Raw genomic sequence first — 144,179 nt, forward strand, 5'->3', positions numbered from 1 at the left:
GAAATGCCACTCGCTGAGGTAAAGCAGGTGAGAAGCGTTTGACTGAAGCAGCCGGCAGAGCTTTATACTGCAGCGCTTCCTGATTGAACATGTGACTGGCATTTGCTCGGGTCACGTGAGCAGGTTGACGAGGAACACGTGACCCGAACCATGAGGAATGAGAGGCTCAGAGCGTTGTGGACGCTGAGCCAATACGGTCACTTGAGCGGGATAACGCAGGCAGCGTCTATGGCAACCGCCAGCGCCAGTGATTCCAACAGTGCCATGACTGTGGATAGCAGCGATTTTTCTTTGTGCCGCTATGCTGCAATCTTTGCCTGCGTTGCACTACATGGGAAAAGGAAACAAGCCGAGGTACCACCCAGTGTTGCTGTAGTCCTTGTATGTGTGTCTGAGGTTGCTAGTCAGGGTGTGTCTGAGGTTGCTAGTGAGGGCATGACACTGGTCTTGGAACGGGTCTTGTACTAATCAAGGAGAAGAGTGTCAAGAGCAGTGACAGAGCTGGCATTGAACTACGTCTAGGTGAGCGTGAGAACATCAAGGTCAAAGTCTTCAGGAAGGAGACAGATGTCAGAAGAGTGTTTAATGGTCGAACGAGCATTGAGAGTGGCTAAGTGAAGCCGGTTGAACTGTTGGTGGTGGTGAAGGGCCAGGGAGGTGGCAGAAGGAGGAAAGCAGGGAGGTTGGGGAGGTCCAGAATATGCCTATCAAGAAGAAGGTTGAGCTGAGAGCGCTGGGCCATGACAGTGTAATTCTGATCAATGATGCACCTAGAGGATGAGAAGCCTGTCAAGAGTACTTCCCGTCTGGTGCCACCATTAATGGGTGAAGAAGAGAAAGGGGAGAGGATTGAGACCAGATGGGGAGTCCATAGGTCCGGAAAAGGGCTGACAAAGAAGATGTCAGTGATAGTTTGCGTGGAGAAGACAATGACATAGGTGTTAGTGATGGGCAGGCCCAGATTGAAGACCAGGAGTGCTTTCTTAAACATTTTCCTTCCAGGCTTCGAGAGATCAGCATGATAGGAGACAGAATAGCAGTTGGAGTAGATAGGAGAGATGTAAAGAACCATGGAGGCAGGAGGGGGTAAAGAGCAGAAAGTAAGGACTTCACACTGAACGAGGGACACACTGGGTGGCCTAGCAGCAAGACAGGTGAAGACAAATCAAAATAACAGTTAAACAAGTGTCCAGGAGAGTTGGCTTACAATCAGCAGAAAGCATGAAACAATGAAGTGAGATAAGAAGACAGAGTGAGAACCTAGAACGCGGTCAGTAATTGTGAGCACAGATATGTGAATATCCAAGTGAGGGAGAGATCAAATATAAAGGTGCATCCCATAGATTCAAATAGACTGGTTAAACATTCAGAAAAGAGGTACAAAGCCTAGTTTACAAGCAAAGCAGCCATTTCAAAAGGCTCATAGATTTGGCTTTCTAATAAAGGTAAAAGTTAAAATATTTAAATACAGAACACCAAGACTTGACTTTCAAAAATAAAGGTAAAAAGCCTAATATTAAATGCTGAACAGCAAGATTTGACTTTCAAAAATAAGGTTGAAGGGCCTAATAATTAAATATAGAACACCAACCATGCTTGATTTCTTCTACTGGACACTTCATGTCTGAGAAGGGATGGTGACCCAATACAGTATTGGTACAACACGTGGTCCCTGTGACCTGTGATACTTGTGTGAGTTGCAGTTGATTTGGATAGGTACCCCCACCGACAAATATGCTGTCCAAGAGAGTTTATAATATAACATGTCCCATTTTAATATACTACAGTGACAGGAGCTTTTCAGTGCCGCATGATGAACAATGAGCATTTATAAAAATGGAAAAAATTGAAAGTCACTTCATTGAGAAAGACTATGATTTGACATCTGACCATGACTAACACATCCACTTGTATGATGATGACGATGTGTTACCTGGTACAAGAGAGACATCGAAAAGTGAGCATGTATGTTTTGTTGCATATGCGGCTTGGAAACTGATATCTTTGGTAGTGACTGAGAGGTAGAGACCAGTTGCTGACTTATACATTCCATTTCCTATTGTGCCAGCACTTATTTTGAATCCTACTACTTTTATGATCACAAGGACCACTTTTCAAATATCATGAGGCTCTCTGACAAAATACAGGCATCACTTAATGTCTTCGGGCTCTCTCACAGGTTGCAGCCAATCATTACAGGTTTGGGAGCTCTCATGCTTGCCACACAGAGAGTACAGCCACCCACTAATGTCCTCAGGCTCTATCAGAGTGCAGCCACCTCTCACACTGGTCAGGATCTCTCAAAAGGCACAGGCAACCCTTACAGTTCACAGGCTCTCCCACAGGGTGCAGTCACCAGCTACAATTCAAAGGCTATCTCACAGGGAGAAGTTACTCACTAAAACTCAAAGGCTCAGGATACAGCCATATAATAAAGTAATCATACTTTCTCGTGTGGCACAGTCACTGCTTACAATTCTCATGCTCTCTCACAGGGCACAGCCACTGTTAAATGGGATATGATATTGTGCCTCCTTTATTGTATATATTGGCCTAAGCCCAGTCGCTCTGCAAAGAAATCCGCATTGCAAAGTTCCGATCTTAGATCGACTTAGCCGCCATTTTAGGTCCATCCGCCATTTTGATTTTCATTCCAAAGTTCCAAAGTAACTCTGTGTTCTACAGTGGTGGTTAGTGTTTCCCACTTGTAACTTAGCCGTCCTGACCTTTGCACGCAAGTTAATGCCTAAACTGTCCGTTGGCCGAATGTTTGGGTCGTGTAAAGAGACCTTGTCCTACTCCTGACTTGTAGACAGAGGATTACCTGCGCCAACAAGTCCGATCCGCGGACATACATCAAATACAATGCTGTCTAAATACTAAACGTGGACACTTGTTGAACTACATTGTATAGGACATGTACTAAGGCTTAATGTTAAATCCGAAGATACACTGTTGCCATTGCGACTTGTTGATGTACAAACTAAAAATAATCCACATGCATATATTTGGACAAACTAGAAGTGAACTTGGCACGACCCTAGACTGAGTATTATTAACCTGAAGGGGAGCTGGACATTACGATTGGAAAATGTATAAAAAGTGTATATGTTTAGACGTCCAGTACCTCTCACTTCTCACACTGAAAGGGCTGATATTCGCTGTGATGTATGAGGGCCAGATAGCTATCTGATACTTTGTTTCTTTGTAAACTGTACAGTTATAGAATAAAGATCTGTGAATCTTTATAAGCCCGTGTTTGGTGTATTTCCTTTTGGGGTACTCAGCCTCGATATTTCCTTTTGCTTTTACACCACCAGGAACATTCTTAGGCAATTTCACAGGGCTTACTACACCTTACGGCTCTTACACAGGCAGCAGCAACCTGTTAGTGTTATCAGGCAATATCACAGAGTGCAGCCATCCACTTAATCTGTTGATTAAGTAGATGTTTGGGGTGAAAATGCGCTCTACACCATTGAATTATACAACTACGATCAAGATTCAGTGTTTTTGGTTTTAATAGAGTGAAGAACAGCCAACACGTGTTTCGACACTCAGGTCGTCTTCAAGGCTGAATTATTTCAAAATCAAATAATCCGTTAACAATAATTTAAACAGATGAAACAAAAGTTAATGAAATAAAATACAATAGTATGAGCCACAAATTCAAGTTGGCATGGCAAATAACATACAATTATCAAAATGAAAAGTAAATGGTAACATTGTAACCATATTGCATATCCAATTTCACATAATTCAAAAGAACAATTCCAAAGAATAAAGTAAACGGAAACCAAAAGGAAAATTGAAAAATCATATTGCAGTAAAATGTTCTAATATGTTGAAGCATACCATATCAGCCAGCGAAGGAAGGACAGATGTTGCAGAATAGGCAGATCAGGCAGCATGAATGAAAAAAGAATAATGTATTCTAATGAATAAAGTGTAAGAATTACAGAGCTAGAATAACTGTTGCTATATGTGCTTCAAAAACCGCTGTTCAAACCCATGCAAAGTTAAACACCAGTCACCGGATTAAAAGAAAAATTTTCATGAATTCCGACCATTGGAGTGGTAAGTAACCCACCCAAATGTGCAACTAAGGTAAGTACATCCAAGTGCACTAACTAATGATAAGTTATACTTGGATATGGTAATATGCGAGCCGACACAGAAATGGGGTGTCCGGATGCCAAAAAGTACCCAAGTGAAGATGGGTATGCTAGTAATAGCCGGAAGAAAGCTTACCATCAGGGCATGATGGTTGATACATAAGTAATATGCTCCTGTTGAAATAAGGTCTCGTATCAAATTTGATCAAAATAAGCAGATGATCAGTAGTCAAATATTGAAAGAAAAATAATGGCAACATACCATGAGGAGAGTAACTGGGTAAAATCCAATAAATTATATATAGTAGCGATTCCACACGTAATCTGTTGGGCTCCCCTACAGTGCCAGCCAGTACACTCCGCAAGCTCGCTCAAAAAGCATTACCTCCCTCTAAGCATTTTGAGATCTTCCACAGTCATCTGCCATTCTGATGTGTTGGGGATCTCCCTATGAGATCACTCCCTTCCCCAAGACTATTTCATCCCATCCCCTGCAAAGCGACCTCCAGTGGGCAAGTACAGTACAGAAGCATGTGCCTCCCCATGTTGGCCATATACTCTTAGTAGCCCAGATTTCCTGTGCTTACAGTAACCATATCATACATGCATTGGTTATTACATGAATCAAGACACAGCCAAAGGGGTACTGGCAAAATATAGGCACTGCCAGTGGTGTGCCACCTCCAAACACAATCTGGGATGACAGCAAGAAAAAGCACCTACAGTCTGCCAAAGTAAATGGTGCCACTGGCTCCAACTGGCAAGGCTGGGTGGGTGTGGCATGGGGGAATGCTTATTTGATGATGTTGTTCTGTACCCTGGCCCTTAGATGCACACATAACTACTTCCTTGCCACTACTGAAGGTAATGGTGATGGCAGTCAGGTTTCCAGTAGAAAAAGAGGAGGCAGGGGACACATTTCCATGGTAAATTTCTTATGCCTTCAGCAAATGGTTTCTTTTAAGGTCAGCATCCACAGGGTATGGCTCTTGCCTGTACCTTTCTGCCTCGCCCTCACTTTCTTCCTACAGCCTTCAACCCTTCTCAAAGTCTCAACCTTCCACCGATGGCTTCCTGGAAGCACAGCTAAACATTAACTACATTGTGGGTTGTCTATTGGGCATTGGAATATTTGCCCTCAGATTCTTCCTGAGGCATCCAGCACCTATGCAATGGCATATATAAGCAAGGCTTCAGTTTTCTTCCTCTGCTTCCTCATGCTCACCTGCTATGGGACCTTCAAGGCGGGGCCTCAACCAGAAGCTCATCCTGACAGTTCTCCTCCTTCTTCTTGGCACCCTGATCCTGCTGTGTGGCGACTGCTTCCTGCTCAATTTATTCCTACCCAGGCATGCGCTGTCACATACTCCTCCTGGGTGTTTGTTGCAGCCACCCAAGCCTACGACGTGAGGGGCATACCTGTGTCCTCCTGCTCCACTCGCATGCAACATGATTCCTGGCCTCAGTGGGAGCCCTCACCATAGGCCCTGCCTCTGTGTCTTACACTTCATTCAATGGCCCTGACCATGCCACCTTTCGCACTCCCTCTGGCATTTCAAATGCCACAGCAGGCTCCCCTTCCAACTCTGAAGACAAGCAATGTTGCATTGTGTGGACCATAAACCTCTACGAATAAACAGTCTGGAGTTCCCCCTCCTCATCCATAATGGGTAAATTCCCATCCTTTTGCAAGGAGAAGTGAAGCTCATCCTCACCCTGGTGGTGGTGGTGGTGGGGGAGGAAGGGTTAGACCACATCAACCATAAAGATGCAGAGACAAACTGAGAAAGGGTAAAACATTGTTTTTGTTGTTTCTGGGACACAATGACAGACAGATAATTATTTTGGGCGTTAAATGTTTTATTAGGGAAAACATAAACACACCTGAGACCAATGAACTGCACAAACACAAACATCTAACACCTAAAACTCCAAAAACCCTTTAAAAAAACATAAAGACAGTCCAAAATACTATAAGCTCCTTCAGTGTGAGACTGTTCTATGAATAGTTTCCCTGACAACCTAACAAAACCTACAAAGGAGCAGGCATTGAGCTACATGTCTTATAGTTGCTGATCTTCCATTGTGAGAATCAAGTGCTCTGATTGATAGAGCAAACATGACTAATAAAACAGAGATTCTACCTGAGAACTAAAGTTCCTGATGGGATGACAAATTATTGCGAGACCCAGTATGCTGTTGGGAGTACAGCCTGAGATTCAATGCCATTTAAAATATGTTATGCAATTACAGTATTGGACGAATCAAGCAACATGATCTGAGATGATGGCAGGTAATTTATATGATGTGTCTAAAGGCATACAACTTGTAAGAATGTCATGAGCAAGGACACCATTTTGAGATAGCTGTCCTTGGTTGGGTGCTCGGAACCAAGATTAATGGTTGTGGAGACCATCAACAAATTTGGAGTGTTAGTTGAGTTGGGGTAATGCCAGCTTCTCCAAGAGCTTACCCAGGAAGGGGGTGATGGAAATAGGGTGGTAGTTGTCTGCTGAAGGTTTTCTCAAGAGTGGGCGCACAAGCGAGTGCTTAAGGGAGGAGGGGAAAGATCTAGTGTCAAAAGATTGATTGCTGAAATCTGTGCGGGGGCAAGGGAGCCAATGTTATCCTGTTTAGAAGAGACCTTCATGGAGCAGACAACTCTGGTAACTTATTCAGGTGTGAAAGGGGAGAAAGAGGAGAAGGAGGAATGAGGAGGGTGAGAGCCATGGAAGGCAATGGGGGTGAGGAATGGGTTTGGAGGTTGGCTAGCAAGGGAGTTCAGGATGTCCTGAGTTTTGGTGGCAAAGTGTGTGGACAGTGCTTTGCAAAGGGCCTGGGAAGGAGAAGGGGAGGAGGAGACTGCGGAAGGGTGGACTAGTTCCCTGCAGATCTTGAAAAGTTCTCCCGATTTGTTGGCTGCACCAGAAGTTGTGCCTGTATGTGGGCTCTTTTCTTTACACGGATGGAGAGTCTGTATTGTTTTTGGAGCAGGCGACAGGCCAGTTTGTCGGAGGATGAGCCTGAGGTTTGCTGCTTCCATTCTGCCGCCCTGCACTTTTGTTTCAGGGCCGCAAGTTCGGAGTCATATCAGGTGGTATGCTTAGAGGCAGGCTTCAGGCAGATCCTCATGACTGGGGCAAGAATGTCAAGAGTATTGATGATGATAAGGTGGAGGTTGCTTAGGGCAGAGTCTGAGGTAGAATCAGAGGTATGGGGTGAGTGGGGATGAAGGTGGAAGCAAATGCAGCAACTGACACTTATTTCATCGGGCGGATTTTAGCAAACAATGTCAGCAGGGTTTTTGGGGGGTGGTCAGAATGCCAAAGGAACCCAGGTGGGAGGAGAGGAGAGAATGGTCTGACCAGGAGAGAGGGGTGACTAGGTGGGGGAAGAGAGAGATGGGTCAGAGTGTATGAGCATGTCCGGAGTGTGTCCAGCTGAGTGGGTTGCCCCAGACGGGAGAATGGAGAGGGAAAGCAAGGTGCAAAGGTACGTGAAGAGGATGGATGCAGAGCCAGGGGAGTCCAGTTAGATGTTGAAATCACCCAGGAGGATGAGGTCGGAGGTGGATGAAAGTAAGGAAGAGCAGAAATCAGCCCATTCAGCGAGGAACAGCTTGGTGGCGCCTGAAGGCCGGTAAATGGAAGCATTGGTCAGGGTGCAGATGGAAGGGATGACCAACTTGCAAACCAGGCTCTCAAAGGAAGAGTAGAGCTGGGTGGGTAAGATAGAAGCAGGATCCCAATCATGGGAGATTAAGGCAACCCCCTCACCAGTGCAGTGAGGTTGAGGCTTGGAGATGATCTTGAAGCCATCAGGGAGTAGGGAGTCAAAAGCAGGGACTGTGCTGGCATTGAACCATGTCTCGGTAAGAGCGAGAATGTCGAGGCCAATGTCTTCAAGTAGGCAGAAGTCAGTGGAGTGTTTGTTGGCTGAACAGGCATTAAGAGTTGACAGGTGAAGGAGGTCTGTTTCTTTGAAGGTTTTCTGAGGTGGTGTACAGGGGCGTGGTCCACCAGTCAGAAGAGAGAGAGAGAGTAGAAGGGAGAGATGCAGAAGAAGGAAGGAAGTTAATGAGAGAAGGCAGGATCCTGTCAAAGAGAAGGAGGTTGCGTTGTGGACACTGAACTAGGATAGTGCCTGTGTTTGTTTGTTTGTTTTATTCACTTTTTATGCGCACCAGACCCGTGAGTAGCAGGGCACAGCCGTAAGAGGATACAAGTCTTACAAGGTGACAGATACAAAATACGCAATGCAAAATACATAATGTACAGAGAAAAGGCTTACATAGTTACAAAGTATACAATATATACAGTTTGGCTGCATTCGTGGTTGCACAGGCAAAGATGTGCAGTTATGCAGGCAAAAACGTGTTGCAGATTTTAGCAGGAGAGTTGAGCAGGTGGGTAACAGTGATGTAGGTTCAGCGTAGGTCAGGATAGGAGTCTAGGGGTCAGTGGAGATGAGGTGTTTGATGGCGTTTTTTCTGAAGTGAGGGTAGGATTGGTCTGCTCTTATGTCGAGTGGCAATGAGTTCCACAGTTTGGCGGCTTTCACTGGGAAGCTATTGCCGCCAATTGTGGTGAGCCTGTATTTAGGTATGGCCAGGCAGTTGGTGTTGCCAGCTCTGGTAGGTCTGAGGGAGATTCTTCTGTGAAGTTTGTCTGTGAGATAACTGGGCCCACGTTGTTAAGCGCTTTGTGAGTCAGAGGTAGCATCTTAAACTGGATTTTGTTCCTAGTAGATAGCCATTTATGATGATGTCTAATGGATGAGATATGGGTTCTTTTGTTTATGCCAAGTGCTGCTCTCAAGGCATTGTTTTGTAGTGTTTGGAGCCTCCGGATGGTGGTTTTATTAGTGCTACTGTATAGTGCATTACAATAGTCAATTCTGGATAGTATTAAGGCTCTGGCCTGGATCAGGCGGCTGTCGTTGGAGAGGAATGGCTTGCCAGCTCTTATCAGCTTGCTTGTGTGGGGATTTTACCTGTTTGTCAAAGGACAATGTGGAGTCTAGTTAGAAGCCAAGGGTTTTTACTTCCTTGGTGACTTTGATGGTATTCCCGTCGATATTGAACGAGGAGAAGTCCTGGCCTAGTTTTTTGCGGTTGGCGTGTGTACCCAGGATTAACAACTCTGTTTTATCATCGTTCAGGCATAGGCCATGAGTAGCTATCCAGGCCTGGATGATAAGATATACCCTGTTCACCAACTCCGTGTCCTTAATGTGATCCCCAGAAAGCGGGAGGATAATATGTGTGTCATCTGCATAATTAGTGTAGATGACACCTAGATGGTCCAGATCGGCGAACAAGGGCTTGGTGAAAATGGTGTATAGTGTTGGAGAGACACACAAACCCTGGAGAATTTATCATAGGATAGGGGTGGGGTCTGCAGCTGCCGACGGGGAGAAAACTCTCATAGTTCTCCCGCTCAGGAAGGATTCAATCCATCTGATGGCCTCAGCGGAGATGTGGGCAGCAGAGGCAAGATGTCTGCAGAGGACCCTGTGATCCACTAAGTCAAATGCAGCTGAGAGATCAAGTAGGAGCAGGAGTGCTGTCCTCCCTTTGTCTCTCAGTTCATCGATTTGGGATTTTAAATCAATTAGGGCGGTTCCTGTACCGTATAGCGGGCGGAAGCCAGATTGTCTGTCTCCTAGAAGTTTATGCAGTTCTAGGTGTTTCTGAATTTGGTTGTAGGCAGCTTTATCCACTATTTTAAGTAAAAATGGTACTGTGGTGATGGGACGGAAATTGGTGGGGATAAGAGGGTCTAGTGTATGTTTCTTGAGGAGAGGGAGCACCCAAGACTGTTTTAGTTTGGCAGGGATGGAGCCTGAGGCAAAGGATGCATTGATCAGTTTGGTGATGAAAGGCGAAAGTTCTCTGGCCGCATCTTTTATTAATTGCGCTGGGCAGATGTCACCTTTGCAGTTGGTGGGCTTCAGTGAGAGGATCATTTTTTTCTACTTCCAGTGTAGTCATTTTGGTAAAGTGGAATATATTGTTATGTTCCGGCGGTGTGCCACTAGGCAGGGTTTTTTTTGGCGGGTTTTGTAGGTTCAACGTTTCTTTTTTTTGCTGTATTTTGTTTTGGAACATATTAATTTTGTTGGTTAGTGCGTGTTGGATGTCTGCGCACCAGGCTTTATCCGTGGTGCAGATATCGGGTATGGCTATGGGTGATTTGAGTTCTTTTAGAATAGCGAATAGTTCTTTAATGCTGGAATTGGATTTGCAATGCGCTCGTCATAAGAGTTACATTTTGCTTGGCAAACTTCATTCTTATAGTGTGAGGAGATGGAGGTTAATTTGTCTTTATTTTCAATAGAGGGGCAGAGTCTCCAGTTGGTTTCACTTTTTCTTTTCAGGAGGCGTAGATCTCTAAGTTGTGGCATGAACCATTTATTTCAATGGGCTTTTGGTTTGCTAGGTCTGAGTTTGAGACGGGGGCTATTTTGTCCAAGGTGGAAAGCATTATGTTGTTAAATTCATGGACTAGCCTACTAGGATCTAGCTTTTCTGGTAATGCGTTGAGTGTTGGAAGGATCGCAGGGATGACTTTGTTCACTGTGGTGCTTTTTTTATTTCTGGTTATACATGGTGGTTCTGCTAGGGGGTTCGTCAGGCTAGGTCTGGTCATGGATAAATGAAAGGATACCAGCGAGTGGTCAGTCCAGGAAAGAGGCGTGATGGAAGAGATGGTAGCTGTACAATCATGATCCGCTAACCAGTCTAGTGTTCTCCCCTTCCCTTGAGTGGGTTTATTAACTTTTTGAGTTAAGCCGAGTGCATTGATGATGTTGGCTATATCTGTGGCATTTTTATCCATCGGGTCATTAAAGCCTAAATTGAAATCCCCTAGTAGGAGTAGTTGAGAGGACGGTTTCAGGTTTTTTAAGTGCACATAATGCTATGGTTCACAGAGGAAAAAGTAAACACAACTAAAATCGTTTTTTTTTTAAAGGATGCACATTGTAGTGGGTTTTCACAGATTAAAAAGTAAACACATCTAAAATAGTTTTTTTGTTTAAATAAAGGAGGCACTATGCAGGGGGGGTTCACAGATGAAGAAGTAAACACCCCTAAAATCTTTTTTTTTTTAAAGGAGCCACAATACATTGGGCTCACAGATGAAAAAGTAAACAGACCCAAAATCTTTTTTTTTTTTAAAAACAGGGTGCATAATGTAATGGTTCACAGATGAAAAAGTAAACACAACTAAAATATGTTTTTTACAAAAGGACGCATAATGCAAAGATTCACAGATGAAAAAGTAAACACACCTAAATCATTTTTTTAAAGGAGGCACAAGGCAGTGTAAGAAGGTGTGGGTTAGTTGTGGCAAGGAAGGTAGTTTGTCAAGGCACAGGAAAAGGTTCAGGAGAGGTCAGTGGAGGAGTTCAGCCATAACTCACTTGTAGATCTGCAGGGTGCATAGATGTCCATGACTACAGTGTACCATGGGGAAGTGGAGGACAAGCCATAGTTTGAGGTCAGGTGGGGGTCCCTTCTGGTCCTCCTCGGCCTGGACAGGCACAGTCAGGGGCCTAAGAATCGGGCGTTGGGAGGCGCGACTGCTTCAACTACCGGCTCGCCTGCCTTTGATGGAAGAGGGGCCCAATCACAGTACGGCTTTCCAACACTTTCCACTTCTTGCTCTTCTTCTCTCTTTCGCTTTCTTTTTTCTTCACTTTATCCCTTCTCTTCCTTATTTCTTTAATATGCAGATTCTGAACTTGATTCTATGTGTTAAAACCATTCATTTTTAATAATAAAAACATAAAGAGCAAAATGAACTAACAAACCCCTTTTAAACACTCACTAGAACTACACCTTGCAATTGTTAGCAGATGATTCTGAGCTGAAATGAGCCAATAATATTGTAAGATTTCAGTTCTGTGGCAAATCCCCAGATGTCCTCACTTCTCCCCGATGGGAAGCTCCTTCCCATGAGGCCAGGGAGGTGCAGCCTTTACCTGATAGTGCCCTGGGGGGAAGTACTCATTGGGTTGATCTCATGAAAAGGGAAGCCATTTATGAGATTAGTGATGACATGATGAGAACGTGATGACATGATGAGAACGCAGTATCCCTATTGTCCACCTAACCCTAACACACCTTTCCACCAACACTTTCCATAGTGTTCCTGTATGTTTTTCCATACCACCAATATAAGAAGTACTGGGATGAGAAAGATTGTGGACTCCTCAAGGGACATGTTGCATTTAGCCCTGCAGTGTTTGTGAACAGTATTTCGCATTTTGCCCATCTGTGTTACTGAGCCATAGCTTGCATTTAGCCTATCTGTGTTAGTAAACCTTGTCTCACATTCGGACCATCTATGTTAGTGAGCCTTATCTTGCATTTAGCCTATCTGTGTTAGTGATTCGAATCTCGCATTTAGCCAGTATGTTAGTGAGCCTTACCTTGCATTTATCCCAGCTGTGTTAGTGAGCCTTATCTCGCATTTAGCCCAGCTGAGTTACTGAGCAAAATCTCGCATTTAGCCCATCTGTATTAGTGAGCTCTGTCTTGCATTTAGCCCATCTGTGCTAGTGAGCAATCGTCATTTTAGACCATTTATGTTCGTGAGCAGAATCTTGCATTTAGCCCATCTGTGTTAGGGAGCAATATCTCGCACATACAGACCAAGGGGAACAGGGAACACATAACGCCTGGAGGAACCGTTGGGAGTGGTCATCGCTGCACACAAGAATGTATGACAGGGAAAGGGATCTGGGACACAGTTAGTCAGAACAGCAGGGGTAGGAGAGGGTACTGCCACTAACAACCCTACTAAAAACTCATCCTTCTGCATACGCCATCTCAAACTCTGAACTAAACACAACCATACCTCTACAGCACAATAAACACATTCACTTCACCACCACAACAATGAAACAAGCCACGCATAGCATCACCCAATGGCACATGGAGGCTACCAATCAAAAAACACACATACGCTCAGTGAACTGTGTCAACCAAAATGAAGCTGCCAACAGCACATCACAGCTCTCTTGTTATTTTCTCCCGCTCAGTACTAGTAATTACCCTTTTCCCCCTGTCATTACAGATTCACCAAAACACCAAGAAACCATGCAGGCGGCAACAGTGTGCAGTTTAAGAACATTTAACATAACATAACATAACATGTATCCCTAAAGTACTGAGAAAAGGAAGAGACCAATTGACTCACTGGAAGACCTCACAATCGGTACTAGGATGAAGAAGAACTGCGGAAGCATAGGGAGCTCTCATGAGAACTTGAATGAATGGTCTAGTGTTTCCAGAAACTTGATTGGGCAGAACCCATTTGAAACTGAACTCCTCCCTGGAGGAATCAGGAGATGGGAAGCAGACTTTAGCAGAGAACAGAGGAAGTTGTTGCTGGCAACCCTGCCTTGCAAGTGGAGCTGTCCCTATATGGTTCACTGCGGAGAGACCAACCAGATCAGTGGAGAAGGAGGTGGCCAGGCACGAGAAGCTGCTGGAACACATGGGTGACCAGAGACGTGCAGCCTGCAAGGAACCAAATGCTGCAGAGCTGCAGCAGCACACAGGAATACAGCAGGGGGTGAGAGAGGCCTGAAAAGACACAGAGGAGAGCCCACTACCAACCAAATTACACCAGCAAGCCCCTTTCGGGTACCTGGTTTGCCATGATGGTTGGTTGGCCTTCAGAAGGGCTGACAAGTGTCCGAACACGGGTCAGGGGCTTGTATCCTTTTACAAAGAGTAACCTAAGTCATCTTCATGTTCACAGTACCTGGCATGATAGGGAATCAGGTCTGCAGCACCAAAAGGAGATAATCTGAGGGATTTGGGACCTGCACCCTTTTATGAAGAGATCATCTTCATGGTCACAGTACCTGGAAGGATAGTGAACCAGGGTTACTGCAAAAAGACAAGAGAAATACATGGGTCTGGGACCTGCACCCATAATATTGGGAGCTCATGTGAATTGTGAACCTTTAAAGTGCAAACATTCTCCCTGACAATATTGAACTGTGAATTGTGAAAAAGGGGCAACAAAGCCAGGCGAAGGGAGGCATTCCCACTGGCAGTGTGAACTGCATGCTAAAGTCTGAGAAGGACTTGGGTGAAGGTAGTCATTCCGTCCAGCCATTGTGAACCATGAAGCCAAGAGACATCAGGAGAAGCAAGCAATACCTCCCGGTGTTTTACCCCGTAAAGCCAAGAAAGATCAGGGGAAGGAAGTCCTACCCCCTGTTAGTATAAATCATGAAACCAAACAGAAGACGATCCAGGGAAGGGAGTCATTCCTCTGGCACCAGGAGAACATTGAGAATAAAATACCTGGAGAAGGAAGGCATTCACCAGGACCTCAAATAGTGAAGATTGTGTTGTGAAGTCAAACAGAAGAATGTCCGGGGAAGGGAGCCATTCCCCTTGCACTGTGGAGACATTGAGAACTAAAAGCCTGAAGATGGGAGACATTTTCCCGGAATCCAATAGTTAAACTATGGTCAATATGGAATTATGTTTGAGTTGGAATCTTACATTGTGAATTGGAACTGAGAAATGTACAGCATCACAAGCTGGAACTTTGTTTCCTTGAAAAGGTACTGAAACCTGGGGAAGCAACTCATTGTCTCAGGCGAAGTTCTGACTTGTGATTGGAACTGTGGCTTGTTGTCCAGAAGAGAGAGTCATTCTTCTGGGCCAGGAAGGTCCACTACCTTTTTGATATTAGTCATAAGCATGAGGGACAGAAGTAGGCATTTTTACTTGACAGTGTACTCTTGTTATTTACTTGGACATTAGAGGTTTCCTCTTTATTTTTGCTTAAACAAAAGTGTATGCCAACATGCATGCCAACTTTGTGTCAGTCTCCTCCTTCTGCACCCTTATGGTTATAAATGCAACTTTGTTATAATGAATGCATCATTCATGATATAATTTGATCTATGGCAATGTTTCAATATATATGCCCTTGGAACCATGAACTTGCCGGTGGCAAAACGTACAATCCTTAAAGAAACTAATGAAAGTCTCAAAAACATGAAAAGCTATTTCACGCATACTTACTTATCTGACTCCCATTGACTGGTGTGTCACTCTATTTCTTCTCGCTAACATTGCTAACCAGTTGCACCTCCCAAAGCTCTCACCCCCACACACATTCCTCCATTTTGTGCTTACAATATTACCTGCTCAATATGTTTTCAGTTTGTTTTTACTACAAACAGCCCACCATCATTTTTATGACTGAAGCGGATGATGGGGGTGAGGATTTGGAGGAAGTTGATTGATGCCCAGAGTACTCTGCAGCTGTCGCTCACTGTGTCACTCCACCCGTTAAACATATTAACACCTGAAGTAAGGATTCTGTCCTGGCATATAGCAGGTGTAACTAGAAATATCTCAGAAGACTCACAGTGAAATGTTATTAGAACTCGTCAAATCATCTGTCTCCAAGAAGCATTTCTGCCTACAAGAAGCATGAACGGTTGAAACTAGGTACATACTTAGCATCCTATTCTATTCCCTCTACCAAAGAGAGACTGAACAGACCTAGAGGAGGACTAGTGATATGGGTTTATCCAAACCTAAATGCTATAGTTGATGTCAGAGACACCAGAAGCAATTATCAATGAGAACTATGTATTACCGTTCAGGGTGACATAAGATTGCTATGGCTCAATGTCTTTCTAGTCGCAGTTGAAGAAGACTTTCCAGAGCAGAATCCCTTGATGCTAGGAAGCTGACACTTGGCAGGAAGGCAACTAGTGGCATGAGCTGGCGACCACCAAAGAGTTAGTGATGAACATGGAACAGCGAAGATTCTACCAAGGTAGCCAACTAGAGAGCTGGTCCATCCACCATGTCATCTAGGGACAATTCCATAGGATCAGGATGTTTGGATCCACAAGAATGCCTCAGTCCAAGGTTAAAGCACCATAGGAGACCTTCACATATCAGGTAATTCAGCAGGGCTTCACCGGGCCAAATGCAGGAATGGATGCCAGGTCTCTTCGCAAGTCGTCCACAGATCTTCAGATGGCTGCTCTTGTAACAGAGGCTAATTGGCTCCAAAGCTAATCTGAAGAAATGGCTGCAGGAGTCGTATTCCTATCCTAAATCCTACCATGGATCAAGTTCAAGGAAACCAGTGTTAAATATGTGCAACATTCAAACAGCCAGCAGTGTTCGCATCAGGGACCACTCTGGTTTTCACTCATGCCCCACACCCACACGCTCTGGCACCACAGATTTGGAGTGGGACTAGACAGTCCCACACACTTCCTGGGCCTCAAATAAACAAAGGCTTCACTAGCTCATGAAAGCTTTACAGGGCAAGTGCATGACCTTATATGGGATTTCCTGCCCTGAGAATGCAGGGAGAAGAACAAACAACAACTTGAACAAAGGAAAGATTTGTGTGGCACTGCCATTTTAAGGCATTAGCAACATTTAGTAGCCAGGTGCCGTACACTTGAATGTGCACACTAAAAATAATGCAAACATTGTAAAATGGCATGTTATGCCACAAGCTTTAATTTAGGTACATATAAAACTAATAAAAAATCCCAACCGTAAAGGACTAGGGTGACATTAAAGTATCCCCACAACACTGCATTGTAAGACGATGTGTGTACTGTTAAAAACTTACCAAAAAGGTAAAATGTAAAAGACAAAAGAGGAACATTGTTTCCAATACTGATAGTTGATTGGTGGATCAGTTACCCCATAACAAAATTGGCAAAAGGCCAGGGGAGTGAAGCTGAAGTCTTCACTTCCCTGTACAAATGCAGGACAGGTTCAAAAAAACAAAGCGCAAAGTGTGGGGGTTCATAGAATATGCAGGGAAAGTTGCCTAACGATAAATCTTTTCTAACAACCTTCAACATCTTTACCTCCTCTGCACCATTGTAAGAAAGAAAACACAGGCTGTTAGAGCAGGCTGCATCAGTACCAGATATAGAAACAAATACAATGAGTGATGTCATATACTTGACTGGGTAATTCAGATGGTTAGAACCAAACATTACACTGGTTGTGGTGTCTGAGACTGCTGGTTCTAAAAGCAGTTGATGACTGGATTCCCCAAAACCAAACAGTATGAGCAGCCCGATGGCATGAAGAGTATGAAGGAAGCCAAACCTAAAAGTATTAGGGCAGACACAGAAATTCTGCACACAAAACACAACGATGGAGAAAGGAACATCTAGCACACCAAGCTGAGGGCATACGCAGTTACTTCTAATGAAGGGGGTAGCGGTGGAAGTAGTCCAGAGAACAAGCAAAGGTAAAACATCAGCAGACAATTGAATTAAAAAAGGTGAGGCAGTCAATAGCAAATGCATATCAGCAATCTAAATGCTCGAAGCCATAGGCTTGTATAGTTTAAATACAGTAAACCCATTGTGAGAGTGGGAACAAATGGATTAAACTAAATTGTGAGAACCAATGTTTGCATATGTCTGGCACAGAGCTAGGATGCTAGAATCTGTAGTGCAGAATGTGTGAGACAGGGGTGAAATGGAACACAGCACAATAGATCAGAGATTTTGATTTCTTATGAGACACCATTCCGTTCTCAGGTTCCTGGGTGTCACATAGGGTGAGTTGAGGGGGAAAAATACAGTCCCTGGCTTGGGGATCTGTACAGTGTTTACAGAGTCTCCTGCGGCTGGACCAGAAGGTCTGACCATAATCCCCCAGAAAAGTCATCAGAGTTAATGGAACTGCGACCCCAACTGTGGGACCCTCATGTCCTTGGCAGCCTCCCAGAGATGAACATCTGGCACATATACTGCCCAATCTAGGATATAGGTTCAGCTGCTGGGGAACGTCAACATGTATACAGCCCAGAATCCTTATTCAGGGCCATAGCAGGGGGTGTTGAATGCTTGGTGTACCTTTTAGTGTTTAGGTAGATTAAATTTCAGGGACACTGAATTTATCACAAACATCATGGTATGTGGTCCCTCAAATCAAGGATGTGGTTTGGTGTCTTTAAGTAGTATTTGGGTGGTGTAGATAACCACACCTGTGCTCTGGCATTTTAAGGGACATTGCCATTTTAGTGTTTATCAGCTTTCATTTGGGATTTTGGAGTTTCGTTACGCAGAGAATTGATGATCATGCACTAAGGCCTGTGCAAACATTGCCAAGAATACTCAAGTAACATGGTACCGGCTATCAGTTTCAGCTGTCCAAACCTTGGTCATGTCCCACCTAGATGGTGTTGATGCATTACTCTCAGGAGTTCCAGATGCCACCTTGTTCCTACTGAAAGCCATCCGGCATACTGCAGCATGCCTCATCATAAGAGTACTACTGCTGATATAAAAGAGGTTTTTCTGGTATTGAATTCTTCTTGGAGCTTGGCTGATGACTCATAGGGTGCACCATGGGGGTCATTACGACCCTGGAGTTAAGGGTTTAACGGTGCCGTAAAAGGTGTTGGCACCGTTAAACCCTTAACGCCTGATTACGAGGTCCCTTTGCGGGACCCGATCTTAACGGCTGGTCTAGACCAGCTGTTAAAGTAGGGACCCGCAAAGGGACCTTGGTGCTAAGTACGGTACCGCAATTTGCAGTACCGTACTTAACGCCTTACCCAGTCCCATTGAGCCCTATGGGGCGAAAATGGGAATGGGCAAGGGCCATGGTTCAATGAGGAATTACCGCCCCGCCAACCTTGGAATGGGGTGGTAATTCCCCATTGAACCATGGCGGACCCGTTATAACACCGGCACCAACCATGGTGCTAATAGCACCATGGTTTAGCACCGGTGTTGTAATGAGGGCCCATGTCTGGTTTGATGAGGCAGAGTTGGCCTAATTAGGGACTGCCTGAATATACCCAGACCCACCTCAACAACTTTCGGTTTTAAGACAAATCACAGTAAATTGTCATGATCTCTGCTTCCAAAAGGTCAGGGTTTTCCCAACTCCCTTGGAAGCAGATCCATAACCCAGGTTCCGAGTGCCAACCAGTCCCAATTGGGACCTTTTGGACCCAGTCCTGGCGCCAGTGGCACCAGGCTCTTAAATATGCCCAGTCCCAGCGCTGGAAGCGCCGGGCTCATAATGCTTGGGTGGACTTACCTGCAGCAGACCATGCTGCTTACTTGCCTGCCAGTTGAGCCTCTGATCCTCTTCTCTTTGGAACTACTTTTCCTGTTGGGTGGGGCAGGAGCCACTCCCTAGGTTCAGAACACTGGAACTCTTCTGGAAAGCAGGAACTCTTTTCTTACCTAGGCGTGGCTGTGGAAGGAGACACCTAAGCACTACAGGAGGCTATTTAAACCACACCCGATGGATGAATCTTGCTTTGCGTTATTCTGCATCCTCTGCAGCAGAACGCTCATCGTGTCTTCTGCATCTGATCTTGGGCCTAAGGAAAAAGGCTCACCATCCTGAATCCAGTCTTCAGCAACACCTATAAAGACAAGAAAGAACAGGTAAGCATTACAGTCTTCAGTGACAGCGCTTCACTTACCTGGTCCATCGGCTGTCACCAACGCCTCGCGCTGCATTCCGGCATCTGAAAGACAAAGGCTTACCTACTCTTCGTGCGCTCCGGAGGTCTTCGCACTGCATTCCGGCATCTGAAAGACAAAAGCTTACCAACTCTTCGCACGCTCTGGAGGCTTTCGGCGCTGCATCCCGCATCTGAAAGACAAAACAAGGTGCGTTTAAAGACATTGGGGAACTTTAATACTCACGTGCCATTACTCCTTTCCACATCTAACCCAGTGGGTATTCCGGCACCCTGCAGCCGCTCAGAACTTGTACCTGCAAAATAAAAAGACAGTTAGAGCGCATCGTGAATCAGGCAACAAGCGCTTACTTACGTGCTTCCAGGCGCTTCTATTCATCACACGGGCTCCATCTTCAACTCACTTCAGCCCGTCATCCGCCATCGCCGGAACCCTGCAAAACAAGAGACATCATTACTAAAGACTTTTAAAGACATTAGAATTACTCGAAACTTACCGTTCGTGCAGTAAACGACGGACAGCAGTCCTCTGAAGTCAAGAGGCCTGCTCCCCTTATCCAGTGAAGAAACTGGTTACAGCACCCTGCCCCGAGGCAGATGGAGAGCACGGCGTTCACTTACCTAAGGTGAGAGCGTTAACCTTTGGGGTTCTACAGGAGAAGAGAAAGGGAAGAAGAGAGAGACATTCAATAACCCAGTTCATTAATCCCATATTTTCTATCTGCAGACATCTTACCCTTCGAGTCAGACATACAGTGCACAGAGGTCCAGCCCAAAGAGCCAGCCGTGTGTTACACATCACCTTTGAAGATACGGTATACGCCCAGTCAAGACCGGCGCCTCTACGGGAATCAGGTGAGCGTTACAGAACGCAAAGCCTACCGCAAAACTCCCGTCCAGGCGCTATGGAAACCTCGGATACCGACCAGCTAGCCCAGTTACTTGGGGAACTAAGGGCAGAAGTGCATGCAGCCCGTCAGGAAATGAACGCTCTAAGAAGGGAACTGATTATTTCCAAGGAGCGAACAGATGATCTTGCTAGACAATTGCTACAGTCACAAGCCGGACAGACCCCGTTACCCGCATCTGGGGGAAATCTTCCTTCTACATCCTCTATGAATCCAGTGCAGATCAACCTACCTGGGAATGTACCTCTGGCTCCGCCCGAACGATTTTCTGGTGACCCAAAGAGGTTTGCAGTATTTATCAATCAGTGCCGGTTGCATTTCTTATGCCGGCCAGCAGCCTTTCCAACTGATCAAGCTAAAGTAGCTTTCGTGCTTTCGTACCTTAGTGGCAATGCGGCAGACTGGTCGATCCCTCTAGTAAATCAAGATGATCCGGTCCTCCAAGATTTTCAAGCTTTTCAGCTCAGTATGGAAAAACTGTTCGCAAGACATTCACAGGGGCAGGCCTTGGACAATGAGCTTCTTTCGTTGCGACAAGGTAATCAAGACCTTTTGGCTTATATTGCATCTTTCAACAGACTGATAGTGGAAACTCAATGGCCTGAGGACAAAAGGATTACGCTGTTTTATAGAGGTCTACGTGGAGAGCTCAAAGATGTGTTAGCCCAAGTAGTGAATCCCCCACAAGATTGTTCGGACTATATAGACTTAGTCGTTCAAATAGATCACAGACTGCAGAACAGGAAGGCCGATCGTTCCAAGTTTGATGCTCAAGTATTTTCCAAACCGCCAACTCCTTCCAAAGGAGTAGACTCCGGGGAACCCATGCAAATAGGGGGCCTGAAAGGTCCTCTAACACAAAAGGAGCGGGAAAGGAGAAAACAGTTGCAATTATGCCTCTATTGCGGAAACTCAGGGCACTTTCTTCGAGACTGTCCGGTGAAACCTGCCAAGAAGGCAGTAGGAGCTGCAGTTACCAAAGTTACAAACTCTGAGCAGGGAAACGACCTCGCCCGACAAGAATAGAGGTCCTCTTGCCGAGCGTGAAAACCAGTTCCGTGACCTCGCATTTCGTGATACCTATGGTCCTCATTAGCCCTGATAATCCGGATCGATTACATGCAATTGAAGCTTACGTCGACAGCGGTGCCATCGGCAATTATGTGGATCATGAAATGGTTTTGAGGATGAATCTAACTCTTTGTCCCAAGGCTGTAAAGGACGTCATTACTACGGTGGATGGAACGGAGATAGCCTCCGGACCAGTAACGCATACCACTCAAGAAGTGACGCTAGTAAGTCAAGATGGACACCATGAGAAGATTGTGTTCGATGTGATCAAGGCTCCTCAGTTTCAGATTATTCTAGGAATACCTTGGTTAGAGAAACACAATCCTCTGATCGATTGGCGAGCAAGAACGGTCCAGTTTCCAGAATGTGTCTCTACTTGTCACCCTCCACCTGGTGTTGCACTGGCAGCAATTTCTTCAGAGACTCCCCAGTTACCTCCCGAATACCTAGAATACCAAGATGTTTTCCGGAAGGATCAGGCTAACTCTCTACCTCCTCATAGGTCTTATGACTGCCAGATAGACCTGATACCTGGATCTACTCCTCCTTGTAGTAGAATTTATGCCCTCACCGAGCCTGAGAACCTTCACCTTGACAATACCTGGATCAATACCTGGCAAATGGGTTTATTCGTCCTTCCAAGTCCCCTGCTTCTTCAGCTTTGTTCTTCGTTCCAAAAAAGGAAGGAGACCTTAGAACTTGTATAGATTATCGCTCCCTGAACCAGATCACCGTCAAGAATAGATATCCGTTACCTTTGATCCCTGAACTCCTGGACCAAGTCAGAAAAGCATGCATATATACAAAGCTGGATCTTAGAGGAGCCTACCACTTGGTACGAGTAAAAGAGGGCGATGAATGGAAGACGGCCTTCCGCACCAAATATGGGCTATTTGAATATCAGGTCATGCCCTTCGGACTTTGCAATGCCCTGGCCGCCTTTCAATATTTTATGAACGATGTCCTCAGAGAGCTCATAGATGTGTGTGTTGTTGTTTACATTGACAACATCCTCGTTTATTCTTCATCGGAATCTGAACATCGGAAACACGTGAAAATGGTCCTCGAAAGATTGCGTCAACACAAACTTTTCGCTAAGTTGGAAAAATGTGTTTTCAACGTGACTGAAGTTGAATTCTTGGGATTCATATTATCACCTAGCGGAGTGCGTATGGATTCAAAGAAGGTCGATGCAGTTCTGAAATGGCCATCACCATCCTCCGTAAAAGGTGTGCAAAGCATGTTAGGCTTCGCTAACTTTTACCGCAGGTTTATCCCCGAATTTTCTCGAATAGTCCAGCCCATCACTGCCTTGTTAAAGAAAAACAAACGTTTTGAATGGTCTACCGAGGCGGAACAAGCTTTCCAGGATTTGAAGACTAAATTTATCTCTGCACCAATCTTAAAACACCCTCGCCCCGAACTCCCCTACATCGTGGAAACTGATGCTTCAAGCCTTGCCATGGGGGCAGTTCTATCACAAAAGGACCCGGTAACCAATCAGTTGCATCCCGTGGCATTTTGGTCCCGCAAATTCTCGCCTCCTGAAATCAATTACACGATTACTGACAAGGAACTTCTGGCTATCAAGTCTGCCTTTAAGGCTTGGCGGCATTATCTGCTGGGGGCCCGACACACCGTTACTGTGATTACGGATCACCGAAACCTGCAATATTTGAAAACCGCAAAAGCCCAATCCTCTAGACAACTCCGTTGGGCATTATTCTTTGCCGAGTTTGACTTCATAATTACCTATCGACCTGGTACAAAAAACGGTAAAGCTGATGCCCTTTCTCGGATGGGAGTGGAAGAACACTTGATCAACCCTAAACCTGTACCAATCATTCCCGAACAAAGAATTCTGGGTGTAATCGCCACACAATCCATAGAGGAAGTTAAGGATAACGCCAGGCAACTTGTAACTCCAGCAGACATACAGAATTGGCATCTGCAGGGAAAGGACTTTGCAGTAAAGGACAACTTATTGTATTTCCAAGAACGATTATACCTGCCCAGCACAGATTTACAGAAAAAAGTAATCTCTTGTTATCACGATTCTTTAATGGAAGGACATCCCGGTATGGCCAAGACCTCAGAAAAGATCAAGCGCTACTTCTGGTGGCCGTCTTGGAAAAAAGATATCAGAGACTTTATAATGTCCTGTGGAGTATGCGTCCAAAACAATAGTCAAAAGGAAAGACCAGCAGGCCTCTTACGCCCTATTGACATCCCACCTCGCCCTTGGCATACGCTTTCTATGGACTTCATCACCGATCTACCTCCATGCTCCGGATACAATACGATTCTAGTAATCGTGGACTTATTCTCCAAGATGGCGAATTTCATTCCGCTCAAAGGCTTGCCAACAGCAGCAACTCTGGCCCGAGAATTTCTCGAAAACATCGTCCAACTGCACGGTTTTCCTTCGGTTCTAATTTAGGATCGAGGTAGTCAATTTATTTCTCATTTTTGGCGAAGTTGCTGTCGGTCGGCTCAAATTGATGTGAGACTATCGACCAGTCACCACCCTCAGACCGACGGACAAACCGAGAGGACCAATCAAACTCTGGAACAGTATTTACGCTGCATGCTGCAACAAACTGAAAAAACTTGGAAAGACATCCTTTGGATAGCCGAATATGCCTACAATAACTCTGTCCATTCGGGAACTGGGAAAACCCCGTTTTTTCTTTTATACGGCAGTCACCCTCGAACCTCGGAGTTGGATCCCCTCCAGAATCTTGAAACACCAGCAGTAGACTACCTGCATTCTACAATCACCCAAGCCTTTAAGGAAGCTGTTTCTCACCTTCAAAGGGCTAAAGAACAATACAAGAAAGGAGCAGATCAACATCGGAAGGAAGCCCCTCAATATCAAGTAGGGGATCAAGTCTGGTTATCCACCAAATATCTAGCTCTAAAAGGGCCACGCACATTCAACCCAAGATACCTTGGTCCCTATTCCATCACTACCATAGTAAACCCAGTAGCGGTCAAGTTGGACTTGCCCCCGCACATGAAGATACATCCGGTCTTCCAAGTCTCTCTATTAAAACCCGTGCAACCTCAAACCCGACTAACTAAATCTCCAAAACCCATCCTAGTTGATGGAGAACTCGAGTTTGAAGTCAAAAGCATTCTGGACTCCAAGATCTCCAAATCTAAACTATTTTACCTAATTGACTGGAAAGGCTACGGCCCCCAAGAGAGATCCTGGGAACCTGCTGAATATGTCCACGCTCCTCGCCTAATCAAAAGATTTCACCGAACATTTCCTGACAAGCCAAAACCCCCGGAGAAGCCCGGTTTGGGAGGGGCCTTGAGGGGGGGTACTGTCATGATCTCTGCTTCCAAAAGGTCAGGCTTTTCCCAACTCCCTTGGAAGCAGATCCATAACCCAGGTTCCGAGTGCCAACCAGTCCCAATTGGGACCTTTTGGACCCAGTCCTGGCGCCAGCGGCACCAGGCTCTTAAATATGCCCAGTCCCAGCGCTGGAAGCGCCGGGCTCATAATGCTTGGGTGGACTTACCTGCAGCAGACCATGCTGCTTACTTGCCTGCCAGTTGAGCCTCTGATCCTCTTCTGTTTGGAACTACTTTTCCTGTTGGGTGGGGCAGGAGCCACTCCCTAGGTTCCGACCACTGGAACTCTTCTGGAAAGCAGGAACTCTTTTCTTACCTAGGCGTGGCTGTGGAAGGAGAGACCTAAGCACTACAGGAGGCTATTTAAACCACACCCGATGGATGAATCTTGCTTTGCGTTATTCTGCATCCTCTGCAGCAGAACGCTCATCGTGTCTTCTGCATCTGATCCTGGGCCTAAGGAAAAAGGCTTACCATCCTGAATCCAGTCTTCAGCAACACCTATAAAGACAAGAAAGAACAGGTTAGCATTACGGTCTTCAGTGACAGCGCTTCACTTACCTGGTCCATCGGCTGTCACCAACGCCTCGCGCTGCATTCCGGCATCTGAAAGACAAAGGCTTACCTACTCTTCGTGCGCTCCGGAGGTCTTCGCACTGCATTCCGGCATCTGAAAGACAAAAGCTTACCAACTCTTCGCACGCTCCGGAGGCTTTCGGCGCTGCATCCCGCATCTGCAAGACAAAACAAGGTGCGTTTAAAGACATTGGGGATCTTTAATACTCACGTGCCATTACTCCTTTCCACATCTAACCCAGTGGGTATTCCGGCACCCTGCAGCCGCTCCGAACTTGTACCTGCAAAATAAAAAGACAGTTAGAGCGCATCGTGAAGCATGCAACAAGTGCTTACTTACGTGCTTCCAGGCGCTTCTATTCATCACACGGGCTCCATCTTCAACTCACTTCAGCCCGTCATCCGCCATCGCCGGAACCCTGCAAAACAAGAGACATCATTACTAAAGACTTTTAAAGACATTAGAATTACTCGAAACTTACCGTTCGTGCAGTAAACGACAGACAGCAGTCCTCTGAAGTCAAGAGGCCTGCTCCCCTTATCCAGTGAAGAAACTGGTTACAGCACCCTGCCCCGAGGCAGATGGAGAGCACGGCGTTCACTTACCTAAGGTGAGAGCGTTAACCTTTGGGGTTCTACAGGAGAAGAGAAAGGGAAGAAGAGAGAGACATTCAATAACCCAGTTCATTAATCCCATATTTTCTATCTGCAGACATCTTACCCTTCGAGTCAGACATACAGTGCACAGAGGTCCAGCCCAAAGAGCCAGCCGTGTGTTACACATCACCTTTGAAGATACGGTATACGCCCAGTCAAGACCGGCGCCTCTACGGGAATCAGGTGAGCGTTACATAAATTTACATGACATGAACATGCATTTGTTCAACTTTGATATTAATGATGTTTATCACTTAGCTTCCAGAGAACAGGTTTAATGTGTTTTACTAGTATGTCTGAGTTGTGAGAGCTTTTAGCTCCAATCCTGTTTGTTGCTCTTGTCATGTGGCAGTGACAGTGACCATATGTTTAATTTTGTTTTCTTCCTCATTACCTTGCACCATTCTACAATTATGCCTTTTAGTGTTCTATATATTCATGATGTCTGCATCTTGTGGGTCAATTCTGCCACATGTGCTAACTTGCTTTTTGGATTTGACCTGCCTTCTGATGCCATAAAACTCCGAATAAGTTCAGGCACTTGCATGGGGTGCATTCATCTGGAACTGGGGTTTTGAGCATATAATCCACATTTCATTCATGCAATGTCTGTTGCCTGGCAGAGTGTGTGCCGTTGGTTGTTCGCCATTAGGCAATATCTGCCTATGTGAATGGTGCCGATCCTCCCTTTGGTTGGCCATCACTGCCTGAATTTCGGATAAGAAGAGAAGTGCTGGAGTCATACTGGTTGTTGCCTGTTGGAAGCCAGAGACTGAAGACTAAAGACAACACAGATGAGAGTTGAAAGACTGCAACTGTGGATAAAGCTTTTCTGAAGCCATCCACTAGGGCACCTCTGGACATTCTACTGTCTATGCAGTGTTAACTGTACCTCTACCTACACCAAGCCCCCTGCTTACCCAACTCTCAGCTTCACTGCTCAGCTTACTTTGATCAGAAGGTTTGGTTAGATCCACTAACTTAGTCTGTAAGAATCTCAGTGCCTTGATGTTTGAACAGCCCTCCAAACAAAACATGTCTTGGTGTTTCTTGGATTCTTCTATGATCTGGAAAGGTCTCTGCCAAAATGGCTGGAAATACCACAGTAAAACAAACTATAATTAACCCACTTGTCTCCTGCTCAATAGAAGAGACTTCTCCCTGGATTCCAGAGGCATGAATCTGTTTGATTAAAGGATGTTGGGTGTTTAGTTTGGTCAGTTTGAGGTGTTCATGAGGCATAAAGGGCCAAAGTTCATCCATCTACATTTACCATGTCTTTCACTGGTCTTCCACTGAACTATTGATCTACCGGTAAGGCTAGCTCCAGCAACACATAACATGCCAGAGAAATGTAAGTCACCACTAAGGGCCTGATTCATGAAATTCTAAGCACTATGCAAAGGGACTTTGCACTTGTGAAAAGTGCCTTGGTACTGCCAACAAACACACTGATTCAGAGAGCAGTGCAAAGTGTATTTTTGCAGTGCAAAGTGATTTGCACCAGTGCAAAGTCACTGCAAAATCATTTTGCACTGTCAAAATGCACTTTGCACCGCTCTATGATTCAGGTTGTTTGTGGGCATTGTAAAGTCACTTTGCACCGTGCTAAAAGTTCCATGAATTAGGACCTAAGTCTTCACGGTCCAGACGCTGCCTGCTATGGAAAACCAAAGACTTCTAAGATTCCAGCCACTATGTAGCTGATGTTAAATTGTTGAATGGCAGCACATATTGTAGCAATTCATTGTTTACCTGATTCATTTCTAGATGCTCCAGTTGTGACCTTTGGATTTAATGTCCGCTGTTAATACCGTCGCTAGTGCCTTTGACATGGTATTGAAATAATAGCTCATTTTGCTCAAACCAAGGGTTGCTGCAAGATGTGGCGAACATCTCTAAGGAAGACAGCAGAAAGCACCAGTCAGTCAGGCTGGAGGAAATGGTACTGTGGTCTAAGCTATCTGGAGAGGGCAAAAGCATCGTAATTGGGGGAACACATGAGAGATGCATCAGCGGAGCTTGCTCACCCATTTTATTTATTTATGAATTTATTTGAATCTATAAAGTGTTTTCAACAAAGAGATGCAACGAGAAATTAAGTTAAAGGTAACAATTAAATATGATGAACAAGAGAGGCAGTTAATGTGAAGCTACATTTAACTAGGAAATGGCAGGAAGATGAACCTTTATATAAGAGTGGAAGGACGAGGGAGAAGGATCCAAGTGTAGATATAAAAAAGGATATTCTGATGTTTAGGAGAGAGACAAGTGAAAAAGAGCAACAACAGAATTCAGCAACTGAAGGATGTGGGACAGCCAATACATAAAGCGAGGAGAAATGACGAGTATGGTAAGGAACGTATACACAAATGAGAGAACAAGTATACCAGGGAGAAGGACGTGCTTGCAAATGAAAACATCACATGACATATGGGGGAGGAAGGAATGCCGGTGAAGATAACAGAGTCAGAGTCAATGACAGGGAGAAGGCACATACAGATGATGAACGGCAGAGGCAAATATTGAATGAAGGGATGCAATGGCACAGGTAGGGGATGCTAAGGTAAGTGAAGAACATTAATCACGTCACGAGAAAGCCACATTACAAATAAGAGTCTTGGTAACAGAAAAGGTGTGAAATGGACAGATGTCCATGAATATTATAAGTGAGAGGAGCAAAGAAGGGTTGAAAGGTGATTAGAGAAAGCAAAGGAAGTTTCCACGTTAACACAAACATTCTAAGCAGATGGAGATAGAGGAAGCGAGTTGTGGAGAAAGTAGATAGTGAAAACAGATGTAAAGGGAGAAGTAAGGGAAAAAAAAAGGAATCTCAATTTTAGTAGTGTTGAGGCAAAGAGAGTGCATGAGAATCCAGAGTTCAGAGGCAGAAATATAGGTTGAACAAGAGGAATGGATTTGGCCTGAAAAACTGGATTCAACGACATTGTTGGTTTTGGCCTGTATTTTGGCCAATGGATTTCTTCTGGCTATCTGAGCCATGGCCATTTCCAGGGGCAGCTTCAACATGGACTACGGTAGCTACCAGATCAATGGCCATTGCCACAAGGAAGATTGGGATAATATATGATCTCGATGAGGATAATATATTGGGATCCCCATTCAATAAGGAAATCCCCTATGCATATGTATAAGTACCTCCCATATGTAACTTACATCTGGGAGGTAATGGATAGTGGAAAATATGCGAGAAAGAATAACTAGCAATGTGGCTCCTAAGCTGTACACAGAAAGAAAGTTAGTATAAGCAAGATTAATACCAGATTTTGGGCCTCATAACGAATGGACGGTATACCAGCGGTAAATCTACTGGGATACCGGCCAATGCAATTAGCGTTACCGCAAAACTTGGTCCTACGTTATTAGCAGCGGATCACAAGTTGCAGTGTCGGGGTAAATCCCAATTTTTTTGAGTCCAGTCCAATTACTGCGGCAAAAATGGGAGGAAAGTCAGCACAATCACCTCCAGCTCAGAGCTGGACGTGACTGCTCTGGGGTTGCCCCAAACTCAGGATCAGGAGGAGCAGTAATGTGGCAATAATAGCGATACCATTGCATGTGTACTGCTCCGGAAGAATGAAAGAACATAATATGGCAATGGGAGGTGCTTATATCTCAGACTCATGGTTCCCAAAGACAAGTGATTATGAAATAACCTAACACCACACAGCACAAGAACTGAAGGAATGAGTCCACAACTGGACCGCCTGAAGATCAATGAAGGATGTTGACACCAAACTGTATGAGACAGAGAAAGAAAGTACAGACCTGATGGCATGAGAAGCACCACAATATGTTTGCAACCATTCCCCTGGGAAAAACACGCATCCAGCAAGGCAGTGACAAATATGAATACGTCCAAGAAGCAGTCGGGACTCCATGCGAATGGGAACTTACTATGATACAGCTTGAGAGAAACAGTGAGTGATTCCAGAAAGCTGCCCATGGATATACAGTCACCAATTACAAAAAATGCTCAAGAGCAGAGAAATGTTAATCAAGGAGACGGCCATGGAGTCTGAAAACATATGCGAAATCAAAAAAGAAAAAGTGACCAAAACATCGCTCATCAGCAGAATGCATGTAGGTCTGTTAATACTTCCTTCCTAAATTGAAGTTGCTCATTGCAGAACAGGGATGCCAGGACATGTAATCTGAAATGAGTCAGCCCAGGGACATTACCATGGGATGGAGACGTGTTTTCTGTGCAAAGTCCACAAATTCTTCAATCGAATGTGCTGTGTAGGATTGGTTTAGGAAGCACATAACAGCCCCTGCCTCTGGCGTCCATACTGGGTTTAGAATGTGTAGGAGCAAGAATGAAAGGCAGAACAATAACTGGGTGTTGCGCAGTGGAATAAACAGTGAACTGACGAGTTGCAACCATATTAGACACATGGCATTGAATAACACACCCTTAGCTCCTAAGGTTGCACCCAGAATTAAGTATATGGACAGTAAAGGCCACGATGTGGTAAACCTCAAATGTAAGAAGTGTGACATGACATGACATGACATATGAAGCTGTGGGTAGAATCCTATATTTCTTGAGAGTCATCCTCTCAGAATTACATGTTTTAGAGTCTTATTTCAAATATACCACGTAGGAACAGTGGCTGAATCGACACTGCTAGCCCAGTTAAGTCATTGATACAAATGTAACGTTTATTGATTACACTTGGAATGTACTAACGCATAGGCAGAGGGCAGATGTAAAGAGGAAATTAGGGGATCAGTAAGGAACCGCATGAATTGTGTGTGTGATTCCGCGCGCGCGCGCGTGACTGCATTGAATGTGTTTTGACTGAAATTAATGTTTAAATGCTTTGGCGTTTATAGAATCTCCAATTACTGATATGTAAGAGTTATAGTTGAACAATAAACTTGAAAGATGGATCATTTTGTAAAAAGGCCTAGCCAACATTTTTTTTTTTTTTGTATCTGTATGTATCTACAGTAGATATATTTCACATTGCTTAATGCCCGTGGATACTGACCTTGTTTTCAACAACAGTAATGCTGAAGGTATATTTCAATTATTGCTTTTTGATGAAAAAAATATATGCATTCATTAAACAATGATTAAACACAAGAACAGTGCAATCTAATGTAACTAATTTATGACAACAACATATAAAGACTAGATGATTTAATTAATGATTTGAGGGCTTGCTTGGAAAAATACATGGCCAGGAGGATGACAGCTTGGTTAATCAAGTATGTGCCACCTGCCAATAATGACATTTCGCTGAACACTCTCATGGGATGTTTCCGTTTCTTTGCTCAGAGAATTATCATGTTGAGAATTGTATTAGCACAGTATGTTCCCCAGAAGAAACAAACATGTCAGACCAATGTTCAATATTATGCAGTAATATAACTTCTTTAAAATAGTTTTTATGTTAAGGTGCTTGAATGTTTGTTTTATGTTCCATGTCATAAGCACCTTCCATATAATAAAGCAAATACATATCTTTTGCTTTATCAGGTTTAAAAATGATATCTTGCTTTGTGAAAATGTTAACATAAAAAATCCTTTTGTCTGTCCTTTTCTAAATGCATATGCCTTTATCATGCATGTTTTGACTAAGCCAGGGCAAAACCGCAAACAGTGACTCACTAATATTCATGGGGTGTTTATTCAAAAGTGTACTGACATGCAAATAATTGCAAGTCACATTTATTGAGATGCCATCCTCTTCTTTGTCCATAGCCCACCTCCCCACAGCACTATAGGAATTGCAATAATGACAGGGTCTGTGGTAGAGGCCCTGTAGTTTTGGTTAAGTTGCTCAACTCAAAGAGTACTTTCTGGTCGGCTTATAACATTGGCTCTGTTGGACGAATTCTCTCGACACTTTGGAAAAACAGTGTAGGCCACCTCGAAATGATCCTGCAAAGTTTGGTGCAGTTTCCTCAAGGGGGGGCAAAGTTATACGGGGAGTCCCAAAATGTTTGAAATCCTTGTACACGCAATGGAAAATATGTTTTGCTTGCACCTACAGGCCAAACCTATGGACGGATTTTCACCAATCTTGCGCCAGATGCAGTGGCTTTGTCCCGAAAGCATGCTTTTGTAAATTTGGTGTAAATCTTTGCCATATTGTTTTAGAAGTGCCAAAAAATGTGCTAAAAAATACATTGTGATATCTGGGTCCGGTCTGCAGACTCATTTGCTGATTCAGAGTCGACAAACACCTGTGAACCAATCAGGTGGTGGTTCGAAGTCTGCGGATACCAGAACCAGATGCCAATTGGATGATCAAAAACATGAGGTGTGTCACATTTTTTTAAACAGTCAGCTGAAATCACCTTTCACCGCAGACTGTGCAGTGAGAAAAGGGTTTGAAAAATGCATTTGGGGTTATTTTGTGTCCGAAAGAGGTCCTGGAAAGGGTGAGGGAGTGGAAAAAAGTTGATAAGTAGCTGTTTTTATAGGTTAAAAAATGATGAAGGTACCGCAGATGTCATTGGGAGTGGGGAGGTTAGGGTGAGTGTTGTTATTTGTAGGTGTATTGTACATATGTGTTATATAGTTTAATTATATTGTGGTGGTTTTGGCCTTTGGTCAGATTCTTGGCAGCATGAAATAGGCCATGCCCCCAAGAAGTTGGTCACTGGCCACCGCCATAGTTATATGTTTAGTAATTATAGGTACTGTAGGGGGAGTATATAGTATTTGTAATATTGTGGACTGATATAATTGAACTATATATGGTATTGATGATCGTAGAGAAATGAGGATAGTGATAACGCAATCAGTATTTGTTTCTTCGGGAAGAAAAATAAAAGGATAATAGAGTGGATCGTTCCTTAGTTGCATATGGTGATAATGGTGGAATCTCTGGTTCTTTTTCTGTGAAAGAAAACAGTTTAGTTTGTTAGACAAGACAGTTTAAAACCTTTAATTTCATACAATTGTACATATAGATTAACTTTTTTGTGATACAGTGTTGTTGTATTGAGATTAAATAATGATTGGGTCATTGGGGAAAAGGATACCTGGCCTGGAAATGGGACTGGGGAGACTGCGGGTAGTCATGGATGTCCACGGACATTGGGTGATCAACCAATCAGGTTTTGTCATTGTGGTGAATAGGAAGAATGGGTAGCAAGAGTTATCTTTGTTCTGTGCAGTGAAGATGGCTATGGCTATGGCTTTTGAGGAAGCAGAGTGTCTGGATGGTGGACTGTTAGGGAGAATTCTCCAGAATGTCTAATTTCCCTTACCTACTGAATCCCTCAGCAACTTTGCTGGATTTCTAGGATTAATTTGTTTCACCTGGTAAGAGTGTGAGCCTTTTTTCCTAACCGTACATGTGTTTTGCTGTGTGTTTTACATTTTTGTGTTCATAGACTGTGGAGTCTCGCTTACTCCATAGGCATCATCATTTTACTGTGTGTCACACAGCACCTTTAGAGAAGTGACACAGGGTTGTCTTGTTCAGACTTCTCACTTTAAAATCCATTTTCTGGGACTGACTACTGTCTCCCTTAACATGTTAAGTTGCCATTTACTTTATTAGTCTTTTTTAAATTCACAGACCCAGTACAAACTATCTTACATAGGGGGTCATTACGACCCCGGCGTTAAGGGGTTAACAGCGCCATAAAAGGCTGCGGCGCCGTTAACCCCTTAACGCCTTACTACGAGGTCCCTTTGCGGCTCCCGACCTTAACGGCTGGTCTAGACCAGCCGTTAAAGTAGGGGCCCGCAAAGGGACTCTCGAGGTAAGTACGGTACCGCAATTTGCAGTACCGTACTTACCGCCTTCCCCATTCCCATTATGCCCTATGGGGCAAAAATGGGAATGGGGAAGGGCCATGGAGAAAGGGGGAATTACCACCCCGCCAACCTTGGAATGGAGTGGTAATTCCCCTTTTGTCCATGGCGGGCTCCGGCATGGACCATGGTGCTAATAGCACCATGATTTAGCCCCGGAGTCCTAATGAGGGCCATAGAGTACTGTAAAGGGTTAATAGTTATCCCTTTTTGTCTGTCTCTCATGGAACATTATTTTGTTCCCCTTTCTTTTTGGCCTGTGGCAGTGGTATCTACCATATGTTTCCTAATGCGGTCTATGAAAATAGCCTTGGTATTGTTTTAGGCTATGTTACTAGCCTCGAACTTACATCTGATAGACCCCATTTCCTTTTATGTGGTTCCGGCTGGGTTTATTCGCCATTTCTTTTTGTAAAGGTCATTCTCGTGTTTTACTCTGCGCGTCAAACCGGTTTTGGTTCCTTTGTTTGGCGTCCTTTGGCGGGCTTCCGTACAGAAGCCCTCCTTAGGCACCTAAGAGTCTGGGTAGACAGAATGTGAGGGAGGGGTTTTAGGACCCCTGTACAGGGATCCATTGGAAACCCAAGTCACACTCTTGTTTGATTGGCTAGGTGACTGTCCTGTCACCCTGCTGTGTGATTGACAGCCAGGCTGTGTGAATGGGGGGACAACTGCATAAAAAGCAGGTCTCTGGGACTTGGAAGTAAGAGTCGCCACTGGATCGAGAGAACCGAAGTGAAGTTGAAGGAAGAGGACCACAACCATGACTGAACCTCCCGGTGAAGCCCTGCTGCAGGTCTGAATCTCCAAATTTCAATGACAGAGAAGATCTGCAAGGAATATTCTTCCAATGAGCTGGTGGGACTAACCAGTTCGCCAAACACCAAGCAAGGCCTCCCTCCCCTGGTCGAATTTGCTGTGCACAGCTGCAGTGAACCGGATAGCCAGGAGGACCGGACCCTGTTTGGGTTTTAAGGAGCACACCTTTTTCTTCATTGTTTTGCTCTGCTGCTGGTTTCTTTCCTTTGCAGTGCAGAATCCTCCAGTCTTCCTCCTTCGTGTCAGTCCGACAGTCGCGTCAGGAACCGTGAGCCTGCAGGATCTGCCAAGAACTTCTGCCTCAGCTACATCATTCTTCTCTTCTAAGGTACTGTTCAAGCTGGTTTTTCTTTCCGTCCGTCCGTGGTGAAAGTGTTTTAAATCTTTTGCCAAACCGAGGGCTTGTCCTTCTCTACTCTTTTAAATAACTTTTCTTCCGACCAACTTCGTTTCGAACTCCAAAGACTTAACCGTGAACTACTCTGTACTGTGTGATCCTCTGCAAAGACTCTGAACCAGGCCTATTTATATGAATCATCATTGTAGCAAGCCTTTTCTAGATTGCCCTGTCTACTTACTTGTTGGTGCTGCTTAATTTTGTATAACTTTGTCTTTCCCTCCCTTTTTAAATTGCTGGAGTGCCATTTTGCTTACACTTCATTTTGAGCTTAACCAGAATTGATTGGGTGTTGTGTAGTATGTTAAGATCGTGATTTTTCTGCTGCTTTACTTAGTGAACTGTTTTACAAATGAAGGTGTAAATACATGTATATTCTTTTACTCAGAAACCTTGAGTCAGTGTTTGTTTGAACCATAGTAATTACTGTCCTTTGTGTAACATTTGATACTGCTCACTTTACTCTTGAGATAAGTCTGGCTGCTCAGCCATCACTACCACTTTACTGTGTAGTACAGGCTTGTACCAAAGGTGAATTTGTACTTGCAGTTGTAGTCTTAATTGTGTGTGGTGTTCCCAAAGGGTACTGCATATGATTCTTCCTAACATGGACTATTCTTGGATCCATTGGTCGAAGGTGTACTGTGAGCAGTGTGGATTACTTGTGAATCTTGGATTTGAGGACTTTCAAGTTTCCTATTATGGAGTTCAAGGAATTAAGTGGCCGGACTTGCTCCCTATTTTCAAGAGTATGGTTACTTTCAAGCATCTGTACATCATTGTAGTTCACTGTGGAGGGAACAGTTTGGGCCATGTTACCGGAATGTCCTTACAGTTTGACATGAAGGATACATTTTCAAAGTTAATGGAACTGCTTCCACATTCGAAAATTGTTTTTTTCTCAGATAGTTCAAAGCCATATGTGGAAATGTTCGAAATTTATTTTGTCCACAAATCGAGAAAGCAAGGTGCAATGTAAACAAAGCTCTATGTGTTTTTCTTTTTGCAGGATGTAGGAATTACATATTTTAACAATGAAAATATAATGTTTGTTACTGTGAATATTTTTCGAGGAGATGGAGTGCATTTGATTGATGTCAGAACTTCGATTTTTCTTTTGAATATCCAAAATGCATTGAAACAGTTTTAGTGAACACGTGAACTATGTAGTAAGTATTTTTTAGTAGTTGTAGTACATAAAAAGGAAAAACAAAAACAAAAACAAAATTAGTAGCAGTTTTTTTGAAAGTTCAGTACAACATTTGTAAGTTCAGTATATGAAACTCCCACAACATTTAAAAAAAGGTTATTTTAATAGCTGACATTTTTGAATGAAAAAAAACATTTATAATTTTAATTCCTCCACCGAACGCCTGGAATTTTGAGGTGTCTGCCAACTATCGTACTTTCCGTGGACTAAGCAGGCTGCAACAGGTCTTGCGATTTTTTATTTTTAGTTCTATTATTTTTAGGAGAGGTGAGGAGGTAAGGTGGGAATGAAGGGAGGGAAGGGAGGGGCACCAACCACAGATACAGAGGGGCAGGTGGACAGGGAAGATGTTGGGTGTGCCTTAAATCTAACATAGGGGCAGTGTTTCTCATGCTCCTTGACCACAGCCTGAAAAGCACTCCTACTGCTCCCCCCCTGCAGAGTGGTGTGTTGCACTACAAACATATGATGGTGACCTTCGAAAGTCAAGGATCAACAGTGTCCTGTATGGCCTGCAAGGCAGCTGGAGGGATCCTCTGCCCCATCGCAGTACTCTGTGCGGTGGCAGGAGTGGTTGAGGAAGATGGGGTAGAGCGCGTTAACCTGCTTCTCCCTGAGAAAGGAACAGCCTTGCTCAGAGCACCCGGATGGATCGAGTGTGGCGGCACATGGAGGTTGTCCCAAAAGAGTACTGCCCAGGTTTCCCGTGACTGAGTATGTCCCCACACTCAATTAATTTCACCTGCGAAGCCTGAATTTTTGGTACACGCTCAACAGTGGTAAAAAAACTACCACACCCATGACTCTCTTTGGGCACTGGAGGTAGGCACTGCCTCTACCTCCTCTTCCTGTTCCTCACCGACCCCCTCCGCATCAATGCGCCTGTTCCCCTGTCCAGGCCCTCCAGTTGGTGGTTGTGGTGGTGGCCCCTGGGAAAGAGGAATGGCCATGACAGGTGCCATTGTATTAAGTTATCAGTGTTCTGCAAAGCAGGTGCTCTCCTGTTGCACTCTCCTAGACAGCCAGATTGAGAATGACTAAAAGTAATGGGTGTTTCCCTTCAGAAGAACCGTCCAGGGAACACGCAACTGTCCACGGACTATCATGTCAAAAAAAGGGAAAGGTGTGAAAGGTTGACACATCAACTAAGAATGGCTCTAGGAGCTCTGGAATGGTAAAACAACTTGAAACATCCTATATTGGCCAAAGATGCAGTTTCAAACTGTCCTCATTCATGAACACTGTCCGCAGACACCCCTTCATCCCACACAGCTGCCATCACATTATGACTTCTGGGGGTGGCGGCGGGTGTCCGCTGACCCTGCAGAGTGGGAGATGTGGGGCGCATGCACATGGATGTCCGCAAAACAGGAGCGCTGTCCACGGACCAATTAAAAGTGCGTCATGCAAGACCAGAAATATCTGGCTATGGTGCGATGTCTGCAGAAGCCCCATTTGATGAACGGACTCCCCGAACAGTCTTGTGGTACGCAGACTATTAATTGGTGTTTTTCTAAAAAAAATAGGAAGTTATAACAGAATAATATATAAGATATTAATAGTATAACAAATACATGTATTTATGAAAGGGATGGGGTATCGGAATGGGAAACATAAACGTGAGAATTTTGAATTTTTGCAAAGATCATCATCATGGGGGGAGGTAGAGAAGTTTCATCAAACATTGTTTGATTCATATTTTGTGAATTTGCTTGGAGTGATTGCTGGGGACAAGAGAGGCAGGTACAAGCAGGACAGTGACAATATTTTTAATAACATGATTTTTAACTGAATTTAGAAGTTCCTTAAAGTGATTGCTGCATTCATCCAATTTTCAAGACAAGATCATGATTTCATCGTGTTCAGTTTGGAATTGGAACTGTCTTTCTGTCAAATTTCCGAATTTTAAAGAACAAACACAAAAAAAGATGTATTTCCCTCACACCCTTTTCCCCACCCACCACTCCCTTCCCAGCACAACACCCACTGACACTACACACACACACACACACACACAGACACACAAACAGACCCACATTCACTTACCTGATTCTTCCACACCTGTCAGCCCCTGCATGCACTCTTGTGCGGCATGGGAATGACAGTTTGATATAGAAAGACTGCCCTGTGTGGTGACAGAGTGGTTTTCCTAAATCAATCTTTTTTTTTCCATTTAAAAAAAAAGTCTGTTAACCTAATACCATGGTTTCTATGTACTATAAGAAAAGAAAAAAATCTAATTGTTGGTATTTTCTATCTTGTAAAATTGCCCAGTAAAATAATAAATGCACCTCTATCAGAATTATGATTAATGTTAAACAGGACAAAATAGCTAACAATTGAAGACGTACTGTCCTTTTGTTAGTATAAACTATACAAATGAAGACCTATAATGCAGAAAAACCAAAGGCACATACAGGGAAACTACAGTAAGGAAGAAAGAAACAACATCAGCTGAAATTGAAAATAACATTAAAGTTCATCATCATGTATACAAATGAATTGTGTGTCTGAGGCCTCCTTATTGCCCTATGTATGTGCACCATAAACTGAGATCAAATCCTAAGGAAAGTATGTTGAGAACAAGGTTAATGTGTATCTATCTTTTGACTTTTCAAATTCTGTGGTGAATCCTTACCAAAGTTTACAAAAATGTATATGGCCACCTCAGAACAATTTTGCGAAGTTTGTTGTGGTTTCGTTCAGGGCGAGCACAATTATAGGGGAGAGGGGGGGTTCAGAAATTTAGAAATCATAATAGACATAATGGAAACAAACATTTTGCTTGCCCCCATAGTGCAAACCGCTGGATGTATTTTTATCACATTTGTGCAAGGAGCAGTGCATTCGTTTTGGAAGTGTGCTTTTACAAATAGTAATTATAGGTACTATAGAGGGAGTACAAATATGGTGGAATTATACAATTGAATTGTATATGGTAGTTATCGTAGTGCAATTGAGGCTAGTGCTTCTGGAATAGGTAATTGTTTGTGAATCTCTGATTGTTTTTCTGAGGAAAAACAACAGTATAATTTGATAAATAATATAGTTAGAAATCTTTAATTGGATATGATTGGACATATAGATTCACTTTTTTGACCTTCATAAGTAGCACTTTTTATGCATTATGTTTGGTACAACATTAGTGTGTGGTACATCGTTGTATTAACATGAAATAATGATTGGCTGCTTGGCGAAAAAAGTTTGACAGTGGATTTATAAAACCCTATTGTATTAGCATACATTTTTTTTAATAATAAGAATAATTGTTTGTTTTTATAACACGCTTAATACCAGTGAGTGGTTTCTATGCGCGGCATCAGGATTTGAAACTGTGTTGTGCTGCATTGCCTGGCTTCCAAAACAAACGTGTTGCCACTGAGCTATCCTTCCTCCCCTAGATTTGGTATTTACATCATTTTAAAGAATATATATGTTACAGAATATAAGTGTGTGGTAGTATGTATATCCTACTGGAGTGTAAGTGTGGTAGAACTGTTGAAGTGTGTTGTAATTAAGGGTGGGCTTAAAGATGGTACATATCCCTTTGCATATTCTAACTATATTGGATTTTACAAAAAGTATTGCAGTAACACTATGTTTGATGAATACAATAACTATATTTATGTGATGAGGAAAGCGTAACTTATTGATTGTAGAATGTGCTGAGCACTACTGGTGTAAGTGAGCAAGGGAGAGGTGCTGTGATGGAATAAGTAGCAACATTATGATGTTTTCAGGAAAACAGTGGTTGTTATAATGGTGTGATTTAGTGTATCGATATGAGGGTTTTGTGGGTATACTTGAAAAGGTGTGAGGAAGTGTGTGTATGTGTGCTAAAGTGTGTTAGTGATAGGGGTATAGAAGAGTAAATAAATGAAATTGGAGAACAAGTGTGAATGCTGCATTTGGAATGTGGTGCAGTGTTTTTTACAGAATAGGGAAACTGTGGCCTAGTGGTAATGGAATGGTAGTTTGTAGTTTGAGGTATGTATCGTGTGTTATAGTAGTGTTCGGAAAAGTGCAGTACTTTATATGTGAGGAGAAGTGTGGTATATAGATACTTTGTCAGCATACACATATGTGTCAGCAGGAGTGCTGGCACTATAAGGGATGTAATGAGCAAGGTTGGAAAGTATGACATTTATATGGAAGGAAACATGGAAAATGCTGTCTGTTTACAAATGTTTCTTTTTTGGAGCATTTCGTTGAAAGTTAAACAATGCATATGTGCATTTATAACAGCACTGCGTGCAATGTTTTGTATATGCAAGGGAAATGAAGATGCAAAAGCTTTCTAGAACATTGTTAAGTGGCAGTTGCTGTGTGGAGGTTTAATATGTTGACAGGGTTAAATATATGATATGATATGATGTGACATTTATAATGCCCCTGTAATTGTAATTGTTTATGTGTAAAGCGCTTATACACAGGTGAAGTGCTTCAAAATGCTTCAAGGTTGGAAGGAAACAGGGAAAAACAATAGTCATTCTTAGCCCTTGAGGTTTCCGAATGATCTAACAAAACTATCTAACGAAATTAGCTAGTATACGAGGCCAGCAGCATTTCTACTGGTTCAAGTGCATGGCAGGAGGGAAGCAGAGGGAGGGCAAAAGGGAAGAGCAACCAAACAATAAGCTTCTGTGCTAGGCCTAACAACTTGCCAGATAACAGAAGTGCATGACAAGGAGTGTGGAGAGAAGGAGGGGGGACAAAGGGAAAAGGACGTATAGAATAATGAACTACAGTGGTAGGCCTGGAAACATTCATATTGAATGATGATAGGTCATCATCAATAATGTGCCTATGCAAAAGTGTTTCAGGCGCAACCAAGCTAGGGAGGGAAGACATGGGGAGTACAGGACAAATGATCTTGCTAGGCCTAGTGCATTCAAGGTTGTGCAAGTGCGCAAACAAAAAGTGCAAGCAATTGCTGAGAATGTTCGCCCAGTCCTTCAGGGGCCAGGATTAAGTGCAGAAGAGGTTGCCTCTCACATGAAATGTAATCCAAGTGCAGAAGCAGTGCGAGTCAGAATGCAGAGGCCCAGAGTCAAGTGTAGGACTGGCGGGGAAACATGGGACCTGTGTGGCTCTGGATGTGCACCAGGTGACCATTCAGAGAAACTGAGCAGAGTTGGGGATGAAAGCAGGCGGTATGAGAAAGGGGGTTAGCAGTGGAGAGGCAGAGAGAAAGAGAAGTGGAAGGTTTTGAGGAGTTTCCGAAACTTGAGGAGATCCAGCTCAAGATGGAGAGAGGAAGGGGAGTATTTAGGGAGAGAGTGTTGTAGGTAGTGCGGGCACTGCCCCAGAAGGCCTTGTGGACTATGCAGATGGAATTGAACTTAATCCTTGTAGCCACTGGGAGCCAGTGGAGAGATTTCAGTGCCAGAGAGATACGGTCCCTGGGCTTTAGGTCAAGGATAAGTCGTGCAGTTCTCTTCTGAATAAGTTGAAGAGGTCGGAGAGTAGAGGTAGGAAGATTGTGAAAGAGACTGTTGCAGTAGTCCAGTATAGAGAGAACCAGGGCTCTGGAGATAGAGAGCCTCTGGGGTAAGTGAGGAAAGGTAGAATACCTCTGAGGAAGTGCATCTGGTAGTGAGATTTTTAGAGATGTCCAAGATGTGAGAAGAGAAGGAGAGAGAGAGTTAAAGATGACCACCAGATTTTTTACTTCACTGGTGGGTGAAGGCGCAGGGCCACGGGAGGCCGGCCAGAGTGCAAGTGGCAAAGCAGGAGCAGGGCTCCCAATGAGGATGATCTCTTAATGGCATTAAGGCAGAGATCATTGGCAGCACACCCGTACTGAATTGTGGAGGAAGAAGCAGAGGGTAGCCTGAAAGAGAGCTGTGTGTCATCCGCATAACACTGAAAAGTGGATGTGAAATAAGAGATCATGTGGCCCAAAGGGGCCATATAGATATTGAAGAACCAGGGGGATAGATTAGATCCCTGGGAAACACCACAAGTAGATAGAGTGATATCGGAGAGAATGGACCCAAGTTCCACCTGGGAAGGACGAGCTGAGACAAAGGATGCTAGCCACCCCAGGGCCTGCTCTGTGATGCCCAGGGTATCATGCAGAGGGGGTATCAAGATGTTGTGGTTAACCATATAGAAAGTGGAAGAGAGGTCAAGAAGGATGAGGACAGAGGGATAGTTAAGTCAAGATTTGAGAGCAGGTCTTCATGGGCGTTCAGAAGAGCAGTTTCCCTGCCTCTAGATGCTCTAAAGCCAGACTGATGGTCACAGAGACAGCCAACAGATTTGGTGTGGAGGGTAAGCTGAGAGATAGCTAGCTTCTCCAAGATTTTGTCCAGGAAAGGGGTGATGGAGATCAGGTGATAGTGCTTGAGAGATGTGGGGAAAAATCCAGTGGTGAAGGAGAGTCAATGTTGTCCTTGATGGTTTTGGAGGGGCATGAGTCCACCTGTTTGGAAGAGGCTTTCACAGACCGGACTTGTCTGGAAACCTCCTCAGGTGTGACAGCAGAGAGGAAGTAGAGAAGAGGGGGAGTGGAGGTGGCTGTTGAGGGGGCCCAAGGGATGATGGCGCATGAGTGGGTGCGGAGGAGAGAGAGGACATGATGTCCTGTGTTTTGGCAATGAAGTGTGCAGCCAGGGCCGAGCAAAGAGCCTGGGTGGGCGCAGTAGAGGATGAGGCTGTAGTAGAGTTGGCTAGTTCCTTGCAGACTTTGAATAGTTCAGCCATGTTGCTGGATGCCACGGAGATGTAGGCTTGAATATGAACTCCCTTCTTGGAGCTCATACAGAGTCTGTATTGCCTTTTCAGAAGGCGGCTGGCCAGTAAGTCAGAGGGTGCACCTGAAGATCCCCATTTCCATTCTAATGCCCTGCATTTGCGTTTCAGGTCAGCCACATCAGAGTTGTACCAAGAGTTGCACTTTTTGGCAGGCTTCAGTCGAACCCTCATGACAGAGACAAGGATGTTGAGAGTGTTGGAAATGGAAAGGTGAAAGTTGGAGAGGGCTCTGTCAGGGTGGGAGTCAGCTGCAAGAGTAGGAGGAGGAGAGTAGGTAGTGGCAAAGGCATTCACTGACACTCTTTTCATGGGTCCGGTAACCTTGAAGGTGGCAGGCAATGCAGGGTGTCCCAGTGTTAAAGGTGCAGCAAGCTTCAAATGAGAAGAGAGACTAGAGTGATCAGTCAGTAGGAGATGAGGGATAGAAAGAGGGTTGTCTATGGAATTGAGAGCATCCAAGGTGTGGCCAGCAGTGAGCATCGAACCAGAGGGTAGGATGGAGAGAGATAGGGAGTCAGAAATGTTGCGGAAAGGTTCTGAAGAGTACAAAAGTGTTTCAAGGTGTGACAAGACAAGGAGGTGGAAAAAAGATAGGGCAAAATAACAATCTTACTAGGCCTTGATTCATTCAGATCGTGCAAGTGTGTGAAAGAGGGAAGCAGAGAAGTGCCAGGGGGGAGGCGAAGGGGAAAGTGCAGTTAACTCAAAAGTGCAGCCAGCGGGTGGCTCACTAGTGCAGAGAGAAAGGACTGTATGGTTGCAGATACAAACCTTTAAGTGCTGGAGAGCCCAGAGAAAGTGCAAGGGCACCTAGACATGCAGGAGCCTAGGCCCAAGTTCAGAGTCAGGTGCATTAGAAGGAGAGAAAAGGAGAGAAAGCAGAAGCGAAAAGGAATGTCTTGAGTTTTTCTGAAACCGTTGGTGGTTCTGCTCAAGTTTGAAAGAGGCAGGGAGGCTGTTCCAGAGGGAGGCCCCAAACGAGGAAATACATCTGCCTCCAACTCTGTGCTTGGAGAAGCGTCTGACCCTCAGAAAGTTGGAGGTGGATAAGTGGAGAGTTTGAGAAGGAAGATGTTTTGGAAGGGAAAGTTGGAGGTAGAGCGTTCCCAGGCCCCAGAAAGCCTTGTTGATGATGCAGAGGGCCTTGAACTTGATACTTGTAGCCACGGGGAGCCAGTGACGAGATTTCAGACAAGGAGCGATAAGATCCATGGGCTTGAGGCCAAGGACAAGTCTTGCAGTCCTATTCTGGATAAGAAAAGTCATTGAGTAGAGTCAGGAAGATTTAGAAAGAGGCTGTTGCAATAGTCCAGCCTAGAGAGGACCAGAGCTCTGGAGACAGTGAGCTACTAGGGGAAAGTGAGAAAAGGAAGAATACCTCTTAGGAGGTGCAGCTGATAGTTCAACTTCTTAGAGATGTCAGAGATGTGAGGAGAGAAGAAGAAGGTGGAGTCGAAGATGACACCAAGGTTCATAGCCTCACAGGAAGGAGCAGGCAGAGGGCAAAGAGTAGGCAGCCAGAGAGAGAGAGGAAAGGAGGGAGCAGGTTTCCCAATGAGCAGGATCTCAGTCTTACTGGCAATAAGGCAGAGATTATTGGTGGTACAACATTTCTGAATTGCGGCCATTCTGGTATGAGAGAAAAAACAGAGGTGGCTGAGGGGAGCCTGAAAGACAGTTGAGTGTCATGCGCATAACATAAAAAATTGGAGCAGAAAGTAGCAATGCAGTGGGCAAGAGGTGCCAGGTAGTGGTTGAAGAGCATTGGAGAGAGGTTAGACACCTGGGGAACACCACAATTAGGGAGAGATATAAACTGTAGGAAACACCCCAGTTGGACCTGTGAGGGTTGGTCAGTGAGAAAGGAGGTCAACAAGGCCAGGACATGATCAGTAATACCAAGGTTGTTGCGGAGGAGATTGAATAGAATGTATGGTTAACCATATCAAAAGCAGAGGATAGATCAAAGGAGAATGAGGAGAGAAGGGAGATTAGAGTCAAGATTGGAGATCTAGTCCTCACAGTGTTCAGCAGAGCAAATTCTGGAGGTCATGGAGGCAACCAACAGATTCAATATGTAGATTAAGCTGGGAGATGCCCAGCTTTTCCAAGGGTTTGCCCAGGAAAAGAGTGATGGATATCGGGTGATAGTTAGCCGGAGAGGAAGGAACCGACAAGCTATTCCTTAGAAGGAGGTGTACAAGAGAGTGGGGAGGGGAAAGTTCCAGTGACAATGGAGTGATTGCAGAAATCGGCCAAGGCTGCAGCAAGGGTGTTGATGTGGTCCTTGATGGCTCTGGATAAGCATGGTAGAACGTGCTTTGATGAGACTTTCATAGATCAGACTTGTCTAGAAACATTGTCAGGGGTGAATAGGGGAAAGGAAGAGAAAGAAGGAGGAGCTCCTTGCAGATTCGGCAGAGTTGTTAGATGCCGCAGAGATGCAGGCTTGGATGTAGTCTCTCTTCTCAGAGAGGACAGCAAGCCTGTACTGCCTTTGGAGCAGGCAGCAGGCCAGTTTGTCAGGAGGTGTGCCCAATGCCCCTCATTTCCTCTCCACCGCCCTACATTTGCATTTAAGGGCAGCAAGGTCAGAATCATACCAAGAGTGACACTTGGATTTGGGCTTGAAGCGGATTCTTATGAAGGGATAAGGACATCCAGAGTGTTAGCCATATTAGCCATAGAGACATGAATATTAGAGAGGGCTGTGTCAGGGTGTGAGTCTGCCAAAGGTGAAGGAGGAGGAGAGAAAGTAGCAGTGAACGCCTCAACTGACACACGCTTCATGGGTCTAATGACTGAGAAGGTAGGTGGCAGTGCTGGAGTCGGCTTGACATGCGGGGAAGAGATAGAGAGGTGGGAAGAAAGGAGAATGTGATCACTTCAAGAGCAAGGAGTGGTGAGAGGGTTATAGATAGATAGGTCTGAGGAGATCATAACATCCAGGATGTGCCCTGCAGAGTGAGTCAGGCCAAAGGGAAGAATAGAGAGAGAGAGCGAGAGAGAATTACAGAGGTTTCCGAAAGAGTCCTGAAGAAGGGCTGGTAACATTCAGGTGGATGTTCAAGTCTCTGAGGAGGAGCAGTTGAGAGGTAGTGGCAAGGAGTGAGGAGGTGAGGTCAGCCCACTCAGAGAGGAAGAGTGCGACCTAGCCAGGCAGCCTGCAGATAGTGGCCACATTGAGAGAGAGGCCAGAAGAGATAGAGAACATGCAGACCAGGCATTCAAAGAAGGAGTAGTGCTGCATTGGAATGATAGAAGCAGGGATCCACTCTGGAAACATCAATGATACACCCCTACCAGGATGGTTGGTTCTGGGTTTGGAGTGGATCTTGTAGCCATCAGGAAGGAGAGTGTCAAAACCTGGCCGAATACATCCAAATCAAGCTCTTCCAGTATATGGCAGACATCAGAGGAGTGTATGACAGCTGAATGAGAGTTGAGAGTAGTGATTTGGAGCAGTTTGCCACATTTGAAGGACTTCCAGGGATGGTTACAGGCCAGAGGTGCACCCTGCAGAAGTGTTGGAGGTGCCTGAGGATGGGCAGAGGAGGAAGGAAGAGAAGGCAGGGTAGTTAGAGAGGGAGAAGAGAGTGCCACAGGGGTGGCAGAAGAGGGACGGCAACAGGGTGGCCAGAGAAGCAGCACGGGGTGCCAAAGAGGTGGCAGAGGAAGGTGGCAGCAGAGGAGCCAGAGGGGGTAAGAAGGGATAGCAGGAGAGGAAAGCAGATTGATAAGACACATGAAGTGTTTATCAAAGAGGAGGAGATTGGCCTGAGGGCCCTGGACCAAGACAGTGCCATTTAAGTAGACATTAATGATGGTCTTAGAGGAATGAAAGTGGGTCATGAGGGCCTCCCACTGGTTGCCACCATTAATGAGAGAAGAGGAAAAAGGAGAGAGAAAAAGAGACCATATGGGGGTCCATAGGCCTGGAGAGGGAACAACAAAGAGTATATTGGTTAGGGTCTGTCTGGAGGAAGCACTGGTATAGGTATCAGCTAAAAGGAGGCTGGGATGTCCCTTTTGAGCTTCTTCCTGCCAGACCTAGTGAGAGGGATAGGATAGCAGATAGAAAAGCAGTTAGAAAACATAGGTGAGACAGAGAGCATCATAGGGGCTGTGGGGAGGAAAGAAGGGGGGTAGAGAGAGGGAAACCCAGGCACTGGCAGGCGGAGGGGATGTCAAACAGGGAGGGGTAGACAAGAGGGAGGCACAGGGGGGACACGAAAGGGAGGGGGCACAACAAAGAACAAGAACAATGGACCTACAAATCAGATGCATTACGAACCATCAGATTGAAAAGGGCACAACAGGGAACCTAGAAGTAGAGAATGCAGATGTAGTACATAACCAAAGCAAAGCACAAAGTACAATAGGAAACCTGGAAGTAAAGAATACAGATGCAATACAGGAACATAAGCAAAACACATAGGTCAGCAGGGAACCTAGAAGTGAAGAATGCAGGCAATTGCAACGTGATGCCACAAACCGTAGATAGCAACACAATATCAAGAACCATTGAGAGCAAATGCAAAGTCAATACAGTCAACAAGGCACAGAACACAACAGGTAGATAGAAGAAGAATGCAGGCATTGCAAAGTAATTCCAGAAAAATGGTAGAGCACAAGACAGTGTCAAAATAGTACACAATAGATCAACTCGGGAAGGACTGAGATGCGTGAGGAAGGAAACGAAACAGGGGGGGGCAGAATAGGATGTGGGGACCTATGATGTGAGTGAGCGCACAAAGCTAGAGAAGCATGGGAGCACATGCGTCCAATTTGTGTGCACAAAGTTGTGAGCTACCTATTTGAGCACAGCACAATACAACACACCCAGATTCATCTTTCCCATAAGGGAAAAAAGGCTACGTTTTTGAGCACAGCACAATACAACAAACCCAGATTTGACTTTTCCAAAAGCGGGGGGGGAGGCTAAGATTTTGAGCAGAGCACAATGCAACATACCCACATTTGACTTTCCTAAAAGGGGAACATGACTATTTTTTATAGCACAGCACAAAACAACACACCCAGATTTGACATTCTCAAAAGGGGGGGGGAAAGGCTATGTTTTTGAGCACAGCACAACACAACACACCCAGATTTGACTTACCTGTTCAGTCGCAGCAGATCGATGGCTGCAGGTTAGGTGCACCCATGGTGAACACCAGCAGACACCACTGTAGCGGTCCTTAGCCCTGGTCCTTGGCTGAGGGGGCTGCCATGGCTGGGGCTGGCTTAAGTGGCTGATTTAAAGGGCCCGCCAACCAATGGGAGTGCAGGGGAAGTAGGGAGTGAAGGGGCCAACAAACATGGAAGCAACTCAGACAAAGGGAGAATACAACTTTTACAAATGTACAACTTACTGTGCCACGGAGCACCTGTCCACACCATAGCACTGGAGAAGTTGATGTGACATTGCATGATGATGCTGGGGATGGCCTGTGGGGACAGAGGGAGAAAACACAGGTTGGTGCATGCTTACCTGCTGTCTGAGCAGAGGTTCGAGCCTGGGTCCTCCTGGTCTGAACAGGTCAAAACAGGAATTGCCTTGTTCTTCATCTGCCCATCTTGTTTCAGACACCCGGGCGCGAAATGCCCTTGATCTAAGAGTTAATAGCAGAAAGGAAGAGGCAGGGGTAAAAAGGTGGGTGGTGCTTTGGCCAGGTGACCTAGATCCACTTGCACCTGCTCCCCAACTGCAAAGGAAAAGAGGCTGGAGGGCTTCTTAAGTAGGGAAAAAGAGCAGCAACCCGGAAGGCACCAACAGTTTAAAGTGATTGACAGGTGGGCTGGGCTTAGGCCACGTGAACTAGATCCACTTGCACCTGCTCCCCAACTGTTTTTTGTTGTGATTGGTGGATGGATGTGTGACTGTTTTATTAATATGAAACAAACTTTTACATTTATGATTCATATGATTCTAAGTGTTGTTAAATATTAAAGAGTGTTTAAGTTAATTCGTCTTCATGGTTGATGTCCAAAATTGCATTATCATGATAATCAATTTGATATTTTTTCCAGAGATTATTTGGAGCCACATTTCTTTGTCTCCAAAAGGTGTTTTAGTATACTCCATCATACTGGCAAAAAGAGTTCAGCACTCTGCTAAAGTGGGGCACTCCACTCCATAAAGATGTGGTGTATTGTCTCTTCTTGGTTTTGGGTGTATTGTCTCTTCTTGGTGTTTTTGTTCACAGAATCTGCAAAAATGTTCTTCATTGGGTATTTGCTTGATGACTGCAAGATACTCTCTTGTGTGCAGAACATTAAGACAGAGTCGAAAGTATGCATCTCTAATTGGTCTAGAGGGAAACTTTTCTAGTAGGGAAGTCATTTGTTCATGGCTCTTGATTCGAATTCCGGAATAATGTTAATTTTGTACATTGCATTTTCTTGAATAGTTTGAATCCAGTCATTCTCCTTGAGCTTCTTTTTCGCCTTCATGAGTCTCAAGTTTGATGTCGTATTGAATGAGCAGGGCTTGACAGGCTTCTTTCCATACTCTCAGAGTGGGAGAGATAGGAGTTTCCTTGGTTTGCTTGAGAATCCTTATTGCTGGCGTGTTGTCATTATTGACAATTGTATGGTAGATGTCTAGCTGCTTCCAGTTTTGAATGGATTTGAGTGACTGTAAGGCTTGTTCATATCTTATCCTCGATGTTGGAAAAGTGGTGGCCAATGATAGGACTTTGCACCAGAATATGCCTTCGACCAACAGCCAGATGTTTCTCGAGATGTTAATTATGCTTTCACTCCCATATAGTAAGATTGCAGATGCCTTTTGCCTGTAAAAAGTTATCACTGATCTCATTGTATAGGCACCATATTTTCTGTGAATAATCAGGGCCAGCCTGGATAAGGTAAGTGCTTGGTGATTTCAATGGAAGAACCAGCTCTGTTCCACCTATGATTGATTGCGTCTGATAACAAGATATTTAATCCCCTTGACTTCCTCAATTTGTTTCCCTTCTAGGTACACTTTGAGAGACTTAAGTTATTCTTTTGGTGCAATGGCCCCATGACATTACTTTCGTTTTGCTAGCATTGATCTTCATGTCATATTTTTTTAATGTGAGCATCCAGATTGTCAAAGCTTATTTGGAGACCAACTTTAGTCTTATCCTTGAGCACAATGTTGTCAGCATATAATATGTACGGGACTGGAGTCATATTCAGCCTTGCAGGGTTGGTGAGTGGGGCGGACCATTTCCAGCTATGTCGAAAGCAGTCAATGAGGGAGGGTTACAAACATAAAAGTAAAAAGCGTAGAAGGGCTATCCTTTGGGATGTTGTGCACATGCCATCCGGGTCTTTTAGTAATCACTAGCACAATGTTAATAGCCTTACTTGGTCCATCTAACAATAAGAAGGGTGATGTTATGCCACTGTGGAGGACAGTATTGTCTGCCAGAGGAAAACTGTGTCCGTTTTACTGGTTAACTAAACAAAACTTTACATTGGAGTGTTGTTGTTAATACAGGAACCTAATCATACAAACACATAAGCAATGGCTGCAGCATGGACCATAGAATTCCAATATGTTTAATCTGGTAATGTAGAATGGTAAAATAATGAATGCTAACTTATCAAAGTTTTGAGTAATGTTAAACATGGAACAAATAGATAACAATTCAAGATTTACTACACACTTTTGTTAGTACAAACAATACATATGAAGACCCACAATGCATGCAAATCAGAGGCACATACAGGGGACTTAAGTAAGGAAGAAATAAACAACATCACCCCCAAATGTCAATGACGGTAAAGTTCATCTTCATGTATACAAATGAATTGTGTGTTTGAGGCCTGCTTATTTCCCTTTGTATGTGCTGCATGAACTCAGACCAAACCCTAAGGAAAGTACTATAAGAAAATTTGACATGGTTAACATCTAGCTATATAGCACATTTTGAATTGTTGTATTATGACTGTCAGCAACCAAAAACAAGTGCCTTAGATATGTGATTTCATCAGTGATGAAATCAAGGACATTTGTGATGTCATCTTTGATGTCCTGGCTGTTAGTATTAGCAGTGCACGGTGGTGGTGTGAGTAATGGTTGCTTAGCTTACCATAACTGGTGACTTTCTGGGAGTTTTCGGTTTTACTTGTAACCATAATTTCCCTTTAACAACATTCTTTCACTGAATTTCATAGGTTTTTATGAGTGAAAATGTTTCATGATGTTATATCTCTGTATGAAAGTTATTAATGATCCCTTTTCTAACATATATGAAAGAACTGTAAACCTCCTTTAACAATCCTATTTTTTTCAAGGCATACTGATGTGTGTTGATTTCAGCAGTGCATGCTGGAAATGCAAGTCATGGTTGAATTGCCTAGAGCATGAAGCTCGACCATGACCCCCAGCGCCACCAAACCACCCATGTTATCCACTGCACCTACCCTGAATCCTAGTTCAATGTCCACTATACCATCCTAATGTGACCAACGACCAGTGCTCATGGCTTGCAGCCATGACCATTTTCACAGTCCAATCAGAGTAGACATTTATCCTTGCCGAGGACCAGGCTCACTGTCCATGCAAAGTTATATCACTATTTTGTGTACTAAATTTTTGACACTTTCAAAAATGTCAAACACAAGACAGATTTGCAAAAGCATGCTTTCAGGTCCTCGCTGATGCTCCTTGCGCATGTTTGCTGCAATCCCATGCAGCACTTCGGCTGCAGCCGCAAGCAGATTTTATGTCCAATTTAAACCTAGGGCTTGGTCCAAACCACATGCCCTAAAAAGTAAATCAGAGTAGGCATTTGTCCTTGCCGAGGGCCAGGGCCAGTGTCCATGCACCAAAGTTATATCACAAAGTTTTTGTATTTACATTTTGACACTTTGGAAAAATAAAACATACAAAAGATTTGCAAAAGCATGCATTCAGGTCCTTGCTGATGCTCCTTGCAAAGGTTTCTGGTAATCCAGTCCAGCACCTCAGGCTGTAGCCACATGCACAATATGTGTTCCCATTCAAACCTAGGGCTTCGGCCATACTGCAGCTCCAATAAGCAAATCAGAGTACACCTTTGTCTTTGCTTAGAGCCAGGCCCATTACTCAGGCACCAAAGGTATATCAGAATTGTTTGCACTTACATTTTGACACTGTAGAAAAAATAAAACACAGGACAGATTTGCAATACCATGCTTTGAGGTCCTTGCTGATGCTCCATGTGAATGTTTGCTGCAATCCTATCCAGCACGTCAGGCTGTAGCCAAAAGCAGATTTTTTTTTTCCCTTTCAAACCTACCCCGATTTTGAGAAACTTTACCACATACTTTACCAGTCCCTGGCAACCATACTCACTTTAACCTCATTGCCAGTCCCTTGTGGACATGACTCGGATTATCTGGCCACTGGCCATGGCCACAGGCTATATACATCAGTCACAAGCACTATTTATTTTACCTGCATTATGACACTTTTCAAAAATTAAAACACAGGCATATTTCTAAAACCATGCTTTTGGGTCCTTGCCAATGTTCCTTGCATGAGTTTGCTGCAAATCCGTCCATGTTTTATTTTTTTTAATGTATATAATATGTATGCACAAAAATTGTCATATAACTTATCCCCCACGTGACAAAATCCTTTCAGACTTTGCACAAACGTTCAAGGTTGGGTCTCTAATCCTTCTGAAAACTTGTCTGCAGATTTGTCAAACAGCAACAAAGTTATAATCCATCTAATAATGTTGAGTTACCCCTCTAATTTTGCCCCTCTTGACAATATCCCACAAACTTTGGTCTACTGTACTTTATGGGTCCTCGTTTCTTCTTGAAAATGTCTGCCACCATTTTCAGAATTCAAATGCCTGTGTGAGTGCCCCTGGAGCCCACCCTACACTTGCTGATTGGTTCTTGCTGCCGTATTGAGCCAATGCAGGAAGCCGGCATGTGAAGCCTCCTGCTCAAGGCCCACGGATAAGGCCATTTCTCTAAACCTGCCTGGCCTGTCTGGTGCTGGATGGAGCAACTGTCATTACAACACACCCAAAGTTATAGAAAAATCCTGCACTGACAATTACTCTGGTAAGCAACTTGGCTCACATTATTCTGGCCAACACACGCCGAACTGGGATACTCTGACTGCGTTGGCTGCTTCTTTCCCTACCTATCTAGCTATAAACTGTAAACTTTGCACCTGAAATTGGCTAGCATGATGTGACGATCTGCTCAAAATCTTCCACCCTCAAATTCTAACCTAGGTGTGCTTTTGCAAATGTTCATCCATCTTTTTGTATGGCTTTGTAGTGCCTAAAGGCAAATGTGCACCTATGTGTGGTTTAGCACATATTAATCCCTCTGTCTGTAGTGCTTTGTAGTGCCTAGAGGCAAATTTGAACCTATGTGTGCTTTTGTAAAGATTCATCCCTCCTTTTGTACTGCTTTTTAGTGCCTAGAGGTAAATTTGAACCTATGTGTGCTTTTGTAAATGTTCATCCCTCCTTCTGTACTGCTTTGTTGTGCCTAGAGGCAGAGTGGAACCTAGGTATGCTTTTGTAAATGTTCATCCAACGTTTTGTAGTGCTTTGTAGTGCCTAGAGGCACATTTCAAACCTAGGTATGCTTTTGTAAATGTTCACTGCTCCTCTTTTACTGCTTTGTAGTGCCTAGAGGCAAATTCCAACACAGGTGTGCTTTTGCGGATTTTCCCCGTTGCACAACTACCCTTCTCCAATCCTTTATGGGATACAGTGCTGTTTTTGCCTATATCACACTGGTCTTGCTTCAGATCCCTCCCTCCATGACTCGCCAGTCCCACGCTGCATACATTTCCTGCTAGCCCTCCACACTATGCACCTTGCTACCCCTTTTTTGCTTACCCATTACCTTCCTTGCAATCCATGCCTTACTCTCTATCTGTCTCCCAATCTAGCGCTATGGTGATAACATTTCTGAAGTACTTCATACCTACCTGACTTGCCTTTTGCATGTATGCTAACTGATGTAGCCCCGTTCCATGAGGCAAGGCTTTGTCAGTCTGCATACCTATGTGGCTTGCCTCTTGCATGTATGTTACCTGATGTAGCCCCCCACACTGCGAGGCAGGTTTGTGTCTGTTTAAACCTGCAATTCCACCTACATATGGTTCACTAACGTAAGTTTGCTTTATTAAGAATGACACCTGCACATTCTGTAACTAGCACCCTGACGCCTGAGGGTTTGGTGCGCTTCTGTAAATGTTAAAATTAATCAAATAAAAATAAGTCTGCGGGCGCGTTTGATGTCCGTAAACTTCAAGCTGTTCTCTGATTGGTACAGAGCTGTAAACGGACTCAGAATCAGGAAATGAGTCTGTGGAACGGACCCAGACATCACAATTTTTTTATCTACTTTTTGGATTTTTTTTTTAAAACAGCTGGATGGATTTACACCCAATTTGGAAATGCATGCTTTCAGGACCAAGCCGCCACACCTCGCCAAGGTTGGTGCAAATACGTCCAGCGGTTTGGGTGGTAGGCGCAAGCAGATATTGTTTTCCATTGTATCAATGAAGATTTCAAACATTTTGGTATCCCCCGTATAACTCCCACCCTAAACAAAACTGCACCAAACTTTGCAGAATCATTTCGAAGAGGCCATGGGCCTCATTAAAACTATTGCAGAATGGGTTTAACAGCGGCGGTAATGGTGCTGGCGCCGTTAAACCCATTCCGCAATATTACGAGGTTCCCTCGCGGGATTCACTCTGGACATCTGGTTTTTCCAGACATCCATAGCGGGTCCCGTGAGGGGACCAGGGAGCTAACAATGGGCCCGCTTGTAATGGGCCCACTGTTAGCTCCCTCCCCATTCCCATTGGGCCCTATGGGGGCTCGAATGGGAATGGGCAAGGACCGGGCCCGGGTTCCCTGAAGGAGGAAATACCAGGCCCTCCATACTCGGAATGGCCCGGTATGTCCCCATTCAGGGAACCCGGACACGATTTTGGAGTACCCGGACTACCTCCAAAGTCGTAATGAGGCCCCATATGTGTATTTTGCAAGGTTTGGTGACAATTCATACGGGGGGGCTAAGTTATAAACCACCCAAAAAGTGCTCTTTCTATGAGCTGTGCAACCTAACCATAACTACAGGGCCACTACCGCAGCCCTTGTAATTACATGCATTTTATATTTTGTTGAGTTAATTGTTCCATGGCATCAGGAGCAGATGTGTTTTGCCCATTTCGCTCATGGATTAGTCTATTACTCAACAACTTGCAAGTAAATCTGATGGTGGTAGGCCATCAGAAGGGTTGCTGATTGCCACACAAAACTCAAAAATAAAGGCTGTTAAGGTCATATCAAATAATATCCAGGGCAATTGAGCCATAACCTAAGATATTGTCAATAAAAATAAAATATGGCATGTTCTGGTAATTAATCTGATCTGGACCAAATGGTGATTGAATTAGATCTATTCTTGAATAATTTTGCAGAGATTTATGGGTTATGGCTAATGGAGGGGAATGAACACGTAATTATGATGGCCAATCTGAACTTGTTTTGCTTGAATATTCCGGTGCAGCAGGCTTCAAGGCACAGAAGGGAAAATAGGCAAAGCAGCTACAGCGACCGTCACCACAGCGTAGTGACGTAGTGATCCCAAAGACTTGCAGAATGGCACACTCTCCTAGATCGTTACCCAGAGGAGCTAGGATGATGCAAGCGGGCTCAGGAACACAAGCTAGTAATTTCTCAAGTCTCGAGAGTCCACTCAGGGCGGGGGCGCTCCTATGCAGTACCGGCAGGGTAAAGCTGGTCAGAAGAAGGAGAAGGCTCTTTTGGTTGGTAATCAGGAGGTGCCACGAGTAGTTGTTCCCACTACTCCAAAGGGTCAAAGCACCCTTGTCTGCCTTCTAAAGTTGATCACAAAAGCAGCGGTCCGACGGGACAGCAGCGGACTCAGGGTGCCAAACCTTCCAGTGCATCTCCAGTGGTTCCATGGGTCTGCTTCACTGTTTCAGGATAAATAGGCTCCTTCTGTAGTTTAGTGTGAACTTCAGTTGATCGACCTGGAAGGGATGCAGAGCCACCTCTCTTATCCAATCATGGTGCATGGTGGTCCCAGTCATTGTGGCATACCAAGCATCCTGGCACTAGTAGTGTGGCAACGACCAGACTCTCCCAATCCTCCTCCTGGGCACTAGCACATTTGACATGCAGGAGCCCTTGAAAGGTGCATTTTTTGCGGGAGGCTGCATGCCTTAAAAAGGAAGTCCCGGGTCAGCGTGAACTGGCTGAAGGCTAAGGACAAGATGGCAAAAGGTCAGATCAAAAGACTTCGGGGCACCGCCATTTTCGGCCCTTGCCACCATCAGGGACCAAATATGATAAATACGGTATGGTACAATAAAAAGAAGTAAAAATACCAGTAATGTAAACTGCTGCCACCAGTGTATCCTAGGAACACTTGTATAACCACCAAAAAATCCTTAGAGGGTGTCTAGGGCCGTAAAATGAAAAAAATACCCCTGTGCGCAGTACAGTAAGGTATTTGACTCACAGATAAAAAGTTACCAAGAAATGGCAACAAAGTCAAAGACTAAGGGAAACATAGTTTCCCAGTACTGACAGTCTGAAGGACATGTCAGTTTACCCATAACAAAGGGTCAAAAGCACTGGGGAGTGCAGCTGAAGGCTAGGCTCCACTGGAAAAAGCCAGGTTAGGTCAGTCAAACTAAATCAGAATGTTTGGGGGTCCTTAATATGGATGGAAAATTGCACTTACAGAAATCTTTCCTAATAGAACCTCTGGCCCAAATGGCCTACCCATGCTATACTAAATTTGAATAAAGGAGTCTGCATGGTCAATCCTATTATACCGATTATTTAGGGATATTTTAATGCATTGTGAAGTGCCAGCAACGTGGAAGGAATCTATAATAATTTGCATTTACAAAAAAGGAGACCGCAAAGACCCTTTCAACTATAGACAGATAGCATTAAAAGACTCGGATAGCAAAACATTTGCATCTCTGGTCTTGGAACATCTGGAATCTTGTCATAACCACAAACATGCTTTAGGAAAGGAATGTTTGTCCATGTTAAATGGTTTAGCAATGTCATTCTTGAAAGGAAAAGTTTCCAAATGCTAAAGCATGTCACATTCCATACTGTATGTGGCTATGATTGACATTTCAAAAGCAGATGATATGGTCAAACATTCCCTACTTTGGGGAAAATTGAAAAATGTGGGTATCCCTTCCTCACTTCTGTCAATATTGGAATCTATCCACACTGATGCTTTGATAAAAGAAAAAGCCTGGATTCTTGCAGTAATCTATTGGAAAATATCAAAATATCAAAAGCTTTGAGGCAGGGTTGCATTCAAAAGACCTTCCTCTTTAATCTATATTTGCAAGACCTGAAGGAAACCATGCAAGCAGTGGGTTTGATTAGTCTGAAAAGTTGAGGATTATGTGTCAATTGGCTGGCATATGCTAATGACGTTGCCCTTCTCGATGCATCTCCAATTGGGCTCATACTTCTATTGCGTGCCCTGAGTGATTATGTAAAACTGAATGATTTAGCAGTAAATTACAGAATATGTCATATAATTCAGTTTGAAGACAATAGAATAAAAAACAGGTAATTTCAAAAGGAACATCAATGGCTTCGAAATTGAAGTAGTGCAGGAGACCATATACTTGGGTCTCTATGCAGACGAATAAGGAGACAACTATTAAGCAAACTAATAGTAAGATTGATCAACTAGCTTAACAAATGAAGAACATATTCTTTAAGTATTGTAAATTTCTTATCAAACCATTACTGCATTACTATATTGGAAAAGTTATGACTAAGATTATTTATGATTTGGAAATAGAAATCTCTTTATTGGAATTGCCCTCTTCAGTACCCATTGTTTCTGTTCTCTACGAACTGGGCATTCTCTCTTTACCATTTTGTTTTCAATGGAGAGTGGTAACTCCTGTGGGGAACATTTGGTCACCAGCCAAGATTTCCCTCTACAGTGATTTACATAAGGACATGTTTGCTGATCCCTAGAATATGTTGGGAATATTAGAGAGGTATGTATATATATATCGGTAACACCCAACTTGCTTGAATCAAAATGTCAGTATGAAGCCCAAAATACTGAACATGAGGAGCGGGGGGTGCAGGGGTGTCCTCCGCTCCCCATGCTTGGTATTATGGTCTTTGGGGGCTGCAGGGGTGTCCCCGCTTTCTTGACATTGGAAGTGGGGCACTGAAAAAAAGAAGAAAAAAAAGAAAAAGGGACCATGCAGCGCCAGCTCCAACCCGCTTAAGAGGGACAGAACTGATGCTGCAGGGCTTTAGAAGATGCACTGGAGGCCGGCGAGAAAGTAAATAGGGGAGGGGGATTAGTATGAGGTTGCTTGCGGCACAGAGATTTGGGTTGTTTCACCAAAGTTCAAACATATTTGCGGCGGAAACAACCCTAATTCAATATATCTTGCATAAAGGTGATAAACAGCAAGCTGATATGATTTCCAATCCCCTAGGGGTTAAAAGAAGAATGAAGGAACTAGACTGGGTCAGGGATTTAAAGTTACATTTTACTTTCTCTGCAATGAACAAACCTCTAGCTACGGTGGCCAAATATTTGGTGCAATTTCCTTGTTCCAGGATGAGAGCGCAGTTTCCGCAGTTGTGTCTTAATCTATTTTATACTGGGAAAATCTAACCTGCACGAGATAAAGAACGCAACCCATGGATGACTGTCTGTAGCTATTGTAAATATCGTGGAGTAATACAAACGCTAAGCCATATAGCAGTCGAATGTCCAATGCTTAAGGAAGTCAGGACACTGTATTTGAGTCGCTTCTTCTTACTAAAAGAAGAGAGTTCAACTGATGACATTTCGTATAGGTTGAACGCTGGTAACAAATCATGTTTAACTGCTCAAGTTAGAAGAATGTTGGATGAATTAGGTTTTATGAAAGACAGATGAATTAGTTGTTTTTAAAGTAAATCAATTTTATTTAAAACATGTTTTTCACTGTGTATGTATTGTGTTTCTTTCAAATGTACTTAATGTAGATTGAATATAATTTAATGTAATATTGTTGGATTGTTATATCAATGATACTTTATATTTAAAATTGTAACTTTTTTGTATGTGGTTGTGAAAGATCATTGTATTGATCAAAATACAAATATACATATTTTTTATTTAAGATGCATTTTGCATCTTTAGTAAGCAGACCAGTTACAATGCTATTTAAAATGTTAGCATAGGTGAGATCTGCAGATTGACGTATGAATTAAGTCTATATAGCAAAGCTGTTGCCAGAGATATACATTTCTAATGCTGCTGAGTGTGTTACAGCATTCTTTGTGTCCTAATGTTATGAAAATAGGCTGACCTTTTACTGGTGTTAAGTGTAGGAGGTCTCTGAAAACAATAAAATGCTTTCCTCCAAACAGTTCTTTGTAATCTGTGTTTAGGACTTCTTGTATTCTGAGATGAATTAAAGCCCACATGAGGTTGGAAACCAGGCTTACTTCATCTATGGGGAGCATTTTAATGTGTGTCATAATTCTGCAGCTTCTGCTGATAAATGGTAGTATTCAAATTTGTTTTGGTGCACTGCTGGGAGGAGCAGTAATCAGTGTAAAGTTATAATAATGGCAATTGAGTTTAGTCTAGAAGTGGGGGGTTGCTGGAGGACACCAAGTGAAATTTGGGAGTTATAGGAGGTCCAAGGTCTGAGTTTGCAACACAAACCTTTATGTAGCCCCGGATATAGCCTCCAATAGCCAACATCTCAGAGCAAACTTCATCACAGAAACAGCATGTGTTGTGGGTGGTAAGGGAGAGGGCAGGGTTAGGTGAGGAGGCCATCTGGGGAGTGAGGGGAGCTGGCATAGATAACAGGGGCACTTGTAAGTCCTGAGGGGGCAGCAATGCATTTTTTATCAGCAATGTTCACAATATTCGTGGCTATATCCAAGACTGTTAAGGACTACAGATACCCAAGCTTAAGAGTAGTTCCATGCCTGCTAGTATACAATTGAGGTGTCTGTGTTTTATTTCTTTTAAAAGTTATTTTTATAGGTATACTGGCATCAGTGGTGAAAATCACTGGCCATGGCCAAAGGGGTGGAGTGGTGTGAGAGTGGGCAGTCTGTGGCAGTCTCTCTCAGTCTTTCTACAGTGGCTAAAGTGTTTTTTTTGGCACCATTTTCTTCAAAACCAGAAGGCAGCAGCGAAGCGGTGCAGAGTGGTGTGAGAGTGGGCAGTCTGTGGCAGTCCCTCTCAGTCTTTCTACAGTGGCTACAGTGTTTTTTTTTTGGCGCCATCTTCTTCAAAACCAGAAGGCAGCAGTGAAGCGGAGTGGAGTGGTGTGAGAGTGGGCAGTCTGTGGCAGTCCCTCTCAGTCTTTCTACAGTGGCTACAGTGGGTTTTTTTTGGCGCCATTTTCTTCAAAACCAGAAGGCAGCAGCGAAGTGGAGCGGAGTGGTGTGAGAGTGGGCAGTCTGTGGTAGTCCCTCTCAGTCTTTCTACAGTGGCTACAGTGGTTTTTTTTGGTGCCGTTTTCTTCAAAACCAGAAGGCAGCAGCGAAGCGGAGCGGAGTTCTGTGAGAGTGGGCAGTCTGTGGCAGTCCCTCTCAGTCTTTCTACAGTGGCTACAGTGTTTTTTTGGCACCATTTTCTTCAAAACCAGAAGGCAGCAGCGAAGCAGAGCGGAGTGGTGTGAGAGTGGGCAGTCTGTGGCAGTCTAACGGCGGCCGGGGCGGACGGGGGAGTCTCCATGGACATGGATTTGAGACTCAACACTTCTGGCGGAGATGATGAACCTCGAAGGTTACGGAGTGCTAACAGCTCCTCTACCCTCTTGTTACCCTCCTCACTCTCCAATGACGCTTTCTTAACTTCACAATCTTTACAAACAAAAAAAAACCTAGCCTGTGCAGGCTCTCTAAAGCGGCCAGGAGGTAAATTGAAGAACATTCCATTGAAAAAATTGGCTAAACTAACAGCCAAACTACATACGGCGAAGAGTGATCATCTGACTCAGAAAAAAAATCTCTTACCAGCGGGGTGGTTTGAGTCCACGTCGGGACCTACTTCAACGGGGGATTCAGTCATGAAAAAGAAGCACATGGAGGAGTTTGGTACCCTCGAGTCGGAGTTGGAGTCGGAGGCTGTCTGCACCAACAGGGGAGCCACGGCGCCTCGGCCCCAGTCTCTGACGGCGGACAATGCGGGGGGTCACCCGTGGTGAAAGCCGGGAGGAGCTGGGGACGGGCCTCGCGTGCGCCATTTCATCAACAGAGGCCAACTGCGGCCCTGTGGAGCAGGGGAGCCGCAGGCAGGCATCGCCCCGGCCCCACTCTGAGGACGAGGCCGAAGGCGTGGGGGTTTCTGGCAGAGCCGCGCGGCCTTGGCCCCGGCCCCATTACCTGGTAGACGACGCGGAGGAACCCTCCCTCGAAGGAGGGGGGGCCACACGGGTCAGACACCTGGGGGGGTCGCCGATGGACCCCGCAAGCTCGCCTGCACCCCTGGAGGAACTTAATTCACCGATGGCGGAGCGGAGCTGTGGGGAACGGCTCCTATCTCACCATCCTTGTGAGCAAACCAGAGAGTCCGGGGCGGAGAATGCCTTTAACTTGACGACTCCTGGCATAGTCGTCCCACACTGCCACCTGGTGGCCAAAGACGCTATTACAGCGATTTCTCCTACAAATACAATAAAGGCACAAATACATAACACTCTGCCTTTGTCACCAGCCGAAAGTGCCGAAATGGCCCATCTTGAAAGACACAAAACACACGCTCTTGAGAGGGATCCTAAGATTGCGAGAAGTCTTGGTGAGCCTACTACAATGGCTCCCGCATCATCCTCTTCCTCCTCGGGCCCCTGGCCCATTGAAAGCCCTGAAAGTGAGCTGACCAAGGCTAGAGCCCTGAGAGAAGGCATCAAACAAGGGGTGCCCAATTGACACCTACATGGAATTCCATTCATGCCGCTTACAAAAAAAAACTTTGATCTTCCTACATCCAATAAGCGCACAGTAGCAAAAAAACCCTCGAGATCTAGCAGTGTGGCTATTCCATCGGCGAGTTCATGACTGGAAAACTCATTGAAAACGCTTTTCCAAAGACAAGCTAAAAAGAAACTTCACCATTCAGGGCTTGGGGAAATTTCAGATGCAGACTTGCTTGAAGCACTCCTCGAACCCTTACTCACAGCTTCATCGGGCTCTCAAAAGCACACCTCTGGTAGCGGGACTCAAGTACCGATACCACACCAAAAAGAGCAAGCTGATGACATTTTCAATCCCGGACCAGCAGCTTTACCAATTATTGTGGAAACACAAAAAACGACCAGAGAAAAGTTCAACCTTACCATCTTTGCTATCTCACAACGAGTCTCACAGAGAAGATTCAAACTCTCGAGAGCATGACCAGATATTCCAACCCCCACTGGGAAGCTTGGAATCAAAGCCCCAGTCAGACTATACAGGCCCACCATCTGCCTCACCAGTGCCATTGGGAAATAATAGTCTGCCAACTGCCCTACCACCATCATCGAAAAAAAAGAGCCTAGACTCACCCGACATCGAAAGGCCATCGCACCATAATTTTGAGAACAAGATCTTAGCGAATAAGTCTATCGACCCGGCAGTGCTCCTTGACATAGAGGCACACGTGAGAAATGGAAATAAGGAGGCTTCGCCCGATCCCCAAGAGGGCCCTCTTCCGAGGTTTCCCACCCATCACCCCAAGCCCAAAGAATGGCCGACGATACGCCCGCCTTCAACACCAGCGAGTACTTCATCTAATAGAAGATCAAGTGAGTCATCATTCAGCATCCCAAAAGAAACACCAACGAATAAGGCAGACTTCACGTACATTATGTCGGCGGTAACAATTGCACTTGCACCTTTCTGTAAGCTATATGAGTCAATCAACGATTCTTTGAAAGATCAAACATCTATCTTTGCGATGATGAACTCAAAGCTCATCTATCTAGAAGGCTATATCAACGCCTTGGAGAGGAGAAAAAACGACTCAGCTGTCATTTCCCACCTCCATCAATCTGAGCACACGGTTTCTTCAACAGTTTTAAGTAACAATAACAAAGACAGTGCAAGGAGGGACGCAAGCTCTTAAACAATAACACAAGATTCTACGTGGCGTGAGGCTACTTTCATGGATTGCGGGACAAGACCAAAATCTGGTACAAGTAACTTGTCATGTCTTCACAGCTCATCACCAATCAGATTAGACCCTACACTTAACAAGCCGGGAGATAATGATGTGATGTGTTTAGATGACACCCTCCCACACAAAGATCAGCCAAGAATAAAGCGAATCCAGGGACCAAACCTAAATCCATCGGGCTTAGGGGTGACTTTTGATGGGAACCTAGACACGAGAACTAAACATCATCTTCCCAGCTCCCAAGTATGCCTAAAAACGGCACCTCTGTTTAAACCGATCCCCGTGCCTCAGCAACCTGAACTATGTCAGAAGGAATCCTTACCAAAGAATAATCAAAGTCTGGGGGGGGGGGGACCCAGCTCCAGTAATTGCCACAATCACTGATACTCTACCAGAAGCTCTTCCTCAGTCACCAAAATCAGTAGACGATTTTCTCGCAAACCAACATCTCGAAGTCAACGATGATAGTCAACAGAAAGGTGTGAACTCTCATCTTCCTAAGCTGTCACCCAGCCACCAGACTGGCATTAGGGACCTTTCAGGTTTCACTTCACTGGATGACCGTTTCAAGTCCTTACAAAGTAATAATTGGGATCATACTACCAAACCAGCTGAAAAGCGCACTGAACATAACTTTCATTCGGACCCAATTCTTCAGCGGCCACAGGCGAAATATAGTTCAAGAGTCCATACCCAAACAAAAGCTGACTTATCGGACAAGACTAAGGACACTAAACACTTGCAGCAGAGAAAAGATGCCAAGGTCCCCAAATATCAAGAGAGAGAGCCCTATAACCCTCTTCACCAGAATAAGTTGCGCCAAGATTCTAACAGCCAAAAGTTGAACCCTTCTGTCAAAATACGACAACGGTCTGGCAACCAAAAATATATGGTCTTAAACAGACGTACTGTAATGAGTCTGTTCCACAATATCTCCACGTTAAGGAACTTAAAATCAGAAGATCTCAAAACGTTGGAACCCTCCCATGAGAGCCATAAGGCCTCTTGTTTGCTTTACATATCATCAGGCAGTGTGATCACTCTGCTCTCAGCAGCAGCGGAGGTACTATATAAACAAGGGTTTGAGCTAACCCTACTCAGGCCACTTAAACCAGATCATGAGAAGATAAAGGACAGCTCAACGGAAGACAGCAATAGAAACGAAAATCAAAGAAATCATCTGTAACATTCCGGGCTGTCACGACTCAATCGCCACCTTCTGGGCATGACATCTCCCCTCGCAAGCCACTTAACCCAAAGGCGAGCAATTTACTAGAGGAGAACCAAAACATGACCCAGGCCAGATTGATTTCCAATACTTCTACATGGGCTTGGTTACCTAAAGTTCTGTCTACATGTCTTCATAAATAGCCACCAGATACCAACGAAACTGATAAAGAGCAACAATCACTCTCTCTCGCGAGCTGGAATACAAGAGGGTTCCTACATTTAACAACACCTGGTGACATTAATTTAGGAGAATACGACATTCTATGTCTCCAAGAAGTCTGGTTAAAATCTAAACCAACACTGGACGGCTTTGAGATCGCCTTCTCAGAAGCTCTAGCCGGAAACAAAGGAAGGCCCTCTTCAGGATTAATTATTGCAGTGCAAATGGGTTTGGGCCTAGAAATAACTAAAATCATCCTGAAGTCCCCTTATGTCATCGCGGTACTAATCTCTTGGCTGCGAAGGGAGTCAGCGGGTGACCAGGAAATGCGCACTCTCTTGCTGGTGCTGTCCATTTACTGGAACCATAAAGTGATTCAACAGACCTCTCTGTTTGACACAGTCACTTCTATACTAGATTCAGTACATTTGGAGTTTGGGTCATGTGAGGTCATTATATGCGGAGACCTAAACATCAAATGCCCAATGGCTGGCTCTGTCTCCACAGGTCCTTTACAGAACAAACCCTGCAAACAAGGTACAGCTTGGAACAAATTTATGATGGCCAGGCAACTTTACAACACTGCAAGTGTACTTCCTGATTCCATTATTCTACCTTCATGGAAGCGAGGCAGGGCCCATTCCACAATAGACTACATTTTTGCTTCTGAATTTCTCCTAGCTCGGCAGAAAGAATTCAGGGTTCAACAGACAAGTCAAAGCGACCATAATCTTTTGTCCATGAAATGGGCATCTACAAAACCAGCATCAACCCATTACTCTGGAAGAATCGAACCGAAAGGTAAAGGCAACCGGGTAAGGGTCACACGAGCAAACATCCAAACAATCACTTCTTCATATGGAAACAGGCAATCTGTTGCAGAAGTCGACTATAGACCACTTCTAGAACCTTACAGAGCCATGAAGAAAAGCCCGAAGGGGACAAACTCAAAGAAAACATCTCACACCCACAATTTCGACGCCCGGTTGGTGGCACAGCGTAAAATCGTTCGTAGAGCGAAAAGGACGGCTGCAAGAAACAACATGCCCTCCAACAGAGCCCATGTAAAAGAGGCTACAAGAGCCTATAAAAGCTGGCTATGCTGCTATCGTCTAATATTACACCAACAGGACTCCGAGGCTATGTTAGAACAAATCCAAAAATCCAACTCCAGAGAATTTTGGAGTCTAGTCAACCCACTTGCCAAAGAAACAACCACAATGGTGCTGAACAGTATCTCGGAAGGAACGTGGATTGGGTTTTACTCAACACTGTTTAGATCTCCAGACTCGGTAGTGAGGCCTTCACTTTTGCAGTCGACAGCACCTTGGGTTGACCTCTCCAATAAAACCGGAATCTTGGACAAAATATCCAAGTTAAATAAATCAAGGGCACCTGGGCCAGACGGTCGAAAATTTGAAATCTCCCCCAGAAGACTGGACTAATCTCCTGAGTCTAATTTTTCAGAAATGCACAATCTTCAGCACAATCCCGCCTTCTTGGACCTCAGCGGTCATCATCCCAATATTTAAAAAAGGAAGAAAGGATGACCCTAGGGACTTTCGCCCAGTAGCTCGCCTTGACGTTATTGGGAAGGTCTATGGTTCCCTTCTGTTAGACCATTTCAATAAATGGGCAAAAAGTGCACCCTGTAATGACCCTCTTCAATCTGGGTTCAAAAAGGGAGTAGGAATGAGTATCAACATCTTTATTCTCAGTCTACTAAAGGTAAAAGCCTGTGAAACCAATCAGAACTTATACCTGGCATTCATAGACCTCACTCAGGCCTTTGACCTAGTCAATCGCAGGAAACTTTGGGAAAAACTCATCAATTGGGATTGTCCTCAGGAGATCTTGAACCCTATTAAAGCACGTCATGCTTCCACATCAGTGCAGGTGCCATTGAACACCAGTGGTCTGCTCTGATCATCTATAATAACCGATAGAGGGGTCAAACAATGCTGTCCCCTAGCTGCAGCCCTTTTTCTTTCTTACTTCGGGGACTATAAAGAAATCTCAACCACAACACGAGCATTTCCCCCAGAATTGGGCAAGGAGAGGATTCCAAGACTCTTATACGCGGACGACCTTATCCAACTCGACCAGACCCCAATCGGTTTACAACGCCAGTTGTCTGCATTAACCACATACACAGCTGCTAATGATTTAGAAGTAAATAAACAAAAAAACAAAGATCATGGTGTTTGCAAAAAATCACTAAAAGAAGATCAACTCATGGTTCTTGTCTGGAAATAAAATCGAACAAGTGGCGGAATTTAAATATCTTGGAGTTCTCATTGACCCAACACCGAAAGATTCAGCAATGCAATGCCACCTTTTCGAAAAATGAAATCTTTTGTCTCACAAGCAAAAATACTGGACAAAAAATATGGGCGCTTTTCATTGATGCCCCTACTCAAATTCTATTGAGGCAAAGTTATCCCAGCTATTACATATGGAGCCAACGCTATGCCATCTCTCCCCAACTCTCTGTGGGTCAGACTGGAGAGACTCTTCTGGCGTTCCGTTCTGAATTTACCATCTTCTACTCCGATAGCCTTGATAAGACGCAAACTCTCTCTTTCATCTTTAGAGTCAACAGTTAAAAGGGCGTCCGTTATGCTATACCGGAAGATCAAAGATCCTTTTTCTCCATCAATTTTTGTGATGGTACAGGCGGAAATGAACAAAAGCAAAAGCACATTTCTATCCAAATGGGAATCAATCTGTTTACAGCAACTTGAAATTTACGGCAGCTCCATGGAAGAACTTTTGTTTAATCCAACAAAAACCAATACCCGTATGGAGGAAACGGATTGGATCCACACATTGGAAAAAGCATCTGAGTACAAAGTGACTAGCCACCTACCTCCAACATGCAGAAAATTGAATGAAGTTCAACCTTTTCTGTTAAAACATCCTAGTAGAAAAACCCAGAACACTCTTCTACGTGCGAGGCTGAATTTGTTACCGACGAACAAAATACTGCACATAAGAGGCCTCTCTCCATCTAAGACCTTCCGCTTTTGCAATGACATCGAACAAAGCGAAACAGTACGGCACCTTTTATTACTGTGCCCAGGAACAGACAAATTTAGAACGCCGTATATACTGCATCACTTAAAGAATGCTTACCTGATGGATGAAGCACTTTGGTTGGAGCGTCTAATAGGAGGTTTAAGACCATCTTGGACTATAGCAGCCACGAAAATTCGGGATCAAAACTTTGTATAATCAGCTTTGGAGACTCAGCAGTGTGGTCCCACGTGAAGGCAGGCTAAAGGGGTGACACCTCTTGGTGGCGGGAGGGTCGGTCCACTTTGCCAAGATGGTAGGAAACGATCTCATATGGTGCCTCTACCCTCGCCCTCACTTTCAATCTTCAATCTTCACACTTCTCCTCCTTCAAGCTCTGACTTCTGCATTGACTTTATGGACTTTATGCTTTGACTTTGGACAACATTTTTTTTGTGAAGTTTTCTCTTCAGAAACAATAGAAGTTTTTTTTTCTTTTTTCTTTTCTTTTCTGTGTTCATCTTCTTGTAAAAATCACTTTGGTGATTATATACTCGTAATAAAAAAAAAAGGCCATGTTCAGGGTCACAGTAAGTATTTGGGAGTTATATCTATTTTGGCTGTGTGTTTTCAGACTTTCTTACATTTGAGAATGTGCAGAAAAAAAGAACATTTTTTGAAAAAATCAATAGGAAAAGGAGCCACCCTACTCTAGTTTTAGATGCCCATACACTGTATGTTAGCCTGTGCTTTGTCACGCAAGCTATTTTATCTTGTTTAATTGTACCTATTAAATGTATCCCCACCTGGTTTACTGTCATGTATTATACTGTGCTTTCTTTATCTTCATCTACCTTACATAAGTACTAAGTATTTAAATGAATTGAGCTGTATTGAGCTTTGAAATTCTATTGTATTATAAAACTCAAGTCAGACCCCCCCTTTAACTAACAATTTGTAACCACGGTTTTAAAAAATGTCAATGAACTCTAACCCCAGTTATTTAAAAAGCATGTTTTTGGGTATTATTCTATTGTATTTGTGTATTTATAAGAAATAGGTAGTCCGTAAAATGACTGTCTTGGGGTACACTGAGTGTAGTATTTTAGCACATTTGGAGTATTGTTTTGATGTAATGAAGGAACAGAGTATTCCCTTCATCGGTTAGGTGAATTCCATCATGTCCATAGAAATTGTCCATGTAGAATTGTATGTGGTTGTTTGCTATGCATCATTGGTTGTGGTCTCTCTTGAATGCTGAAACTACTTTATTAAGATTAATCTTTCAATTTTACCATTACATGTGGCAGTCCATCTCCATGTTTGCTTCTGAGCCAGATTGCAAAAGATAAAGAGGGTCTGAGGAAAAAGTTCAATTATTTTTTCTAAGTCTTGCTTCATCATTACAGTAAGGAACACACCTTGTAAATTTCTTAAATCATTGACTCCACAATGAATTAGTATGATGTCTGGGTGCCCTGTTCATTTCAGTCTGAACAATTTTGGAAAAACTTGGAGCCAACGCATTCCCCACAATCCAAACATTTAAGTGTAAACATCTCTCAAACCAAGGTCCATGTTCATATTTAGTTTCTCAAAAAAAGCTAGTAACCAAAAGAGCCAGCTGTCTCAGCTCAGCCACACAGTTTTCAAACCAGCCATGAAATCTGCAATCTTTCTCAGTTTTTCAGAAAAATTATTCCTAGTTTGAATTTCTATCAATAGGGTTTGTATGATGTGTGTGTTTCAGTGTTTGGATTTGATGGCTGTTACTGTTGTAATTCTGTGTTTGTCTGTGATAGCACATGTTCTTCTGATTGTAAAACTCTCTATGCACTATACTCTCATTGTTTGTGTCCAACCCATGTTTTTCCTGTTTTTGAACTGTATCCACCCAACCTTTATCATCCACTTTAAATAACTTTTATTGTATTGACACCTTTTATGGTATTGACACATTTTAAGGATCATTGTATCAGTACTGTCTCTTTTGTCTTTTAAATTGCAAGCTCAGATAAAAAAAAAAATGGTGATACCCGCAGATATACAAAATGGGAGGGTGATTGGTGTATTGAGGATTGGGCCCAACAACGAAAATGACTGCAGTATTTAGCGGTGGCTATCCAGCACCCATTCTGTGCACAGAGTTGTTACTGGTGGCTAAACACGGCACCCTGTGCAGCCGAAGCTCTATTATGGCAAATGGCATGTTGTGTGTTTGTGGATGTGTGGTAGCCGCGGATATCCAACATTTTGTGTGGAGTAGCATCATAGATGCATTGAGTGTTTTGGGGGAGTGGAAATACATATTCGCATTCATAGTCTTTTCGTATAGGCACGCTAGCAGCAAATGGCCATGTATGGCTTTTCTGTAATCACGTCTATAAAAACAGCAGGTTATATTTTTAACTGTGTGTCTAAACCATACATTTTCTGTGTAATAATTATTTTGTTACATGGATGACACAGCACATAACTTTATTTGTGTGTGTTATTTTATCTGCTTATGTGTTCTCATATTTCATTTGAAGTTTTGAAAGCCGGCTTAGTTTGATTTTGGGCTTGCAAAAAAAATGACATGTAGCCGTGGATACAAAGCAAGATCTGCAGCCACGTTGAATATCCACGGCTTTGAAAGATGCTGCATGGGGAAAAATGGATTTCTGTGAGTTTCATTGTTTGTTATTGGTTGTTGTTACTTTTCTATTTGTATAGATGCCTGTGATAGGTTGTGGTGAAAATGTGCCATACATTCTAATAGTTTTATTTGTGTGTAGTGCTCTTTTTTGGTATGAATTTTGGAAAGGATAAAAGCCTCTATTTTCTGCAGTTTCATCCGTTTGATTCCAGAACTCTCACTGTGCACATGGCAGGAGTGTGGCTGATGTGAAAGTAATACATATTTACATATTTGAAGGTTTATTTGCATTTGTTGTGTGTGTTAGTTATATTAACCACTGATATCAGAGAGTGTTCCTTATTATTTTTTTTCATCTGCTCTGATTGTGTGGCAAGATTTTTTTTTTTTTACTTTCGCTAACATGGACTTACAAAATTCGATTTGTCAATTAATGGCATGAATATGCAGGCATTTAGTGTTTGTGTTCATGTTAGTGAGGTTGAAGGTTTTCTTGATTGCGCTCTGTCTACTGAAGATATTTAACTCCAGTGAAGGTCAACCTGTATTCAAAATGTAGGCGCTGTTGAAGAAAAACTGAAGAAATAACTTGTCAAGGTAAAAGATGATTAGGTAAAATGTAGATGTACAAATTGTAGCATAGGCAACACATTACTCTCATAACCTAAACATTGGGAGCAGTAACATTGGAATGTGTAAAATTGACAAGGCTGCAGAAGTTGAGGGTTCATTCACTGTTGGTGGCGTCCCACTGAAACTGGATGTTTCCACGCCACCTCCTAGTGTCTTTTTGCACAATGCACATAGACTTTTCAGCATTTTTCATTTCACAGTTTTCCTCTATTTTAAAATATTTTTCATTATCTGCAGTGGACCTCTCAGAGGTTTGTTTTCTGTGGGGTCAAAAATGGAATGCAAAAAAATGAAAAAGTAGGTTTTTAAAGTACTAGTGTGATTGTTTTCTATCCCTTGTTCTCCAGGTTTACTTATCCTACCCTATTCTGTCTTGTTCTCCAAGTTTAATTTACCCTCCCCATCCTCTGTACTTTAACCACCAAGTATAATCTCCCCTGTTTATTCTTACTTATTTTATATGTTGCATTTCATTTATTGTAGTGACTGTTCTATTACTTTTTTATTGTATTGTATGTTTTTTTATCTAAGTTTTTTTTTTCCCAATGGCCCAATGATTAGTATGTGCAAAGAGAACAGTGATGTTGTATGCACAAATGTTGTATCATATATAGTGCATGTGATATGCTGCATACAAGATATGAGGGTCATACAAACTTCTGTATTAAATTCTGTTTCTGAAAGTGTGTGTTCTTTAACTAATTTTGTTTTATTTTTTTACAGATTGAATGATATTTTTTTAAAACATAGATGAATAACCATGGCTACGGTACGGCAATGGGGCATTGAATTTTGGAGGCACGATTAAAGGCAGCAATGACTGGGGAGGGTTGTATCTGTGGGTTCGTTGGACCATGCATGCCGCTATATGCCTCTTAGTGCAAAGAAGTACATTGTTTGAACCCAAAAGAGTCTTTTTTAAGAGTGATCTATTATGTAAATATGTATATATGTATAAAAACCTATGTGACTTACCTCCACAGTATAATATTGTAGCATTGGCTAGAAAAAGTAAATGAACTCCTTCCACGGCTATGAGTGATGATTTATTTTAGAAAATGTTTGATTTAGATGTTATGATATGATAGGTTATTTATAATGCGCATAATACCCAGAGGTTTCTATACGCGTACCCAGGGATCAAACCTGTGTGGCTCCATGTCATCTTGCTTCCAAGGCGAGCACATTGCCGCTGAGCTATCCTCCCTTCATTGTGTTTGTGTATTTATATGTGATAAGAAGTCCTTAAAAAGACTGTTCTGGTGTACACTGAGTGTAGTATTTTAGCACATTTGGCGTGTGCTTTTTAACATCATGTACCTTACAAAAGTGCTTTTAGCTACCATTGTATCACTATTGTCTCTTTTGTTATTCATATTCCATAGCCAGTTAAAAAAAACAATCCTATAGCTATGGAAAAAATGGCGTCATTTGTGTATTGAGGATTGCGCTTAGAAAGAACAATGACTCGGGGTGTTTACCCGCAGCTATCCCAAACCTGTCTGACACCACAGGTTGTGTAGCTGCGGGTATAACAATATATTTTTAAATCATATACATATATTTGTGTGTGGTCATCTTGTAAAGTTTATTTAAGATATATTGAGTGTACTTTTTGTAAACATTTATTGTAACATTTTCAATACTCTTTATTCATTGATACATACAAGTGTAACTACTTTAAAAAGGTAAATAAATAAGCAAACAAAGTTTGTTAAAAACAGGTTTATTTGGGGGGAAAGTGGTTGTGGGTTTTCTTTTTCTTTTACTTTGAACACATGATACATCTTCTTCCTTAGCCCAATTATCTGGATTACTACTGCCCACGATTTGTCTTAATTTTTCAATGTCCTTTTTCATTGATTGTACTTCTTTTTGGACATTAAGTTTTCTTGCTTAATTAGTCTTAATACTTAAAAAATATTTGTGTGGGTTGCATAGACTTTTAATAGTTACATCCACTATAGCCATTTGGTGACTGATATGTGTTCCTTAAAATATTACTGTTAGTCTCATTTTACATAAATATAAAGAATGGACTTACACAATCCTGAATGTGGTGTATTTACTTTGGGTGCCTTTTCTTGAGTGTCCTCTTTTTTTAATTTCTTCCTCTATAGGATAATTGTCCTCCATCCATTCCACATAGTTTTCCATTTTACTGTGGTTGTCAAAAATACTGCTTGTCACCTCAGATATTAGAATATGCTATGGAGGAAGAGCCCATGAGGAGAAAGGTGGAAATCCTCGTATTTACTTGTTGATTGGTTGTTCATTGTTTGTGTGGTGGGTAGCTGCCAATAGGTTGTCAAACACCCCAGATGCTGTTCAACTGTTGAACCTATCAGAGAATGTACTTTTTTGAGTGATGTTTATATATGGCAATAACACTGTAGATTATATTGTGTCATTATATTAAGAGTTTGTCTACATATTATAATGAATGGGTATTGCTTGACAGTGAGGTGTAGTTTTAGGAGATTGTGCAATTATTTGGGAATATATATGGTTTCTTTGGATATTTGAAAGATGGAGTCAATTTCAGAAGGAGAGGAATTTAATTGTTCAGAAGACTGGAGAATTTGAGGATTTTGAGAATGAGGTTCATAGTGATGTAGAGGAAATAGGTGATGTGTTATCAGACCATTGGCTTACAAATATGTTTTGGTTCTATAATATTATTTCAGACAGAGTGTTTGAAATAAGAGGTTTAATTGCAATTATGGAAAAACATTTTTGACAGGAAAAAACATAATAATAATCATCTAAAGAAAGAGCACAGAGAAATGTTCCAAGATTTGTTTAATTGTAATAAAGGAGAAGACTATTTCTATGATTGAAAATATATGTTTTGGTTATATACAGGTAAAGTAACCCAAAGGCTCTTTTCAGAGCCACAGAGAAAATCTTTTAAAGTATATTGGAAAAGGAAAATACCCTTGATGCCTCTTTTTAAATAGCCGTGGTTATAGCAGCAGTCCATGAAACATTGTGCCCTGGCAGAGGGGGTATAGCCCTGGGTAACATTAAGCAAATGGGACATTGTGTATTTATCACATTGATCATGGTAATTCATGGATTTTACAGTACACAATTTTACATGTGTTTTTGATTTGATGCCCTCATGTGTTCCTTTGTATTGTTTGAATGTTTATACCTTGTTAATATGTCTTTTTGAATCTTGAAAAATGTTACGGGTAGCCGAATCTACTGACAGTTCACCAGATCCATGGCTATCTATGCTCCAATTGGGTGTTGTACTTTGTGGCAGGCTTTCGTAGCTGTTTGTATTTAGGTGCAGTGATCATATTATTTTATGAATTCTTTAGTGCCTTTGCAATATGTGCTTTTCAGTGCATTGAGAAGGTACCAATGTTTCGCTAGTATTTTATACAGATTCCTGTGCTCACTAGTATATTTAGTTATGAAACCAATCATTGGTTGTTCACTCGCTTTAGTCTTTGGTGTTAATGTATAGTCTTGAGTTAGTATTGTGCTTTTTTCTAATGCTCTTTTGACACATTGTTCTGTATAGCCTCTCGCCAAAAACCTTGATGTTAATAGAGTACATTCCTTCTCGAAGTGTTCCATTGTTTGGCAGTTTCTCCTAGCCCTTATGAATTTACCTGTTGGTATATTCAAAATGGTTGGTCTATAGTGGCAGCTTCCTGCATGGAGAGTTGAGTTAACTTCTGTGGGCTTCCGATATGTACGGGTCTGGATATGATTGTGGTCAATGTATATTGTGAGATCCAGAAAATCTATGCTTGTCTCATTGCAGTTGCCCGTAAATTGTATTCCCATTTCATTTTGGTTGATCCTGTCTTTGAAGTCTGTAAAATCTGAGGTAGTACCTTTCCATATTATTAATACATCGTCAACAAACTTTAATTCAAATATCTTTATTTATCGATACAATAATACATGTAGTAGTGACTAACGAGAAAATGTGTTTTTGTTTATCTCTTGACCCCCAACATCCCTCCCTATCCCCCATTCCATTTTTTGTCTGGCATTTTGGTTTGTGTGATTTAACTACTATTTACTATGGTCTGATTGAATTTACATATTACATTACTGACACAATTGGTTTCACAAGTGAATGAACATTTTTTTCTTTGTTTAAATTTTACTTTTGTATTATTTTTGTATATATAAAAGGTCCAAAAAAGGGACCAAAACACGTGTCATCACAAAGGGCATCTATGTAATTAATAAACTATATGTTGTAAAAAACTGGGCGCAGTCTCAACTTGGGATCTACTTCTTTAGACATTGTCTTATGTGGTCTTCACTTGGCTAAACCACTACCCAAGGGGACGCGACCGCAGGTCAAACGTATCGTAGAGGAAGGAGCACCTTCATTAATCACTAAAATAAAGGTGTTGCCATGCTAGACCTGACCAACATAGCCAAGTTCTTGTAAAACTAAATGTGTTATATATTTCCAATTAAAGGTTGTTTCTCACTGATATTGGAAGATGTGAAACGAATGGGGGTGCATAAGAAACGCTAGTGTCAACCGAGCAGCATCACATACCTCTTGACAAATATTACATCTGCATAACTGCTTTGTAGTTGGATAGCTATATTTGTGACTTTCTACTGTGTTAGAGTTGTGGAAGTGTTTGAATGTGGCTTTATATTTGAGAAGTCTTATGAGGCAGTGCACCTGATGAATGCTAACACTCATTTGATGTTCACCACTGTTATTTTGCTTATTTGTGGAGATTTCTGGATTCTGCCAGCTTACAAGGAAAGTTAATTTCAACTGGTAAATTTGTAGTGAATATTTCTTCTCTTGAGAAGGGGTTTGGAAATTGTACTATGAAGTTATGGCTAGTGTATGCCAGGTATTATTAAAGTCTTTTGGCGTTTCAAGTAAAACACACATGGATAATGGTTTATGAGTAATTATGTTGCAAAGTGAAGGAGGTGAATTCATAGTGGCTATGTGGTTAAGACCTCATAGTTTTATGAATTTCCACTTTTCTGCAGTATTCCATCAGATGTGTTTGGCTCTTTTTATATAATTGTGTCCTTGCAAATCACATTATTTATGCATATCTATTTCGTAATATGTGCATGCTTTATCACGCATTGTTAGGTTATGAAAGAAATGGTTACTGTGGCGTATAAGATTAGCTTACTGTTCATTTAGGCTCATCATCCCAAAAAAGTACTGTGCCAACCACAGATATATCTCAACCCGACAAACTCAATGCCCACCTAGTGATACTCTACTTTGCTCAACTTACTTATGAGGTATCAGCTGCTTAATACCATCCTCATTACTTTAGCACTTAGAGCAGAGGTGTATATGGGGCACATTTGTATACTGAAGTATTTCTACTCTCATCTAATTGTTGCATTGTGTAGCTCAGCTAGTTACAGTTTCTTCACTAACAATACATGTGAAATTGAGTCTAACATTTCAGTCACAGATTTGAAAGTAGATTCCATCTCTGTACTGTATGTAGAACAGTATGGATACTATAATGTTCGGCAGTAATGCTTTCACAAGTATAACCAGGGTGGTAGAAAAAACAAAATGTTGATTGTAGTTTATAAATAATAATCAGCAACCAAATTTGGTAGTTTCAAAATTTTCTTGGAAACGGTATGCTTTGGAAGAGCATGAACATATTTCAATGTCATGCTACGTGATTACATATGTTGTTGTACAATGTATAGACAAAAGGAGATGTAACATAGTGCATAGTCATACTATTAAACAAGCAGCATATCTCTAGCCTTGAAAAATATTACAGCTGTGTTTCTGCTTCGAAGTTGGATATCAAGCTGCTATGACCCCATATTTGTAACTGCTTTTGCGTCAGATTTGTGGACGATTTTGAATGTGGCATTAAATATGACAAGTCTTATTGATGGAGTGTAGCTGATAAATGCTAACTTGTTTTTGATGTTGGCAAATGTGTGTTTGTTTTAATTTATGGATTCTGCCATCTTAGAGGAAAAGTTAATTTCAATTGGTAAGTTTCCAGTGAACATTTCTTCTCTTTAGAAGGGGTTTGGTAATTGTACTCTGAAGTTATGGTTACATTATGCTAGGTAGTACTGAAGAAATATTCACTGAAATGGGGGCAAGAAAATGATTGATGAGGCTTGCCATGGTAGCATTCTGGGGCTGCCCAGGGCACTTGGCCATTCAAACCCTACCAACAGTGGGGATGGGCAATATAGGGAGAACATACATGGTGCGTTGTTTTGATGAGTAACAGTAGCAGTGTTCAGTTTGTAGGTGACATGTAGGAAAGCGGGTCAGGCCAATGGGTCTATGATGCCTGAACAGGTACAAACAGGTGAGGTGCTTATCTTTGCATGTCCTTTGATGGCGACCCCTAACGAGGCCTATTTAAATGGGTGGTGGGAGGAGCAAGAGTGTTGGGCGGTCCTAGTCATGTAACGAGCAATCTACTCAATGTTGTGTGCCTGGAGATGTCCTACAATTGTTAAGTAGAAGCTTGTAAGGTGTGATCAATTGAGCTGGGTTGAGTAACTGAGTGACAGTGCATTACCTTCCAGCTCTCCTCCATAATCACAGTCCTCATTACTTGAGGACACGCCAGAGATAGGTTGCTAACCAAAAATATGTAACAGATTATCTTCCAACACTGTTATGTATGTGAATGTACAATGTATGCTAAGTTATGCCATGTTTACTGTGCTCAGGACTACAATGCCCACTTTTCATGTTCAGTTTCTAGTGATGAATGTATGTAGAGGGAGAAGATCATGTGCCTTTCCTTTAGATTTCTGGTGAAGAATGCCTTTTGATAAACCTCTTTTAGATTTTACTCATCTAATTGGAGAAAGTGTATGAAGGATTGCATGTAATGTAAAGAAGATGAGCAAAGTAGAGTTTGATTGGATGGTAACTGAGTTTTACACCATGTGATGCATTTTTGGTTGGTACTGTACATTAAGCCTGAATGCAACTTGAGCTAATTGTATACATCATAATGACCATTCGTTTTACAGCCTTTGATTTCATGATAAGGGATGTGCATATGAAGTGAAAGAAATGCACCAACTATGGGATTTGCCAGATCACACATATAGAAAAAGAGGCAGGGACATTTGATAAGGAAAATGTATTTGTCTTATATATAACTATAGTGTAACATGCACTACTACTTGAACCCTCTTCAGAAAACACTGATGTATTGCATGGAAAACTATACTTTCCAAGCAATACCTATAAACTGTACTAAACTACAAATGTAAATATGCTGCAGAAATTTAACATAAACACCAATTTATATTATGTATGGAAAATATAAAAGAACACAATCACTGACCATCACCATATCAATGTTTTCCTTTACAGCTTTTTTCTAAAATGCCATCAAGGAAGCAATAACAATATGCCAGAAGGAAGAATGTTGTGCAGAAATGTAACGTTTTACAATATAATATTTAAAAATCTGTAGATACAAATACTGCAGATAATACAACAATATGTGTCATCGATGAAACCTTTGAAAATCTGCATTTTCAAATATGACACGTACCAACTGAACAAATGAATGGAATCCAGAATGTTTTTAGTGGAAGTAATACAAAAATGTATCAAATTTGTAAGTAGCTAGTAAAAAACCAAAGATTTTTAGAAGAAAATATACCAAATCTGCTATCAATTTGAAAGAGAGGAATAAAGATAGATATATAGGAGTATGAACCACTCTCGAATTTGTACAAATCTTTGGAGAAGTGTAAACCCAAAATCTAGATATGTTTTAAAACGTTGTTTCAAAAAGAAAACAGTAGAAGTAATCATTTAAAAAGCTTTTCATATGAAAAGAACATTTTTAATTTTTGTATTGAAGAAACATAAGAATGTTCTTAAAGTGACTACACGGTTCCATAGAAATATAATATAATAGTAATTACGCGTGATAACTTTTGTGATGTGTTTGGTGGTGACCAGACACATACTTCTCATACAGAAAGATATTTTAATGAGGAGAGTTACATTCAAGGAAAGAATGTGCCCCTTGCTATTGATGAAAGTGGATGTTGCTATGAAGTCCAAAATGGTGTAATTTTTAAAAAAAGAAGAAATCCTATGGTCTGATAAAACAGAAATGGAAAGTATAGGTCAGTCTAGAATGAAACTTAAAAAGTGACGCTAGGTATGGACGTACAATTTCTGGTGCAATATTGATACACTTTCTTGTAAAGTCTCAAGGAGATTTTTGGAAGTTTTGCACAAAAATAATAATGTTCAAAGACAGATCAAGATGCTACAAAGACTGTAAAGTTCATGAAAAAAATGGGTTGCTGGGTCAATCTCTATCTTGTCTTGTCTTGATAAAAGTAGATGTAAGAGTATGTTTCATCATATGCAGGTGGTGGCTGCACATCATACTAAATTGAGATACCTTTTATTTAAACTGTATCAGTGCAAAACACTAAGTATGTCTCCTGCACTTTTAAATCGATCACTAGTGACTGGAACTGTAGAAAGTTTATTTTCTACAGTGCAAGTGATAAATATCATGCATTTAAAAGTTTATGTGTATGTAGATGGAACACTTCAGGAAATGGAAATGATGATCCAGTAAAAAAAAGGTATTGCAATGTTTGAATTGTCTTCTACTGAAAGACCTGAAATTGTTTGCTTATCTTGTCAACACACTTTTTATAAGTCTCAAGTGCAACTTGTGTACATTGAGGAGAAAATTACACACAGTCTAGAAAAAGTTTGAAAGAACTTTATCTGAATTTGTTTGTTGCCGAACAAGCTAACACAAGTGAGACACTTTGTAGACACTGTGTTGGATTTTATCAACAAACAAGTATTCCTCCAAGAAGTGTCTGGAACAACATGCTAGTGCCTGATATTCCTCTTGTGCTTATTAAAAAATAGAACACATTTGAAGTGATTGCATTTCAAACTGTTCATCATTGCCAAGTTTTTGTTAGTTCCAAACAAAGATTGTAAACCCACCTAAAAAAACATTAGTTCACGGTGTGCGAGGAAAAGTTGTGTATTTACCTCTCAATTTGGAAGAAAATGTAAACACTCTAAGAGTGAAGCATGATATTGCATATTCTTTGTTTGTTTCAGTAAATGGTGTTGCCAATAAAGATAGAAGCATTTGGCAACAGCTTATAGATTTTGAAAAGGTGAAAAATGCATTTGCATTTCTATTGGAGCACAATGATGTATACAATGGCAGTCTGACTGTACTAGGCTTATCTTTGCTTGATGTAGGGTCAACAAACAAAAGCAGTGAAGGTCAGTTCCAATGTCTATCTTTTGTAGAAGGGAATAGTGTGTATGTACATTACACTATTCATCCTCTACACTCACATGAAGTCATGGGTGATAGTTTAGAATTGGATCAAATGAAAGCAATGAAAGGTGCACCTATCAGTGTGTGGGGAAAGATATAAGAAGATTGTTGTTTCCCTATGCTTTTTCCTACTGGTACAGGAGGCAGTTTGGATGATCGAAAGTATCCAATCTCTTCTTTAGAAAATCATTGTACAAGAATGTATTATAAGATTCCCGATTCCGCACTAATGTTGAATATATTCTTAACTTGTTGTATGAAAGTGAAGTTACAACTTTGTTATGTTGTTGCTCAAACACTTCAGACTGGAACTAGATTTCAAAATCTTTCTGCATGTGAGAGGCTGTAACAGGTGAAAGAAAAAAATGACATTTTAGAGGATAAACATACAAAATGTCTTGCTACAATGAGAAGAACTAAGAAATATTGGTATAGGAGACACTCCAAGGTTAGATGCATGATCAGAAACATGGGCCCTTCAACTTGGTTTGTGACTTTAAGTTGTGCTGAATATGGTTGAGATGCTCTTGCAGAGTGGATTTGTGAAAGTAATCCACAGAAAGAAGACTTAGAACACATGACACCAGAACAATTGTCTACCATGGATACTTTAAGTGTATCACAGTTGTTTGATCACAGATTATTAGCCATGGTACACCTATATGTGATAAAGGAAATGGTCCACTAGGCACTGTGGAACCTCCCTTTGGAGGAAAGACTACAGGCATGTAGGGCTCCACATATACATGTGCTGTTGTGTATTAAGTATTGATGTGGCAGGATTGCTATGCTATATAGGTTCTCTATGTTGTGCAGGGCTGCTATGATATGTTATGCAGAATTGCTATACTATGCTATTCCATGTTATGCAATACTATGTTATACAATGCAATGTAATGCTATTAGGCCTGCCCATACAGTTAGGCCTCAGAACCTCCATGTCCCCTCCCTCTGCTTCCCTGTGCCTGCTCTACACACAGCACCCCAGACAGGCCCAAACCCCTGCTAGGGCAGAGGACACGTCAGACCTCCCCTTCCTCTTATTCTTGACAAGTTTACCATTAGCCCCATATATGGTAGATAACAGAAGGTATTTCTGAGAATGCTGCTTATTCATAATACAACATGATGTCCCCTCAGGGCTGCATCACAAGGTCACAAGTAAGATGTCGACAGTTCTTGCCAAATGCCTGTAATGTCGTGTCAAGTAACACACTCATTGTAAAATTACATAAACATATTAGTGTTTGCCTATGATATGCTATATAAACCAGCACTCTAGAGTGGGGGCCCTAGCTAGATCTGCTACATTGCTGGAACACTTGCATGCTGTGTTCCTACTTCCCTCCTGATAATGCATTTGTGCACTGTGTATTGGCTGCCTAATATAATTTTCCATCAGTCTGTGTCCCTCCCCTTATTTGCTTATATTGCTTAGTTGTTTCAAGCTGAGGCCAGCCCTTGGGTAGGGGCAAGTTCTTGGCCATGAAAGGGTGCTCCTCAGTTTGGGAAAGAACATGATGGCTGTGTGATTGAGGTCATATATAAATATGTTAATTGTTCCATTCCTGCACAGCATGTGAATGCTGATCTATGAAGCAAGATGGAAAGATTTTAACATCACTCATGTGGAAAGTACTGTCAGAGAAAATACAAATGTAAAGGCAAGTACTACACTCAGTGCAGATTTGGCTTTCCTAGGCCTGTGACACCAGTTGGCCGAGTGGATAGTTTGATGTCATCTGTCCAACATCATGTTACTGGTAAGTCACCAAAAAAGAGATGAGGAATGCTAACTCATTAAGGATTATAATAATGGCATTGTTCAGCTTTGGAATGCAAATAGTGATGTACAGTATATTGCTGATGATACAACAGCTGATGCTCATTATGTTACAGCATATATGACAAAAGCTGAAAAGACTAATGCAGCTGAGGAAGGCAGATTTATCAGCCAGTAAATATCCTCATCGGGAGTTGGGCTTTAACCCTTAAATACGGCAGCAATACTTTTAACGCTTCATTAAAGGGCTTGTTTTTGGCACTATTAGCACAAGCACAATTAGCACTAGCGCTAGTAGCACCCCCCAATCTCATTGGTTTCAATGGACCCAGTGGGGAATGGGGATTCCCCACCTTACCACTACTTGTAAGCCAGTGCTTATAGCGCCGGACAGAGTAGCAGTAACACTATTTGTGCTGGACAGTATCCCAGCAGTATTATGGCTGGAATACCGCCCAACTCATGATCAGGACCTAGTCAGGAGCTTCTAAACTTAAGTCTGAAGAGTGTGGTAGCTATGAAGTTGCAGATCAGCTAAATAGTTGAACTCTGTATGTGCATAGCATTAATGCACTTTGGTTAAGTCTTGGCCCAGCAAGTACTAGAAATTGCATACTCAAGCCTTTGAGGGAAATTCTGCAGATAGCTGAAACAGTATCTGATTGTACAGAGATTCTGAAAACGAATTTGATTGATACATGATGCATCACATTATGATGAAGTAGTTAGTAAACTTAATATAGAGCAAAAAGATATTTATTATAAAATCAAAGATAGGTTCTTACATGGTTTACAAGATGACAAGCATTAATGTCCTTGTGTACAATACACACATGTATTGTTGTATGTTAGTGGACAAGCAGGAATAGGTACATCTTGTTTTAATTCATGTTCTTTGTCATGTTTTTGAACTGCTCCAACACGTTAAGCAGCATACAATGTAGGAGGTGTTACTTTACAGCGACAATTGATGCTACTAGTGGAGCATGACAACAAACTAGAGTATCAAAAACATGTATCAAGTTCAGCAGAAGAAGAGGAAGAGTTCTTGGAAAATGAAATACCTTGACTGTAGATGAAGTAAGCATGGTGTGTAACATGATCCTAGCTTTCATTCACTTGCGAATGCAAGAGGATTTGAAAACACACTACAACATTTTCTTTGGAGGTAAACATGCACCTGTTTTTGGAGGCTTGTTACAATTAACTCCTTTGAAAGCTCAACCAGTTTTGAACCAGTTTTCAAAATGCTGCAATTTAAGGATGGTCAAAAAAGTATAGGAAATATTGGTAATTTTATACTTTGGAATTGTTTTGAATTCAAGCAACTTACCATTAATATGATGCAATCTGCAGACTTCGAGTATGCATACATGCTTAATAAGATGTGTATAGGTGTTCTTGAAGAGAATGTGAACACAGTCTTAAGGCAAGACTGATTTCTAACATGTTTCATGCAGATTGCAGTTTGTCTGATGTCATGTTAACTCCTAAGGAAATCAAGATGTCTTGTGTTGCTTTGATGTTCACACTTGCAGAGTGTAACAAGTTTAACTGTACAATGATACTGTCAAAGAAGCAAAATATTGTGGAGATAATATTGTGTGATGTTTTAGATGGTCATGTTATGCCTTTGGAGTTGTATGAGAGAGCAAAAGCTTGATTAGTTCAACTAGAGAATTCAATTTCTAAAACAGCAGGTCTAGGAGCAGGTGTGAAACTATGCATCAATGCACGAGTAATGTTAAGAGGAACTTGAATGTAGGAATTTCCTCACCTTACAAATATTGAACATGCTGAAGTAAAGTTTGATTTTGTAGAAGATATTCATTTGATTTCTCTGAGCTCTGCACATTTCATGCTTTTTATGGATACTTCTGCATATGAAATTACTATTCATAAATCACAAGGGTTGACTTAAGAAGCAGTACATTGGTCAAACAGTGTTTAAAGAAGGAATAACATATGTAGCTCTGTCACGTGTGAAAAATATTGAAGGTTTATTTTTAAAGAAAAGTAACAGGTGACATTTCTTGCATTGAAGTATATAATAGATTATGTGCAATGTATGTTCCTCAACTGAACCTTATACCTATACCTACAAAGAACTTAGCCAGGAAACATAAGGAGTCAATTAAAGTACATTCAAATGAAATAATTCCTTTTAACACTAAAAACAACAGAATCTACCAGAGTTGGAAAGTCATTCAACTATGACATACTCTAATTGCATATTTAGTAAAGAAACAGGAGTTGCATTCTATTATAATGACACCATTGATGCAAGAAATAGCTTCCACAGCAGAAAAGAAGCTTTGTGTGGAACATTCATTTCTTAAAATATCTGGCAATGTCAATCTGAAATGTAGTAGCTGTTGCAAGTGGAAATCAACAATATTCCCAAAGTACCCAGGAAGATAGTCAAGCATTGTGAATGACTAGCTACAATGTATTACTGCAGGGAACTGTTAATGTAGATAGATATGTAGGAATTAGTTATGAGTGGAATCATATGTGTCCACAATGTAACAAAGATTACACTACTCACTATATTTCTGAAAGATGGTTATATGTTCCTATCCCTCATCAGAAAGCATAACATTTTTTGATCTTCTCACTAATGCATTCCATGACATGCAATGCAGTGACTGTGGTTGTAATTTACAATCTACACTGCAAAATCTAGACTTCAAAAAGTGTGCATTGATTGTGTTTCAAAGGTACAGATTAGGTGGTAGGAAACTAACATTTCAGTAATGGATTGTGTTAATAGTCAAGTTTCTATTACTAAGATTTTTAAGATGTGTGCAAAACATTTTCATGAGGGGGCATCCATTCACTGTGGACATATCACAACATGGGTTCGTACAGAAGCAGATTGGCTTGTTTGTAATGACTCTATAGTCGCACTCTAAGCTTGATTGCCAAAGGGTTAAAAGAATGCGTAATGTTGTTTGAACCCACGTTTTAAAATATATGTTTTATATTCTTTGTGAATATAAACATGCAAAATAAAGGTTTATAATTGACAAAAAGGGTAATAAGTGTTTTAAGTCAAGTAGAAGATGCATTGCTAGGATGTATTTTAAAATCAGTATGAAATAAATGTAGAGGTAATGTTCTGAAGATTACTTAAATTAGAAGAGAAAACAGCATTCTGCAATCTTCCACTTCTGTTTAATTGTTTGAAACAGTGTATATGTTAATGAGTACAAGTGTTCCCCATAAGTAATAGGTTACATAAATGGTTCCATGTACATTATTTTGGGAGTCAGGGTGTGTAGAAGGTCATAACTGTTTACATATGAAACAAGTGAACAGTAGGATGTAGATACAAAAACAATAAAGTACCATGTTGGTAAAATAAATTAAATCTAATTACTAATAAGATTTTTAGGGAAGGATGTACATATATTGTTTCATACTTGTCATGTGAGTAGGTGGCAAAAAAAAGGATGCACACAATGTTTTAAAAAACAATTCCAATTCAACCAAAAAATGAAAATATATTACTTTAAGTGTTTGTTTGTTCAATGTTTAAAGATCTTCTATTTGCAGTGTGGACGTTTTTAGAAAAGTTGTAAAATGTATTGTTTTTATACTGCAGACGTGTTTTGTTTTTTATAGTAGTTTATACACAATTTGTCATTAGCTTGTGTGTGGGTGGCCAAAAAAAGGATACACAACAAATTAAAAAAGAAGTATTCCAATTACAATGTAGACATAATTATTACATTTTAAAATGACATTTGATTTCTTTAAAAAAAATAAAAAAAAGTATTCCACTCTGGTCACAACTATTCGTGTGAATAGAAGTTTAAATAACTATTTGCAGTTTAAAAAATAAATAATCAAATATGATGTCTACATTTGGAAATTTCATAATTAACTTCTCATGTGTGCAAGTGGCCAAACATAGGATGCTCACAGATTTCAAGAGAAGTTTGGGAATGACATTTGTTAGGTTCTTAGTGTACCTTTTGGTAGGTGGTAATAAGTTTACACACACATAGGTTTTTATTGTCTACCTATTATTTGAAAAATTTGTATGACCACATTAAAAAACATATTTATACTCAAAATAGTGTTACAATGTTGGCATGTCTTCATACATTGTTTTGTAATATGAAAGACATATTTAGGTTATATGTCTCGGTTTCCACGTTAAGGTTGCATAAATTAATCTGAAAATGTGTCCTCATGTATTAAATAATGTTTGTACAGTATTGCAACATACCTTCATTGAAGTGAAATGCCTTATAGATGCACAAACTATTGACATTATGTGCAATTCTATTTAGAATTTTCTGATGCAAACGTTTGCAAACGTTTGTGTAGATTTGTCAGACGGCACCACATCTGGCTAATGGCCATGACCGCAAGCAACAACAAATGTTGTTAAAGTGGCCATGTCCACCTGGGACAGTCTATGTGGTAAAGTTATTCGAAAGTGGGATAGATTTGAAAGGGAAAAAAATGTGCTTGTGGTAATATGGTCATCGGGTTCTGTCTTCGCCTTCTTCACATAGTGGACCTTCTTGGCAAGGTCTGTGATGTGAGGAGAGAAATAGAGAGTTGAGTCGAAGATGACATCAAAGTTTTTAGCCTAGCAGGAAGGCGAAGGAAGAGGACCCAAGGAGGGCGGCCATTGTGAGGGAGGGAAAGCAGGAGCAGGGGTCCCAATGTGAAGGATATAAGTCCTACTGGCATTAAGGAAGATATTGTTGGAGGTGCAGCATTCCTGAATTGCAGATAGGCAGTCAGGAATGAGAAAGAGAGAAGAGAAGGCTAAGGGGAGCCTGAAGTGTGCTGAGTGTCATATGCATTACACTGAAAGTTAGAGGAGAAGGTAGAGATAAAGTGGGCCAAAGGGGCTAAATAGACATTGAAGAGCCAGGGTGAGACCTTTGGAACCCCACATGTTGAGAGAGAGGTGGTGAATAGAAGGACCCAAGTTGGACCTGGGAGGATCAGTCCAAGAGGAAGGAGGTCAACCAGGCCAGGGCCTGAACCGTGATGCCCAGGTTCATACACAGATGATTGATCAGGATAGCATTATTTACTTTATCAAAAGCAGAGAGATCAAGGAGGATGAGGACAGATGAAAGGCTAGAATCAAGATTAGAGACCAGATCTCCAGGCGTGTTCAGGAGAGGAATGTCCATGCCTCTGTCTCCTCTGATGTCCCCTTTCTTTTATTTTTCTTATATTTTATGAAAAAAAATATTTTGGACAAGGTTCTGCATTTCTTTGTGAGTTGTTTGCTTTTGCTATGTGAATTGGTTGTTTATCTTTTTTTGTGAATGAAGCTTTGATACACGTATCCTTGCTGCCTTACTCAATGGCGAGAAAACACATATCCCCTGGTTTGTGCATCTCTTGCTCCTCATGGTCACACACTTTATCAGCAATTGTGAGACTGAGAAAAATAGTTTCTCTGTCAAAGAATACCAGCCCACTTTTCGGCTGGGTTTACCATAACAAAATGCCCTTCTCTCCTCCCACATTCTTCCCCTCACACTGAGGCAGTTGCACCATTAGATGAATAGACAACTAAAACATTACAGTAGAAGTGAAAGTGACCCAGCTACCAAAAACTAGATAAACAAACAGAAAACCAAGAATAATTCAAGATTGTGTGAACAAGTGAACTGCAGTTCCTACACCTTAGTACAAAAAAACTACACACCAGCACACACAGCCAACCCAAAAGCGAGTAATGAGATGCAATGGTCATTTTCGAGTATAAATAAAAGTAGGGTAAAACCGGGAAAGGATAAACCATGTTTTGTGATGTTGTTTGTGTGTTATTCTGAGGATAGGATCGGGGACAACAGAGGTTTATACAGGGGTTTCTACCTTTTTAGGGGATTCAAATTGGTTAAGGTACAAAAGAAAAGGGCAACATTTTTTTCTTCTTTTGTATATTCAGGAATATGACAACACAATAACAACACACTGAACAAATACAACAATAAACCAGCCCACTAATTGATAAACATACACAATCGACCAATACACTTGATTAATAGTCCTAAACCTCTACAAAACGCTTCAAAACTCTTTGTAAAGCATAGGTAATTCCTTCCAAATTAACTCTAGTGTGACCATGAACTTTGTACATCTTCCCTCGCTGCCTATAACAACCCACAAAGGAACAGGAAATTACCTAATTAATGTATCTGGAGTCAAACCTCCTTTAGGATATTTGAGGACTCTGAGTTGCTAAACAAACAAAGCGAATCAGGACAAGAGAGCTATCATTGGCTGAAAAAACCTAGCAAATAAGTTTGACATTCGAACTGAGACAAGAACGATGATGAATCATCATGAGCTGTCCCAAAGTTCACCATAAACCCCAAACCCAGTCCTACACTTCCAGTAAGTGATAAACCATCCATTCCAATTCAGTTAGACGGATGCAAGGTTAGGTTTTAATAACTTTTGTTCAGTTCATCTGACAAAGGAAAGTTGCTGTGTTTATTTCAGAAAGGTGACAGTAAAGAATGTGAGAAGACTAAGTAGAACAATAAAAGCCTTCTGTGCGAATAAACAACGTTCGATTGCTTTAGGATTAGACAGCATATTGCTCCACTCTAACAGTACAGGGACTTTGTCTCGATGCATAGATCAAATTATTTAGTTACCATTTAATTAACTTTACAATCACAATAACTACACTTTTGGTTAGTGGAGTCATTTTAAGTTAAAAAGCAGCAGTGTGGTGATGGAATATGGTCGAAGAGATTGCTAGTGGTTGTCAGTGAGATGGAAAGAACATTGAGGATAGTATGCCTTTTGGTGATGAGTCCTTTTTACGGTAATTCCAAAGGTAAATAGCTAGCATTTGTCTTATTGGGAGCACATGTCATTTGCTATAGCAGTAGCTTTCTCGATCCTGCAGGGCAAGACAGTAAAAGTGCATTTTGCAGTTGGTAGATTTTCTGAACAGCACAAAGGGAACCAATGGTTACCAAGTAATGAAATTAATATCAAGTTATCCAGACTGACATTCTCTGTGAATAGTTATATGCACACAGTTCACTGTAGACTTTCCTTCGTAAACCTTCTGATAGTACAATTTCTTCTACGTATGTTTAACTATGTTTAATATATGGATGTTGTGTATTGCTTGATTAGGCAAGAAGGAATGCTGTGATGTCATGTGGAGTGTTGATGCCTGAATGTCAGTATGTGTGGGTGACGGTTCTAGTCCAGGCAGTTAGAAAGCCCCCTTGCCTGGGTGATGGAGCCGGTGTCTTGTCCTATTCATGTAACTTACCTATAATCTATGTAACCGCTTGTAAAGGTATCCTGCAAAGCTGGTAATAAACCGTGCAAGTCATTCTTAGAAGGCTGAAGGTCACTTTGTAACAATGGAATAAACAAAATATGTATTTAAACCAGGCTTGAGAAAAAACAGAAAGCAGGTCATCACATTCTGTACATCTAATTGCTGTAGATCAGGCTGGGATAAGATGCATTCACTCACTTAAGTTAGGATGGAAGGCACCAATGGAAAGAAAGTGGGCTTTGCAAGGGGGGGCACAAGTGGGTTATGGTCTGTCCCTGAACAAACCCAGAAAGAATAACTGAAAAGAAATATATTATGAGTTTCCATTTTGTTACGGAAGTGCTAATCCTAATAGGAATATGCGGTAGAGCAGTATGACATTTGAGAATCTAATATGTGGTTTTACTTCCAATGCATAACGTCACTTTACAGATTATTTAAAAAACATATTTTAAGAATCCATCAGGAAAATGGTACAGTTTGTCAGGGTCTAAAAAGCATTTTGAATACAATTACTTTAGGAGCTACTGTCCTAGGCATCAAATGTAAAGTACAGTGCAAATGCGTCATACTGTACAAATATGTTAGCACCCAGGGAGCGTGTCACAGCCAATCAGCTTGCTCAAATCTCATGCTAAATACCAGGATCTAAACATGACTTCTGAGAAAGCCCAGAGCTACAGTGCTCACCCAGCCATGCTACTCCACCCTCTCCTTACTTCCGGGTTTCTGCACCATTCCCTCCAAACCATCCTACCCCACTTCCCTGATACCTTTGGTGATGGAGACAGCTCTAGTCTCCCAGTCGCTATGGAAATGGAAAAGGTGCTCTGCCTGGAGCCCCACCTTTCATCTCCATGGTGGTCATCTTTCATAAGTATGTTGTTTGAATGAACAAGCCTCCACATACTCATCCTGTTCATTTATTCACCACCCCGAGTCAGCACCCAACTTTTTTGGATTGAAAACCCAGGGGGCTAATAGCAATACAAACAGATCAAGATCTGGGAAAGAGCAGGGGGGTGCTTTGTTACAACATGGGCCCCAGCCCATTACCAGCCAAGAGTTGTATTGCTACAGTATGAAATCTAACATATTTATATGACAAAAAGAAATTCTCGTATATGACACATAATGCATACATGATGATTGCTTGAACCTCTTTCCAAATTTCTAAGGTCTATCAGGTCATGGGCTGTTCCCTGTGGATAACATATGCCTTCTCTGTCAAACCCATAAAAAGCAGATTGGGACTCAGGAACTGGGCATTTCCGACATGGACCCATCAACACCAGAGGTTTCGAGTCTGCCATTCCTTTGTCTGACTAATGCACCCGCTCCCCTTTTTTCTTACACAGCCAAGAAAAGTGAGGCCTCTGATAGTGGCAGAACGGTGCTGGACAAGAAAACTTTCATTAAAAATATAGTAGGAAATCTAACAATATCTTGATGTGACAAAGATAGTATATGGCACATGATGCATGCAGGATCATTGCACGTAGGTATCTTCAAACTGTAAGCAAATATGCATCAAAGATCATCAAATACTGCTGCATCAAAGAAGAGGGTGGTTGTGAGTAAACGCATATACACATAACCATCAGCCTGGATTTAGTCTTATAATAATAATGATATTCGAGAGGCACATCATCCTTTTGGATGGGGAAGCGCCTGCGTGGGTCCGCCCACGCATTTTGATAATTCGAAGATATTCGAGAGGCAGGATAGGAAATATGCAGTATTTAGAGGGGTGTGTGCATTGCACAGTGAGCTGGCCATTTACTTCATGCATTACATGGTTTAACAAATTAAGTGGAACTCCTCCGCTGTACAGGATAAACAGTAGAGTAAACACCTCTTAATCTGTACATTTACTATATTATATAATTAACCATTCCCGGTGGCTGAACCCCATCCACATTTCAGGAAGACAAATACTGCACCCCAAACATTTCTGATGAGCCTATCTCGGCCAAGGGAGGTTTGTTGATATGAAGCAGCACACACGTGCCGCAGTTTAGATTCTGCCATGTAATGTCACAAATGCCTTCTTCGCCCTTCCAGTTGTTGGTAATTATTGTTATCTATAGTGTGAGAAGAACGTGTATAAGTTCAAAGAGGTAATTGATCAAATTGAATGGCAGACATGCCATTCTTAACTATAAGAAAGCCCACAGGTAAATCAGAAGCAGCACGGAAGACATGGTTGCCCAAACAGAGACCCAAAAGATGTAGATATGTGGCCAATAACATAAATGGGGCCTTGCCTGGGTATAAGCTAACTGATAATTCACCTTTCATGCGTGTGAGCTGCAGTGGACAGAGGACAGGATATGTTCTCATTCTGACTGCGCTCTAGCATATAACAAACCTTGGTTTGAATATACTTTTTTTTTCTCAACAGTGCCCAATTGTGATTGCTGAATCCAGAGTAAAACATCCCAATACTGATGATAGTCGAATATAATGGTCATTCTTCATATAATGTTTGTTGTAAAGTCTGCTAATAACCACCCCGTAAACTAAAGCCAAGCCGACACGTGTTTCAACCTGCAAGGCCATCTTCAGGGCTATCAAAACACTTCACCCAGGGCATGTAATGGTCGGGTTAGTGGGGATGTTCCAGCAAAAAGTATTTATAGGGCAAGGTTAGTGCAGATGCAGTTTGATTAGGTTCTGATGGATCTCAAGTCTTGGCATAGGGCACTTCTGTTTGAGATCCTAGTGAGACCAGAGAGCGAGCACGATCCCTTAAGACTCATATTTGATGTTTGAGAGTGCTTAGGGGAGGTAAGTGCTTTACCGTCTACGGAAAAACTCACTCAGCCTATGGTACTGTTCAAATCTGTTAAATGGCACTTATTGGTTAAGGAATCTATCTTGCCGGTTGTATATTCTGACCTGTTACCCATCATGAGTAATTATGCGGGTGGTGGCGAGGATTGTTATCATTTACTGTTTTATGATCAAGTAGTGAGTATTGTTATGGGGCGTGTTACTTGTTATAACAATCCACATACGTTACCCTCTAAATATCTTAGATAGTTTGATAAAGACTGTACAGCGGCAAAGTTGGAATTACTTACGGCACTTAAAAATCCAAATGTAAGAAATTGGGATGGTATTAAAAGTAAGCGCTTAGGTTATAAGCTATTGCTAGCTAGGAGGAAAGAGCACCAGCAAGAGAAGTGAGCCCTGAAATTAGCAATGAAATTGCATAATCAGAGAGATTTATGTAGATTGGTTGCCCAAGTCACGACCTCTGGTGTCCAGCCTTCTCCAATATCGGGTCAGGAATGGCTAACCCATTTTAGCTCCCTCTTCCATTCAGATATATCGGGTGATGTAAAGAGACATATGATATGATGATGATATGATATGTTATTTATAACGTGCTTAATACCCAGAGGTTTCGGGTCCCGGGGATCGAACCTGTGCCATCCCGAGATGACATGTAAATCCTGCTATCCTGCCCACTGCCACAGCCGGGTCAGATAGCTCTGTTTTGGAGCCATTGAAAAATACAGAAGGGGAGATAAAGCTTGCTCTAGCTCAATAGAAATCAAATAAATCACCTGGCCTGAATTGTTTGCCTATTGATTTCTTTAAGGAGGAACCGCAAATATGGGTCCCCTTTTTGGCCATGTTTTTTTTAATGTAGTGAGTGCTACACATAACATTCCTTAAAGCTGGCAGGGCTCAATTATTCCTCCAATATTTGAAAAAAAGGTTTCTGAGTGTTCGTGCTAATTATAGGTCCATATCTATATTGACCTCTCTTTCTAAGCTATTAGCCACATATCTGACTCTAAGGCTAGAGTGGAGGCATTGTGTCTCAATATTATCCCAAGCACAGGTGGGGTTTAGAAAAGCTACCTAAACAATAGATCAATCTTTTAGACTGTCCTTCCTTCTGAATACATATGTGCAGTTTAAGGGGATGCCATTATATGTAACTTGTATTGATCTCCATGGCGAATTTGATTCTGTTTCAAGGCCCCAATTGTGGGCTTTGTTAGAGTCTATAGGGTTTGCAGTAATGTAATTCTTGCAATGTTTAAATTATATGAAGATAGCTTTGCAGTGGTGCGTCAGGGCCCATCTGTGGAGTGCACCCATCCCAGGTGCCAATCCAAAAAGGGGTTAGAAAAGGGTGTGTTATAGGATTTCTTTTATTATCTTTATTTTGTAATGATATTTCAGAGGGATTAGTAGACTGGAAGATGATGCACCGCGTTTGGGCGGTAAAAAATGGGGCATCCTTTTTTATGCTGATGATGCCATTTTGATATCTAAAACTCCTTCTCGTTTACAAAAACAAATGACTGCTTTTTAGAACTACAGCAAGGACAAAGATTTAAAAATTAATATCACAAACTCGAAAGCAATGACTTTTATCCCAAAGAACTATCCTAATAGTATTGGAACAGTCAGAGAGCTGTGATTATCTTGGGTTATTGGTTCGACATGACTGTGGCTGGGGCAGTCAGGTAGAGAAAAGTTAATTTACGCTGGCTAGGTGGGGTGGGGCAGTGATTAGTTTAATAATCAGTATGGTGGGAGAAGTATAGCTCCTGCCATGGAAATGTATAGAATGCAGGCTGACCCTGCAGCAGTGCTTGGTGCTGAGCTGTGGGGGTGGTCGGATATTCACAGTGTGGTGTTAGAGGAAAATAAGATACTTAAGTGCCTCCCTAACCGACAGAACGGCACACTTAATCTACCGATTGAACTGGAGTAGGGTTGGTATGGGTTGAAAAAGCTGATATATTTGCGTACAATATTTTATTGGTTAAGATTATGGCATACGAGCGAACTTGTAGATTTTTAGGAGGGAATGACCTATTATGCCAGAAATATGTATTACGTCTTCCGTGGGTCCAATGCATTAAAAAAATTGCCATAGTGCTGAATCTTCCTTCCCTGTGGAATGATCATCTTTGGATGGGCCATAATGACAAATTTGTTGTATGGGAGGCATATGATAAATGTTTTTTAGTGAGCTTAAGAAATCATCTGGAAAAAAGTTTGTGTTCGAGTTTTTAGAATTTAAGAGTGTTTTTTCGCTGGATCCATATTTGGATTTTCCATGTAAAATGATAGAGAAGGCCTTACTGATTAAGTTTAGGTTAGGAATCCTACCTGCTAATCATTGTATTGCTCAATGGAATAAAGACGTGCAGATAAGAGTACTTTTGTAATACTATATTGGAGGATGTTAGACACTTTATTTGTATCTGTCTGTTATATATTTCCTAAAGGAGACATATTTTAAGACTTTTATTTATTCAGTGGCAAACATCTGTTGAGGAGGCTTCTAAGTTGTCGAATACAATAGGGATGGAAATTGTGTTCCCCGTTTAATGAGGTATTGAAGCTCAGCTTGGGCAGTCCAAGTGAAATCTTTAAATTCTTTGATATGAACCTGTTGCGTTTTCCCCGTACTGCATATGGTTGAACTTATTTTATTAGATATTTAAACATTGTATGTTTTATGAACCTGTACTTTTGTGACTAACCGCTGAATAAAGTTAATTCAAACAAGCAGTATTGGAAGGCATCATATCACAGAGGGTGGTACCACATCAACATTCAAGGCAAACAAGGTTTTACAGGAATTCGGCCACCTACCTCCCCGACTAAGCCCCTGGGACAGGGCTGGCTCTGTCTTTCACACTGGTGTGCCCATTGCCCCATTTCCGGAGGGATCCCGGTTACCCTCTGACAGGAACCAGTCACATTCTGTGTCACATAAACCCTATACCATATTTTATCAGTGTGCCCAAGTTATCTTCTGAGACTAAATCATCATGATCCTAATGGAGGACAATAACAAATTACCAAATCTTAATAATTATATGCATTCTTAAATGTATCATACCACCGTGTGTGTTAAAAATAACGATCTATCTTACAACGCATATAGCAAGATCTTGCATAACAGACAGATTCTGTAACCCTTTTTCTGCCATTACAATACATTAAAAAAATGCAATAAACACCTTTCAATATAATTAGATAAATGCAGTGCACTCAAGAAAGATTTGAAGAAATTAGTGTAGTTCTGTGATCCTGGTTTAAACCAAATTATATTGTCCTTATGAAAAAAAAATATATTTTAGCTTATGGTTGTCACAGCAGGTTCTTAGCATCTCCTCTTTGTTCTCCTATCTTGATGTTTTTGATACCCACAAATGTCAAAGGTCTTATATTGTCACCAGCATATTAAGTGTGCCAATGTGATGATATGGGATTCCTCTAATTTCTTATGTTGATATATCGTTTATATGTTCATACATTCTGGTCTTTGACTTCCTTTTTGTACGCTCCACATATTGTTTTTCACACACCCAACATATAACATAAATCCCAAGACTCCTTCTCCAAGTTATAAATTGTTTGATCGTTATGCGTCCGCCATGGCTAACAGAAATCATCATAGTCGTATCCATTGCATAAGCACACATGCAACAATATCCATATTTATGGAAACCTGTGAGTTGGTTCCCTATGAAGCTGGTATTAGTCAAATATATGTTTGTAAGAGGGCAGGGCAAAGTACATTATGTAGTGTCTTCCCCTTTTTTGAAACAATGAATGCCTCTTGCAATCTCCATCTGGGTCTCATTGTACCCGTACTGCTGACTTTCTAGACGTATCTGTGTGTTTAATAGGTTATCATGGACTTGATTAATTTACATGTCACAGTATTACAGGTAATCAGTATTATCTGTTGAACTGCATCTTGCATGGTTTCATCTTCTGAGTCACTTTTATAGTACATGTATTTCAATTCTACTAAATGTAAAAGTGACAAAATCTTCTTGCAACAATTCTTAAGGTAGCACCAAAAACAGAATAAGCAGATGAACACAATAAATGTACTTGTAACAGGAATGACGCATCCATTTGTAAGGTTCAGCGTTTTTTAAATTATTTTGTTACATGTCAGGTCACATCAAATGTAATGCAAAGAGTAATTGGTGATCTAATTCAAAGGCATTATCTTCTCAATTGAACCGGGTTTCAACCACATATACATTTGATTTCACATCTGACAGTTTGAGCACCTCTGATAGCATGTTTCTTTCAGTTCAAATTCAATAGAGAACCAGGACAGTACGTTCAAATCAACTCTGAACTGTAGATGGTATTCATGTTTCATCAAAGCAAGCCAATATACCTTGTGCCTCTCGGTCATGGTGATTAAGGAGAATGTTACATCGAGTTCAAGCGTGTCTTTAAGGTGAATGCATCTATCATGTTAGACCAAAATTTGAGGACAATTTGCATAACTTCATTAACTGTTCACTCCCACCGACTCTGCCTGCAATGGTCAATATGTGGACAATCTTTATCTTTTACATACATTGGAATGGCAGATGTTTTCTCCGCCATAGGATTCACTCTGTTCCTATTCCGATCATGTGTTCCAGTTCATCATGGGTATGCTCAGGATGTGGTGGTTCACATATCACCTGAAATGTGTATCTCACAGATATCTAGGTACACGATCCAGTGTCATTTACATCTTGCCCACATTCCTAGAGTCAGCTGATACATTTAATTTCACAGTCCTCAATCGGGTTTTTTAAGTGTAGAACTAACATTCTGCCACTTCAATATTACAGTGCCAGCTTGTAATCTTCCAAGCAATTCTCCACAGCCACAGCACCAATGAGACTCCTGAATCTTCCTTCTGCTCTCCTATACAAGACTGGACACTGGTAGTGGACATCATCATGGATAGATCTCACATGGTCAATCAATTTATCTTGCACCACGATGATAGGGACCAGCATTTTAACCAATGTGCCAAGCCATGATGGGACTCAAAAGAAGGCTAGGATGAACCAGTCTTCTTCTTTGACCTGAACTTCTTTCTTCATTTTCACCCCTAGCTCGTGTATGGCAGCAATGACGTGTGACAGTGTCCCTTTTTCCACATCTTCAGAAGGTACAAATGTGCAACATGAACTCCTGATCTTTTTGCAAACACCACTCTCCATTGCTGTCAGGATGTCCAATACATACCTATTTTGCATTGTCATGCGTCTTAGGGCCCTCAGTTCTACCTTGATGATGTTGAATTCCTGTTCAGTATCATTTGCCAGCTGGATTAATTCCCATCGGACTATCTGGAGCCACATGACATTGGCCCTTGTCTGGATTCTGGGTACTAAAGATGCAAAAAATGTCTCTCCTGAATTTTAGAGCTTATATTCTTCAGGTATTTGTGCCAGCAGCTCACTCGAGTCGGTGGAAATATAATTTGATGCTCTTTTTCTTCGATGTAGTCAGTTAGGGGGCTCTCTTTCAGAAAGCATGCAAAGGTTTGGTGATGTTCTGTGCATCAAGCTTCTTGGGTGGGGGGCACTGTGGGAGCTTTGCGTGAGAGTGCCCCCATTAGGTGATCCTCTGGCACAATCAGCATGGCTAAATGCAGCGTTGCTAGTGAACAGTAGCCCCTCCAAGAATGTGGGAGGTGCAAGTACACTTGCTGGCCGCAAAGTAATATTCCATCAGTGCAGCAACGCCTTTTTTAAGATCGGGCACTATGACAGTTCTGTTGCAGTGTTCGTTTGACCCATAAGCCACTGTCCCTTTGCTGAAAAAACAAAGTTTGTATGATTTTTGAGGTTGTACCTTCACTGGTTTCTCGAGGGCTGCAATCCAAGTTAAATTTGTGATATGTCCTGTCCATGTTTGCTCACATGTCTGCTCCACAAGTATTGCAATTTTCTCAGACACCCCCAGGAGTCCTTCAGTCCTGCTGGCATATGTTGTGTCTTGCCATTCGTTAGTGACATATCTTGGTCCTTCGATCACTAGAAGTGATTCTTTGGGCCTGTTAGGGTTATTGGAACTCGTTTTGCACTTTTGGGGATCTGGATCGATGAGTTCTAGCAGGACGTTGCAGGCCTGGAAAGTGCCTTTGATCCTACAGTGCAAGTTGAGTCAGACATTGTGTTTCTATCATGGGTACTTCTTGTGGTACTAAGACCTTGGGTGTCCTAGATGCATGCATTATTAACAACAAAACATAGCAACTCCCATTAGTTGTTCACCTTCCCATCGCACTCATGTTGGAGTACCAAATGTTTGAGTGTTTGGGTGGCAAATGTCTCCCACCACATCTAATCTTAAGCCAGGATATGCATCCTATTTACGTTGGCACGCTTGCCTTTTCTTTCTGTCACTATGCAATGTGAGCCTTGTCCTCACTGCTAGTGTTTCTTTAGTACTGTTATCCTTACATAGGGTTTGTTTTACTCCTGACATCAACATTGCAATATTACATAGTGTGGTTTGGGAGCTGCTACTATTCACAGGACTATTATTATTATTAAAACCTGTATCAATTGTTGGCATTATGAGAACCTCAGCTGTTTCTGCTGACATACTCACATTTATCCTTTTATTAAATTCAGGAAAGCGGGTAGGGTTGATTTTAGCTTGTGTAGAGTCCATAACAATAGAACTGGGGACACTGGGTGGCATTGCAGTTACATTTAAGAGAGATGCAGTAATATTTAAGAGCATTTTAAATTTCTTTGAATCTAGGCTTGTAATGTTCAAGGGTGTATTCCCATTCCAGGTCCATTTGTTCCCATTCCAAGTCCATTAACCCCTCCCCCCTTATTTTAGATGGCCAGCCCAGATAAAAGATGCCCCCAATAAATACCCAAATCAAACATAAATATTGTGAACAAAATCACTGTAAAATGGAGGCCACACTAATTTTACTTCTACTGCTATCTACAATTGAAGAATCTCTTAGTCGTGCCATCTCTGTCATTGTTGCTCCTGTGGAAATCAGAAAAAAACAGGATTGGCAGGGGATAGGGAGAAGAGGAAGAGCAAGAGAGAAAGAGGGGAGAGAGAGAGAGAAAGAGAGAGAGAGAGAGAGAGAGAGAGAGAGAGAGAGAGAGAGAGAGAGAGAGAGTTTTAGTTTATGTAGCTTGTGCTCTAGGAGCAATGCATGTACTTTAATTATTTCCACATGCACAAATGTGGTCAGTGTAGAGCTACTGTTTTGAGGTAGCATTGTTGCTTTCTGTCTGGGCGCCTTGTGTGGTGTCCTGTGCTGCCCTATGAACATCAGAGAAGTGTATCCAATATCTCAGCCCCTTCACTTTTACTGCAAGAGGGGTGGAAAACACCACTTCATAGGCCCATGGAACTTAGGAGTGTTCCATTTTCGGACAAAGATTCTGACATTTGTATTTGGATTTGTTTTTATTATATTTATACAGCACTTTACTCCAAAACGCTGTACATTTTAACAACTGGATACATATAACATTATAACATTTGAAGCAATATACAATTATGAATCAGACCAACAAAACAGTAAGTAGAACAATTAAACTGAAAGGTAAGAGGGAGAGTAGTGCAGTAGAACTGAGAGGGAAGAAGGAGGGGTGAGGAGACAGAGGAGGGAAACAGAAGGGGGGTATAAGGGCGAGAATGGGGTGGGTTGGGGAAAGGGAGGGAGATGATCATGGGGAAAAGACAAAGGAAGGAGGGGAGCAAGAAGGGTGGAGGGTTTCATGGCAGGGGATGGAGAAGGATAGATTTAAGGGAGGTGTGGAAGGAGGTGACATATATCCATTCCCCAGGTAACAATGGTTGTGTGGGGGTGGTGTCTGCTAGTGGGGTAGTCGTAGTCTCCCTGTCCTCCATCTGGGGCAGTGCCATTTGTTTTGAGATCCATCTGATTGCAAATATGAGTTGGGTTAGGTACTGCTAGAGCTCTTCACCCAGAATCTTTTCTGCTCTATGAGCATTTGATACTCTTCTTACTGGTGACAGGGGTATTTGCATGCGTCGGCCAGTCACTAATTCGTGGGGGACAGGTGGTGGTCCTTACTAGGCTGTGTGCGCAAATGGAACAGTGCTAGCGTCAGGCAATGCACCCAATTATTTTTCAGGGTGTTGCATAGTTTGAGAAGTCTGCTTTTAAGGAGGCCCTTCTTCGTCTCCCCATCTTCCCCATTTTCTCTGTACTCATTTTCGTATTATTGTCAGGTGTCGACCCATTCCCTCAGGGGCCTCTGTTTCCTCAAACATTCTCCAGAGGTCCAATATTTCCCTTTTGCTCTGTAATTGTCTCCCCTTATACTTTGCAGTTAAGTATGTGGACATATGGTCCAAGGTGCACCTGTAAAAAGACCCCCACTCTGGCCAGGAGTGGGGCATTCCTTTTCCTTTAGTCTCAGTCACCCATTGGTTGTGCTGCTTCTTAATTTTTTCACAGTACAGTGGCATGGTTTTACATATATGGTTTAGGGGTGTATCTCTCCCAATGGCTACGTCCAGTCAGTATTGTGTGACGGAAATGTGCTTGTACAGTTGCCCCCCAACTTAACACAAAAATACAATTCGTCCAATATCACTTTAAAACATATGTAATATAATCGTGTCTGTACACTCAGTCAATACTGTCAAAATGTTCATAACAAAAACATACATTTTACCTTTTTCCCCCTCAATCGTTTCCCCCTACATCATCTTCATTCACTCCCTTCACGTTCCCCTGATGCACACAAACACACACACCATACACACCCCTCCTGGGCCAAGGCGCGATGAGGCAAGGGAGGGGGAACAGAGGGAACACCGAGACAATTTTCTTACTAGGCTAGGTGGCATTCAGATTGTGAAAGTAGATGGAAAGGGGGAAGGGGAGAGTGCAGGGGGAAGGGTGAGGGAACAGTTCAGTACATGGAATAAATAGAATAAATAACAATAAGTAAAAGTACGGCCAGCTGGTGCCAAGTGCAAGGGTAAGTGCTGACATCAGGTGTCAAGTGCTAGTAGTGGGACTGTAGGGATATAGAAAAACAGTCCCCAAGTGCGGGGGTTGGCAGGAATGCAGTGCAGGTGTGTGACTGGTGTGGGAGGGGACCTAGACCCGAGATCAGAGGGTGGCTGGGTAACCAGTGCAGTTTCAGTTCAGCCAGGAGATTCAGCAGAGGAGAGTAGGAGAGAAAGCAGAAGCAAAGAGAAAGGTTTTGAGGTGCTTCCAGAACCGGAGATGATTCTCCTCAAGTTTCAGAGAGGCAGGGAGGCTCTTCCAGAGGGAGGCCCCAGCCGAAGAAAGAGATCTACCACCAACTCGTAGGAGCAAAGAGCTCGAGAAGGAAGATATGCAGGAAGAGAGAGTTGAAGTTATTGAGGCCCCAGAAGGCTTTGTGGACAATGCAAAGGGTTTTGATCTTAATCCTCACAACCACTGGGAGCCAGTGCAGAGATTTCAGTCCTGGAGAGATACGATCCCTGGGCTTGAGGCCAAGGGCATGTCTGGAATTCCTGTTCTGGATGAGTTGCAGAGGGCAGAGAGTACAATCAGGCTGTTGCAATAGTCCAGCCTAGAGAGAACCAGACCTCTGGAGACAGTGAGCTTCTGGGGGAAGGAGAGGAAAGGAAGAATACCTCTGAGGAGGTGCAGCTGGTAGTGTGACTTCTTAGAGATGTCAGAGATGTGAGGAGAGAAGGAGAGTCTGAATTTAAAGATGACCCCGAGTTTTTTAGCCTCAGAGGTGGGAGCAGGAAGAGAGACAAGAGAGGCCAGCCAGAGTGACAGGAAATGAGGGAACGGGTGTGCTGATGAGAAGAATCTCAGTCTTACTGGCAATAAGTCAGAGATCATTGGTTGCACACCACTCCTGGATGGCAGACAGACAGACAGAGATCAGAGAGGGAGAAGAGGTGGCTGAAGGTAGCCTGAAAATGAGCTAAGTGTCATCCGCATACTACTGGCAGTTGGGACAGCGTGTGTCAATGTAGTGGGCCAGAACTGTCAGGTGTTGGTTGAACAGCCATGGAGAGAGGTTAGACCCCTGGGGAACACCACATAAAGAGATAGATATAGAGGAGAGGAAGGACCCAAGTTGAACCTGGGACGGTCGATCAGAGAGGAAAGACGCCTGCCACGCTGTGCCTGACCTGTGATACCCAGGTTATCATGGAGATGGTTGAACAGGATGGCATGGTTGACCATATCAAATGCAGAAAAGAGATGTGGACACGGGGGGTGTTGGAATCAAGGTTGGAGAGCAGGTCTTCACAGATGTTCAGCAGAGCAGTTTCCGTGCTTCTGCTAGCTCTAAAGCCAGACGATGATCATGGAGGCAACCAACAGATTCAGTGTGAAGACTGAGCTGAGAGATACCCAGCTTTTCCAGGTGTTTGCCCAGGAACGGAGTGATGTAGATTGGGCAATAGTTCTCTGCACAGTGAGTCGGGCCAGAGCGGAGAATAGAGAGTGAGAGAGAGTCACAGAGGTAACGAAAGAGTCCAAAGGATGGACAGGAAACATCCAGGTGGATGTTGAAGTCTACAAGAAGGAAGAGTTGTGTGGTCGAGACCAGGAGGGAAGAGGAGAGGTCCACCCACTCAGAGAGGAAGGAGGAGATCTGACCAGGTGGCCAATAGATAGTAGCCACAGTAAGGGAATGGCTAGGAGAGAGAGAGAGCCTGCCGACAAGGCATTTGAAAGAGGAGTAGGCCTGCATAGGAATGAAAGAGGCAGGAATTAACAACATCAGGGCAACACCCCCTCCAGAAAATGTGGACCTGGGCGCGGAGAGGATCTTGTAGCTGTCAGGGAAGAGAGTGGCAAAGCTTGTGACAGAGATGGCCGAGAACCATTTCTCGGTGAGACTGTCACAAGTGCTGGGATATAACGGAGAATCCTCCAAATCAGATAAGTCTATGTCCACCTCCCCTTTCTCCTCACCTGTCTCTTCCAGAAGACTTCCTCGTCTGTAGGACTTGTCCTTTGGTCTTTTCTTCTTTGTGAAGAGATACGGTCGTCCACGGGAAGAAACCACCCTGATTCCCTGATAAACAGGGAAGCAGCCGGCCCCTGTCCCGAAGATGCCAGGAAGAGAGGAAAAAAGCAGCAGCTTAAAAAAAACCTCTCACCGGATGTTGTTGTCAGTGCCGGAGGAGTTGACTGGTGAGTCCGGAATGCAGGTGAAAACAGGAAAGTCTTTCCGATGAAGTCAAAGCTGTAGTATTAGTCCGGGATAGTAGAAGTTGAAGCAGGAGAAGCCTGAGGAACCGGGATGGAAGTACACACCACTGCCAGATACCGGAACGAGATCCGGAAAACAGGAAGGGATAGAGGAGCCCCGAAAGGCACGGGAACCGATAGAATGGAAAAAACAGGGAAATTCAAGGAAGGGGAAGAAGCAGTAGAAAGGAATACTGCTTTAGGTACTGAGTAAATCAGGCAACAGGCAAAAGTACTGGAAACACAGTAGCACGGCAACAAAGCAAAAGAAACAAAGTTGCAACGCACAGAGCCCAGAGAGGGGTGTGGTTAAATACGGAAATAAGAGAAAAGTCTAGACCATTAAACCAGGAAGTGAAAGGAAAGACACACGGAACTTCTAATGGCGCCGCCAACGCCAAGCCTTCCATAACCGCCAGCGACCACCAAAAGACGGCGGCATGACAGTATGCCCCCTCCCAAGCAGCACCCCCCCGGTTTACCCGGGAACAGACGGTGAAACCGCTGAATCAACGCCGGAGCGTGAACATGAGACACCGGTTCCCAGGAGTCCTCTGAGCATGGATATCCTTTCCAGTGGATGAGATACTCCAAGCGACCCCGATGATAGCGGGAGTCCCGAATGGAGGCCACCTCATACTCATCAGAAGGAACCACCTTGGGAACCGGATCACGTGGCAAAGTGCGACGGTAGGGATCACCCTTGCATTCCCTTAGGAGAGAGGAATGAAACACCGGATGGAGACGGTGCATATGTTTTGGCAACTGGAGACGAAAAGCCACAGGATTGATCTGGTGAAGTATAGGGAAAGGACCCAGATAGTGGGGAGATAGTTTAGAGGGGCGAAGCCAACGAGGCAGAAACCTAGTAGACAACCAGACCTTGGTACCCTTACGCCATGCCGGAACCGGCTGGCGCTTAAGGTTGCAGTAAGATCGGTACCAGAGACTGCTAGCTCGCAAGCAAATCGTGGCAGACTTGTGAGCATCCGAGATACTGGTAAGTAGGGCATCAACAGATGGAGTTGTAGAAGGAGGAAAAGAGAGAGAAGGAATAAAGTTGGGATGGAAACCATAGGAACAAAAGAAAGGACTGAGACCAGTGGCACTGTGCTCAGCATTGTTATAGGCAAACTCCGCAGTAACCAACAGACTAACCCAGTTGTCCTGTTGGGCATTAGTGAAGCATCGGAGATATTGCTCCAGAGTGGCATTCGTTCTTTCTGTCTGTCCATTGGTCTGTGGGTGGAAACTGGATGACAAAGCACGTTCCATACCCAGTCTTTCACAAAGTTCCTTCCAGAACTTCGAGGTATACTGAGATCCCCTGTCAGAAATAATCTTGTCCGGGGTACCATGTAAGCGAAATATTTCTCTGGCAAATACAGCCGCTGTCTCAGCTGCAGTAGGAAGACCCGCCAAGGGAGTGAAATGTGCCATCTTAGTGAAGCAGTCGACCGTTACCATGATGCATGAACAACCTTCTGAAGGTGGCAGATCCACAATGAAATCTGTAGAAATAATGCTCCAGGGTCTCTTTGGAAGGTCCTGTTGTTGGAGATACCCAATTGCCTTTTGAGTGCTGTGCTTGGATCGACAACATACCGGGCATGACTTGACGTAGGTTGTAACTTCTTTGGCCATCCCAGGCCACCAGAACCTGCGAAGAAGCAACTCCAAAGTGTTCTTTACACCTCTGTGTCCTGCTGTTGGATCATCATGACACCATTTTAAAGCCGACTGACGGGTGAAACTGTCTGGTAGAAATAATCGTTGTTGTTGAAAACATAAACCATCTTGCATGGATAGATCCTTCGGGAGAGGGTAAGTGGACCGCGTGACCTTACGGACTCTGTCCAAGAATGACTCCACAGAACAGATCACTTTAACTTCTGGTAGCATGAGGCTGGGAAATTCCTTCAGAACCCTGTCTGGATCTGGTCTTCTGGAAAGGGCATCAGCAAGTATGTTCTTGGAACCTGGTAAGTAAGTCAGTACGAAATCATATTGGGAGAAAAAATGTGCCCAGCGAGCTTGACGTGAGTTGACGCATTCCATCTTTTGCAGAATTTTAAGATTCTTATGATCTGTTCTGATTTCAAAAGGATGATTAGCTCCTTGTAGGAGATGTCGCCATTCTTCGCATGCGGATTTCATTGCCAGTAGTTCTTTTTCTATTACCGAATAGTGTGTCTGGCTGTCATTCAGTGTTTTGGACATGTAGGCAACGGGATATTCTAACCCTTCATGTTCCTGTAGGAGAGCTGCCCCTATTGCTGCAGAAGAGGCGTCAGTTTCCACAATGAATCTTAGATTCTGATCTGGTTGATGAAGTACCGGGGCAGAGCAGAATTCCTCCTTGAGAAGTTGGAAAGCCCGGTCTGCCTCAGAAGACCAGGTAAAGGGCATGGATGACTTCTTTAGCAACCTTGTAATGGGTAGAACTCGATCCGAAAATCCTTGGATGAATTTGCGATAAAAATTGGCTAAACCTAAAAACCTTTGGACGTCTCTGATGGTATGAGGTGTTGGCCATTGCAAGATGGCGTCGATCTTAGCGGGATCCATGCAGATACCTTCTGAAGACAGGATAAAGCCAAGATAGTTGACCTCGGAGACTTGAAAAATGCACTTGTCAGCATTGGCCTTGAGTAGATTGTCTTGCAATCTTTGAAGGACTTGGTGGAGATGATTAGCATGAAGTTGAGCGTCTTTAGAATAAACCAAAATGTCGTCGAGATAGACGACAGCACAATGAAAAAGTAGATCGGAGAAAATGCGATCCATGAATCTTTGAAATACAGATGGAGCATTGACAAGACCAAACGGCATAACACAATATTCATAGTGTCCGAAGGGAGTGCGAAAGGCCGTCTTCCATTCATCACCGGATCGTATCCTCAAAAGGTGGTAGGCTCTTCTTAAATCAATCTTTGAGAAGATCTTCGCCCCTTGAACAGCTTCCAGGATGTCTCCGATCAGTAGCATGGGATACCTATCTCTGAGAGTAACTTGGTTAGACCCCTATAATCAATGCAAGGGCGAAGTTCATCGGAACCTTTCTTTGGAACAAAAAAAAGTGAAGCCCCAGCAGGAGAAAACGAAGGTCGGATCAGGCCATGATGTGAATTAGCATCCAGGTATTCTTTAAGTGCCTTCTTTTCCTTAAGGGAAAGAGAAAACATCCTTCCAAAAGGTACAACAGCGTTGGGCTGGAGAACGATCTGACAATCCTCTGGTCTATGAGGTGGTAACTTCTGAGGACCATCGTCCGTAAACACCTCCTGGTAGCGGAGATATTCTCTGGGGATGCTGTTTACCTTTAATACCTCCGAACTAGAATTTAACTCCGGAAAAACATGAACCGTAGTATGTTGGGTCTGTGAGGAACATGAACTACGACAAAAAGCTGATGTAAATGACAGTTGATTCTTTGTCCAATCAATGGTCGGATTATGCTTCCGAAGCCACGAGACTCCCAGGATTAATGGAAAATGTGCTGCTCGGATGAGGTCAAATTGAATGGTTTCGTTGTGATGTAGGATCTTCATCTGCATAGGAGGTGTAGTATGAGTGATAAGGCCCGAGCTGAGTGGTCTACCATCTACACCCTCCACCTTTTGATCCTCGTCTTTTTGCAAACGGCGAATGCCAACCTTTTCCGCCCAAACCAAATCCATAAAGCAACCGGCAGCACCACAGTCCAGTAGTGCCAAAACCTCATAGGACTGCTGAGAGAGGCATAACTCTACTCCAACTACCATAAGACGGTTGTCTTCTGTGGACGGCGTGGGTGTGACTGATAAAGAGATGAAGGGACCAGGGAATCCCCCTCGGTAACTTGTCCCAACTAGTTCCTAGGATTGGCGTTTCCCGAACGTCTTGGAGGCACGTTAGGACAGTCTCTAAGAATATGTTGATTGGATCCACAATACATACACAGGTTGTTCTCTCTGCGTCTTCTTCTTTCTTCCGAGGTAAGTGGCCCTCGGGTAGTCCCAATTTGCATTGGTTCCTCTTTCGACATACAGGTGGGAGAGGGAGAGGGAATCCCAGGATCAGGTGTAGCAGGAAATCCACGCTGTTTTCGACGTTCAGACCGTCGTTCTGAGATGCAGAAGTCCAGCTGAATAACAGTAGACCACAAGTCGGTTAAAGTAGCTGGTCGGTTAACCCTTGCTAATTCATCTTTAAGGTCCTCCCTTAATCCTCTGCGAAAGATGGTGTACTGAGCGTTCTCTTGCCAGCCTGCGTCAGCAGCCACCCGTTTAAAACGGGAGATGTATGACAGAAGATCCGAACTTCCTTGTCGAATATCCAGTAACTGTTCACTGGCGACTACCGCAGACTCTTGCCTTTCAAAAGCCATTTTGAATTGGGCGGTGAACCCGGCATAATCTTGGAGTAAAGGGCTGGCACTGGTCACCAGAGGGGTAGCCCAAGAAAGCGCGTTACCCATAAGGTTAGAAATTAGAAAACCTATACGGGCTGAGTCTGAGGCATATGTTTGTGGTCTGAAAGTGAAATAGATTATGCATGCCTCCATGAACTCTTTGAATCTAGCTGGAGAGCCATCGTATTTACCGCAGGCTAAGGGCATGGGAGGCAGATCACTCCGGGACTGTTCGAAGTGATCGACACGCTGCCTCAAAGCAGCGTTTTCGGCTTTCACAGCCTGTAATTCTAATGTCACATTCTGCATTGCAGTCAGCAAATCTTGGACCTGTTCCGAAATAGACATTGTGTTCTCTTCGTGGGCGTTGCAAACTGTCACAAGTGCTGGGATATAACGGAGAATCCTCCAAATCAGATAAGTCTATGTCCACCTCCCCTTTCTCCTCACCTGTCTCTTCCAGAAGACTTCCTCGTCTGTAGGACTTGTCCTTTGGTCTTTTCTTCTTTGTGAAGAGATTCGGTCGTCCGCGGGAAGAAACCACCCTGATTCCCTGATAAACAGGGAAGCAGCCGGCCCCTGTCCCGAATATGCCAGGAAGAGAGGAAAAAAGCAGCCGCTTAAAAAAAACCTCTCACCGGATGTTGTTGTCAGTGCCGGAGGAGTTGACTGGTGAGTCCGGAATGCAGGTGAAAACAGGAAAGTCTTTCCGATGAAGTCAAAGCTGTAGTGTTAGTCCGGGATAGTAGAAGTTGAAGCAGGAGAAGCCCGAGGAACCGGGATGGAAGTACACACCACTGCCAGATACCGGAACGAGATCCGGAAAACAGGAAGGAATAGAGGAGCCCCAAAAGGCACGGGAACCGATAGAACGGAAAAAACAGGGAAATTCAAGGAAGGGGAAGAAGCAGTAGAAAGGAATACTGCTTTAGGTACTGAGTAAATCAGGCAACAGGCAAAAGTACTGGAAACACAGTAGCACGGCAACAAAGCGAAAGAAACAAAGTTGCAACGCACAGAGACCAGAGAGGGGCGTGGTTAAATACGGAAATAAGAGAAAAGGCTAGACCGTTAAACCAGGAAGTGAAAGGAAAGACACACAAAAGAAAAAGACTAGACCGCCAAACCAGGAAGTGAAAGAAAAAACACACGGAACTTCTAATGGCGCCGCCAACGCCAAGCCTTCCATAACCGCCAGCGACCACCAAAAGACGGCGGCATGACAGAGACCAAGGACATTGAGGTCAAGTTCCTCCAGAAGGCGGCAGATGTTGGAGGAGTGTTTGACAGCTGAGCGAGAGTTTAGAGTGGCAATATGGAGAAGATTGCCATCCTTGAAAGACTTCCAGGGAGGAGTAAAAATCAGAGGTACGCCCAGCTGAGGTGTAGAAGCAGCCCGAGGGGGGGCAGAAAAGGAGGGAGGAGAGGGCAAGGTAGCCAAGGAGGAGGCAACATGGGGAGGCGAGGAAGCGGTGGAGGGATGGAGGGGACAACAGGAGAAGAAAGGAAATTGATGAGGCACAGGAAGCGTCTATCGAAGAGGAGAAGGTTGGCCTGAGGGCCTTGGACCAAGACGGTAACATTCACATAAACATTAATGATGATCTTAGAGGAGTGGAAGGAGGACAGGAGGGCCTCTCACCGGGTGCCACCATTAATGGGAGAGGAAGAGAAGGGAGAGAACACAGAACCCGTATGTTAAGTCCATAGGTCTGGTAAGGGAACGACAAAGAGGATGTCAGTGAAAGTTTGCCTGGAGGAGGCACTGGTATAGGTGTAAGCGATATTGAGGCCTGGGTTAGAGACCAGGATGTCCTTTTTAAACTACTTCCTACCAGATTTAGTGAGGAAAGCAGGATAGTCGATAGAGAAGCAGTTACAAAAGATAGAAGAGACACATAGCACCATAGAGTAGTTAGGGAGAGGAGAGAAGGGGAAGGGAGAGGGAAGGGGAGAAAACTAGGGAAGGACGCAGGGCAGGATGCAAGCAGACAAGAAAGAGAGAGATGAGACAAGTTGACAATTAGAGAAGACGACTGACACTTAGATTTTAAAGACTTTCACAATGCAATTTAAAAAACAGGAGAAAAAACACACCTAAGTTTGAGAGTCCTGAATAGAGGGGAAAAGGCCTACATTTCACAATGCATTTTGTTTTTAAAAACAGGAGAAAACCACTCCTAAATTTGAGAGTGCTGAATAGAGGGGAAAATGCCTAGGTTTCACAGTGCAATTTTTTTAAACCAGAGAAAAACGCACCTAAGTTTGAGAGTCCTGAATAGAGGGGAAAAGGCCTACGTTTCAGAATGCAATTTTTTAAAACAGGAGAAAAACACATCTATAACCCAACATATATTCACAACACATATACATCAACAAAATAAACTTAAATGACAAGCTAAAACACAAACCACTACTTTTCAAGAGCTCTCTAATTATATGGAGCTGTTCAATTTTCTCTTGTAATTCTCTCTCGCACTGGTCGGGACAGCGCAAAGTGGCACCACCATTTCCCCTCATTCGGGGAGGCTCACATTTCCTATTTTGTTATCCTTAATGTATCTTAAAAAATAAAATAAATAAAAATGGCCATAAAAACTTCCACAATCACCAATTCAAAATATGCTTTCACTTTCATTCACTGCGTGTTCACGCGTCCGTACCCAAACGTTATCCCTTGCAGGCTATACTCACGTGTTCAACTATTTCCAAATCCACAACAGGCCTACGCCTCTCCCTGAAGCCGTACCCCAGTTCAATGAGCAGGTGGGAATTCAGCAAACATGGCACCCGCAAGTGCCACTGAGCGTATGTGTTTTGGGACTGGTCTCCTTAGTTGGGCATGCCCCTTCCAGAGAGGCCACATGGATACCTCTGCAAGTACGGGAGTGTTTGAATTACGTTGCAAAGGTCACCAAATGAAGTCCCTTTTTACGCACACTCCAGAATAAAGACAACCCGCTAGGGAAATTAGCCAGGAGATAGCGTTGCAAGGATAACAAGGATTAATTGTACAGAATACAAATTTCAGCAAAGGACTCTGCTTTTCGAAAGCGCTCTAACTCTTACAGTCACAAACAGGGCCTTAAAAACCAAACACGGATCATAATATACAGTACAAATGGGTGACACTGATTGGATGCAGCCTACACATGATCCTGCTCCATAGGGGATGTCAGGCAGTAATTGGCTAGTTATTTGGCATCTGTCTGGATCCACGTGGATTAGCTGGGCTCATCCTCGTGATGAAGGTCTGGTCACACATTAATACATTGTTCCTGTCAGAACTGAACATGCTAGGCCAGAATATTAATTCATTGTGGTAGGCACCTGAGTGGCACAGGAAATGGTGCCGGGGGAAGGGAGTATAAAATACATTCACGCTGACCCACACATTCAGGACTTCATTGATACCACAGTTCCCGCACTCAAGGTCTCCACCCAGGATTTTGATCTTTAATGTATCCCTTCATGTACCTTGTGTTACAAGGGATATGTTTTCATGCTTGAAAGAAATACAGCCATGCATGCTTGGATCGTCTTGAGACACTTGATTTGTGTTGGGACTTGGGGGTCGCTTGCTTATCAGGGAATGTAAAGGTGTGGGGGTCAGGTCAGTGGTGTGGGGCTGGCTCCAGCCTGGCTGGGTGGGGGCTAGATGCCTATTGGCAGTTTGGTGTCAATGAATGAGTGCAGCGAGGAGATCGGTGTTGTCTCCCCCTCTTGCAGGGCACATTCCTTTCAAAGATACTAAATATTCGCAACACTGGAGGAACGAGGGGGATGTGGACTTCCTTGGGATTGGGGCTCTGCGGAGTCAATCTGTCTTGCAGGAATTAGGCCTAGTAAGCAGAGAACGTGAATCATCTTATCCCTTTTGGGCCTAATAGAAAATGGAGTCATGGGCTATGGATTCCTAGTGCCATGCATTTATCTCTAAGCACTATAGTGACTTTATATGTTGCAGATTACGCCCCCTTGTACATTATATCACCTCATATGGGGTTTGCCTTGCTTGTAAGCACCTTGGGGGCGGATAGGCTCATCTCCATCCCAACACTTACTAGAAAGTTCAACGCTGGTAAAACAGAATGCACTGGTTATGGTGTTCAGCACTTCCTACTTTCTTAACATTCTATTTATGCATACTATGTACCATTGTGTCTGCTGTCACACTTGCTTCTCTTTGATTTTTAAAGTTTGATGACAGGGTAGAGCACTCACTGAAAAACAATACATCTATTATTCCTTTTAAATGAAAATCTATACCTGCAGTGGATTTCATCATCCTCCACACATTATGCCTATGTTAATACTTCAGTCTGGCTTTTAAGATGTAACTTAAGCATCAGGCTTCTGACACTTCAACATACTTGAACAGCATACAGATTCCTGGTTCTACTATTGTTTCTAACTTTTGTGGAAAAAACAATCTGAATACAATATTACATCTCACCTCGAAAATGATTACTTGTTCACACAGTATCTGTGCTGATTGGCATCTTGTCCTTTGTCATCTTCTGTAAGACTCTGCTGTTTGGAAACCTTAGACATGTTTAGAGAAGTAGTTTACTTTGGTGCATTTGCATTGGTCTAGGCCCTACTATGTCTTGAATGTTCTTTATCTCAACTGACATCTTTGCATCCGTTTTTGTTAACAACTTTCCTCCTTGCTCATTCTGAATTAGGTGCTACATTTGTAAGTACATCACGCCGCCACTCTCTTGGTACCTGCTCTGGCAAAGCTCTACATGCAGAGAATATTTGTCCATAGATGCATTCCCTGCTACCTGGGCCAAGTCCGAGGTAGCATTGTTCCCACACATTCCTAAAATTCAGTCCCAAAATTGCTTCCTGTCAACCCCAGTAGAGTGCTTATTCTACTATGGCAATTGATTTAAATCTCTGCTACAATGAATTCTTATGCACTTCTTTTTATATGTTTTATGTTAGATTCTCTGGCATCATACTCTCTATGTGTGCTGAAATCCAGTTTAGTAAAAATACAAAACTAAAAAAAATAACCTGCTAACTATCAGAAACATCAGGAAAAAGCATCTGCTGCATTGTTCGTCCTACAATTACCTTTCACATTGACTGGCGTGAATCTAGGCAGGGCCATTCTTACATCGAACTGCAATGTTAGCACTTCATGCAGGCCAGACCAACATTAGTAAGATCATTTCTCCAAGTATAATTTATCTTAATAATGAATATATTTACACGTACATACCTGCTCCTGGATAAAAGGATACAGGGGTTTTGTGGGTTATGGTTGTCTACAGGCCTGGACTGGCCCACCGGGACACCGGGACTTTCCCCGGTAGGCCTCGGGACATAGGGCCTCTTTTCTTGGGGGAAGGATACATAATCATGTTCTGACATGATCCATCCATGCCAGCCTGAACTCCCCTGGGTGTGGTTCGCTAATCTCTGCCTGCATGATTCTGCCCATGGCTCGCCTTGTGTATTGTGGGGGAACTGGGCATCATTAAACCACATGTGATGTGCCCTAGTGTGTTAGACTGCGCAGGTGCAGCACAGTCCATGCTGAAGTGTTAGTGCGGCTGCCATCTGCATAGACGATTCGGCACTGACTGCAGACCGCAGGTTTCCTTACACAGAAAGGTAAGCAGTAACTTTAGGTATGGACATATTGCACTGTGCAATGTTGTGTGAGTGACTGCCTTAGGAATAAGGCATCAGACAGCAGTGCCATGACTTTGCAGGCACGTGCGTAATTACTGAGAAGCTCCTTCCGAGTTCGACTCAGACCGCAATAATTTGACTTTGCCACGGGTGCTGCAGCTGAAATGTATGAGCCATAGAGTGCGCCTTGTACAGCCTCTCATTTTAGCAAACAGGAGGAAGTGATGGGGAAAAACCTCACTGCAATAATGGCACCTTATTACAGGCCATTTGCTCGTCCTTAAACATGCAGCCACACAATATCCTGGACTTATCTTCGTAGCCAGGCCTTCTTTTAGCAAGTCTTTGAGGCAGGCGCCTTCCAATAGGTGCAGTGGTGACGGCGCAGCCAGAGTTACCACTTCAGGAAACAAACGGGAGAATAGTCAGAGTAAAATTAATCATTCGCAAAACTCTCTTTAGTAAAAAACGTAACAAACAAACACATGCTCAATATACTGAGCACTCAGTCAAAATTAGCCTTGGGCTGGTGGGGAGAAATATTCTTTCAATGCTTTTTTGCCCGGGGGCAAATGACTGCAACTAGGGAAAACGTTACCCTGGTGCAAAACATACCTTGAAAGAATATGTTCCTAGGTGAAGCACTCAGTAGCACCAAGATGCTTATTATCGAGGAATGTTTGTGCTTAATATATTATACACATTATAAACAGCAGCTGTTGGCTGTTTTGTGTGGCTGTAAATGTATATTATGAGCTATGCTTCCGAGACCATATTAGCGTTACCTCGACTCGTTCCGGCGCTGCGCTGGATCCCTAGTTGCGGTGGCGCTGTTACTCCCCATTTGTTATGAGTCCACAGGACTATATGGGTTTTTTTGGCGTTATTACCGCCGGCAGAATCTGTTTTCTGAAAATATTCTAGGCACTAGGCCAATTTTTGGCCTTGTGCTAATTGCACTTGCACAGGTGCAACATTTTAGTAATTCTTCTACAATGTGATGTGTCTTCTTTAGGAAAGATCCTGCTGTCTTGTATTAAGCACTGTGGTCTTGTGCATCTGGATTTACAGTTGCAGGCCACACGCATAGGTTTAAACTACAAGGCTACTTTCTCTTGGGATTGGTGAGTGAAGAGACTTAGGAAATAAGGTTGTGGTTCTGCACTTGGACTTTTCTTAGTATTGGCGCTGGCCCATAACAAAGATTACTTTTTAAAGCTACGCTCTGCCTCTCGCCACTACTTGGCCTTCACATTTGGGGCACGCACCCCTAACTTCTTCACCTCCAGCTCTACACATATACTGAATACGCTCCCTCAGCCATGCTCTGTTGCCAAAAGCTATCATTCAGCTACGCTTGGTGCACCTTTACTAAATCCACTCACTCATCCACGCTCGTGCCCTCATTGAGGCTGTTACCACGTCACTCAGGACAATCGCTCCACACAATGATAACTGTTCCCCTATCCAACCCACAGTGACGGTTGCTGCCCTCCTCATGCATGCATATATCACTACCCCTGCCCCTTGCCACTTACACACGCTCAGTGACCCATTTTCACTCATTCACTGTTTTGTCACTCGTTCGGCTCATGCACTCCGAGCCAGTTATAGAGTGTTTTGTAACAGCCCACCGCTTGCATTTCCAGAAGGGCCTCTCATCCACATGCACACACTTCCAATATGTCACCATGACTTTCCTCACTGAATTCCTGTGCTCATCCTCACCCACTCTCGCCATCAGTCAGCAGTCCTTGCACAAGTCATAATTAATATCCACACTATACATTTGTGCTTATTGACAGTTTAAAAATGTGTTTCGTATTTTAGAAGAAAGCATGTATTACTTAATGCCCCAACAACAATGTCATCATGTACTGTGACTACACACCCACCTGATGTTTTGACATTTTGGATGTATGCTGCTGAAGAAGGCCTCAAACTCTCAATATGGATTTCACCTTAACAAAAAGTGCAACCTGCAAACAAGTTGTCATTGGCGAAGGGGATCCACTGATAAGCATACCACTATGGTTGAACGCACAGGTGCTGTGCCACATTGTCGGGGCACTGCTGGCACTACGTTGGCATGACTCACTGATCTTATACCAAGTCAACGTTTTTGTTAGTTGTGGCTAAAGTGCCACCTATAAGATGAAAATCTTGCATTAGAGTGCAGCTAGGGAAAAATATATAAGGTGGGAAACAAAGCTTGTATTGGTTATTTACTGACCCATTGACTGCCCATGGCCATGCTAATCCCTATTGCCATTTCCACCTGTGCTCTGCCCCTCCGCATCCAAAACACGTCCGCTTGGGATCTCTTTGAGCTAACTTTATCAAGCCTTCCCATCAAACTTTGTGTTCAAAGTGCCTGTCAGTGTTTTCCCAAATCAGTCTTCTGAGAGTTAATGACTTGATTGGAACGGTAAAAGCGCTACTGGTGTAATAAAAATGTCAACCACGTCTGCTTTCAGCCACTCCATTTATAAGCCGTATGCCCGTCCTTCAACAAAATCATGTTACAATCAAGCATTTGCAAAGCCAAAAGTTTAAGCTTGTGTATCAATATTAGGCATTGAAAAGAGCTTCGATTATATGCCCAGCTACTCTCACCACTTTGCAGCTGCTACATTCCAGTTAATACCACTACGTCAATGCCTGGGACATGCCTTTCCCATGCCTACACAAAAGACAAAACTGTTGGCATTGCCAATGATTGTTTAAGAATACCTTTTATCTGCATGCTCTTCTCAGCACAAGAATAGGATGAAATGGATTAGGGATGTATGTTGCCTGGCACCTTTAATACCGGATGTACTCGTTTTTCTCATCTGCAAAATGTGTAATGTCCCAGGCCCCTCTATCATTAAAGCTCTACTTTGAGAGATCATGAACTTATTTCAAATATCACTTTTTAATCCTTATATGTTTAAAGCATGCTTTAAATGCACTCATTTTGACTTCAACATTTTCTTGGGGTTACTCCGAATTCCCTCATGGAAGGGTTGGGCTCATGCCCTGTGCTCGCTCGTTCAACGAAATATGAGCCACTTTGAAAAACATTTTCCAGGGCCACTTTTGGTTCCCAGTCCGGCCCTGGTTGTCTAGTTCTACCTAAATGTGTACTCACTCTGTATTTTGAATCAGCCATACTTAATTTTTATTCTCTGACCATAATTCTTAGGGCACTTTTGACAATAGATGTAACCAGGTCTCCTTGCTATGTTTGAATCATTGCCACCACTTCATTCTCATGCTCATTTGTGATTAGAAACGATACATCCGGGGTTCAAAATATAGTACAACCTATGTTATACAATGGGTCATGCCCTAGCTGTGACAAATTAACTACTGCTCTCCTGGAGTACAGGAATGAGTAGTGGTTAGAAGACCTATGCCGCCCTACACTACCACTAAATGAGAAATGAAACCAACATTAAAGGTGAAACAGGCATAAAACAATAGAGATTATGAAGCAGGGGTATGATGTATCTGTAATATTGCACCAAAAAAGTAATAGCTTGAAAGGTCTGGGCACTGATTGGGAGCAATTAATGCAGACTAACACACATTGGGTAAATATTTAATGTACTTTGGGCAATCAAGGGAATCGGAAGTATGTAATTGATGGTGCTGGGTATTATTTTAAAGGATCTTGGGAATGGCTGTCAGCCATGTTGTCAGATTTTAAAGGTCCATGACCTGCCTTTGGAGCCTAATGTTCTTTGCCTTTTTAATTGGAATGCCAAGGGTTTTAATAATCTTATGAAGGAAGAAATATTTCAAAGGTATACATCTTATGACTTTATATTCTTTCAGGATAATTGGTTGGTCCAACCCCTTAAAATTGATGGTTTGGTTCTTTTTACACGGAATGCTAGGAAGGCCATTCGGGGTAGACCCACTGCGAGCCTGCTGGTTGCTGTTAAAATAATGTATGTTTTACCTCTGAGGTAGTACCAATGGACGTTGACACAATTCTGGCTGTAAAAGTCTGTTTGAGAGAAGTTCAGCTCAGTGAAATTGTATTAATTAATTTGTATTGTAATCCTTTAGTCATGAAGGATCAAACAATGTGGGCTGAGTTGGTTCGTATTTTTGGGGATTGGACCAGCCAAGTAGACTCAACCCATTTCATATTTGCAGGTGATTTAAAATGCTTTTGTGCTGATGAGGATTTCATTGAACCCAGCATTTTAGGGTGTGAATTATGCCCTAAGCGTTAAGGCATTGGGAATTTCATGAAGTCTCTCCTGAGGGGTTGGTTGGGCTTATGTTAAGTTAATGGAAATGTAAAGGATGATTGTCCTATTCACTATAATTGGTCAGGCCCTTTTCTGGTCTCTGCAATTGATTTTGTTTTTGTTAATAGTGCTCTGTTGGCTGGGTAGTGGCCCTCTAGTTGGACCAGGACAGTCCTAGTGATCATGCCTGTGGGTCTTTAAAGATTCAGCTCGAAGTGGTGCATAGTTCATCTCACTTTTGGCCGGGCAACAATTTAGTTGCCAACAAAGGACGGGAAACATAATCCTGTTGGGTAAGCTGCTGGTACTATTTTTATTGAGTTGGGCAGAGTCCCAATGTGTTTATTTCTGTTCTCAGCACTTTTTGGGGACACTATACAAAGAAGGTAAGACAAATTGTATCTCTCGCTCATTAGTCCTCTCAGCTCCTTTTGAAACAGGGAGAGAAACACTGTGATGTTCAGATTAGGAACCACAAAAGGATATTGAGGCAGGATATTCGCTGTACTCAGTCTCAGCCGAAGGAGATTGGTCATGGGCAACTAAGAATATTTCTAAATTTGGACAACAGTTTTAAAACTTCATGACAGCCCATAGACTACGTCAGTGCTATAATCACAACCAGGTAATTGTTTCAAAGACAATAGGACAGGACTCTCGAAAGTTGTGGTGACTTATGAATAAAGTGGGGAGGCCTCAGGTGGGTGAGGGCCCAAACCAACTGCATTTCGGAGATGGATTGGATGGCTTTTTATGCAGCCCAGTTTTACTCTTCTGCAAGGGAATCTGTATACTATTTTAAGTTATATCTAAGGGTCTCTTGGAAACTAAATTTGATCAGGAACAACTGGAAGAGACTCGTGCCAAGTTAAAATCATCTAGAGCAAGTGGCCCAATGTTTGTCTAAGCTAGTTCTATAAAATACAACAGAGGATTTGGGCTCACATTTTGTGTCACCTGCTTAGCCAAGTGGGACACAAATGGTGTTTCCCCTGTCTCTGGCTGTGGCAATAGTAGTCTCAATATATAAAAAAGGAGTGAGGGCACTCACAGGAAATTAAAGACCTATATCTCTCTCTTAAACTCTGTTTCAAAGGTATTAGCCAGCTTGATGCTGATAGATTTGGTTTTATGGGTATAGAAAACCCAAAGACTGAGTATTTTTCAGAATGGTTTCAAGAAAGAGGTGGGTAACTCCACCAAACGCATTCAGATGTCGCTCTTACAACGCATTACGAAGTTGAATCAACAATTTAATCATTGCAGGTTTAGAACACTTGTCCATCTTTGATAAGGTAGGCAGAGGCAGACTATGGGCAAAGCTCAACAACTGGGTATCTCAAAAGGTTTACTTACTATGTTGATGCTCTTTCATTCTAAAAATGTGTTGGAGGAAAAGTCAGACCAAATGCAGAGGGGTACCTGTCTGAGCATGTTAATGTCATCCTTGGTCTGCATCATGGTTGTGTTTTGGCACCCATTTTATTTAATTGATACATTTCAGAATTGCCTGAAATTTATCAGCGAGCTTCTTTGTTTCCACTTCAGCTGAGCACTTGAGGACTTGGTTGGCTCGCCCATGCAGACAATGTCCTTCTCTTGGATATTACGCCCATAGGCGTGCAAAGAAGTCTGGCATTGATATTCAATCTGATAGCCACTGGTTTGGTAGTTAACCCTGCAAAATCAAAGGTTCTCTGCAATAAAGCCCCGAAAAAATGTAAAAGCTCTGTGTGGTCTATTGCAGGCCTTAGGAAGTACATGCACATTGCATGTTAAAATGGAACTGTATTTTAGTCAAATGATGTCAGTGCAATGTAGTCTATATTTTTATTCGTTAGCCCCATTGTTGGAATTTTATAAGTCAAAGGTCACTTCGGCTGTCCTCTATGGGTGCAAGCTTTCCCCTGAGTTTATGAAGAAATGTTTTACAGTGTCTAAGTACTGGTTATGTTTTGTGTTTTAAATAGGACTGTTTTATTATTACGAACCCTGGTTTCCCAAAAGAAAAAAGGAATTTTATTATTATGGATTTAAATTCACTTTTATGGAATATGAAATGTTATGTGTTTGAATTATGATACACTATGTTGCTATGAACCTTTATAGCCGAGTATGAATTTGATTAAATATACATTTTAGCCTATGTATTGTAAAGAATTTGCAATGATATGGGCATAATTTGTATGTTCTTAAATGTCTTGTATTGTGTATGGTAGCTTTATGCAATCATTCACAATAAATCATAATAATAATAATAATAATAATAATAATAATAATAATAATAATAATAATAATAAGTATTATTATTATTATTATTATTATTATTATTATTATTATTATTATTATTTCTCTTTCTCTTTCTCTATGTGTGGTTGATCAAGCCAGTAGCAGGCTATATATATTCAGGAGTGGTGTGAGAATAGTAGCAAACCAAACAGTTAAATATAAAGATTCCACATTTAAAAAAACATAAAATCAATTGTCTATAAATGTATAGACGTTTAATCAAACAATAAAATGAAGACTTCTAATTAGGAAACACTAGAAGAGACACCACCACTGTAAAGAAACAAGAGGCATATTGGCCCGCATTACAACACCGGCGCTAAACCATGGCGCTTTTAGCACCATGGTTGCTGCTGGTATTGTAACGAGTCCGCCATGGTGAAATGGGGAAGTACCACCCCATTCCAAGGTTGGCGGGGCGGTATTTCCCCATTTCACCATGGCCCTTCCCCATTCCCATTTTTGCCCCATAGGGCATAATGGGAATGGGGAAGGCAGTAATTACGGTACCGCAAATTGCGGTACCGTAATCAGCACCAAGGTCCATTTGCGGGTCCATTCCTTAACGGCTGGTAAAACCAGCCGTTAAGGTGGGAACCCGCAAAGGGATCTCGTAATCAGGCACTGCGGGATTACCGGTATCGGTAATCCCTTAGCGCCAGGGTCGTAATGAGGCCCATTGGGTAGATGAACAGGGGTTTTCAGGCATTCATATTGAGCGAAAATGTAAAAGTTTAAAGTGATGTTCTTGAAGAAAGTGGTAGAGAAGGCAGCCTGGGGGTCAGGAACTCTTCTCAGTATCTTTATTCATTCCTTTCGGTGTTCCACCAAATCAAGACAGGCTTCTCTGTGTTTTAGCTATGGTTGAGTTGATGTTGAGAGGTTCAAGTCAATGCAATCCTAAAGGAGGTTGGCATCAAGTAGGTTGGAAGATGTGGGGTTTCACGATGGGTCAAGTCGGCATTGTCAAGACTGTGGGGTGATGACTTCCAATCAGTTCAGGGCAGCGGTTGTGTCAGCTGCAAGATGATGATTCTGCAGCATTGAATCGGCATTCAAGATGACATGTTTGATGGGGTCCAGTAGTCGAGTATGTGCTTGTGTCAGTTGCCCACACAAAGTTGATTAGGTTGCACAAGATAATCCATGGCAATGGGTTGAGCCAGTGCCTGGATGGCTCAAAGTGCAACAAGCAGTTCAAAGTGTGCTTAGGTTCTATGGCAGCTGGAAGGCAGAGTGTGAGATTGATCCAGCTCAAGGATGTCTCAAAGTGGTGAACTCTAGCTGCTTCTGAGCTTCTGGGATGCTGAGAGGCCAAATACAGATACTTCAGGACAAGGTAAGTCCTTATGTTCTGCACAGGAGGTTCCAGAGCAGCAAGGAGAGAGACAGGCCTTGGTCCACAGCAGTTAACCACCCACTTTTGCTGGGCATGACTAGAGGACAGAGTTTGTCTTTGCCTTTGATGCCTTATGTCTTCAACTCCCTATCTGAAATCTTTGAGATAGGCTTTATCCCCCACAGAGGTCCAGATGAATTCCTATGTATCTGCAAGAGTCTGCAGATGGATCAATGCATGAGATGTTGGCCTTCTCCTTTTAAAGGCTAAATGTCACAGGTGATTGGTCCAAAGCAAGCATGCTTTTCAGGTTCAAATCATGCTGCTGTAAAAAAAACGTCCTGTTCCTTATGATATTACATCAAGAGTACATTGCATGCAGGGCATTAGGAGACAGGAAAAGGAAGAGAACCCTGATAGAAACCTATTAGCTCTCTGTTTTCTGGCTTGTCTAATGCTGCCCCTTCCAATGCCTGCTGATTTCAAAGGGGCCCCAGTAGTCAGCACCTCATGTCAGGTAGGCTTTTATTATGTCAGTGCGCCCTTTGAGGCACTAGTTTCCGGGTGAACTCCTGGGGAAAATTCCTGGGCCATGAGGAAAGGTGACACCCTTCCTGCAAGAGAATCAAATATGCAGCATCCTGCTTAATGTTCCACATGGCTGTTCTGGGGACATACAAACCAGAGACCCTTCCATGTCAGTCCTGTCCTAGTTGAGCCCTGCTCACACAGTGGGCACAAGTACAACATCAATGTGCTTTGGCTACATAATTATCTGCTTCTAGCAGCAAACATGACCATACAGGTATGGCTTATATTTACAGATTGATTTGGCACCAGGTTGATTACATTGCGCATCATTTAGCTCAGGGGTGCAGGACATTAAAAGGCCACTACTGCCTGCAGGGACGTTGTGTTCTTGCAGCTGTCTGGAATGTACATGTTTCTTGTGAGCCTGCTCTGTTCCATTGCAGAGCTGGGGCTTAGGCTGCCTGTAGGGTTTCTCAGAGTAGGCACATCTGTGCATTCTAGTTTTGGCACAACGCATTTATAAAAGTGGAGTCTGATTAGACTTACCTGCATCATTGCATGTTAATAAAATCAGACACATCAAAAAACAGGGCTTTCACACGCTGGCAATACATAACACCAATTAATGTATTGGTTAAAATGGATTCATGCTTACCTGATATTTTTATTTCTGATACTGTTAATAGTGTAGTCACTGGGTGAATCAGTAACTCGTTTGAGATGCTAGATATTGCACAGTTTTTGAAGATATGAGATTCACAAAACCCTTACGTTTAAGCGTGGACCGGTTTTCTTTAGTGTTAATAAGACAAGCCACATTTTGACATTCATTTCAAAATCTACAAAGGGTCCATACTAGTTCAATGGGTATTAACGGTTGCTTGATGATGTCATTTCCTCTTGGTACCCCTAACTGTTAAGTTCTTGTTAGTTGGATGCATGAAAGGAGTTGGAGTTCACATTTGGAAAAGGAATAGCTAGAGGGAGCAACTACTCCTCTGTCTGCATGGTGATCAGGTCGATTCAGGCATTCCAACTTCCAGTGCTCCACCTGCTTCCAATAGTGACATGCCATGTAACCATTTCCATTTCCCTGTGGGTCAGGGGCACCACTGCCACGACCCATCCCCCCTCCCCTGGGTTGTCTGGTTCCTCCTGCAGACACTGGCTCGCTGCTGCCCACATTAAAAAACATGTCCTTACCCTTGCCCGTGTCCTTGATACTTTTGAAAATTCTGCCAATGAAGTGCCTTCCCCCTTTCAATTATACCCAGAGACATCAGCATATACATCATTCTCTGCATTAATCTCAGTACTGCATGGGTGTACCTGTCCTGTGTTTTTGACCAATTGCTGTGTTTCAGTGATGTAACATTCATTGAAAAAGCGCCATGTGTGGAAAGTCATTTTATTTTATTTTATTTTATCTTGGGATTGTTGTATGGATGAGTGTCTATTGTTTCTCCCATCCATGGAGAGCATAGCCCGACCTAAGATGATCCTGGTTTAAGAGGCAAAGGAGATACACGCTGCTGCTACAGTGTTGGTGCCGTGAGGAGCATAAGGTTTAGAAGCCATCACACCCCCCTGTGCTATTGCTGGGCAATATTATATTTGTCACACACACACATATAAACAAGACAGTGAATGGACAATTGCAACCAACACTACAACTAACCAAGTGACAGTATTCAATGTGAAAACAACTTCTGCCAATTACGCATATAAGGTATGGCCAACCATTGAATGCTCCATTCACCTCTACATGTCACCGGCTAGACTTCCATTTCTCCCCAGATTTCCCCAAACATTCCAACTTCTGCACACTACCTGCACCTTTAGGAGGCCACCTATACCCTACTTGGCATGTCCCCCATGTACAACACTCCATTGCTTCCAAATTAGGTTTGCACATTTTCAATTCCATAATTGCATTTTGTGATAATGTCCCCTACCTGGGACAATAGTTGTGTGTGGGGTAATTCAGGGGGCCGGCCCACACTACCTGCTACTTGATGTTGGAGCCAAAGGTGCGAGCGGAGGGATCCCCTGTTCCCTACTAAACCACTATGGTCAAGAGACAAGGGCTCATCAGACTGTGCTGTCAGCGGTCACTTGCTTTAACTGCAGAAGTAGCATTGCAGTGAACCCGGGAACAGAACGGAGTTGATATTTCATGGTTCATGGCAGGTCACTGTCAAAAGTGAAAGTGGGGTAAACATTCCCCACGGGTAGAAGAGATATGCAGAGCACATAGGAGGTTGGGGGGGAGCAAGCAGAGATCAGTGAGATGGACTCTGCATAGAAGACATTGGACCTGCTCACAGACTACTGTATGTATATATCAGTTTGCATGCATCCCAAAAAGACTTCCAAGATTGCCAACAGGCTTCATGTAAGCGCGGGCCACTTGACAAGAATCCCCATTTATTGTCAATTTCTACCACCGGAAATATACATGAAATTGGGATTTAACCAGTTCCATGTGGGTAGAAATAAGGAGAGTCAGCAGCAAATGGTTAATGCTGACCTGGACTGTGGAGATGTAATAGCAACCCTCATAAGTGTGCAGTTATGTGGGGTTCTGGAGTGATGGAGTGGCAAGGCATGATGAGATGTAAGTGCAGGGAGAGCTGAAGGAGCAGCATAAGATAAAGGTGACAAGAAAGCTCAACATTCAGAAGCTGGTGGTGGTGCAGAGAAAGTTGCTTGTACAGGAGCAAGAATGGAGAGTTCAGAAGAGGCAGGAGGAAGAGAACATCAAGCAGGGCGAGAGTTCTGAAGAGGTTAGTGGAGGAGGACAACAAGGGGAATAGGAAAGTACCACTGAAGAGGTTGGAAGTGAAGCACACGAGGTTAAGATGATAATGCTTAAGAGATGAATATTAGGGACTGGACAGTGCAGAAGGGGTTGGAGTAGGAAAACACCAAAAACGTGGGAGGAGGAGAGGGAGAGGAAGAGACTGGCAGCACGTGAAGGTAGGTTGGTAAATAACTGATGAAGAAGACAGGTTTTTAGTTGGAGGAGAGGAAGATAAGTTGAATGCAAAACAATAAATATCACAGATGTTTACTGGAGACATAGGAGCCTTTCTAGTCACAGAGTAAGACTACACACGTCTACCATATGTGAGGGGAAATTGGGAAGAGGAACAAGCTTGTGGCAAACAGTGAGGACGTCAGACTACCTACAGCTCAAGAGTCAGACCTGTGACCTAGAATCATGCCCATAAGTCGATTTGCGAGGAGACAAGTGAGACAGGGATCAAGGTACTGAGACAAAGAAGCAACATGGAACCTGACCAGACACCTAGAAAAAAAGACTTCCCCTACCTCACTTCTGGCGGCCATTGAGAAAATGCTTGGAACTCCAACTTAATGTATGCTTTCCTGAGGGATGCCACCCAGCTCATGGCTCATGGCCACAGGATGAGGCACAGCCGGGAGCAATTTCCTTGTCAGGCATAAGAAGAGCCATCTTGAAGGTAGTGGGGCAGTTGCCCTGAGTGGGGATGCATTGATCAAATAGCAATAAGAAAATGTCAGCACACATGTATTTCTCATATAATATTAATCATATATTGTCCTTCATAAAGCAGGTTTAAACACTCAATGTAATGTATATGCTTCCATAATTATGGGACAATTGAAAAAAATATATAGGTAGTAATTTAGTCTCAAATGCCATTATCACATTATTATGACTCGTAGTGAGAAAGCACAACGGGGAGCTAAATAGCTCTAATACATGTCAATTCTGAGGAATGGGGAATATGGAGTAAGGAAACCTTGTTACTTGTGTTTCCTTAGCATTGGTCTCAATGCATTTGGCATCGAACTGTGACCAACTTATTTTCCCTTTTTCTCTTATTGTGAAGTTGTCAGAATCTGCTGACACCTTAAAACGTTTAGATTTTGGCACTCCTATTCTGATTTTAGCGGCCACTGTCTGTACTTTTTTGCAAGAACCCACATCTTTGTGTTTTTTATGCACCCTAGGAAGACATCACATGGACCTGCTTTCACTTTGTATTGGTGCAAACGACAAAACAAATATAAGCGCAATAAGCAAAGCATGTTACAAAGTGCACGTTAGCTCTTGACATTTAAACATGTTGAAACAAGTTTGGGACTGCTTACTGCAACCAATGATGGGAAAAGCATTCAAACAAAATGTGTGCTGTCGATTTCAATTGTAATGTTTCTAAGGCCTAAAATTACTCGTGCTAAATCCTTAGAAACGCGTGAAAGTAATGTAAAGGTATCCGGTCATTCCATCGACTCAAAATCATCCACCAACCATACCATTGAAAAAAATGCATCGAAAAAACAAAACATGAAAGACATTTTTTTAAATGGTAAAGGGTTTAGTTTAGTAAAAAATGGTTTTTAAGGTTAAAAAAAGTTGGTGGCGTGGGAACCCCCCATAAACATGTTTTAAAAAAAAAAAAATGCAATGTTTTTTTCGATGATTTTTTTGTCAATGGTATGGTTGTTGATGGTTTGGATGTCCATGGAATCACTAGGAACCTAATGTACCGTTGCTATGTGTGCCATGTTTTCAGCCGCCACATCAACACTCAAACCCCGGACTAGTCTCTAAATTGCACCTGCATGCAAGTGAATACTGACACTGTAGTGTTTCTTCACGTGCAGTAACAGGTGCTTCGTATTTATTTAGTGGGATGATTGGCTTTGTGAATGTGTGACATCCTAGGCATCTGCCCCCTCTTTAAATGTTGTCAGTTTAAATAGTGTTTTCGGTTACAATCAGACACATTCTAAAGATAGTTTTGCAGCTGTGCGTTGCCTTGCATTAGATGCAAAGGTACTCTAACAACACCATTCTTCCGACAAAAAGTGTGCTTGTGAAAGGTGGGAATTAAATCTGACATTCTTTAACGATAGCACTTTTGTGCTGTCAAAAAAAGAATGTTGAACACTCTTTGTATGGAAAGAGAGAATATCTATTTTTCTATATTATTTTTTAAAATATTATAGGGCAGCGATAACCGCCCTATAGTTAAGGTGAGTCAGAGAAACATGGGAACCTTTCAAAATGCTTTTGTTAATAACTTTTGATTTGAGTAATCAATTAGGCCGAAATTTTGAAAGTGATTAAAAGTCTGCAGGCCCCACCCCCACAGACCGCAGAGTTTCGTACATATTTGTTAAAAAATAAGAAAGTTATTAAGCATAAAGGAAATGAATTTTCCAAAAGTGCGGCCTACTTCCCATTTATTTTCCCATAGCCAAAAAGGTCAATTTTTGCCAAAGCACACAGCACAAACCTCTGGACGGATTTACACCAGGTCTGAAACAACTGGGCACAAAGCGTTCAAAAGAAAGAGTGCTTTGCTTGGTTTGGGGTTATTTTGTGCAGTAGTTATTTAAATGTTTGATGGAAAAGGGATTTCCCCCTTACCCCCAAAAAATAAAGATATCTTCCATGGTGCATTTCAGGTTCATGGTTTTCAGAGATGAAACAACCGTCATCTTGTGTTTCTCTCAATGCGAGAGATATTCACTGCTAAAGCCGAGGTTATGGGAAAATGAAAAGTAGTAAAAAGCTATTTGCAAGTCACAATGCATACAAATGCCATCATGGTAGAGGTGAGGGAGTGGCTAGAGGGCACTGAGTGACATTTGGGAGTTGGAGGGGGTCCAGGGGCGGAGTCCACAACACAAAGCTTTCTGTAGCCTCGGCTATAGCCGCAAATGGCCGACATCTGAAAGCAAATTGCGTCACATAAGCAGCATGTGTTCTGGGGTGAAAGGGAGAGGGCAGAGCAGGTGAGGAGGCTGTCTGGAGCGTGGGGGAGCTGGCATAGATGAGGGGGCACTTGGTGATGGCCTGGGGGGGCAGGGAGCATTTCTTTTCTGGCTGTTTTGCCCTTATTTTCGCAACTATATCCGAGGTTACAAAGGACTACAGATACCTGCGGGTAAGAGTAGTTCTGTATTTGCAGAAATATATTTTGAGGCGTATGTATTTTATTTATTTTTGAAAGTTATTTTTATAGGTATAGTGATGTTGGGGGTGAAAAATCACTGGCCATTCGCAAAAGGTCCTGGTCAGTGACTTGAAAGGTACTTTAGAGTATTATCTATTTGGGTTGTGTGTTTTAAGATGTTTGTACATCTGAGACTGTGGAGAAAAACAAAAAATAATTGTTTTAAAAAAATGAGTATTAAAAGGTTGTTTTCTACTGTAGTTTTAGACACCCCATATACTGTAGTTTACTATGTTTATTGTTTGGCATGCTGTCAAAAATTGTGCGCATTTGTTCTTTTTCTGCCTACTTTATTGTCATCATTTTTAGCTTTATTTAGCTTTCTTTAATGTTAGGTGCCATACATTAACGCTTGACCTTTGCTGTGTATAGATGTCTTAGGTTTTGTTGTATATTAAATCTGAAGTGGGTCCCTCTCTTCTCAAACAAAGTTTTATAATCACAACTATGATAAAAGTCAATGAACTGTAGCAGCAGGTATGAGAAAAAATATTGTTTGCATATTTTATTGTATTTGTGTATTCATATGTCATAAGTAGTCATTAAAAGGAATGTTTTGAGGTACACTGAGTGTAGTATTTTAGCACATCTGGAGTTTTGTTTTGATGGTATCAAGGAATACTGCATTTCCTTCATCAGTTAGGAGTACTCCGTCATTTCTATAGAAATTGGTTATGCAGACCTGTATGTTCTTTTGAAATCCATAATTGGTTGTGGTCTCTCCTGAACGGTGAAACTGCTTTATTAACATTTCTCCAGGATTTCTCAATTTTACCATTAAATTTGGTGGTCCATCTCCATTTTTGCCTCTGAGTCAAATTGGAAAAGATGGTGTGAGGAAACAGTTGCATTAGTTTTGCCATATCTTGTTTCATTGTTAAAGTAAGGGACACACCTTTACATTCCCTAAATCATTGCCTCCACAATGAATTAGTATGATGTTTGGTTGTCCTGTACTTTTTAGACTTAACAATTTTGGAAAAACCTGGAACCAACACATTAGCCGCATTCCAAACCATTTAATTGTAAAATCTCTCAAACCTAGGTTCATGTTAATTGTGGGATGTTTTTATCCATGCATCCGAGCCCTACCTCAAAACTGTGCAGTCCTGACATGGAAAACATCATGATGGCCAGAGCTTCCTAGAAAATGCACAGGGAAGTGCATGAAGAATAGGCTGCCACTCATTTTTGCCGATGTTATGGGCACAGAAGGGCACTGCCTAAAACCACCATTGGACTACCCACACAGTAGTCTGAAACCATTGGGAATGGCAATGCTGATTGCCAAAAGCAACCTAGAAGTGTGGGGAATTCATTTTCTTAAATCCCAAAAATGGGTGCATTACCAGTACTCACCACTATCAGAAAGCCGGCGTTTTAAAACAACACCAGATTTTTTTTGTGTGTAAAACTGAATAAATGAACCCAAAGCAGGCCAAAGAAAGACTTACTGAGAGGTGGATACAATGTAAAGTTATATTCTGAAGTGACTTGAAGGTTTATAACAAGACTGGCTGAGCTGTGGATTTCAGCAGTTTAAGAAAATTTGGACTGAAAGACACTAAAAATCTAAATGTTTAAAAGAAATGAGTGACCTACTTTTGAGTGTCACATAGGTTGCAATTGTTTAAATGTCATAGTTTTAAACTTAGAATCAGCATTCTAGCTGCATATGTAAAATGGTTAGTTTTATTTGAATGCAGAAAACTGGGTAACTAAAAGTGACATTAGCTGGGGGCTGGCTTAAGGAACTGAATTCTGCCTACCAGCTACCCCCGACAGGAGTTGAGACTTGCACAACAGCTGTGTTCCCAGGCCTACCTGCCTTTTGCTGCTCCCACCAAAAGGGATATGACACTTCTCTGATTGAATTACCAAGGGACTGCTAGAGACTAAACATAGGACCCAGGCAGAGGGTTTATTGAAGAGGCCATAAATGGCTTCCTCCCGAACAATGGGCCTTCCAGGGCCCAGGCAGATGGTTTATTGCAGGGGTAATTAAAATGGCTTCCTCTTGGCAGAAACTGGGAGGGGGAGAAACTGGAGACAGAGGCTGAGCTTGAAGAAAGTGGAAAGACTGGTTTCTGTACCATGTGACCTGAAAAGACACACCCCTGTAGCCAGAATATGGTTTTAGAAAAAGATGAATAACTCATAGTACGGACTTGTCATAATTATTTAAATGATACCATAATTTTTGTGATTTTTCTGCCCACATTTTAAGAGGTTTTTAGAACCGGTGGCATGATCTGGGGGCAAGCTAGCAGTTAAGAGGGTATTACTTAAAATGTATGCATGTTAAAAATCTGACACTTCATCAAGTAATGTCCATACTCCTTGCGCACATGTGTATAAATTTGCGGTAATGTCCGATATTACGAAACCAGTTAAAAAGTGCAAATGTTGCCATTTCTGAATGTAAGCTCCCAGGAAGAGCAGATTTGGACAGGGTATACCTCCTGTGATATGTGATGGGTGCATGTAATTTTAAACAAATGTGTACCTGTGCAAATATGTCTTTTGGGTCAAAATATAGATTGTGTGTAATTTGACAGGGGTGGGTTCTCTGTACCATAAACAGACCTCAACATGATGACACTTCATTTCATTTCATTCCCCCAATCAAAGGGAAGAGGAGGAAGTGGCCAATGACAAGTGGAGAGGGGCTGGCTAGTGATGCTGCTCACACACCCACTTTCAAAACACATAAAAGCAGACAGACAGGACAGATAGGGACATTCTATTCCATCTGCTGCGGGACGCTCTGCCGGGAAAATCCATACTTTACCTCCATAAACCTCCAGAGAGCCAACATAGAGACTTCAATCTATCCACCTTCAGAGACCAAGACTTTACTTCAGAATTTGTAGCAGAGAGGTCAACTACAAGCTAAATCCCTCTTTAGCAGGCATCAAATCATTGCCATTATCACAGCCAGGCGAGCAGTTTGAATTCTTTGCAAGAACCCTTGCCATTTGCCAGAGAGCAGTGTTGTATCCAGAGAGAGACCAGCTGAACCGGAGACCGCTGTATCCGGACCCACAGACCTGATCAGAACCAGAGACCCAGACCAGCAGAGTAGAGCTGACCCAGACGCTGTGCGCAGAAACCGTCCGTGGCGAGTGAAGAAAACCTGACCAGATCCGTGGCGAGGCCCATTCTATTTCTAAATATATTGTGAGTATTATTTAAGCCGGTCTTGGGGGAGGAGAGACGGACTAAGGCTGCTCCTTAAGCTATCGGGCGTTCCCTAGACGGCGTAGTTATATATGTATCCATTGACCAAGCTAACTATTTAGGTACTGCTCCTAGTCCCTTTCAAGATTCCTGCTCAACTCTCTACTTTTAAAGATTTTATCTTGTTATCGGATCATCTCTTTTAGCAGTACCTACATACCCTGTTTTTACAACTATTTGTTTATTCAAAATTCTAACCTAACTGTATAGTCCATTTGGTGACTGTACTAGTATAAGGTGATATGCGTACCTTAAGAAGTACAAAGATGAATGGCCCAATATTGGTCCAGGAAAATGTAGAAACCCAGAAACAACAATTAATGGGTAGTACGCCCCGAAGGCATCACCCTGTTAGTGCCTCTAACCTTAATAGGCATACATCTTCAGGTGATATAAAACGCTACTTCTTTGAGACAAAACCCCTATCCTGTGACTTCACTGGGAAATCAATTGATTCTTGCTTTAAGTTTACTACAAACGCCCAAGGCTCTAATACAAAAAATTCTTTGGGAGTTTCTGGTAACACCCTTATTAAAGAGGGCGACATCCCCCTTTTAAAAGAGCCTCATTCAATGCCTATAATATGTGAAGCACCAGGATCCCCAGGCTCTAACATCGATCCCAATAGAAATCAAGAACCTCAAATTCCACGTTTGAACCTTTTAGGACCTACCGGGGGGGTCCGAGGTGGGAGTATATTACCACACGATTGTCATGCTCCCCCGCCCCTCCCCCTGATTACAAGCGGTGCCGGTTTAGCTGATTCTCAACCTGCAGTAATCGAACTGAGCTCAAACTCTTCTTTTTTGGAAGGAGATGATTGTCGGAACTCACTAGAGCTACCTGAAGTTTCTTTCATATACTCAGACGCAGCACATAGTTTAGTCGCTTCATTTGCTGCTCCCACTCCTAGACGTATTCCGGATGTTCCGGTCCTACCATCTGATGGCCCTATTTTGCCTCCAGCTATTTCCCCGTCTATTTTGATTGAGTCCACGTTGCATGCCATGAATTTGGCCATTTCCTCTCTTTTTAAGTTGTTTGAAACACTCGATCGAAAACTGCAGACACACGATAAACAGATTGAGAAATTATTACATTGGCAGGCAACGCTTAAATACAGTATTGAAATGAATACCCGAAAAAAACTAAAATTAAATTCTGAGAAATCACTGATCCTTGATAAATCCCCTACCGAGCCTATTACACAAACACTACCTAGGAAGTTCACGCCCTTACCTGCCTTTTCCAATGTAATTCACGACGATTTCTCATTGCTCCAAAAAATTGAACCACCAAAAGATAAACCACTCTTAGACCTGATAGTGCCCGGAGACAAACAAGTGTTTAATATATTCACATCTAACGGACCTAAACCACCCGAAATTACATCTAAACCAAAAAAGAACCCGAGTAGTAAAAAAACAAAAAATGTTAAAGATATAACTAAAACGACCACCTCAGCAAGTAAAGCCTTTATTAAAGCCCTATCCTTGCCTAGGAAACATACCATCATGGCTGCGGAAGCAGTACAAAAAAAATATAACACCTTGGCTAATGGTAAGAAAAATAGTACACAGCCAACGGCATGCCCGGCCCAGATAGTAGCCTATGGCCCATTAGACGCATTGGTCGAGGCTGCTGAACATGATAAGGTGGTAAACTCACAAGCTTCACTTCCCCTAGTACCCTTATGCCCTGCGGTACAAGTAAAAGAGTGTGATATCCTTGTAGCTCCATCATCTTGTTCTCCTGAGCTGATCATAGATAAGAACGCTGAAGCCAGACGGAATGAAATTAGAAAGGAGATTGATCACTATATGTCCAAACAACGACCCTCGCATGTCCAAGTAGAGATACTGAAAGACCCTAACATTCGAGAGAGATCCCATATAACAGATCATACAGAAAAGAACCATGTGGCACAACCATTTATTATGCCCTTGATCTCTGGGTCCCCTTCTTTAAAAAAAATGTCTGCTCCCCTCAAAATTACTACTAACTCGGCTGATACAGCTTCTCCCAAACAGCCCATAACTGATGTACCCGAAATATCAATACAACAAGTAATTAAAACCGCAGTACAAGAATACATGACCAACCTAAACAAAAATACTACATTACTTACGAAGTCAGAGGTTGTCCAGCATACCTTACATTCACAATCAAAAGATCTGAGTCGTTATCCAGCTGGCCCTGTTGCAAAGGCTAATATATATCCTCAACAACAAAATCACTCATTGGGTACAAGCTGGCCGTACTCTGACAAGTTTTCGTCTTTACCATCCAAAAATTTGAAAATATCAGCCAAACAACCGCTATATCCATTGATCATTCGGTGCAGAGATTTACCTTATGCGAAGTATGACTTAAATCGCTCTAGTATACTTGCAATTTTAGCTGAAATCCCTGCGTTAGATGATCTACAATCCTCCGATATTGATTTGGTGGAATTTATCTGCGATAATGATCTTTCTGTTGCACGGTTTTGGGTGTCCTCACGAGTGGTGTTAAACACATTGTGGCTTGCTAAACACGAAATATATGAACTAGGTTTGAGCTTCTCACCGATGTGTCAAACCAAGTTCCTTTTCCTGCGGTGCAACATCTAGCAATGCAGCCTTATATTTCTAATGAGAGACAGGGCTTATGTGCTCAGTCGAGTAATCAAAATGATCACCCAATGCTACAATCTATATCAAAGCAGTCATAACTAACCTTGCAACACCTCCCACCATTTTTGTCTATGATAAGTTGGAATACTGGAGGACATGGGCATTTACTGAGGAATAGTTCTAATGAGTTATCGCAGCATGATATTATCTTATTTCAAGAAACTTGGCTTACGGAGCGACCAGTGTGGGATAACTTCGAAATAGTCTTTAATCCGGCAATTCGTTCTATGAAAGGTCGGCCCATGTCCGGTCTCCTTGTTGCCCTAAATAAGTCCTCCGAAGTTGTTCTAGAACACCAGTCTGCACCAAATCGATACATTCAACTGGTAATCATCACAATAAGAGAGCAAAAATATGCGATTGTAAATATATATTGGAATCCAGTTGCAATATCCACTAAAACATTTTTTAAAGATTTGGAAGAGTTATGGTCAGAGATTATTAAACTCCCTATATACCCGCATATTATTCTGGCAGGCGACTTAAATTTACACTGCCTGGATGTTCTCCATAATCGCAGAGATAGCAGACTGGTCTTATGGAACACCTTTATCGAGTCAAAAAACTTGGTTATGTTAAATGGTTCTTGCTCGGCCGATAGTCCACCACATTATACGTGGAAAAGAGGTCACTCCGGTGCAATTATTGACTATATTTATGTTAATCGTGAACTATTCTTTGATATCAAGTTGTTTTGTGTGATCTCTACTGAGGACAGTGATCACAACATATTGAATGCGAAATGGCACTGTACGGCTCCACAGGGAAAAGAGGAGATATACAATACATACCATCCTCTACTAGTGAATAGAGGTATGAATAGACTTCACTGGACTGAACCGAATCTAACAAAATTTGCCAAAGTCTTCGAACAATCAATTGTGTATGAAAAGACACTAGGAACCAACAAGTCACTAGAGTATAGTGATTTATTGCATACATTTGCTACAACAAATAAGGTGAAGACAAATTACTTCCCTTTACATTCTTTTAACAAGGAAGTACAGCAACAAAAGTCCTGGTTTAGAAGAGAAAAAAGGGTAGTTTTAGCTTTGCCCTCCCAAATTAAATGGCAAGCCCTTAAATCATTGAAAACAAAACATAAAAATTGGATGAAGGCCCATCGAGCTACTCTTTATCAAATTGACGGAGAATGCATGCTCCAAAAGATGGGTTCAAAAAACTCTGCGCAAATATGGGCGCTAATTAATAAGACTAACCCTAATACGCAGATTTCACTACAAATCAATGATGTGTTAGAGGCCCAATGGGTTGAACATTATGCAAATTTGTATGCCTGTCCTGAGACTACAAATTCACTACTTAGTCAGTGTGATCCAGGAGCTTTTACCTTGCAATTCTCAGTAGCAGACATCTTATTTTACATTACCAAATCTAGTAGCTCACGTGCTCCTGGTCCAGATGGGATATCTAATTATATGATGAAACATGATCCGAACCTATGGGCAAGGATTTTGTATCAACTTTACACTACAATCATACGCACTCAACAATTGCCTAAATCATGGTCTCTCTCAATTATTGTCCCGGTGTTCAAGAAGGGTAATAGACAAGATCCGTCAAATTATAGACCGATTGCCCTTCTTGATACACCGGGCAAGATCTTCGCCCGGTTGATTCTTAGGGACTTGCGAGCATGGATTGAAACTGCTGGTAAAGCTGATGTATTTCAAACCGGATTTGTTGCGGGAAAAGGCAAGGCAATAAACATTACAGCAATCAATGCGATTAAAGCTAAATGTGAATATCTCAACCAGCCCTTGTTTTTAGCTTTCGTAGATTTTAAAGAGGCTTTTGATTCAATCGATAGACACCTACTAATTAACAAATTGATCAAAATGGGCTGCCCTAGTTCAGTGGTTAAATTGATTGCGCTTCTTCATACAAATACCGCAATTCAGATAAGAACCACTTTAGCTGGGCATCTAACTACTAAAATTGCGACAGCAAGAGGTCTGAAACAGGGCTGTATTCTGGCAGCAACTATTTTTAACCTATTTATATTGGACATGGGTAAGAATTTTATTGATATCAACTCAGATGCCCCAAAACTTGGGCCTCATCAAATTGCATGGCTATTATATGCGGATGATCTCATTTTAATCTCTAAAACGCCGGCTGGTCTACAGCGGCTACTACAAGGGCTTTCATTGTATGTTCAAAGAAATCATATGGCTATTAACTTAAGCAAAACACAGATCATGCAATGTTATAATAATAAAAAAAAATTTCGCCCCCTAAAATCGTCCGTCTGGACTCTTCAGGAAGAGCTTATCTCTATCACCCCGCAATACAAATACTTAGGAGTGATTATTAATAATCTGAAGTGTGACACCCCCTATGTACAGGATATAAAACAAAAATTGCAAACATTAACAAGTCAAGCTAAAGTCCTTTTGCAAAAATTTGGTAAATTTACATGTTCACAGATATTGTTATATTATACGCAAAAAGTTTTACCAATAATAACATACGGCTCAGAATGTAAATTACCAAGAGACCGTATGTTTTGGGATCGACTGGAGGCAAAATTCTGGCGGTCAGTGCTTAAGTTACCGAATTCAACACCAGGACCTTTGATACGATATGAGTTGGGTGCTCTTTCAATGTCTGTATTTTATGCATGGAAACTGTGTTCGCTAATGAGGAAATTTCTGCTGTGCACTAATTGTTCGGATTTGTCTTATATATTGGCCACATATATGTTGAAATCCACACACTTTTTTCCCAATAAGTGGAGAAATTTTGTTACCAATCTGTTAGTAGAGGCCGATATAACCATTGAACTGCTCCTAACTAATCCCAATCGTGCCCAGAGAAAACTATATCAGCATGACTGGATCTGTACTTTAGAGCTTTGCTCGCAGTACAAAGATTATTGCAACCTGCCTTTTGGTACGAAAAGAATGAGAGTTGCAGCCTCCTATTTACTTAAATTTCCCTCGCACCATTTTAGAAACAACTACCTTCGATTTAGATTTAATTTGTGGCCCACTAGAGAAATTTTAGCTCGAAGAGGTCAAATAACAAAACAAGAAAATAAATGTCGGTTTTGTCAATTACCAGAGAGCGAGGAAACTTTAAAACATTTGATAGTAGGTTGCCCCTTACTAAAGGATTTACGTTGTAAATATTTTAAAAAACTGTACGAAAACTATAACTGTCTAACTAAAGATGTACTGTGGTCTAGAATATTCTCCTCACCTCTCCAAGCTGTTCGTATAGCCACAGTCCAATTTCTGCTAGCTCTAAATCTTGAGATGAGCCCCTAAATAGATGACATGTGTTTTGCAACTAATACCTCCTTGCTGGTGGATTACTAGTGGTTCCAAGATGTGGAATTTGAATCTATTTGGATTGATTTTAGATGAAAACTCAGTTGATGTATATATATGAATTGCGATTTTATTATTTTTTTTGCTGTTAATGAGAAACAATTGAAGGTTGAAGTAGTGAGGTTGTAGGGTTTTGTTGAATGCTGATTTTGAGCTTGATTCTATCTTGTTTTAATTTGTGATCAATTACGTTATATATTAAATTGAAAGGTTGATTATCAACCAACCAATAAAATAAAAAAAAAATATATATATTGTGAGTACCTAGCAGAACTGTGCAGAACCAATCTCTTAGTTAAAATAATATAATTCAATCTATTTTAATCTGAGTAGAACTGCCTCCTAGCTGTCACCTGTCATTTCTAGCTGCTAGCTGTCACTTGTCACTTTGAATTTTAAAATTTCAAATCTGAAAAACGACCTTTACCATATTGCTCATATCTCCGTGACCGTTTGTCGTAGAGACTTGCAGTAACTTTCCTCTGAAAGCTGGGAATCTTGGCTTTTCAACGGACCTAGAACCGCATTCCTATTCTCTATGAATTTGCCGCAATCGCGAAAAACGCACTCGCGAATTGACCGCGATTTGCAAATTTCTCCACATGTGAAAACAGCAGCTTCTTTGCTTTCTTTGCTAAAAATTCGTTTGCCTCTTAAGAACCATCCCTGAATCATTGCTAGAGTGAGCCTGGACTAATATTAACTTGATACCACTCACCCTGAACCTCTAGAGGGAATTAAAAGCATTTTAGCATATTTTTCACTTCATTGCCAGCACATATAAAAGCATTTTCGGCCTGTGTTTCAAACTTCTGTAGTCTAAGCTTGCTGGGGTGAACTGAATTACATTTGATTGCATTTCTGAGAACTGTGTGCTTTCCTTCCATTTCCTTGCATTGCATAAAGGGGGGAGGGGATTGCCAGAGAAAAGTGATTACATTGTCTTTTGCTGAAATCCTATCAAGTTATTTTCTGTACTGCATTTCATTCCACATTGCATCCATTTGAAACCATCAAAGTATTGTTGCTATCTTATCCATCCTATAACCACTCATCATTGATTATAAAGAAGTGTGCTAGTGCCGGACTATCCATTATTGATTACTGCTCAGATTAAGTGTGATATTCAATTATTAATTTATTATAAAGTGTGATATATATATATATATATATATATATATATATATATATATATATATATATATATATATATATTGTTTAAATTCTCAAATAAACCTTTTAACTTGCAAAACAGAACTACTTCTTGGCTCAGTGGGGTCAGGGGGATTCCAAGAGAGGGGTGTTATATAGGGGTAGTCATCCAGAACGCATGAAATGGACATAAAGATATATCAATAAGGGTTTCCATTCAGTATCCCAGACTAGGCATTGACTTAGCTGTAGTGTTGAATTGAATCCTCTTACAAATTGGGGGCTCGAGCGGGACGTTTGGGTTAGATCTACCATTTGTGCAGATTAATACAGCGTGCCAGCTGACCAGATACACATATCCGGTCAGATCACCACGCTGTGTTACGCTGTAAAGCACTCCTCAAAGGAACGCTCTAAGGAAAAGGTCTGTTTTACAAAAATAAAATACAAACTTCTGTAAGTCAGGAAGGAACTCAAATTCCAGAATGACGACCTTAGTAGACATGAAAATAGCCAGAGAGCACTTCTTACATAAGTTATTTGTGAGAGGTGAGTGGACTCACCAGGACCGCATGGTCTGGTTGCAGGCCATCACGCAACAGGTCACGGAAACAGGGTCAGATATATGGAGAGATCAGGGTCCCTTACATGTGGCCCTGAGTGAACTATACATGGCTCCTAAAGCTAAGGATGAACAAGACAAGATGGTTAGGATAGCGGCATACCTGTACCTATATATGGGAGACATGCAGGATAAATGTACTGAAAGCCAAGATCTGGCGAATAAGCGACAGGTGGCGTTAGAGAAGGTCCAATCTGACCTGGTCTCTTCTGAGCAGAGGCTGCAGGGGAGCCAGGAGTCAGAAAATGAGAGTAGACAGCACATCATTAAAATAAAGAAGGATATGGACAACCTGCAACAGGAAAAGGCTGACCAGGATACCAGATTTCTGGCCTTGCAGAAGGAGTACCAAGAAGGTTTGGACTCCCTACTGCAGAGCCAGAAAAAGCTGGAGCGACAGTTAGACTTCAATAGGGTATGTGCTGTGCAGGTAGTCACCCTGCAAAGCCACCTAGATAGGGAGAAGGCAGAGAGCAATAAACTGATTCTGAAAGACCTGGATACCCAGGCAGAGTTTGATCAGGAGCGCCAGAAAGCTGGTGCCTTCCAAAGGCAAAGGGATGACCTGACGGTACAGATGCAGACTCTTAGTCAGGAAAGGGACACCTTAGGCCAGGAAGTCTGCCACTTAAAAAGAAAAATGGAAGAAAATCACCTGGCCCACCAGGGACTGGGTGACCTCCAAAAAGAACACCAGAACTTGTTAGAGCACACCAGGAGGGTGGAGGATGCTCTAGCAAGAAAGGAGCAGGCCAATAGGGACACAGCTCAGGAGGTAACCCTCCTGCAGCAGAGACTGGCCCAGTACTCCAGGACCAATCAGGAGGCACAGAGAGAAAACGAGGCTCTCTGCCAGCACAATGATAGGCTCCAACAACAGGTAGCGATGCAGGAGAGACTGATAGAGTCTAGTAAGGCCTTAACTGAGGAACTGAAGGCGCAGGCTCTTGCATTGCAACAGGGAGCAGGGGCGGATAGAGACCAAGTTCGCTGGGAAAGGGAAACTCCTGAGCATAACCTCAGGAGCCCTAGTACCAGAGGCCTTTATCTCTCTCAGTCCCTGGACTCTGCCACCCCCATGTCCCCTGGCGCACATGAGCACCGGGCCACAGGGATGGCAGATTACTATCCAGCCAGAAGCATGGGGCTCATAGGCCAGTACCTCCCAGGAATGGATGGGCGGGCATCTGGGTATGGGCACCCAAGCACAGTGCAATTTAGTGGGGAACCCCAGGAGAGTAGGCCCATTAAGGGCATCCTGAAAACCTCTGCCCAGTTAGGTCAGTGGGGGGGGGGTACCCATCAAATCCTGGCAGCAAAGAGGAATCTGAAGACTCCTCTGAACGGTACAGGACACAGGAGACCAGGTCCCCACATTCTGCCAGCCATTCCCAGGCTTGCAGAATCTGGGAAAACCTGGAAGATCAGACAGGAACCTCTGGGAGCAGTGCCTCTGAGTCAGAGGACGAATGGACAAGGGTTACCCGAACCAAAAAGGCCAATAAGTCAAAAAGGGCCTTGATTAAGGACCCATTGAAACAGATTAAGGCAATCAGGAGTGTCATCACGCCTTATCATAAGAACGCCAAGTACTCTGTTTGGGAACACTTGGAGCTCTATGAGCAAATGATGGAGACTTTTCATTTGAAGGACAGCCAAAGCTGTATCCAATATGTAAAGTGGACATTCTCCCCAGAGTACTCCAGTTTCTTTGCAGGGCTGGAGGACCAAAATCATTCCAGGTGGTCCACCTATAGGGCGGCCATATTAAAACATTTTTCTGTTCACAGAAATCCCCAAAAGGCTCGCAAGGCAGCCTACAATTTGCAGTGTGGGGAGGATCAGGCTCCACAAGAGTTTGTGCAAGAACTGAAACGTGCCTTTGCGCAGACCACCAGAAGGGTGCGCACAGACAGCAGAGAATTTATTAATACGTTTTTCCATGCCTTGCCCAAATACATAATGACCCAGCTCGTGAGGGATTTTCACGAGAAAAGATCTTTAGACTGGGTCATTGAACAGGCGACCCGGATCTATGAGGTGCAGAAGCCCATAGAAAATAAAAGCAATACCCAGAAAAATCCCAAAACCAACAGCACCCCTTCTGCTGCCAAGGTGGCAGAGGTAAAGGTCACCCCCGTTTTGGATTTGGAGATGGGGGGGCCTAAAAACCTACCTGCACCTAATAATGCTAGGCCCAGAAGGTCCTCGGGCCAGTCACAAACAGGGAGTCAAGGAGGTAGTCCCACAAATGGGGTCCCTCGCTCTCCTGACTATGTAAGTCCCCGTTACAAGGGTAATCGACCCATCCTGGGTTATGTGTGGACTCCTCCAGCCCAAGGGGGGGATCCATCCAAGCACCTAACCCAGGGAACTTCCCTCCCAACTTCCCACAGGAGGGCAGAAATTCTCCAAATCCTGGGCAGAACTTTTTCCCCAGGTATCCACCCAATTTCCAGCCCCAAAATCCTCCACCCTTCTTTCCCCAATTCCCTGAGCCCAGACAACCGAATCCGGGAGAGGGGAGGCCAAGGGTGGAGGGGTATCCAAATCTTCCCAACCAGGGGTACTACCAAAGAAGGGATAGCTACCCTTCCCGGGATCAGCCCAGGGGAGAAAACAGGGCCCCGTATCAGCCTGAGCGGGTTTCCCAGTTAGAGCGCCAGGTTCAAAACATGGCGCGGGATCTGGGTCACATACTGAGGGCTCAGCAGAACCCTCAGATCGGCATGCCTGCGCAGAACGCACCCAACTCTGGACCTGGTGCTCCAGAACAATGACGGGGGCAGCACCCCGATAACTCACCGGTTCCCAGGGAGGAGGCACAAGGGAAAGGGGGGTGTAAAGCCTTGGAGGAAGCTTCCTTCCTCACTTGTAAACAGCCCCTGGAAACCCAGGAACCGGAAACAAAATCTCTTGCCCCTGAAAGTCTGCCTCCTAAGGAGCAGAGGGGGGGTAGGAGAAACAAAAGACCCAAACAGACTCAGTTTGAGGAGGAGGTACAGATCTTCCAATTTGAAGGAGAGGGATCCTCAGAAGATCCTGGGAAAAGGATCTTCTCCTTCAGAGATTGGGGAACTCCTCCCAAGGAAAAATGGGCCCCAAAAGATTCCAATCCATACTGGGGAGATATGGAGACTGAGCTACCGCTGCCCATCATCTCATCCCAGAACCCACAATACCAAAATCCCCTGGTTCAAACCCATTTCAGATTCCCAAGGCTCTCCACAGAATTCTGCCCAAATATCTTCGCTAGCGATGTCCAAAACCAGAAAGTTAGCCCACCAGTTGTCCAAAAATGTGCATTATCTGTGCCCCCTTGAGGAGAAGGAGGGAAGGTACTATGCCCCGGTACAAGTACAGGGGCAGGGTACAATTTTGGCACTGGTGGACACTGGATCTCAAGCTACCCTTCTGTCCAGAAGGGCCTTTGACGAACTGAATGCAGGAAGGGGAGAGAATTACCAAATTCCTCTCACCTCTCTTCCTGGACAACTGCAGAACTTTGACGGGAAGGAAATTACCGTTGAGGGGACTGCAGACTTGGACATTAAAATTGGGTGACACAAGTTGAAACACCCGGTCATAGTTGTGACTCCAGAGGGCACCCCTTGTTTACTAGGGAATGAACTCCTGAGAAGGTTGTCACCCCTAATAGATTGCGTAAACAAGGCCATCTGGACCCAGACTAGCCGACCAATAAAATTAAAACAGAGTGTCAACCATGTTAGTTTAAACGGCACCTGCCACATGGTTGAACAAAAATCTGACCAAGTAGAATTTCACTTCCAGAACAACCAAATTCCAGACGTGACAGTAATAGCAGTAGGACAACAGACTAGTGATGGGGGTCCTCTCTATTTCTGAAAATCAACGTTCCTTCCAGTTTAAGGTGGTATTCCACACTGGAAGGAAACACCCTGAAATTCTTTACCAATCCACAATCAGAAACTCCCACTCCTATAGTCCAGAAATATGTGAAATCAGCTCAGAGCCTGGCTGATATTCAGCAAATTGAAGAGCAGTTGTTCATCCCTGTTCAGTTAAATGATGGGAAGGACTCTGTTCTCGCTCGAGTGTGCGTGAACAATGGTAAGAGCTTCATCAGCGAAGCCATGTTTTGCCAACTCCCAAAAGATCCAGCCATTCCCACCTTCAAACTTATAGACAAATGGGAAATGGACCTGGAAGCACCTAATTCCAAACATCTCCTGCCAAGCAGGTGTATGCTCAAAATCTCCATTGGCAACAAGAGCATAGTCCACAATTGTTGGGTCGTGCGAGACGTCCCTGCCGCCTTTTACTTAGGCAGTGACATTCTCAATCGCTTTGCCATTAGTTTGGACCTAATAAACTTCAAAGCTTGGTCCCGATTAGCGATAATCCCATGGGCTTTGATGATCCAGAAAAAGCATTTAGGTCAGCTCAATTGCTACCTTATGCAGTTGAAATTCAGATCAAAGAGGAAGTCACCATCCCAGAAAGGACCCGACAATTCTCCCTGGAAGTGAAAGCTAAAAGAGGACAATATTTGCAAAACCCTGATGCTTACATACATCTAAATGCTTCTCTCCAACAGCAAGGGTTAGGGGTAAACCCAACACCATTAGTCAACATAGAACATGACACCACTCCAATAGAGGTGGATAACAGCGACTTAAAGAGTATTACTCTAGCCGCAGGCACCATTATTGGAATGGCGGTTGATGACCGACATTTTTCCATAGATTTAGGTAATGAACTGTTAGGGCAAATCCCCAAGGACTGCTTTGACAGTGACAGTGATGACAATACAACACCAGACAGGATTTTTACCCGGCATGGGGGGAACTTCCTGGTGTACACTTCTTGCCCTTATGGTAAGGAAGATGTGACTTGTGACTTCAGGAGGGATGAGGTGATTTTCCAGCTCCATGAGGGCTGCCCCTCCCACCTGAAGCCTCCGGTCCAAATCAGCACTCTGACCAGGGACTTCTCCACCCAGCTGGAGGAGGCCGCGGAGATAGCCAAACCAGAAGTCTTTCCAGGCTGCAGGCAGATGGTGGAAGAGAGAGTCAACCTAGCTGATGCCTGTGTGACTCTGGAACAAAAGCAAAAGTTGAAACAAGTTTTCTTGGATTTCCAAGATCTCTTTGCGGTAGACTCATATGACTGTGGCCGCACTGACATCCACACAACAACAATTCCCACGGACCCTGGCATGACTCCAGTGTTTGTGAAGCAATATCGCTTGCCTC

Source organism: Ambystoma mexicanum, chromosome 7q, assembly GCF_040938575.1.
Source record: "Ambystoma mexicanum isolate Mex_15411 chromosome 7q, UKY_AmexF1_1, whole genome shotgun sequence".
NCBI lineage: Eukaryota > Metazoa > Chordata > Amphibia > Caudata > Ambystomatidae > Ambystoma > Ambystoma mexicanum.